At 41.6% G+C, this 144,179-nt stretch overlaps 2 protein-coding genes across 6 annotated transcripts; one reads left to right on the top strand and one right to left on the bottom strand.

Annotated features, from left to right (window-relative positions):
- Window positions 1-51,805: 51,805 nt before the first annotated feature.
- Window positions 51,806-99,667, bottom strand: OPA1 (OPA1 mitochondrial dynamin like GTPase). Of its 4 annotated transcripts, XM_009089150.4 has the most exons (31): window positions 99,504-99,667; window positions 96,832-97,150; window positions 96,428-96,524; window positions 95,051-95,158; window positions 93,809-93,862; window positions 92,881-92,948; window positions 88,146-88,244; window positions 84,074-84,127; window positions 83,584-83,688; window positions 82,593-82,679; window positions 81,795-81,908; window positions 81,405-81,485; window positions 80,928-81,002; window positions 80,521-80,592; window positions 80,283-80,382; window positions 79,623-79,753; window positions 79,024-79,096; window positions 78,860-78,932; window positions 77,990-78,105; window positions 77,328-77,392; window positions 76,657-76,733; window positions 76,258-76,423; window positions 75,580-75,732; window positions 74,877-74,985; window positions 74,156-74,235; window positions 72,879-73,019; window positions 71,435-71,551; window positions 70,121-70,214; window positions 69,693-69,803; window positions 54,232-54,309; window positions 51,806-53,710 (listed from the first exon to the last, which is right to left on the bottom strand). In XM_009089150.4, exons 1-30 carry the CDS (start codon window positions 99,530-99,532, stop codon window positions 54,245-54,247), a joined length of 3,033 nt encoding a protein of 1,010 aa, XP_009087398.1. In that variant the 5' UTR covers window positions 99,533-99,667; the 3' UTR covers window positions 51,806-53,710; window positions 54,232-54,244. The 4 variants fall into 4 exon arrangements, with proteins under 4 accessions (XP_009087398.1, XP_018768505.1, XP_018768504.1 ...); XM_018912960.3 differs by lacking the exon at window positions 88,146-88,244; XM_018912959.3 differs by lacking the exon at window positions 93,809-93,862.
- A 3,599-nt stretch (window positions 99,668-103,266) lies between these two features.
- Window positions 103,267-140,866, top strand: ATP13A4 (ATPase 13A4). Of its 2 annotated transcripts, XM_009089149.4 has the most exons (30): window positions 103,267-103,417; window positions 110,883-111,056; window positions 113,497-113,631; window positions 115,769-115,839; window positions 115,929-116,009; window positions 116,862-116,931; window positions 117,754-117,888; window positions 118,298-118,370; window positions 119,005-119,136; window positions 120,317-120,487; window positions 120,919-121,076; window positions 122,519-122,707; window positions 123,022-123,083; window positions 123,804-123,954; window positions 124,538-124,624; window positions 125,293-125,446; window positions 126,052-126,163; window positions 127,885-128,009; window positions 128,832-128,995; window positions 129,997-130,116; window positions 130,758-130,837; window positions 131,621-131,663; window positions 132,258-132,367; window positions 133,212-133,308; window positions 134,052-134,124; window positions 135,377-135,551; window positions 135,981-136,189; window positions 137,145-137,233; window positions 139,270-139,350; window positions 139,831-140,866. In XM_009089149.4, the coding sequence occupies exons 1-30, from the start codon at window positions 103,355-103,357 to the stop codon at window positions 140,050-140,052; spliced, it is 3,606 nt and encodes a 1,201-aa protein (XP_009087397.2). In that variant the 5' UTR covers window positions 103,267-103,354; the 3' UTR covers window positions 140,053-140,866. The 2 variants fall into 2 exon arrangements, with proteins under 2 accessions (XP_009087397.2, XP_030082824.2); XM_030226964.2 differs by lacking the exons at window positions 137,145-137,233; window positions 139,270-139,350; window positions 139,831-140,866 and having other exon boundaries at window positions 135,480-135,551; window positions 135,981-136,137.
- Window positions 140,867-144,179: the final 3,313 nt, after the last annotated feature.

Genomic DNA, 144,179 nt, shown 5'->3' with positions numbered 1-144,179 from the left:
TTGACAGAGTTAGGGCACAAGCCAGCCATTCAACTGAGTGGCTGGAAGAGAGGGGCTTGATCCCTGAGGGTTTGTCCCATGGCCTTGGAGGACCCCGGGATTCCCTCCAGAATGGAGCCCAGAATGGGGGGGTGGCCATTTACAACCTTTGTAAAGGACCTGGATGGGCTCTGTGGCCTTAGTGCCTTCCTTTCCTGCTGCACAAGAGCTGAGAAGGGTGGGTTTGGTTCAGCAGCTGGGCTGGCCAGGAACGTGGGGCACACTGAGAATGGGGGGCTGCAGGCTGCTCTGCCCTCCCAGGTACCAGTCACCTCTCCCATATCAGTGTCTGCCACCTGTGCAAAAACCCCATAATCCACATGGAATAAACATAATTTGCTACTTTAATAAGGCCATTACCAAATGGTTTATTTACTTCCTTATGCACTGCTTGCTTTCTCCCTTGCTTTTGGGCTTCATGAGTAATTTTTCTCTCTCTGGATTAAAAAAGATTTGTTTTTCTGGTAGATGCAGTAAAATTGCATTTTGTTCCTGCTCTATTATGTGGGCTTCCTATTTGCCATTAAGCCTGTTCATCACTTTTAATGGCTGTTCCTTTCTCTCCTCACAACAGGATGGATGAGGAGTATGGCCATATCCTGAGCAACCAGAGCCCTTCCTCTCAGAGCTGTTCCAGAGCAGAGTCATCAGTTGCTGCCACACTGTGATTGCTGCTCTGTGTTGGCTCATTTATCCCCTCTTGCCCCTTTCCACAGCAGGGCTCTTTGTCATCTCATCCCCAGTAACAGAAGCATAGCTAGAACTCCTTTTTTTTTTTTTTGCCCCAAACTGGTATTACACAAAACTGATTTCACATTTGGAGGCAAAACTCATTCTCTTCTCCTTGTATTTAAGCTCAGCTGTGAGAAAAAACTGTAGAAAGTAGGAATGTGTGTGACATGGGAAAGTGTGACAGCAGTCAGTAATGTCCCCTGCAGCAAACCTGGCTCCAGTGTGGTCTCAAGCAGTGCTCAGCCCCCTGCAGTGAGCTGCTCTGCCAGGGCTGGCTTAAAGGATAGACCATGCAGGCGTCTACCCACCCCCAGGAAAAGCCCGGGCTGCTAAAAAGCAAGCTTGCTGAAGTAAAAATATTTATTCTCAATTTCCTGTTAAATTTGGCAGGAACAATGAATTTTTTCTTGTAGTATTTTATTAGGAGATAGGGATTTAATGGGAAAACCCAGCAAAACAATCTGCCTCCCCAGGAAACAGAGTGAGTCCAGGGCAACGTTTCTGTCTCACAGCTTTAACGAGGACACATCCCCAAGCTTTACCCTTGGACACTGTGGAGAAACCTCTGATCCTGTGGCAGGAGGCACAGCTTCACAGCCAGAGGCACCTTAGCAACAAGCCCCTCAAAAATACCTTGGGGAATGGCATTTAGGGAAATAAATGCCTCTGGCAAGAGCAGCTGCAGCACTAAGGTCACCACAGGAGCCCACTGGGCTGGCACTACCCTGGTCTTTCCAGACTCGCAGCCAAGCTTCCAGACAGCAGCACAAACACAATCCTGAAACGGCCCCTGGCTTGCAGCAGGCTATGAGGGCAAGACACAGTGCCTTCTTTTCTAGTTGGGAAAAAAAGCTAGAGTGAAATACCTTCATGCTGCTTTGAAAAAATTGGTAAATTACTTCTTTTCCCCACTTTCCTTTAAAGCACCAGAATCAAGTTAAAATAGGAGTGTGCATCAGTGACCTGAATGTGACCACAGACACTGGGGACCTCCCCACTTTGGGCTGGTTTTAAATCTAGTGCTTTGTATGAAATATTACAGTGTGATTCATCATAGAGTCAATTAGGCTTCAATCCAGCTGCAGATTTATCCACTCAATGGTTAAACTTGTCCTGGTTGCTAATGACCTCCTAATAAGAGAGGTACTGGTGTTTTGTTCTAATTTAGAACATTTAAGTCCTACCTCAAGCTTTTAACACGAAGTGAAGGTTGGTTTGTAACACAGGGAAGCAATATAAAGCTATCAGCATTCCTTTTGCTTTGGGCAGTGTGAAAACTGTCACACTTACCATGCCACCACCACCCTGCAGGATGGGTCAGAGGTGCAGACACTGCATGTACCCCCCAAAATACAGCTCATCTCAGAAAAGCTTTGGATAGCTCCCTGCCATCTCTTTTCACCAAGGCACTTCACCTTCCCCAAACCTTCCCCCTCAGAGCCTTTTCTCTTAGGAGCATGACTGTTTGCAGTAGGGGAGGGCAGTGAACTAGAGGCTCTGTATCTCCAGAGACCCCCCTGAGTCAGTCCTAGATCAGACACCACCCACAGAGGTTTATCTCCAATTTCTATTCGGAGCCTCTCGTTAAAGTCAATCACTTTTCTGCTGCCCTGAGAATGATCTCAGAGATTCTCCTCTCACCTCCCTGCCTTCCCATCCCTAACAGAAGCTTCTGGACTATAGCCAAGGAAGGAAAGCTCCCCTCCCCACAAGAGCTCCCAATCTCAGAGCAGCCCATCTCCCTTTGGGGCAGCAAGCCAGACTGCTTCCCCTGCTCCAGCACCTTTTTAGCCAGTACAGCAGTAACTCACCATTCTCAGGTCAGATCAGCTATTCTTAATGCAACACACCCATGGGCCTTATTTTCCAATTTTGCAGTCCCTGCTCTTGGTTTAAACACAGCTGCTCTCACCAGGCACAGCTGAAGGCCAGTGAGATCTGCACCTCTTGGCCCAACACCAAGGAACCCAGAGCCCTGCATGTCTGTAAAGGTCACCAGGCAGGAGCTCCCCTGCTCACACTCTCCCTGCACTGAGGCCAAGCTCCTTATTGCCCTCCTCAAAGATCAGCCCCCTTTAGCTCAGCATGCAGAGCATGAATGCACTGACTCCAGAGCCCTTTTAGCAAGCAGCTGTGTGAATACTCTGGATCCTGCAGGAAATTTGGGGAGCTCTAGCAGATGCACAGCATGGGGAGAGAAAAGGCACTTGCAAGGAGCCAGGATTTACTTGAGAAATACACACCCATCCCCTCTGGCAGCTCAGGGGATGCTAAATAAAAGCTCACTGTTAGCAGGAAAGCAGCTGGCTTGTGCACAAGGGAGGAAATCCTGCTGCTACCTGGGAGCTTTCCACTGCCCACTGGGGAAAGCAGTCAGGCTTTTGTGCACAGCAGGAGAGACCATCAGTGAGCTCTGTCCTGAATTTCCAGCTGGCATGGCCTGAGCCAACATAACCCTGTTCCCCAGAGCAGGTCTCTGTGGGTAGACCTGCAAGGTCAGGCTGTGCCACCCCTTTCAGTCACTCCTGCCCCTGGGGCCCGGCTCCAGAGAGGCTGTGTGTGCCCCAGGGTGCCACTGCCATGCACTCAGGGAGGAATTTTTCACCTTTACTTAGTTTGCTGTAAACCAATTGTGAACACAATGGAAAGTTTCATGCTGTGCAAAAACTCCTTCCCATAAAGCAAACATCTACAGATGGAAAGTTTTCATCCTGTCTAATGCCAGAGCTGGGAAAGTAGGGCTGCACAGCCACACCAGGAATCCTGCAAATTACTGTGCCCAGGATGCAAGGGAGAGAAGACAGGGAGGCAAGTGTGGTGGACAGAGACCACCCTGTGAAAGTCCCATTTACACTTGTCACCCAGTACACTCCAGAGTGCAGTCCAAAGTGCAGGTCTTGGTCCCTGTGACCTGCATGGGCTGATAACATGGTGCCTTCATTTGAAAGGATCCCCCCTTTTCAACTTCATCGATTTTGTGTATTTAATGGCTTCAAAGTCACTTGTGCTAATGGGCTAACTTACCTGCTGAACAAGATAACCATCACTGCACCAAAGCCTGCAGCAAAGTCAATATTGACCGAGCTGGCCTGGCTGCATCCTGCCTGGCCAGGACTCCCAGGTGTGCAGCAAGGTTCTCCTCCAGGAACTGCTCAGGTGGGGACCCGTGGAGATTAGAACCAGGAGCCACAGAGCGTGTTAGACAGGAACAGTCTAGGGAGCAGCGTGGGGTTTCACAGCTCTCCAGACACAAGCAGCTCTGTTGGCTACCAACAGATAGGAAAAGCTATGCATGCAAATCACTGTCAGAGCAATGTATGCATTATTGATTTTAATAATCAGACACAACTGGAGACAGCCATTGAGTAATTATTCCCATATTACAAGAGAACACACATAAGCCATGGGACACGACAGCTCTGCTGATGGAAATGATCTGTGGCTTTCCTTTCTGCCTCATGCTATTTTTCACTTGTTCCTCCATCCCAAACACATGTTCATGTTCTAAGTGCTCTGAGGCTTTCTGTGCAGAGCTCTCAGGCAGAAGGGGCAGTCCTAGGGGTGCAGGCAGTCCCACTGGAGCCAATATCAGCCCCTAACCCAAACATCACGACTGGCTGTGGTTCACCTCTCCTTAGACACTGCTCAGGGGTCCTGCAGCACACTGAAATACTCCCCCAGGGTCAGACACAAAACAGTAGAGGCAGGAGGCCAGATGCACACCAGCTCCCCAGAAGCATGGTGTGTGGTGCAGGGGTCTTGTGCACAGATGGAAAGACAGTGTTGGATAGTTTAAGTGAGGGATCAAGCACTGCAAGCAGCAAACTTCCAAAAAGGGCAGCTGCTACAAATAGTTTGCAAGAGGATTCTGCACTGAAACAGCACTTGAGCAGTCCTGAATGATAAATGTTGAAAGGAAAAGTCAGTTCAAAGAGAAACACTGGTCCTCCCACAGGAAAAAACCCTTGGAGGGAAAGAGATAAAGATCATAAACAATTAAAGAGCAATGGTTATTGAGTACACTACCCCTGTGATTAGAGCTCCTGGATCTGTTTATCAGGAATGGGATGGGTGCAGTGAATACTGCATAGCCAGAAGCACCCAAATTGCTGATGAATCATGAAGGGCCCTGTCAAAACAGAGATGGTGTACAAATGGAAACTCTAGTGTCCCTAGCACTACTGGCTGCTCCCAACAGGAAATCTGTAGTGTGAATTTTATTGTGAACATCTACCTCCAGAATTTAGCTCTGCCCCTCAGAGTTAAGACAGGAGAAGTGAGTTTGTTCAGCCAGAGCCTTTTCTGAGTCCACCACAGAGAACAGGATTTGTAGTGAGATCTGTTTTTAGGCTGGACGGAATGGTTTACCGGTCTGATTAATAAATGCCAGAAGGAGGAAATAACAGGCAAGTTAAACAGAAGAGAAAAATGTCCCCCTACGTGGCTAGATAGCAAAAGGTTACAAGAATTCTGTGTCTTGTGGATAATTCTCCCCAGCTCTTACTTAACACTGTTTTAGAAGACATGATTGTAGCATCTCTGAAGTACAGAGGTGGTGGGATTTTCCATATCAGCATGCTCCTGGAGGTTCCCAGCCATTTCCTTCTCTCTTCTCACTTCCTGGAGGAAATGAAAGATGGGACACATGCCAGCTGGAAGGAGTCCTTACCTCAGCAGTATTATCTGATGAAGGATGGTTGGTCATAAAACCCTTATTTTGTTTCTTGGGAAAGTATTATATTTTTATCAATTTACTATTAAAATTTACAATTTTTAGAAATTAAAAATTATTTCACAACTTCTCATAGGAAGCACCTGCCATTTTTCCATCTGTGGAAGAACAGAGACACCCAAGGGCTTGTCTGGCTTTGTAAGAAGCTGTGTGCTGCAGGCAAGAGAGGTGATTCTAGGTATATGCAAAAAAAAAAAATCCCAAACCAACCAAAATGGTGGAGCATTCAGTGCATGGAAGTTTGGGGGAAGATTTAATGCCTGTGATCCACTAACCCATCTGCTATCCTTATGTGATGATGGTTTTGAGTGTTTAAGAAGCAGAACCTCTGTTCTTCATGCTTGGGAACAGAGTTCCAGTGTTACACAGAGCATGACTGCAGTGAAGCTGGCTGCAGGACTTGTGGAGATGCAGGAACAGTCAGTGCTCTAAAACTCTCTGTCTCAGATACCATCAGGGGCAGATGAAGGTCCTCTGGGCCATCTCTCCCATCATTACCTTGCATTTGGGAGCTCTGGGCTACAGTGACAAGCCCACTAAAAGCAGTTCCCCATTTCAAGGTAGCCAGTTTTCACATGTGTGGCCATCACAGTGCTGCCTACAGCAGTGACTGTCAATCAGGTCTGTGATGACTTAGTCCTTACACATATACTGGCTTTCAATTTTTTAGCAAGGATCTCTGCATAAAAAGCTGGAAAAGCAAGAGGATAACATGAAACCCAACCTGCTCCTGCTAGAATTCCTGGTGAGTTTAGACTAGTGAGAATGTGAAAATATGCTCCATAAAATGGCAAAAAAGTCTGCTATTTCTAGAGGTTTTTCTCCCCACACTGCTTACTTCAGCCTCCTCTCCCAGGCCAGACTAACAGATGGCTTCTGGCTGATCCTACCCACTGAGCCAGTGAAACTGATGAACCGAAGGAAAGCTAGTGGGAAGTAATTCTGGGACTCTGTGGTCTATTTCTGCTAGACAAAAGCCTATTGCTCCAGCTCCATCCTGAGCACAAGGGCAGCCTGGCCCGTCCCTGCAGGCAGCAGCTGCCAGGTGCTCTGCCCGCACGGAGGCTGTGGCTGGTGCCCGGCAGGCTCGGGGGGGGACAGGCTCCTGCCTGGGACGGGCTCAGTAAGGCTCTTGTCCCATTCAGCCTGGTGCTCAGCTGCATCCTGGAGCCCTCTGCTCACCCTGACACAAACCTGGGAATGAAAAACATGACAAGGCACGGGGAATTTTCTGTGTGAGCGGAAAGGATGTGGAGATTATCCCTGTGCTCTTCCAGCTCAGAGAATTCTGCCAGAAGGGAAAGGATAGAAACTGTCTAAGAACAATGAGGTCCCAAGTATCTAACAATATACTCAACAGTAAAGTCAAACCAGCAAAACTCAAGGTATTTACCTGCACTGTCAACTGCTGGAGCACATGGAGAGCCAAAGCTGGGTGTCTAACAGGGAGATTGACATTGACCTTTAATGCTGCTGAGAAAAGTAAATAAGAAAGCTGCTGAATAATATGTTCAGTGATTCTTTTTCAAGTATGTGAACAGCTATTAATTTATTTTTGTTTACCTGTTAGAATTATTTCTGTAGTGTGGTTGAGCCTTGTTTTAGAAGCAGTCTTTCAAGCTCAATGTAGACATTTGATATTCAAAATTGGAGTAGTCTGGGTATGTTGGATTGGACACATAAACCAGGTGTCATGATTTCTTTGGCCAAATGAATGCAAACCTTGGAAACACTTCAAATGGTCTTTTTTATAGGTTTCAAACTCACTCTAGATAAACATTTGCTAATGACTTCAAATTGACCATGCCAGTAAGTTAATTTGATAAAAAGGCAAGAGAAAATGCATACAAAAGGATTGCAAGTACTGCAGTCAGTTCAAACACAGATCCAAACAGATCATGACTCTAAGGAGAGCTCTGTTTGTGACACAAAAGTTCAGAGTGTCCTTTCAAGAGCACTCGTCATTTCCTTGGCCTGCCATGGCTACCACCTGCTGAAATCTGCAGCACCTCTGGGAGTCCCAGGGCCCTGAGCAGCTCTGTCATCACGGGCTCTTATCACTGGGGATGTTCCAAGCAGCACTGCAAACGCACAGTGCCTGCCTCAGCAAGGGAGCCCTGCATCAGAGGGTGCTCATGAACTCATCTGTCCTCTCAAACAAATTAATCTGCAGTATTAGTCACTCTGCCAAAGGATTGATCTGCCTGCTCTGGGAGCACACACGTGCCTGGGAAGCACCAACTCCAGTCCTGCAGTAGTGCCTGGATGTCTCCTTGCAGGCTGCAACACTTCCACATCATCCAGAAACTTTGCTGCCTGTAGCTATAAGCACTTTGCCTGGCTTTCATTTCTGTGTAAAGCACCCACCTCACTAATGTACTCACTGCACCTCTCAGTCCTATGGCTGCACAGGACCTACAACAGAAATGAGCCAGGGATTGCAGAGATACTCATGCAGTGAAGGAACATTTTACATTTTCAGCCTAAAAATATATTTGTATAAAGTCCTTTTGAGGCTCTTTTCCATAAGCACTGTTTGCTCCCCATTGCCTGCCTGCAAGGGAAGGTGGAGAAGCTCATGCAAACATGAGATGACAGGATCTACTACTCTCATACAGTGCTGCAGCTCTTCCATAAACACCAAAAACCCACAGACAACTATAGGAACTTTCCAATGTCAGAAAATAAAGGAGTAAAGCCTCAAAAGCAATGAAAATTTGTAAAATCTCTGAATGAAACAGCCTGTCCTCAGAGCCTTCTCCCTAAACTGCCCATGCCCTCTGCAACCCCTGGGTCCCCAGCCCTGGCAGCTGGGCACAGCACTGCCAGGGAGGACAGTCCTGCATAAGAGAGGGGATGTAGCCTGACCCCAGGCAGTCACCCTCATCCAAAAGCTGATGCTCAGGGCTCAGATGGTTCTGTTCATACAGCCCCTGGCTGGGCCTTCGTGACACACAGCACCAGACACACCAAGGAGAGGAGCTGTAGGTGCAGCAAAGGCCACATTCACCATAAAATCTCCCAAACACACATTTTATCTCTCAGTCATAACATCAAGCTCCTTTCATTAGACACCGACTTTTTTATTTTCAGTCTATCTGTAAAAACATGATGTCTTTTTTTGTGACATGGTGGAAAGGAAAGCACACAGAGCCTGATATTTAAAGTGCAAGACATGTTGGTTTAATCCTGTCAGGACTTTAATGTAGATTATGTAGGGACAGGCAATGACCAGAGGGAGGGAGAGAGCTGTAAATAATCCAGAGGAGTGCGGACTTGTTGGCAGGGTGGATTTATGTCCTGTCTTAATAAAGTGTCCTTTCATCTCTGGAACCTGGGCTCAGAAGCCAGTCTAGACAGGAATTAATGGGGCTCCTTCTCCACTTACAGATCTCAAGGTTTCCCAACACTGAGACCTCAATCAGCCATGGATACTGTTTTTTGCAATGAGCTTTTAAACACAAGTTCTGACCATTCGCCGAGAAGAGTCTGCTGCTAGGCCAGGAGACAAATTAAACTCACTTTCTACTTTTTTATGTGATTACTTTTTCTGGCTTTTTTATGTGATTACCACCCTAAGATGAAGCCAAGCAATTGTGAGCTTGTTCTAAAGAGATGGAGTAGGGCATGCCAAGAAGATATTAGTGTGCATTGGGATGGACTGGGACTTGGTTCTGCCTGGAAACCATGCCCAGGAACATGAGTTGCTCAGGGCAATACAGCACGAAGGCCTGCAGGTGCTGAGTTGTGTGAAGTCTCCTGTTGTGAAGGGAAATTGTTGACTTCTTTTCTGCTTGCAGTAAACCTTCCCTTCTGTTTATTTGTCTCCCTTAGGGGTCCAAAGAGTAGGTGGGGATGGAGCATTCAAAAGCATTTCTGGTGAAGGATCTGGGATTCCACTGGAGTGTGCAGTCAAGAGAAGCAAAGAAATCTGTGAGCAAAAATGTGCATGGCCAGTGGGATTTAAAGCGAAATTCTTTGGAGAAAGGTTTGTTAAGGATTATAATTTCTTGATCTCTTAAATTGCTTTTCCTGGGAAAAGGTCACATCTTAATCTCTCATCTCCAGCTATGGACAAGGACCCCCAAATGCAGAGAGATTCAGCTCCTAATTTTACATCTGTTTAATCTTCAGCAACGGGACACAGGGAACAGCAGGATGCACTGCCAGCTATTAGGGAGCCCTTTTATTATGCAAAATTTGGATCTTGTCTAAGTACAAGGCCTCCAATGAGTAAAGACAGAGCCAGTTAAAGGAAAGGAATAGGAGAACAAAGTGGTCTCCAAAGGCACAGCAAGAGGTAAGAGCCCACTGTATGCAGTGATGGACAATGTGACAGGTTCTCTTCCCAGGGTATTTCTTCTACAGACATTTGGACAGTACAAACAGAAGTGGCCAAAGAACTTCCTTCTGGGAGCTCAATAGCTGCTGGCTAGGCAGAAGGACTGTAATTTGTAAACTCTTAAATTAAGATATACAAAAGTCACAGGCGATATGTAAGCAGTCCTCTGCATGATATTTTATTCTGTTTATATAGCTTAGCACTCAGAATGAAAAAACAAGGATGTCTCATTGCGATAGTTGCCCTGGCCTGCCTGCACCATGCCAAGGGCAGCAGGAGCTCTCTCCTGCCTTCTCTTCTATGCAGGATCAGTTTATTACCAAAGCTCACAGCCCTGCTCCATGAGGATCCCATGCCTTGGGAAGGAAGGGTGGCAGAACCTTTGTGTTTGAGGAAGGATGGCTGCAGGACCATGGGTGATATGCCCAGCTCCATTCATTAAACAGCAGTTGCCCTCTTTGTGCCAAGCCAGGGGGGAAGCTTTTAATGCCTGTGATCGGAAAGCAGGAGCCACTGCCAGGGAACGTGATTTAAACCAGCTCCAGGACAAAATGCAAGATAGCTCCTGGCCTGGTGAAAACCCAGGGGTCCTCCCCGAGCAAGAACCAGCAGTGAGACCCCAGGAGAGGAAGCACCCAGGCTCAGTTAGCTCACTTCAGGATTATACACCTTCAGCATCTGCTGAGCTGTGCTGCCTGTCCCAAGTGGAACTCCTCAGCTAGAGCTGGAAGCCTTACAGGGCTTGGAAGCAAGGGCGTGGAAGAAGATCAAGGGCTGCTTTGTCATGCAGGGTTTTGCACATTAGTGGAATTCATTAGTGGAGCCTGATAATAAAGAGCAGTAATAAAGTGCATTAGACCACCCTGTGCCTCCAGAGCTGTGCTGAGCCAGGCTGTGTCAGGGTGCAGCTCTGTGCTCTCCTAGCTCATGTCTCAATCTGCACAGAGCACAGCAGCAGTCAGAGAGATCCAAACCAGATGCAGCCTCAGCCTCAAGCAGAGCTAAAATCAACCAGTGCAGCCTTGCTATCTCAGCCACTTGCCTGGGCCAGCCATGACTAAATTGGAGCACAAAGCAGGGCAGGCAGTGAAGGCATGTGCAGGGTGAGCTTTACCCCTCACTGCTGCAGTCCCAAACATGTGTCCCTCCATGAAGGCAGGCTGTGCTTCCTTCTGCCAGGTCTCCCTCTACAGACAATTAATAAATGGGCACAGACTCTTCTGAGATTGTGTTTTGGGCTCTGTGCTGGCCAGCTTCTGGTTCACAGTTTCAATCTTGCCCAGGGCTGGGTGTGGAAAGAGTGAAGCCGGGGTGGCAAGAGCTCTGTGGAACAGAGGAGAAATTCCCCATTACACACCCCCTCCTAAGAGCTCACATGGCAATCTAAAACTTCCCACTCCGTTAGGTAAGGAAGACACAGAGGTGGATAGCATTTCTTGTGTTGGGACAGCTGGGCTCAGTGCCTGTGGATGACACAACCAGCCACTCTGTGTCCAACTGACAAGGGTCTGGCTGCTGCCCCCACACCCTCTCACTGCCCTGCAGCCCCTGCCATCCCCTCTGGAAAAGGTACTGCCTTGGAGATGTGTCAGTAAAGGACCAGCCTGCAGGGTCTGTACTCTTTGGCTTCTGCATCTGTTCTCTGCTGGGCTCGTGAAGGTGCCAGGGACAAGACCTGAGGCACGTTTTCACAGCAATCTCTCTGCAGTTGTTGAGCCCGGTGACTGCCATTACTGCATGCACTCAAGGCAGCCTTGTCCCCTGTCAATGCCATGGGGCTGTCACCTGGTACTCCAGCATCACTGACACCTGTCCCCATGTGCCCCCACTGCCTGCAGTTCTGCCACTGCCTGGGCACAGGGCTGAGGAGGGGCTGGGCTTTCAAAGGAGCCGTTTGGGTTTATGGCCCCCCAGATTGCACAAGCAATTTGCACAACTGAGCAAGATGCCGCCCATTGTGGACCAAAAGGGACTGGCCTGAGCTCTTCCTCCCACCTGCACTGTCCCCTCCAGTGTCTTGCAGATGCTAATGGGCTGTGGGGGAGGCTGCCTACAGTGAATTTTCCTGGCTTCCTCAGATCTGACAAGCATTCATCAAGCAAAACTCAGAGCTGTGTGTCCACAGCGGCTGCAGGTGTTCGGACCCCAGCTCCTGCATTGGATCCAGCATTGCTGGGCTCTTGGTGTATTTGTAGGGAGGACAAGGGAAGGTGGGGAGTGAGGAAATGTGAAGGCATCTAGAAAGTGTGAGCTGGATTGGATGAATTCTACAGTGTAATGAGACAAACACAGCCTGTGCCCTGGGAGCAAATCCAGCCCAGCAGAGGTGACTGCTCTTGTCTAGGCTGGTCAGGATCAGAAGTGAGAGAAGCTGTAAAAGCCATGATGCTCCATAAATGCTCCATGATGCTCCATAGGGTAGAGTGCTGTGCACACTCACAGCACTCTACCCTAAGAAGGTAAACGGATCTGGGAGCAGTGGGATCCCATGTCCACTTTCTTTAGTCTCCCTTAACATTTGGCACTTCAGTCCCACTGTGAACCATCCACTCACCTGTGAGGACAATCACCACTGACTCTCACTTTCAATCAAATGAAAGGTGTCAGTGTCCCAGTGAGGGCTGGGTGCTCTCTGAGGGTCTCTTCCAGGCTCCACAAAGTGCTATTCCAGGGCTGGCCTGCTGCCTTGAGCACAGCATAGTGATAAGGAAGAATCCCAGCTCAGGGGAAGGGGTTCTTTGTTATCTTGGTAGGGAGAGACATGGGAGACCAGCGTTTGAAAAGGAGTGAGGAGAGATGGATCCACAGTCAGTGGGCAGCAGTGGAGTCTCCCCAGATGGACCTGCATTCAGCCAGTGACAACAGAACCTTTGGTCCCACAGGAACAACTATTTCAGTAGTTTGAACCAAAGTGAGCTGAAAATTGTCATTAGTCACTGACCCCTGTGATGCTGAAAGTGCTGCATTAGGGAAGAGGCGTTGAGTACATGGAACAAAAGCCTACAATTCCATTCCAACAGTGATTAAATTGACAGAGGTTGTGTCCTGCAATGCAGCATTATGGAAGACAAGGCAAACAAGATTAACCCACATTGACAAGGCATTTATCCATGGCTAAGAAGAGACCCATGCCACAGCATCTCTGTCCCACAAGTTTACACCAGCCCACAAGTGTCTAATCCCTCATGGCCTATCAAGCTATTAGGCAAATCTCTGGCTCTCATTTGCCTAATCCAATAGCTCCCAGCTTCATAAGAAAGACCTCCTGGGGGGCCTTAACAACCATGTTTGTTAGGCCTTATAGAAGTAAACAAAGCTCTTAAAGCCGAACAGCTTCCTCTTCCATATGGGATCTCAACACTCACTCAACCTGGAGATAAAACCAACCACACTCAGGGAAGGAGGATGTGTTTATAACAGGTTGAGTTCTGCCTCCACAACAAGCAGCATCTGAAGGACCTTGCCATCACTAGCTCTACACTTAATCCTCCTTGCAGAGTTGCCATGTGCCTTCATATCTTCAAGGATTTATTGCATAGGCAGTGAGGTCACAGTGCTCATTCCCTGTTCTGCCAGCTTTGGGAGGAATAAGCAGTGTACAAGCATCCTTTCAAGACCAAGATGTTTTGTGTCCATGTGTGAACATCACCAGGAGGCCAAAGACTTTCACAGGTTTTTACACCTGAATCTACAAATGCTTTATTGGAAACCCTCTAAATATAATTTTTCTGAATCCTACCACTGGCAGTGATACCTCTGACATTAAACAGGGTGCAGGCATTTGCTAGTCCTTGAATTTGAGGTCACCATCACCTCTGCTCTAGAGATATACCCCTGACCAGTGCTTTGGCCAAAGATCCAAACTGTGTCCAAGCTCTCTGCATCTCCTGGGGCTGAGAGCTACTCTTCTCTCTGACACATCATTAAAGATGTCTTTGACAATGTGGGTTGCTCCACAGACAGGAGAATCTTTAGGGAGGGTTCAGGCAGATATTACTCAAGGCTTGGCTGCCTACTTGTCTTTGCAGGCTCTTGGGGATTTAGAAACTAGACTGAAAATAACACAGAAACAGGTTTCCTAAGGGGCCTTCCCATACAGCTCGGGTGAGGCTGAGGTCAGGAAGCCATAATCTCATTTTCTGACACTTTCTCCACAAAGTGCATTTGCAAAGGCAGAGCTGAGTGAATAAAATTAAGGAGAAACACACTGCCAACAACAGAGGTCCAGTGAACAGGAGCTCTAGGACAAATACCTCAATGGAATAAAACCCAAGGGCTGTTCCAGACAGTTCTGCACTGCCCTTTGCCAAGTCCATTGCCCTGACCTTAGGCAATTTGGAGATGACCAGGTTGTGGAAGTAGCAGAAGAGCTCTGTGGAGAGGCCATAGGCAGCACCTGAAGATGCAAGGATGAGCCTTTGTCATGCTCTCAGAACTATTCCATCTCCACCTTGCTCTTCTACCAGGCATGATAATTTCAAGGGACAGGGCAAGACTGAAAAATGAGCATTTTCACCTGAAAATATTAAAAGGTTTGAGGAAAGGCTTTTTGGCCATTTGAATTGCCAGCCTCTGCACTTGCCCAATCTCCAGGGATGCAAGTATGAAACATTACATGTTTTCCATCAGTCTGGAGTGGAGTTCCCTCAGAGACTGGTGGTGAGCAGGGACCTGATCTGGAGCTGTAAATCCTTCACACCCACCAGCTGAGCAGCTGTTCAGGTTAGGTCTCATTTATATGCAAAGCAGTTCAGCCATCAGCAAAGATCTCTAATGATGCAAATCAGTCGTGTGTCATCCTAGCAATGAAAGTCAAGGGAGCCCTTACTTGCTTGAATCCAGCACATTTCAGCAAAAGTGCCATTTAGTAAAAGAAAGGGGATTTCTACTGTGGAGTGTGGCCCACTACCCTCAGTCACTTTCCAGCTGAGATCACAGCTAAATCACTTATCTTTACATTTTCATACAAATCTGATTATCCTTGAAGAGCTAATTGTTTCGTAAGTGCCACTTGGAAGCTCTCCATTTCCAACACAAGTAAAGGAATTGCACTATAAAACTGTCTACCTTTGCCATGAGTCACTTTAGCACATCAGATGAATATTTGGCACTCTCCACTTTTTCAGATTAACTCGCATATTTATTTTGGAAGAAAAAAAATGGACTGCTTTAATTCTTCCCCATCAGAATTCCTCATATTTGCTCAGCTTATTGAAACTTTTTTAATAGACCTTACAGTATGTATGTTATATAGTGACTGCTGATGGAGGAGACATTCACATCTCCTTTCATGTAAAGAAAAGCTGAAAAATATCTAGGAGAGCATCGGATATTTCACTTAGAGACTCAGTAAACCCTACAGATTATGTCACCTGCCATGAAGAAGGGTTTCATCCCTTTGGCTGAGGCCATGGAAACATCCAGCAGGGAGTTAAATTCAGTGTCTTCTGGATGGAGTATATGTTTCTCTTCCAAAGAAAAATTCTGACACGTTACAATTAAATTTCTTAAAAATCCATTCTGAGCTAGGTTGGGAAAATCCCTGAGAGAAATAAGAGGGTTCTGAGCTTCAGAAAGCAAGATTTCCTCAGCTGTTCACTCAGCCTCATGAAAAAATAGTTATACATATTGGCAAAAGGATGTTGCTTTGCCTGGATAGAAGAATTCCACGCATTTTCCCCTGTGACCAAACACATTAGCTAAAGTCTAAAAGACCAACTGAATTTAGCTCAGAATCAGTTAATTACACAGCTGATTAACATCTTTGGACTACTATCTACAACAAAAAAAATAATGCTCTTCTAGGTGGACCTGATCTAAATGTCATATCCAGGAGCTGAAACAAAGAGTTCTGACTTCTGAAAAAAAAAGTTTTGCCTTTTGCCAACTAGAATCCTGCAGGGTGGAGAGACTGCAGGAAAAAGAAACAACAAAAGTTGTGAGCATCTCCCAAAGTGCCATCAGAGATCCTGGACAAGGGATGTATCTCTATGCTATGTATTCTTGGTCAAGTCTGTAAAAAGTGACACTAATTAATGAATAGCCAGGGAAGAAATTGCAGAACAATACAATCAAGTGGTATAGCATTATGAGAAAGGCTTGTATCAAAGCCTAATATTTCTATAAATGTAGGTGAAATGGATTTATACAGAGACCTTAGCAAAGCCTTAGAAGGTGTAGGAATCAGAGGTACTTCATGCAGGCAGGAGCCTTCCATTCTAACAGACTCAGCCTCTGCAGGAGCTGCTTGCCCTCCAGTCCTATAAACTGCAAGGGGGGCTGAGGGTGCTCCTCCCTCCCGAGACTGAAGCCTAAAATTGTCAATTGGGAAAACAAATGTGGGTAGACATCTTTTTGTGAGTGTCAGTCCAGCAATCACTTCATTACAAGTAATTTTAGTATTGAATGTAGTGCAATTTCGGTAATTTAGCAAAGCACAATGATGGATTGAAGTGCCTGGTGATAGACGTTTATTTCACCTTCTGAAACACAATTATTATGCACTTTACTCAATAATAGTATCTTGTTCCAACTAAAATACACTTTGTGTAATTCTTTAAGCTGTAGAATCATAGCAATTAGAGAGGGAAATGGCTGATTGGGTCACTGATTCCAGGTTCTTGCCAGCCCACGATTGTTCCCTGCCCTGTATCAGCTGAAGTTTTCCCCAAACTCCTTTCTTTTACATGTTTTAGTGATGATGATATACATTAAAAAAAAAAAAAAAAGATACTTTAACCACAGTTGAAAGATTCAGTTTTTTACTACAGGAAATCCTGAATTTTTCAGTAAGAAGGGTCTGAGGGGTTTTTACCTTCTTATGGCAGATGGCTGAAATGCTTTCAGCCAGAATGTTCTTCTTTTTTCATGGAAGCAGGTTTGCTGAAAAAATTTCCCAGTTCCCCATCTAAGTTGAAAATATAAGTCCTGCTTTTCAGTCTGGAGTTCCTCTTACTACTTTTTTGCCTAATCACAGCTTAATTTAGCACTGGCTAAAACAAAAACAGAAAGAAAAATTTTCCTGACTGAAATTTTACTCAAGAAAAGCCACCATTCCTGACCTATACTGGCAGAGGGGTGGTTGAGGATGTGCTTTCAACTGGTCTTTTTAGAAAGCTGACCTGCCCAAGCCATGTCAGTGCTTGAAGACCATTCTGCTGTCAAATGCTGGCTTTGTGCCTGCTCTGCCTTCATCCATGGGTGCTGTCCTTAAGAACAGGTGCAACCTGTGGGAACAGCACATCTTAAATAAATAAAAGAGAACTCCTTGAGAAAGCAGGCTTCCAATGAGAACTCATGGAAGCAGTGGGCAGAAAAGTCTGTGGAGTTGTGCTCTTCCAAGCACTGAAGAGACAGACCAGCAGGGAGCTGCAGGTGCACCCCACACCCCACGGGGTGCCCACCCCTTACAAGCTGTGGATGGGCCAGTGAGGCATTGCCAGGCTTGGCAGGGCCAGCAGGGCCCTCAGTTTGCCATGCAGCTGGCTCCAGCAGAGGACACCATGCTCACACACACCATATGACAGGCTCTCCTGTCACAGATAAGCTCAACTAATGATTAAAAAGGAAAGAAATGTGCGATTCTTCCAGACAGCTCAACCAAGCAAGCAGAGCACAGTTTCTGTCATCCATCCTTAAGCCCAGTCCTGACTCCATCATCAGCACAGGCAGCAGCTTTGGTACATGCTATGAGAGTCAACAGACACCTCCTGGGGTAAAATACTTTCTGTGCAAGCTGGTATTAAACTCAGGTCCTTTTCCCCTCTATCTCACCAGCTCTCTGAGCCTTCCTGCCTGGCTGTTGTCCCTTAAGGTTATCTGTAGCTGAGCTGCACACAGGGACATGAGTACAAAGGTGTGCTGGTACAACTGACCCAAAATTAAGCACCAAACTACTTCTGTTGAATTTCAGAGTTTTCTGAGGCTTCAGCTGCATAGTGAATGCCTGTGAATCTGGAGACTGGGGGGAAAAAATTCCCCCGGTGCAACTGCTGGGTGCCATTCAACTCCAGCCATGAAATCACAACATTTACTTTGTAGGGCCGTGCCTGTGTCTTGTCAGGGGCACAGCCTCTCACAGCACAGGAACAGGCTCTGTTCCCAGCTCTACCACAGACTTCCCGCATCTGTCTGGAAAAAAATCACTGAGAAGCACATCTGAAAAAATGTTACACACAGCTCCAGACATTTGATCTAACACCTGGCCTAGCTCTCAGCAGCACTGGACACTGCAAACACTGTTGGCCTCGACTGGGGCACTTGTAAAATCCAGACCTGATGGATGCAAAGGGGATGGAGGGAACATCTGCTTCTTCAGTGCCCTACACAGACTTCACTTTAAGGTACATTTTCAACGGAGCTGTGTACAAGTCAAACCAGTTAAACCAGAGAACAGTTGCTCTTTGTTCTGCACACATGCCAGAAATTAAAAGCTCTCACAGTTTGGCACCAAGAAGACAGAGACCCAAAGCTAGTGACTGTGTTTGGAAACAGGAGACATAAACTCTTTTAGTTCTGTTTTCCCACGTGTAAACAGAGGATGCCAATTCCTGCCTGGTACTTAGGACTCCCAGGCATTTGGAAAGCACTGAGGGCATCCCATAGATGGCACAAAAAGCTGCTTGCAATACTTCTGTTTTTAAAAGGTCAGTGAGGTGCTGGCTGGACACTGGTAATGTTTGCTATGTCAAGCACAAAACTAGATACTGTTGCTCACACTATAAAACAAATTACTGTTGAGCATGCTGAATACAGGAGCTGCTTTTTGACATTTCATCCAGTGTGTTATATCCTGTCCTAGACAAAGAATGAGTGTGTGGAAATAGCTGAAAACTGGAGATTGCTTTAAAGAAGTTAAATAAAAAGTTTCAAAAGTGTTTCTCTGCCTTGTGGATATTTTTTTTCCCCCACAAAGCTCTCACTGTAGAAGTTTTGAGGAGGAATTCGCCTGTGACAGTGTTTGCATTTGACAGGTGCCTTGTTGGGGCAGCACACCTGTGTTGCACAACCACTGCACAGAGCAGAGGTGAGCGTGCTGCCCTGCAGAGGTGGTCTGTGAGAAAGGAGCACTGAACCTCCTGCTCCAGCAAGTATCCATGCTCTGGATGTGCATCTCAGCTGAGGAGGCAGAATATGCTGCTTGTTCACTGCCCATCAGTCCTGATGAGGTGATTTTGCTGGTGCCAGGAGCTGTGTCTTCCACTGCAAGAGACCTGGGGATGGGTTTGATGGGTGATGTTTGCTGCCATGGGGAGAAGAGCAATCTCAGACCTCCTCTTGTGTGAGGGTAATGGCAGGTGATGGGGTGCCTTTGCTCCCCATCACCTCAGGGGCCAGTCAGGCAGCACATGGCCCTCCCTGTCACACTCCACCAAGTCTGCTGGGACATGCCACAGCCAAGGATCACTCCTCATCAGGGCTTTTTCAAATAAGCAAAAAGAAGTGAAATGTCAAATGAAATAGAGTAAGAAAAGACAAGAGGCATCTTGTGTTCCTCTTATCTCCTTCATCCCCAGGAGTCTCTGATGCCTTAAAAGAGTGGCAACCTTTCTGAAAGCAAACCTTTTTGATAAATGGTGCAGTTATTTATTTTGCAGAAAGCTGAAATATGTCAGGATGCCGTTCTCAAAGTAACACAGCAGCTAACAGAGAGAATCACTGGTGATTTACTGTATGGCACTCCATTTGTCTCAGAGGGAGAAAGACCTTGTTTGAACCTAAGGATTTGAACCTGTAATTTGACCAAACCAAAGGCTCTGGAACCTGGAGTTCAGCAGTCTTCTCCCTGGAGATACAGCTAGGTTTTCCTGTTCCCCATGAATCACCACAACCCTGCAGGCTGCTGTGGAACATGAATGGCCCACTTTAGATGAAACACCAGCATCTGTACATCCCATCAGCAAGAGGTGACCAACACAACTGTGCAGCCATCCGTGCCACCAGCTGCTCCTGCTGTGATCTCAGGTTGGATGCTGAGGATAAGAGAATGAGATCTGGCATGTGGGATGCCTGCTGTGTCTCAGTGCTGCACACTTCCAAGTTGCTGCACTGCTTATGATCACTTCAGCTTCTCCCAAGGCATCTGACAAACAGACAGTTATTTTCTTTGCCTAAACTCCCAGCTTTACCTCATGCTGCCCCTGCTAGGGTATGCTTTAATGATTCACCAGGAGAAACACATGTGAATCCAGAAGCAACTGCAGGGGCCACCAGTGCCCATTGCAGATTTTAAGCAGGAGGTGACAAACTTGGAGCTGATCTGGAAGTCCTGCTTAACCTAAATCCCCCTCTGCTCAGCCCAGGACCCTGGCACTTATCCTGGAGCTGCAAATGCAAATGCAAACAGACAGATGCAATCTTTACAGCTTGGATCAGCACTCGCCTCCTCTGGGAAGCATGACCCCATTGCTCTGACTGTTGGCTCTGATGCAACAGGCAGCCATTGCACCAGCAAGGACCTCAGAGACAGCCCAGGGCTACACTATCACTGTGAGATAAACACCCTGAGTTGCTCAATAGGTCCTGTGATGATCTGAGGGTGGGAGGGCTGTGCTTTCCTATTCTGCTCTGCTGACTGTGACACCCATGCCCAGCAGACCCGTGCTGCCCCTAAAGGGCTGTGGTCCCTGGGACCAGGCAGCCATCCTTGAGGGAGTCACCCTGAGCCAGGCTGTGTGCAGGCACCCCCGTGCTGCCAGCAAGGGCTGGCTCTGGACACCCAGCTACTCCCCCAGCCACTGCCTGTACTGAATTGTGGCAGCAGGCTGAACACAGAAAAACACTGGGGTTTCCAAGGAGAGAAGCATGCAGCTGGTGACAGCATTTCCCCCAAGTGTTACCCAAATCTGCAATGAGTTGTGAAGAGGCTTGTCATAAATCTGCACTGCCAAACCCTCCCTGAAAGAATCTCTCCTGACAGCCAGGAGGGCAGACCTCCCTCCCCAGAGAGGAGGGGAAGGAGGTAGCTGAGGTGAGTAAACAGACACTTCTTCACTGTCTCTTCTCTCTGCCAGGTGCTCAAAGCAGCCTGCCATGGGTACATTTTGGGAGGTCAGACACCTTGGGAAGAAGGCTGCTCACCAGGAAGGCTATGGAGCTGAGCTCTGCCCAAGACAAGGCCAGGAGGAAGGAGAGGCTGCCTCCTGCCCTGGGTGGTAAAGCCCCAGCTTTCCCCAGCTCCTCTGGAGAGCAGCTTGGCTGCACCACCCGTGCTGTGGTTCTCAGGCCCTCCCTGCAGGCTCAGCAGAGCCATGTTCCATTCCCAGGGAGAAGTGCTGCCCTCACACACAACTAGGGAGCAACTGCCTTCATCCTGCACCTAGGGGGTTCTGAGGATCACACGTTCACACCAAACAGCTGTGGAACTGGGGAAGGGGAACCAGGCAGGTTCTAGAGGCTTTCCTGTACAAGAGAAGGAGGGGTCATGGCCGGAGCACAGGACAGGGAATTGGGACATCCAGGGTAGGATCTGTGCTGACAGACTGAGCAGCCTGGCAGGCACGGTGACATCCCACGTCTGAGTGAGCCCAGTCCTGCTTAGCTCAAAGACTTTCTGCTGAGGTCTCCTGTGCTGTGCTGAAGCTTTCACACTTGGCATAATGTGTCTGTGGGGGATCTGCAAAACAGCTCCAAGAAAGACTTATCTGTCCCACCAATTGCTTCACTTTTCAGCATGAACCTGAAGTAAAACATTTCCTGGTGTTCTGTTGTGGGGAAATGACATTCTTCTTCCCATTTTAGTGTCAAAAGCACAGGAATAACCACAGAAACATAATTAGCTTTCGGGAGATTTTTGGCTGGAAGAGGCAAAAAAAAAAAAAAAAAGGGGGGCAAGGTCCAAGGGCAATAAGGGGGATTCAGGCCAAGCAGGACTCCCAGATCAGCTCCCAGATGCTCCAGGGAAGAGCATCCAAACCAGACCAGTACTGCAGTGTGGAAGCAGTTTGTAAAACAAAATCAGTGACCAACTAGCCCCTGCACACATCCTGCCAGGCAGGGGCCAGCAACACCACTCCCCTCTCTGTTAGTGTCATCTGCCAACTGAGAGATCCAGAATGTGAATGTCTGCATCTGCCAGCCCATGAACCTGGGGTCAGTCAGCTGCTGTGACACACCTGTGACACACCTGTGACACACCTGTGATGTACCTGTGCCTGTCTGGCTCCCACCCCCAGCACTGCTGCCCGCAGCAGAGCCAAGCCTGAGCACAATGGTTACTGACAGGGCTTTAGCAGCAGGAAGAATTAGCAGAGAAGCTTTTGTGGCCTTGGATCTTAATGAGATTCTTTTCCAAAAAAGCCCAGGGTCTCATTGCACTTTCCAAGCAGAAGGAGATCACCTGAGGACTTTGAAAGGGAAAGAAGAGGCACTTCATTAGTGCTACAAGAGCAGAGCTCAGCAGGAAGGGAGAGCAGAGACTGAGCCCAGGCCATGCACATGGCAGGGCAGTGTCTTGCTCCATCCCAGTATGCAGGATTCCAGGTTAAAGGAATACACATTTGTGCCTATTCTTTTATACACAAGTGAGATGCCACTTAAAGGTCACACTGAAGCTGCCCTCTCTGTGATTCCCTAGGAGTAAAATCGAATTTGAGGCTATAGCAATTTAGGAAAAAAATACCAGAATTCCTTTTTAAGCTTCACATAGCCTGGGATCTGGTTTCAGGGCCTTTGCAGGGACATTCCATGCCACTTCCAAGGGCTTGTTAAAAAATACTTCATACCAGCAAAGTTCTGTGGGATTTTTTTCTTGCCAGTCCTGCAGGCTACCATGGGGAAACTCACTAGCAGGATTTCTGTAGGACTCTGACTCACATAGGAACTTTTATTACTGCTTTTAAATATTTGACTGCCTTTTGGCTGCTGGCAGAAAAGTTATAAAATATTTTACCAGACAAGGCCAGAAACTCTTTATAAAAACATCTTGGCCTGGCATAAAGCATATGTCTCTACTTATCTCTGTAGCATGTGCTCAAAGCTTTCACATGCCCCTGGCAGTGGAAGAAACTTTGGACCTTCATGTTTCTAGGCTGTGGATAAACAGAGCATCCAACATCCTGTGCTTGTGTGAAGAGATTTTCTGGTATGGAAAAAGTCCTGCTGCAATAGGCAAGATATATCAGATTTGCAGGAATGAAGAGGATGAGGCCCAGGTACAAACTCTGGGTTGTGGTTTTCATGCACAAGAGCTCTTATTCTTGCAAGTGGTCAATGTCACAGGTTGGGTGGCATTTTCATGTTGTGTGATACGTTGTTTCTTTGCTCGAAGCCCTTTCCCCTCCATTGTTTTTTCTCCCTTCATCTTCCTCATGTAAATTACAATGAAACAAAGAAGGTGTCCCACAAACCAGAGCAGAGATGAACTCTGTCCCAGTGCTGCATGGAAGAAACAGGAATAAAATCACTGCCTCTTTTTATTTTCACAGCAGCAGTGAATCAGGATGTTCTGCTAAAGGGGCTGTTCAACAGAAGGACTTATGCTTGAATTTTGTTGCTCTACTCCCTGATTATTTTGTCGTGTGATACAATGACCAAAAGCAGTGGGTTATCACTAGAAGTGACCGCTGCTTACCTGCTTGGATAGCTGTGCTTCAGGAAAGTACCAAACGTTTCACCTTCTCCGCATCCCTCAGTGGGCATCCCGTGTCTGACCCCGCCTGCGGCAGGGATAAACACGGCGGGTGAGCGGAAGGAGGGAGGATGTGCGGGTCAGGGGCTGAGCAGGCTGGAGCAGCCCCATCCTACTGCACGGAGCGCGGTGTCCCTGTACAGGGTTACCGCTGAACGGAGCAGCTCTGGGGCTGCCGGCCGCACACCGCTGTCAGCGAGCCTGAGCTCCGCTGCAACGCCGGGGAGACTCGGGCCCAGCCTCTGCCCGGCACCATTTCACTGCGGATTATCCGCAAATTCCACATTTCAGTGACTTCTCTCGGGGTGCAGATGACAGGGTCGGGCCCCGCCAGGCAGGAGGCACAGAGTGAGGATTCCCAAAGGCTGAGGGTGCCCTCCTGGCTGTGAGCCCCTCCTGCACCCCCCTTCCCCGCACACCTTCCCGCCCCATCCCCAGCCCCGCTCCCAGCAGCACCCCCGGGCCCCGGGGCGAGCAGCCGTGCCCCGAACGCCAGGAGCGGGCTTGGTTCGCAGGCTCCTTCCTCCCGCCGGTCCGCAGAGCCGGGAGCATCCCCCGTGTCCGGCAGCAGAGCCGCGCTAGCGAGGGCCGCTGGTGCCCTCTGTTGTCGCTAGAACGCAGAGGAGCTGCCGGGAGCACGGACGGGACGTGCCACCTGCGACGGGCGCACGGCCCCGCTGCTCGGGGCTGCTCGGGGCTGCAATGGGTGCTGGGGCAGGGCTGAGCCCGACAGCGCAGGGAACAGCCCGGGCTCGCTGCGGGCAGGGCTCGGTGGCCTTGCACCCACCCAGGGCAGGAGCGGCTGCAGTTCACTCAGCTATCTCAGCTCCTGGCCACAGCAGCCAGGGGATCTCAGCGCGTCCCTGGATACCTTCCAAAATAGTCAGGGATGAGTCTGAAAAAGGCCATGGAAATCACACCCGGGATTCCCGACTAAATAGTAGATGTGCAATGGAATCTGCTTTTTCTTTGAAAAGAGAAGGAGTGCAGCTCTGGCGGGGCTGATGGCTCAGTACCTGCAGGGGCACAAGGCACTCGTGCTGACAGCAGGGTTCAGCCCCTGCTGCCCAGCTCAGGGAAAAGCTGCCGGTTCACACACGACTCACCAGTGTGCTCCAGTATGGACTGCTCTGGTAATTTCCCCAATTTGGGCACAGGATTACACCAAGTACTTGCAGGGCTGCAAAGTGCTGCTAGGAGTGACACAGTGACTTGTGATTTTCTTGGCCCAGAGAGCCACAGTATGGGCTCTGCAGGCTGTGGCCCCCAAAAACACATCTGACAATCCAGCCCGTAGCACAACTTTCCCCATCCTCGGGAGGGGCAGCATGCCTCCCACCAGCTTCCAAGCAAAGGCAGAGCCCTCTGGGCATCAATCAAGCACAAGGTTTTGGGCTCTGTGAAGCCAGGCTGCAGTCTCCCACCTCATTCCCAGATACAGCAGGGTAGCTTACATTCCCTACTCACCCACTAACAGAAGCCCAGCCCTGCTGAACAGGCATCTGTGTGTCCTGCAGAGTCCTCAGGCTCAGATGCATTTCAAGGCTTGCAGATGATATGACGATACAGCCATAGAACCTTAAAAATTAATAAATGAAAACAGGTCTTAGCTGGAGTAGACAGATTTGACTCCATTCAGAACAGACACCAGCAAGGAGTGGCTGGGTTCCATGTCCACAGCAATGGTCAGCTGTAATTTTTGTGCACATCACAAGGCAGCACTAGTTATTATTTTAATACTCTTTTTTTTGCATCTATCACAAACAAAACCCCCCTCCTTATGTATGGTCTATACATTTTTGTGTAACCAAGTCTTAGCATTAATTGTTACTGGAGATGAAAGAAAAATTGCTCTCTGGTCAACTCAGTAGAAATTTTACTCTGTGAATTATCTCTGGAAAGATGCAATTTCTCCTTAAGTGTTATTAAAAACAGCTGCAACAATTGCAGCCTCTGGTTCCTGTTAACTCCCTGTTAATGTGGCAGCTCAGGAGTTTCAGATGTAACAATTACATGCTGTATTTCTGCTGTTTGGGAATGGCAGTAACGATGTACAGGAAATCTCTCCTAAAAAACTGCAATGCTTCCTTCAAAGGCCACAAACACACCTGCCTGCAAAGACCTCATTGTGAATATCTGTGGGAATTACAGGCTGAGGAGCAACAGCCACAGCTGGGGCAACTCACACAGCCCTGAGAACGAATATCAATCAAATACTGGGCAGTGCTGTGCCTTCAGCACCCATGACCCTCCCTCGAAGTCAGTCTTCTCTGAGAGGGCAGCAGCGCTCTGGTTTTCACCAAAGGAAAGTTTTTCACCCAGGCAGTCTCAAGCTCTGCCCTGTTGCTTGAGCAGTCAGTCCCAGAGCAGAATGCAAGGCCATGGAGCAATCTGGGCTGTTCCCTGGGCTCTCACGAGCACAGCTCAGAGCACACCTTACACTTGCCCTGCCAGCTGCCAGACCAGCCCCCAGCTCTGCACGGTGCTCCCCAAGGACAGCCTCTCTGCACGGGCAGCTCTGCTCACAGCAGAGGCAAGCACTGCCAGACTGCACAGCCTGCCCTTAGGAACTCCCAGATCAATGCTATTTTATTTAACAATCCCATTTCCTTTTCCTGAATTTCTGGAAAGAGTGTGGCATAGATCCAGGTTTTTCTCTTTAAAGTGCAGCCTACACATGGAAATAAAAACATTCAGAAAGGTATTGGGCATGCTAATTGACTGAACACCTCCAGCAGCCCCGAGATCTTCAAGGAGCAGGAAGAGGTGTGGAGCTTCACACCTTGTGCTGTGAGCACAGCCAGCCTGTTTGCAGTGCCAGGAGTGTCTGTTTGTGCCCTGTCTCCCTCTGTCCCTCTGCATTGATCCTCTGCAGGCAGGGACTGCCAGGCCAGAGCTGGCAGGGCTCCTGCACGCAGAGGGATAACGAGCTTTAGGAAGGATTGATTTCATGACAAAGCCCATGTAGGAGCACAGCACACACAGTGCTCTGCCTGCTGTGGACCACACAGACATGCAGAACTCCTTGCAGCAGCCTCAATATTTTTAGCCCAAGTAAATGTTAATATAATAAATAACAAGTGGCTTAACTGCATTTTGAAGATGGGTCTGATCTTGTAAGAAAGCCTTTGTGGACACCCCCATGCATCTGTATAAACCAGGTAGGATCAGGCAAGCTCTTACAAGGATCCTGTTGTGGTGTTACAATAACATCTTCAGGATGTTTGTGCTTCTATCTGGATCCACATCCCCTGAAAGTGCATTGGAAATGTTCCCTCCAAAGGGCTCATCCACTGCAATGAGGAGATGACAGAGGAGAGCAAACCCCAGGCTAGAAGAGTGCAAAGAAGCACCCAAGCTTCTCTTTCATGGCCAAGAGCACTGTCTGGTTCATTTGAACTTATGTGGTCAGAGGGAGTTTGGAACTGTTCAGCCTGAAAAAGAGATTTACCAATGTGTATAAACATCTGCAGGGAGGGTGGAAAGATGCCAGAGCCAGGCTCCTTTCAGTAATGCCCAGAGAAAGGACAATAGGCAATGGCACAAACTGAAACACAGGCCCTACTTAAACAGAAGAAAACATATATTTACTGTGAGAGTGGTCATAAACCAAACAGTGACCAAAGGGAAGCCAGAAAAAAAGGAAGCTGGTAGTCACATCAAGCTGAGTGCTTTCCCTTCTCAGACTGCTTTCTTTCTGAATAGGACAGCCAGGGTAAGCTAGAAATATGTTTTTAGGATTATAAATTTGAAAATTTAACTTTTAAATTAATTTTAAAAATAAATTTTAGTTATTGTTCTATTTTTAAAATATAGTGTTTGGTCATTATTCAGTCTGACCCTGTATTTCTCCAGGAAAGCAGTAGTTAGATCCAAAAGCAGCTTTTTTCTGGGCTTTCAGATTCACGAGATAAACACAGTAAAATCAGGTATCTCGCCTCATTGCAGGTAGAGAAAAGTTCAGATTTCTTGGCATCTTAATCACCCCATGAAGATCAATGGGTGATTTTATGCTTTTTTGCAGAGAAAGACAGGATAGGGGAAAAAAACCACATATATTGATCTCAGGCATCAGTGAAATGAATAATAGGGTGAAACATCCTACGTAAGTTCTTTGCAGGTCTTGTGAAAGCTGCCTGGCAAGGAAATGTAGCTGTGCATGTAGGTTGTGATTATGCTAAAGAGGCACTAAATTAGTACATTACATGCCCCATTTAGCACTACTGTGCAAAATCTGAAAGTGCTAATACATTTTGTTTCTAGGGTCAAGAATCATTAAAGAATGGATTCGTGGTCATTCATTAGCCAGGAAATTAAAGTTTGACAGCTGCTTTTCAGTTCTGATTTCTCTTAAATGGCACTGTTATATTAGAAGCCTTTTTTTTTAATCTTTGAGGCTGTAGAATGGTGTGTATCATCCCTAAAGCACAGCATCCCCAGGCCATCCAGCCAGAGTTTCTTCATAAGAGCGCTGCGTGGCTTTGAGGAGTATTTACAGGAGCTGAAAATGCTGCTGTGTGCTTTTGAGAGTGGTTTCTTGCTTAGCTCTATGGCTGTGAAGGATGCGGGGCTGGAGCTGTAACCCTCCCCAGTTTGCATTACAAAGGCATCCTGCTTTGAGCAAGCAGAAACAGGGCCCTGCAGTCCTCTGTGGGCTCCAGTGCCAGGAGGGCAAATGGCAGGTGCCCATGTGTGTTTGGAGAGAATGAACCTCTTTACTAAAACAAAAGGAGCAGTAAACAACAGTCCTCTCAACTCTCAGCTGGGCTCAAGGCAGCAGGAACCCTGCTTGGCCACTAAAGCAGGCACATAACTTGGGAAAAGTCCTTGGTAACCCCGACAAACCCCCTGGGATTAGGGTCTCTGCTCTGCAAAAGCCTCTGCACGTGAGCCACGTCCGTGAGCTCGGTGGCACAGCTCACGTGAGGGCACACACAGCTCAGACACAAGTGTTTGGTTTGCCAGGGCTCTGGCCCAAGGGAGGTGCAGCCCGAGGGACAGATTAGCTGACACTCGAGGGCCTTTGTTCCCTGCTCTGCATCAGCACCCACTGCAAATATACAGGCAGACATCCCCCTTTACTGTTCTCCAGCTTGCTCCTATGAAATTTATGTCAACAATAGGAAGGGTCCTCCTTGCTCCACACACAGACATCCTAATGAGAGCCCTGCTTTATGCCTCCATAGTGCTGCTCTTCCTGATAGCCCTAAAAGCATCTTGTACACTCCAGCACATGTCTAAGCATCCTCACTGTCCTATGGAGTTAACCCTGATTTTCTGTGTGAATGCAACTAGTTTTGTGCTCATCTCCTTGAATAACTAGTACCTCTCTCTGTAACAAAGCAGCTCTGAAATGGCAGCTTCGCATGGGAGAAAAGGATGGAGCAAAAAAAATTATTCTCAGAAAGCAAAACAAAACCAAACCAACCAAAAAAACCAAAACACCCCCCCTCCAAAAAAAACTAAACCCAAAACAAAAAAAACCAAGACATCAAGCAGCCTGGAGCCTTCTATTGATCAGAGCCCCTGGGCTGCCTTTGATTAATAATCTCTGCATCAATATTGCAACTGACATAATACTCAAATATGCTGCATCAAAAATGCCAACATCCAGTTGGATTGATCTGGCTATTTGTACTACAAGAGACACTCAGTTCTAGTAACAGGAACAGCAATATGATCATCTGTATGGCTAAAGAGCAGAACTCAGAAAAAACAGTTATTTCACATTCCACTCACCACAAAACACTGTTCCTTCCAGGCAGGTCATCAAATAATGCCAAAAAAAAAAAAAAAAAAAAAAAAAAAAGACAAAGTACATCTGAAAAACTTGGACACTTAAATAGCAGAAACAGACCAAATCCAATAATTTATTAATTAGAAATTATTTCCTCCCTTATAAATTGGTAGAATTGAAAGGCCATATTTTAATGATAAAGCTTTGCTTGGTTCTAAAGATCCTGTGCTCTTTGATAAATTGATGCTGAATGCATTTTCCTTTTTCTGAAGTGTTGCTGTCCCCAGAGAGCACAGCAGGAGCCATGGAGCACTACCAGCCTGATTTAGAGTTAAGTGCTTTACCCAGTCCTGTCTTGGAGGTCCTCTGCACCAGAACAGCTTGCCACTATCCTTGAGGATTATTCAGGTGCCCTGATGCCCATTGCTGTTACTGTGCTCCCAGCCCCAGGGTGAGGTGATGCTGAATCTGGGTCTTGAGCTTGGTCTGGTTAGGAGGAGCTCAGTGGAGATCCTGTCTCTGCATGATGGGATCCCAGGCTACCCTCAGTGCTCACCTCAGAGCTTTCATGGTGTGCAATGTTTCCTGGACCCATGAAATTATTTCCACAAGATGCAGCTCATGGTCTGCCATAACCAAGTGACTCCAGGAGCTGGAGTCCTCCTGAGAACACACGAGTACCCAGAAGATAAACAGCCAGATCCTCAAACCAAACTGAGAGCTGCTGACACAGCTTTGGTGCTGGCAGCCTAGATGGTGCTTTTTCAGTCCCAGCTCAACTCCCTGTTGTATTGGCTGGTGCAATGACAACTGAGCAGGAATGGGGACCCAAACAGCCCTGTTGTGCTGGGACCAGCCTGCACAGGTCCACAGTCAGGTCCAGCCATGCTGTGTCCTTTCCTGTTGCTGCTTTCAGCTGCTGGCCCCATCACAGCCATCCCACTCCAACAGCAGCTCTGGGCCATGCCTCACAATCCCGGTAGTTATTCTCTTGCCAGGCTGTGAAAACACAACTCTAATTAGTGTTTTCTGGAGAAGCCCCCTCCCTGCCTCCCTGGAAAAGATGCTGCAGGAGGCAGATGTGGAAGCACAAGGCAGCGGGGCAGAGAGGAGGGCGCTTGCAGATACTCCATGAGGCTCCTGGGCCAAGCGTTATCTCCTGTTTCCTTTGAGAGCCCACAGGACACGGCCTTCCCAAAGCAGCCTCTGAGGTGGCCCGTTCAGCTTTTGTCTCTCTCAGCAAAAAACTTTCTGCCCCAGCGGCTCCGAACAAGGCTTCCATTAACTCCGTCCCCGTGAGGGCAGCACGTGGGACAAAAAGCCCAACACTGCGTCCCAGCCCTCAGACAAGCCTGGAAACAAACGGTGCAGGAATTTGTCAGAATAAAATCACCCGCTCGGTGTCACTGCATAAATTTACCTACCTCAGTGCCTATTCAGGGCCCTTCCAAAGGGGCAATATTAACAGAGAGAGATCGGACACCATCTCTATAGCAACACCAACCCGGAAAACTTATGGCTTCCCCAGCAAAGGGAATCCCTGTTTCAGGCACACCACCAAGTCTAGGGGTTAGTCTTGATTTTAAAAACTATTCCCCTTCAACTTACTTTTGTTCCTTGCAGTAAAACTTATTTAAGCAACTAGAGCACAGCAATCTGAGTGGAAGGAGAGCAGCGAGAGGATGCCCAGCACAGAAGGGATGCAGCAGAGGGATGGTGTGAAGTGCTGCAACACACACGCCTGTCATCAATGTAAATCACCAGCCTGCTGTGAGGGGAGAGCTTTCCTGGTGCTGCTAAACTCACAGCAAATCCCTGGGTACAAAAGTTATCTCATGTCACACCTGAAAGCTGGGATGAAAAGCATGGGTCAGAGTTCCAGTTTTCATCAAATTAATAATCACCAGCTTCTCATTTAAAAAAGTTCTTGAAATTAAATAAAGTGCCTTTAAATTGTGGGCAAAAAAAAAAAAGGTGAGAAAGCAAAGAAAGCTATTAGGGAGTATGAACTGGTGGAGGAAAGTGGGACTCACTGAAGTGAGAGCTTGATCCTGCAGAGGATATTAAAGCCAATCTTGCCAAAGATCCTTTAACTCAAATCACAGAGACAGGTCTGCTCAATGTGGAATAGAAATAAATGAGAAATTAGTTATGCCCCAGAGTGGATGAGCACAATGCCCCAGTTTGTGCATACAGAGATTTGAGCCTTAGAGCAGAGGCTGGGTGACTAATGGGAGCAAGCATGAGAAATAGTGTCATTTGGGGAGAATCAGCCCACGCAGGGTTAGCCACTGCAGAGCCAGCAGCAGCTCCATCTGCATGCTTTTTATGCTTGTGGCATGATCCAGTCTTTAGCCTCTGGTAATGCATCCATGTTGGAAAGCATTCCAAATGCTCCGAAGCTTGGATCTCAGGTGATGAATTTCTAAATTTGGTATGCAAAAAGCAGTTTTGGAAGGCAGTTGATCCAGCAGCATTGCACACACTCTTACTTCATGATTCTTGACAATTTATGACATTGATCTGCATTAAAACCAAATGAGAAAGCTTGAAATAGCCCCACAATTATGCTGCAGAGAAGCCTTAGGTGACCTTCCATTAACACCTGCTCTGCAATAAATGTTGAGCATCAATTCACACCAAGATGAAAACTGGGCTTGTAGCTGGGTTTAACAAGTTCTCAGCACCCCATGGCTTCCCTGGCTGCAGATTTGTCCTCCTGCCCACCGATATCTTAGTGAAGGTATCCCAAATCCCTTTGCTTGTTGGCAAAGGCTCAACAAGCTCTCCCAGTGGGGGCTTTGGGTGGACAGCTGGAGGAAAGACCCTGAAGTGCACAGCTGAGCTGTAGCTTCACACAACTTTCTCCCACTGAAGTAAAGACTTCTAGATCTGGAACTATCATAACTTACTTGAGTCTAATCTGCCTGTCCAAACTCCAGCTGCAAAGTAAACTTGTCCAGCTGAAATACCACTGGAAAGATTAATGCTTAGCAAATGCATTAAGTGCTGGGAAGGCAGGAGCTAAGGCAGTTGAGAGAAATAAGGGGAAGTCTGCTTCTAAGACACATTTGTACAGTTACATGTCAAGTATGCTTGCCAGTAATATGTACTTTGGTGTGGCTTCAACAAGTAAAGATGAATTGCAGTATATTTACACCTGATGGTTTCATTAGGAACATCCTGCAGAGGTGCCTTCCCTTCTCTGTGGCTCCTTTCTCTCACAGATACACCAGATCCTCCCTCTGCTGGCTCCTCCTTCCCAGAGCTCTGGGCTTTCCCAGTTCCACAGCACTGGGTCAGCATCAGCAAGCTGATATGCTCTTCAACATCTTCATAAATGACTGGGACACAGCACTGGGAGAGATACTGAACAAGCTCACAGACAATACAAAACTGGGAGGAGCTATTGGCTCCCTCAAAGGCAGGGAGCCCTGCAGAGAGACCGCAACAAACCAGAGGGCTGGGCAATCACAAACCATATGCAGTTCAACAGGGGAGTGATGGGTTCTGCATGGCACAGCCTGGGTGCAGGGACAGACTGGGAATGAGAGGCTGGAGAGCAGTGCCACAGCAAGGGACCTGGCCATGGAAAGTGGAATGTCAGTCAGCTGTGCCCTGGCAGCCAGGAGGGCCAGCCCTGCCCTGGGGTGCCTCAGGCACAGCATGGCCAGCTGGGCAAGGGAGGGGACTGTCCTGCTCTGCTCTGCTCTGGGGCAGCCTCACCTCGAGTGCTGGGGCAGCTTTGGGCACCACAATGAAGGAAAAGCACCAAACCATTAGAGAGCATCCAAAGGAGGCTGTGAATGGTGAAGGAGCCAGAGGGGAACCGTGTGAGGAGCAGCTGAGGTCCCTTGGTCTGTTCAGCCTGGAGGAGGCTGAGGGAGACTCTGCAGTTACAGCTTCCCCCTGAGGGGAAGAGGAGGGGCAGGCACTGATCTCCTCTCTGTGCTGAGCAGTGACAGCACCTGAGGGAGTGGCCTGGAGCTGTGTCAGCAGAGGTTGAGGTTGGATATTAGGAGGAGGTTCTGCCCCCAGAGGGTGGTTGGGCTGGAACAGGCTCCCCAGGGAAGGGGTGACAGCACCAGCCTGGCAGAGCTCAGGAAGAGTTTGGGCAATGCTCTCAGGCACATGGTGTGACTCTTGGGGATGGTGCTGAGCAGGGACAGGAGTTGGACTTGATGATCCTTGTGGTCCCTTCCAACTTAGCAGATTCTGTGATTCTGTGAAGCTTCTTGCTTGGAGCTCTGGGATTCCTCAAGGAGAGATAGTGGAACAGGTAAAAAAACACAGCAGTAGAAAACCCCACTGCATGACTCATAAGACCTCATATCCATGGCCAATACCCAATCACAGGTTATGACAGTAAACAGCCCTCTCCAGATACTGCCAAAAGCTTTCAGAGACCAGTACTGTCACAAGAGAGGCTCCCTTCTTGGTCTCTTGTTTCTGCCCTGCCAGATTTACTGGATAACCTTCTCTGCAAAGTGATTCTCTCAGTCCCAATGGTAAGAAATATTTAGAGGCTGATGCTCCATGTGATAACCAGCACAACCCTTGCAGTAAACCAGACCCTTCTCCTCAGCTGTGACCACAGCTTCTCCTTGTTAAGCTCTTTATGCCATTAAGTGGCCCCACTGGGAACAGCAGGAAGCACAGCCGGGAGCATTAATGAAGATCTACAGCATTACAAGGAAAAGCTCAATGAATCAATGCCTCGTGCCTCATTCCCATGGCTGTGACCTGTCCCCATTAGTAACAGGAGAGGGCTTGAAATGGGAGAGATCTCCCCTTCTCTTTCTCCCTCAGGAGGTTTGTAGTGCTTGGCACTGATAGATGCTGGCAGCCAGCAGAGGTGAGTTGTTGCCCTCACGCACCCCTTGTGTTGATGCTCACTCCCAAATGGTGCAGACAGCAGCAGCTGGGACCAGCACTGGCTCTGTCACACAGCTCTTGTGTCAGCTGGCAGCAGCAATGTTCACTGCAAAAGCAAGCACCCACCTTCTCTTGGGGCAAAAATGTGCACCAGCTCAAAAGTGCAACCAGCAGGAAATATGCGGCAGAAAGGGAGGATTAGGAGATTTTTAGGCTGCTTTAGGAAAACCCAAAAAGCATGCATAAGAAATGCTCAGAGGAGAAGCAGTCCTTATGTCCTGAAATGAAGATCTGAGGCACATGTTCAAAGTGTACCACGGGAACCCAGGTGCATGGCCAGGGGATTAGGAAGGGGCTTTACACCTGCCCACATTCCCTCACAGCTGGGTTCATGCTCTGATCAAGTGGCTCAAGCAGCAGGGGGCTGGGTGAAGGAAGGGGTCAGGGGATGGAGCTTCCTGACCCTTGCAAAGTGATTAAGACAGAGCCAGATCTGACAGAGCCACGAGCTGCTGTGCTCTGTGAATGCCACCAGCAGCCCTTGTCCAGGTCCCAGCCCTGCTGCACAGCCCTGTGGAATGAGGAGTGCTTTGAGGGTTCCTGCACCCACAGGGTCTTCCTGCAGGAACAGAGCTGTACTGGGTCACACCATAAGAACATAGGGGTGTCTATCTGCAGGAATGAAAATTGGTGAAAAATTTGGAAACTTTTGTTTGATGTTTCCTGTACAACCTTGGCAAATAAACCAGTAACCCTGAATTGCTCAACTACCTTGAATTCCATACTTAGAGTAATCCAGCCATGGGATAGGGAGATATATGCATGTGCCTACCCATGGCACAAAAGCAGCTCCAAGGCTGACTGCAGGCAGTTATTCTGCTACACAGACCCTGGACTTCCCTTGTTGTTCTTAGTACCTAATGCTGTATTTTTTGTCAAGAATAGCAGCAAGGACTATATGAAATTACATTAATTTTGTGTTTCTTTGCAAGGGATTTTTGTAGAGGCAGGAGTCTTCTCTCCAGCCCTGGTAATATGAGAGCTGCTCAGTGTTCGTGCAGGGACAGCACTGAGGGCACATGGGCAGTAATAAGGCTTATACTGAGGGTAGATCAAAGGGGCTTTGGACTTTTAGAGCTTTCTAGCAGGCTTGGCAGGAATCTTTACAGCACATTCAACATAGGTTTGGGACACTGATAATAATGCTCATGCTGGTACCAATCAACCCCATCAACCTTTCCCTGAGGCACTGCTTTCTTGCAAAAAGGATTAGCAGTAACAGTTGTAGAAAGGAAGAAACAAAAATTTTGGGTTTGTCTGAGATCCCTGAGAATATCTCAGGAAGTCACAGCCATCCCCTCTTAGACCAGCCTTGCTCCTGATAAAAAAAAAGGGAGTTGGGTTCTGAGTTGGGAGTTGGGTTGGTGAGAGCCTGCTTGCCCCTCCCAGTAAGGTATCAATTCATCTGTGAAAAGACTTAACACTTCCCCACCCTGCTGTAGTTTCCTTAGGCACAATCCACAGCTCCTGCTCTCTCCAATCCCTTCTCTACCTCAGCAGCCCAAGGTTTCTCTCCTTGGCCCTCAGGTGTAACCAGCACCACAGAGTGAGCCTGTTAAGGGCAGGATGTGCTCCTGCCACTTGACCCAGGGTTACTGACACGGTGACCACGTCTGTTCCTTTCAGGAGAGCTTTCCCCAGATCACTGCCCAGTGACTTGCACAGCCAGGGTCAGGGAGCTGCAGTTAGGGACTGGCTGGTACCACACACCCATTCATCCAAGTGTTTGTGATGGTCTGACCTTGCCACCAGGCAACTGAACCTCAGGGATGTAAAATCTTAGAGAAGGTTAGCCAGGCAGTAACCTTCCCTCAGACTGGAAAATCCTGGAACAGGACAGTGCAAAGCAGCTCCTTGCAGCAGACAGCAGCTCCCTGTCCAAGAGGGCCACAAATCTCCTTAGAAAGACAGGACATAGAAGGGACTTCATCTGTTTTGGCCTCTCTGCTGCAAAGCACAACGAAAGAGCAGGTTAGCCAGAGCTCACACTGAAATCTGCCTTTCCCAGCCCACCAGTGACCAGGGGTGTTTGCAGTGGCTCCTCTGCCCTTCCAAACACCTTGAGTCCCCAGAGCAATGCCAGGTCTGGGAGCCCAGCTCCAGCTCATGCTGCCTCATTATCTTCTCAGCCTTGTTGAGTGTTTGTCTCCAGGGTAGATGGTGAACTCTCAGGGGCAGTGACCATGACTCAGTTCACTGGGTGCCAGACAACTGCTGGAGCTCAGCTAATGACAGACAACTCCCATGGGCCCATTGTCTTAAGTGGGAGTTTTGGCTAAGTGAAGCCTTCGGAGATTTGCCCAATAATAAGTCAGTAATTCAGGATGCACTTAAAGACACATTCAATGTGCCTTTGCAGCAACATCCTTGGGAAGTGAGCATTTGTACTCCAGAGCACAACTGTGAGGAAGTCTAATATTAATTAGGAAGCAAACTCAAGGGCCCTGAATAAGCCCTTATAACAAAAGATCTTTTATTGAATAACTGTAGAGGAGTGCAATGCCAAAGTTTCCATGCCAAAGTAACAATAAATGAACTGCAATTAATGCCTTTAAGGCCAGTCTGTAAATTCAATCTTAGCTTAAACAAAACAAGGAGCTTCTAAAAACATCTTTTAAAACCAGTGAGAGGGGAAAAAGAATGCATATAAACTTAAATAAAATACACAGGTTGATTCAACCTGTTTCAGCTGATAAACGGCATAGTACTTGTTCTGTGCCAAAGTGACACTTGACCTCTATATATCTTCTTAATGAAGTCAGCAGAGAAAGACACCCAGTGAGCCTTTGTAACACTGTAAGCAAGTTGCAAGCTGGGCTTCACTAATGGGAGCTGTCACTTGGTTTTTTCCAGGTCACAAACTAAGAAGAGCAATTAAATCAAATTGGAGGCTGTACAGATTGGAGCAAGCCTCAATAGACCAGGTACCTAAATCATTAAAGACATAGTTCTTTTCCATGATAAATTGTTGAGGAGAGTGAAACATGCTGCTGGTCATTAATCTAGGCTAATCAGCTTGAAAGCTAGGTTGTTTTATTTAGTAATTAACTGGTTATTTGAAAAAAATGATACATGGCCTATAGAGCTGCCATCCAGCAGATAATAATGCAGAGCAGTGGGGAATCTCTTGAGGGCAATTCATGCCTTTTCAATTATAGCCATTGGCAAACTCTGAAAAATGGCTCTAGGTTTGTATTGACACGTAGTAAAGAAAAACACTCCAAGCAACATAGCAGGCATCTTGTGCATGCTGGTAATTGCTCTGGCCTGCCCTTACAGACTGCACTAAAGGAAACCAAACATTTTGGAGGAATCCTTCTTCCCATCTCTTGGATTTAGTGTTTGTCAGACCCTTCTGCTGGAACTGGGGGAGAAGAGCTGCTGCATGTGCATGGCCAGCTGTGCAATGAAGGGGGCCCAGCCTGCCCAGCAGGGGCTGCACCTCCCCACACCAGGGCACAGTAACCAGCCTGGATTCTCCAGAAGTGCTCCATGGGTCCCCAGCTGCCTGAGACCAAATACAGTCTAAGCTAAGAGGCAGAAGTCAAATGTCTGCAGAACCTGCTGAGCAAGGGCACCAGCTGATCAATGCTGCTGTCCCTCCTGTTTATTGATGGGCAAAACACACAGGGCTGGCTGTGCTGCAGTGAGAAAGAAGCTTTGCAAGAGCACACTGTTCCTCTGAGAGGAACCAGCCAGGCCCCCCTGCCATGGCAGTGGCAGGTCAGTGTCACTTGGAGCCAGCCACAGCTGTGACAAAGTTGTTTCACACTCCGCCCTTCCACTCATTTTTGCACAGGAACACCCAACACCTTTGCTCCAACCATGGATGTATAAGTAATTTTCCTTTGGTGACCAAAACAGGTCTTTTAGCATCATCAATAATTGATCCAGGTGTCGACAAAAAGCCACCCAAATGCAGGGATCATGCAAGTGAACCACATGTCCCCAGAATACTTTTTGTCCTTTGTTAAGTTATATTGAACACATAGACAACAGCTCTGGCTCAAAAGTCTCCTAACCACAAGTACCATGCACACCTGTCCTGTTTTTCACTCTACCCTGAGCATGTGCTGCTGGCTAAAGTTGGGGACAGGATACTGGACTACCCAGGCCAGTGGTGTGATGCAGCAGGACTGCTCTTTTGTTTGGTACCTCCTCTCCCTGAGATTCAGAGGGAAAGAACTGCATGGCTGACACAGCAGCAGTAAGGATCTGGGCTGGGTGGAGGGGCAGTACCCTTAGCAGGTGGGTAAGCACTGTGCAGATGGATGGGATTGTTGCTCAGGCACTGTATCCAACCAACTGTACTTCAAAAAATATTTCTCCTTTTGAGAGTCTTTGATGGCGATTTCAGAGGCAGGAGGAGAAAAGAATGAGCCTGATCCATGAGGCAGGAAGCAGCATCCACCATAGACACAATGCTTGCAAATACAGGCCATGCAGGGTTATTAAACCTGGTTGTGGGGGTCAGGAGAGCCCCCAAGCCAGTAACATCCCACAGAGCCAGCAAAGCAAGTTCCAACCAGCTTAAAAAAGCACCCGCTAATGAAAAACTTTACCAGGAAAGCAGATCACATCAAGGCCACACAGAAGCCTCAGATCCTTTAAGCTGCACTTTGAAGACCAGTGGTGACAGACTGACAGATAAAGGCAAGGTCACAGGCCATCGAGACCCCCTCCAACACACCGTGCAGCTGAGTTGAAAAAAAGAAGAAAAATCATTGTTGCTATTTGACTAAACATTATGAACTAAAAATAGCTGAATATCTCTGATTAGGAGAATTCCAAGGGCTTACAATCCTTGCCACTTGGGGTCCAATTTTCCTCTCTTTTATTATGGGCATTAGGTTTTGGACAATACCAGGGCTACAGAGGGCGTATGTTAAGTTAGTCTAAGCCGGCACCACGCGAACCTTTGCACCCTGTAGGTACTTTGCTGAATATTTCTGTCTCCAAATGAGCTGTAAAGGTTGCAGTTTTTTCTGGCAGCAGCCAGCTCAATTCCCATTAACACGTTTCATGAGTATAATTTTCAACAATATTAATAATTGTCCTCATAAAAGTCCATGAGAGGAACTTAATAGACTACACTGTTTTATTTCCATCGAATTCCTGCTCTTTTAAAAGCTCTCCATGCCTGGAATTAATATTTTCTACTTTCAGATCTTGACCAACTGTTTCCAGGCATAAACTTTCCTACTTCAAGTAGGCTAATACCAAATGAAAAGCAAAGTGATCTAAAATTCTGCCAGACCCAGCAAGTTGGGTTAAAAAAGTCAAAGATGAAAGGGGCTGAACTGCCAGTCACCCCCAGATGACCAGGGTGGGACTTTTGGGTATCATTAGCTCCAAGAAAGGATTTTTTGACTGTACTGAGGACCTCATCAACCTTTGGGAATGCTCACTGCAAGGCCTGTCCCACAAGGGATGGCAACCAGCCAGATATGGCCACACAGACATAAAACCATGATCCAGTTCCAGACCAGGACCTTGGGCCTGGGGTCGGGTAGTGGAGGAGCAGCAGCCAGGATTGCTGAGCTGGTTTTGCATGTTTGGCTCAATCAGCCCCTCTTAGTTTCCATCAGCAAAGCAGGGTGCCAATCTCTGCAGGCACAGAACACTCTGAGCCCTGGAAAGAATTCTGGCTGAAGCTGGGAGGGTCTGCTTGGAAGCCCAGGTTCAATACCTTTGCTTAGGCTAGTAGGGAACAGGATAAATAACCTCCAAGTTCAGCATCCAGTCATAATTAGCACTCACTGATAACACATCCAATTCAAGACAACTCTTAATGCATCAGATAAAAGGCAGAATGAAATCTCAGTGCTTGAGACTACAGCACAAACTTAGACAAAATAAGGTGGTGCTGTTTACCAGTGACTGCAATAAGCTGAGCAAACTTATCTGGTGACAAGATCCATCACAGAGGATTGTTACATTAGCCCTGGATGCTTCTTTCTTGCAAGTCTCCCTTAGCCCAGCAGAAGTTTGGTGCAGATGATCACAGTGGCCCATTCTGGTCTTACCACTAAGCAATATAAAATAGAAAATAGAAATACCAAGGAGTATGATTACAAACACTTCTAACAAGCTGCTTACAAGCAGGTAATGGATTTTTATTCACTCCCTGACATCTCCAAATTCCCCAAAACAATGTGTTATCAGAAAATGAGGAAAAAATCTCAGATGTAGAAATACTTTTCTTTATGAAATATTTACCTTGAACCTGAAAATCGCCTTGTGAAACAAAAAATCAAGCAAGAAAAAGCACAAACGCTGGGTCTGGCTCAAATATTTCATGTCAAGGACTGCTGAACTTCTTTGATTTCCAGTGTAAGTGGAAACAAATAGTAGGAAAAACTTCACATAAGTCAGTGGACCCCCATCCAAACAATATCAAACAACCTTGAAAATCCAAGATTAATGTTGATAGAAGGAGACCAGGTGACCGCTGGTGTGTATTATACTTCAGAATCTCCTTTTGGCTAAGCAAACAACTCACCTTACCTCTGTATCTCGGACCTAACACATGTCTTTTCAGCTTATTATAAATGAAATGGTGTTATCTTGAAAATGTTTACCTGAAACCTGTTACACCTGTCACTCCTTACCCCTGTTGTCTTCATTATCACCTAAAGCCCTCAATTTTGCATGGGAGTGTTTGACTGGGACAATCTTTTTGAGGTGTTCTGCTCTTGTTCCTCATTAGAGTAATTGCAAGCAAAGTTCACATCACTGTCCCAGTGAGGACTGAGCAAAACATAACTAACAGGGATGGGGGACCTGAAAACTGGAATACTGGCAAAATTCCTGACAACAAAAGGATAGACTTGCTTTCATGGGAATTTATTCACAGTTCTCCTGAAAGGTTTTGACTTATTCTTTGCACACCCTATCACTTCTCTGTCATCTAATCTGATGTGATTTCAAGGTGATCCTTTTGTCTCTTGACTACAAATTAAGCCCTACATAGAGGAAAGCTATTTCCAGAAGGACTTGGAAACAGGGGATTTCAGGCCCAGCATATTTCAAACATGAGGCATTTCCAGGGAAAAAAAGGCAGTAGCAAAGCACTACTTTAGGAATTCTAACAAGCAAATAAGCCACTCTTGTACTTCTCGTCAGCCACGTGGGTTTGCACAATTAAAACACAATAGTTTCTTCCAGGGCTTTGTTGAGCCTGGAATAGCCCTGTGTGAGTGTGCAGTGTGGCATACCCTGCCCATTCTCCTCTCTCTGCAGGTTTGTCTGCCCAAGGCAGCTCCTCTGCTCCATGCTAACCTATTTCTCCATAAATGTTGGAATGGAGTTGTAGTTTGCTGAGTTTGAGCAGTGTTTCTGATAATGTTTAGGATCAGGTGTTAGTAAACTCCAGGAAATGCTCAGTTCAGCTCACAGTGAAGTCTTTGTTCAAGTAAGTATTTCCTTAAACCAGAATGCAATTTTCACATTAGCATTTATTCTAAAATTATCAGGTCCAATGAACCTGACAAATTCTGGGAAAAACTCTCCTACCATACATGAATTAGAGATAAAAGATCTTATTCAGGGATTATTTTCATCCTAAAATCAACTGTGTTTTTTAGGATGATTATTTTCATCCTAAAAACCAGTGCAGCCAAAAGTTCCAAGCTCAATGCTTACTATACACTCTGAATATGGCTTAATGCATATTTCCACTTTTTCTGAGGTGGAGTTGATGGAGGCTACTTAGAGTCTGTTTGGCTCTTTTCTATAACAGATTCTGATTAGCAGTGGCTGAAGGAACCATTACCAACATGTAAGTGTTCACTATAAAATGTCTTCTGCTGGTTGGTGGTTCCAGTTGATTTCTTTGTTGCTGTTGAATATAGAGTAGAAAGGCTGAGAATCTCTGGAGCTTCTTTACTTAGGAACTGGACTTGTCTAGTTCTCAAATATCTTCCTAAGTAAACTTGTCTAAGTAAACTTATCTTCCTAAGTAACTTGTCTAGTTCTCAAATATCTTCCTAAGTAAAAATTTGCCTTTTTGGGGTTAAGACACAGTTTTGGATAATTTTGAAGACTGCATTTGAAGACAATAGTCTCTGCAGAAGCAGAGTTAAACTGACCCCAGTGCATTGGGAACTCCCAGGCTGTCATACACATTTAATGCAGTTTTCAAGGCAGGCACAACCAAACCTGTGAAATAAATAGACAAGTATTTTAAATGGCAATATAAAATGTTCTTGTGTTTGTTTAGTACAGAGCCAGCTGTCCATCTGTAGAGGAATGGGAGTTTGTTACCATGTCATAAGTCCAACTCCACAGCCTCAGCAGGCTGGAGAGCTGCTGCCAGCTGTATTTGGCCTGATGAGCTCCTGCTGGGAGGGAAACTGGAGGATGCTGCCTCACACAGAATCCAACTTATTCATCAGAAGGCTGCCATTCCCCTTCCCACATGAACTCACTACTGTTTTTACTGAAGTACCAGGCTGTGCTTTCCCCCTCTGCTTCCTTCACCCAAACAGCCCACAAGCTCTGGCTGAGCTTTTCTGGGAGCTGCTTCCTTCAGAAGGGAAGCCAGGCTCTGCAAGTTAGTTGTCTCATTCCTAGCATAGAGTGCATATAGATAAATGCCATCTAAAAGGACAAATCACATGAGCTGAGTGTATTGTATAAAAATGAGCTTTAATCATGTGAAAAACTCAGACACCAGAACTGGCTAGCAGCTGAGAAATCACTTACTGCTGTATCAAGCTTTGGCTGGCTCAGCCAGAACAGCAACCATGCTGCCATCCACACTTGCAGGTGACACAAAAACACTGCAACTTTGTGTATGGTCAGGCTCATCTCTCTCTCAGAGGGCTGATGGCTGCTTTCTTTGTCTACTTCACAGCTATTGCTGGGGGAAAAAAAAAGTACTTGCTTTGGCAAAAGCAAGAAACAGGTCTGACTTCTCCCTCCTGGCTGGGATTTCAGTAAAGGCAGCACAGTGAATGCCTTGTTCTCCCCTGAAAGTTCAAGACAGTTTTGTTTAAGGGAAATAGAGGCTTCACCAGCTGCTTTTTGGTAAAAGGAGCCTTATAGACAATAGGTGAATCATACCCAAAAGCAGTCACTTGACATCAGCCACAAAAGCTTCCAGCCTCATGACCAACGAACCTCTGAACTAATATGGGAAGAATTACGATGGCATTTTCCTGGAGCGTGCAGCTTTGTCTCTCCCTTTTGCTGGGAGCACAATCACAATCCCATCTCTCATTCCCTTCAGCTCTGAGTGACCCAAGACGAGTCTGAAATGCAAAATGGTCACAGGACTTGTCCTATCTCAGCACCTGGTACTGAAATCCATGCTGGCCTCTTTCTTTTTTCTAGGGCCTTATTCCTTTTTAGCATGTGACTGCATTAACCTCAAAGGCAAAGCTGTTGGTTTTTTTGTCTGAGGCAGAAAGGAAAAGGAAGCACTGGTAGTTCAACCCAAAAAAGCAACAAACAGCATATGCTGTTGCTATCTGTGTCTCCATCAAGGATATAAAAAGCTGTGGATTAATTTTTTAATACTTCTGTGGAGGGGACCAATCCTCCAAGCTGGTGGGCACCAGCCTAGAGCAGCAGGATCCAAATGGCTGTAAATTCTCTTTCTTGCAGATTCACCTCCACTGACTGTCTGGGCTAATGCTTCATATGTAATATTTTAACTACAGGAGTGCAGCTACACACTTTTCAAACAGGTTCAGTGGGATATGAGTTATCAGTATAGCTTGCAAGCTGCTCTAAATAAAGATTCCATGCACTTTACATACAAAACAAACTAGGCAAAAGTGAAGGTGTGAGGCAAAGGAAGGGTAGATCTGCTTTAATCTTCACCCTTGACCTAAATATGAAACAAATAACAAAGCTGTAGTGAAAAGAGAGCAGAGGTAGCAGGGAAGAAAACCATTGTGAATGACACCATTGTTATCCCACTGGATCACAACCAGCTGAATGGCCCCTGTCTGATCCACAGGGTCACTCACAGCAGCAAAGGAGGGAACCCCAGATCCTGGCAAAGCAGAGGGAACGGCCTTGGATTGATGCTCTGGGTGCTGGGACACAAATGACCCTGGACCCACAGTAGTCATGGGGAGGTTTAGTTTTGGAAAGGAGAAGGGAGAGGCAAGGAGCAGTGCTCAGCTCAGGTAACAGGATGTTTGTGATGAAATTTTTTCAACTCCATTTTGGCTCATTAATCTTTTGTCTCTCCTGACATGCTCGCCTGGAAAGGAAAGAATTGACAGCAGACTTGCAACATAGCATTTCCTTTCCAGTGGGATTAGTCTTAACTGTACCAATCCAGAGTGATTTCTTTTTGTCAAGTATTATTTTTCAGACTCTTGAAGCCTAGTCTGGGCTCCTCAACATGGACCTGCAACATAATAAAGGAGGGTGGTACAGATAGCTTTCAAAAAGAGAAAAGAGCTCCTTCAACAGCAGTCATGCTGTCATCCTCCAGTGTTTTCAGGAAGAGAGCGGATTGTTTCAATATCAGTTTGAAGTAACCATGGCAGAGACAGATGTTTGGTTTTAGAGAGCAGGCAGTAAGTTTATATTGTCAGAGCAAACACTTGGGACTCCAGAGCACAACATCCCGTGTTGTTTACCAAGTGTGTTATGCCAGAATCAGATGTGAAGATGCACTTCATGGTAACAAAGGAGGACAATGCTTTTATCCTGCAATTGTCAACAGTGTTACAGTGCTGAAGACTTTAGTTCAATATTTGCCAAGCAGTAAAATGAGCAACGCCTGTCAGTTTGTTGACCTAGATGCATCAGTTACTAGAAAAACTATATTGAGCAGACAGCAGTTCAGTTTCAATTGCTGGGGGCCAAATTCCAGCAATGGAATTAAGTGCTATTAGTTACATTCAGATTACCAGAAAGAACCATTGAAGTATTGTTTGGATGCTGTCACAGGGACACAACAAACAAACACCCTTATGCTGAGACACTTTGAAAGCAAGTTTGTAACAACACTTTTGTCAGAGCCAGGCACTACAGCTCCTGCAGACTGAAATTCCAAGAGGGATTTAAAATGATGTAAGCATCCTTCCTGGAAAGGCTAAAAACCTTTAAAAAGATGTTACCTTTGCCTTACTGCAGAATAATCACTCTGGCTTCATGCACAGATGTCCTGCAAGCATTAGGCTACAGCAAATGTTGGCATGAGGGTACGTTTTTACCAAACCATAATTCTGCAATCACCTGCCTCAGCAGAGCCAGAAAGGCTTGAGCTGACTACCTATCCCTGCTGGGAAGGCTGATGGGCCTGGAAAAGTGCCTGCCCTTGTTATATATCAGGGCACATATAGGGAGGATTAGTACTCCAGTTTCACCCAGTCCTGGAAAAGTGGCACAGGCCTGAGGCTGACAGCAGCCTAAATGTCCTGTGCTTGCATTCACTGCAACACCTCCCACTGCCAAATCACTGATCTGTAGCTGCAATTCACGTACAAGAGAGTCACAAACCAGCAGAACGGGCTGACACATTCCTGCAGAGAAAAAGCAAGCAACAACTCTTAGTTGGAGCAAAGATCTAGCATGGTCTCCTCTGTTTACTGCAGGCACTGTTTCAGGCTTCAAAGGGGTGACAACACTTGGACTACAGCTAAAGACCTGACAATCATCCCTACCCCACCCGGCTGAACATGCAACTTCGTGCCTGCAGGTAAAAGCTGTCAGAATCAGGACAGGATCAGCATTTGTGAGAATCCCTCTTCACCTACAGTGAGACAATTTTACAAAACCTTCATTGATGTAATCTGCTATAGAATATGCCCTTGTGCTGCATTGGAGAAAAGCTGGCAAAACACTTTTGCCCATCTTGCCCAAGGAATCTCCCTTTCACAGAGCATCCCCTGCCACTCACTGCCCTGGAACAGTGTCCTGCATCAATCCCATACTGCAGCTTCTCCCAACTGCAGGGACTCCACACGAGGGTGTTTAGTGACTAGCAAGCACACCAAAACAGGCATGACAAATACCCAGTATATTAAAGGCAGAGGCCCACAGTTGGCTCCAACCCATGCTTTTCTGAGACAATGCACATATGTCACAGAGATTCCTCCCCAGCTTATCCAAGCTCTCAGAAAGGCTTTTCACTAAGTTTTAAAAGAGGCCTTGGATGCTAAGATACCATTCTGCTTTCTTAAGTAATGTCACAAGACTTCTGGTTTGGCCACACAGTTGCTTTTTAGAAATGAAAAGGAGATTCCGTGCTTCTGCTCGGGACAAGTGGCAAAACCACTGCAATCTATTTTATAAAGAATGGAGGTGAAAAAAAGAGGAGAAAAAAAGGATCAGGAACTGAGTTCAGTCACTCTGGGAACTCAGCCTTTATGTACTGTTTACCAAAAGGATGAGCTGGGGAAAGGGGTGAGGGGCAATAGTGTGCATTAGGTCTCACCTGCTGATTCTCAGGAGTCATGAATATTCTCATAATCCCCATCTCTTGGCCCAACAGGCTACAGGCCTTTTCATCACAGAGCTTGATTTCAGTGAGGATCTGGGAGTTGCTCTAAGCTCCAACAAGTGCTATAATATTCCCTTGTTTCCACATGAAAACAGCACCTTGCCATGAACCACTCTCCAGTGTTTCTTCTCTGTTACTTATCTGCTAGTGGCATTTGTCTTTCAGACTGGATTAGATAAATTCTGGTTTGGGCTAGGCAGAGACCAGTCAGCAATCAATCATGATTTCTGAGGCACTCAGCATGTTTTTTTCTTGCATAATTATGCATATGTAATATAAATGTTGAGATACAGGTATATTTATAAAATGTGATACACATCTGTAGCTAAAACCAAGACATTAAAAATAAAACTGAAAAGGGACATGAGCAGTAGTAGACAGAGACATTTTACCACGTATTTTCAAGACACATTATTGCAAGCATCTGATCTGACATTCAGCACCTCACATGCCAGAGAATGTCACCTGGTGAGGGTGTCATTTTCATGCCCATAGGGCAGAGAAGGGCAGGGAAGGTGGTTGTGCTGGCAAGGAGAGCAAACAGGGTGTGCAAATACATCCAACAAAGCAGAGTCCAGAAATGAACCTCACCAGATAACCTCTGGCTAGCTGTACTTCCATAAGCTTTATGGAATTCCAATTTTCAGGCACTAGGCAGTGGAAAATGATTTTCTTTTTCTGACAAGGGATGTGTTATTTCCTCCAGCTGAAGGGATGGACTTTGCATAAACTGACAGGAGGGAAAAAAGGACTTGTAAAAAGGGAAGCTCTTATTCTCCTTATAGCAATAGTTTCCAGTGGTAACAAGTCTTGGCTCATAAAAGAAACATTTAATAGCTTAAAAACTGCTGTCTTGCAAAAAGATCTAACTGATTAGAACTTCCAGATAAAAACTAATCTTCTGACCATTGGTGAGAGCAGAGTTACAATAGGAAAAAAAGAGATAACATTGTCTTCCTGGTTATTGTTGGAAGATTAAAAAAATTTAGTTCTTTATATGTATTCTTGAAGGGCCTTATACAGATAATGTTGCTGCTGGTCTTGCTTGTGAGATCATAAGGATGGCCTACACAAAGCTATACATCTGCAATACTGGAAACCTGTGAAAGCATAAAGTGTTTTAGCAAGGAATCCAGGAAGTGGGGCAGCAAAGCTTTTATCCATTTGGATTAAAAATATAGTCCATAATTAGTCCCAAATTACAAAATAGTTTGCAAATGCAAATAACTTTCAGTTTAGGTGGATTTGAGATTACAACTGTTGGATGAACTCATCATCCCCCTGAGATATACAGACATAGCACAGAGGAATTACAAAGGAAGCATGAGCAGAGTATGTTTTGAGGATGCCACAAATCTGTGCAGGATGTGGAAGTTTGCTTTTCAAACTTAATGCTCCTTACTCCATAACATGTCATTATGATTAGTCTGGAACTGTATGCAGAAAATATGTTAATATGCATAGGCATCGATGTGATAGGTAACATTCCTTTTGCTTGCACTTTCAGGTTACAGTCCACTAACAGAAAATCATTAGTATCTACATTTTTAAAGGCAAGATGGGGTATGACCATCCTCATTCATCTCCTTTATGCCTCTGTCTTTTGTATCAGCTCTGAGGCCTGATGCTCTTACAGATTTGTCCCAATGTCTGTTTTGGCTTGTGGAGCCTTCAGGAAAGGACACCTGCCCCACAAAGTGATGGGCTCAAAGACAAACAGGCTTCTCACCAGCTTTGTGCTGGCCTGGGCAGATGGGGACTTGAACTGGACACTTCAGGCATGGCAAACTTACTGTGTTTACAATGAAGACTTTGTAGAGAGCAGTATTTTTGCAGGGCCAGAAGCTGTACCTCAGTGATTTTTGTGGGTGCCTTCCAACTCAGGAAAGACTATGATTCTGTAATTTGTGCTCTGTTTGAGACCTTTGGAATCCATTATTCAGGAGGTATGAAGAGTCCTCATGGCCCTGACAGTGCAGAGGGCACATTTATGATTCTGCAGGACAGCTGTAGTGGTATTCCCACCTTGTTTTGCTACTGGTCACATTCCTCTGGTCTTCTTTCTACAAAAGTATCTTCAAGGATTCAGAGCTCAGACAACTCTGGTATAAAAAGTGTCATTTCTCCCAAGATTCAGTCCTGGCATGCAGGAAAGCTTTGCCTTCCTTATCATCAAAGACATGATCCAAGATCAATCCCTAAAACAAACCTGATGCTCTTCAAGAAGTGCTGTGCCAATTTCAGACATCAGTCTGAAATACTCCTTTGAAAGCCACCGGTGTTTGGTGTGTGCTGTAGTCAGCTTTTGCCTCACCTCCTGCCCAGCTAAAACATAACAGTGGGCTGTTCAAAGGTCATTCTTTGTTTGCTTCTTGACTGCTCTTAAGACAGATGTTCCAAGGCACGACAGAGGATATAAACACGTGCATACTGAGGGGAAAAAAAGGTGTCCAGGTGTTTAAGCAATGCCAAATGTGAAAGAATTCCAATTCACTGCCTTCTCCTTTAATCTGGCAATTCCAAGGGACCAAGCGTGTCAAGACTTGTACCCAGAGCACTTTCCGCTCGGGTGAGTTCAGACAAGGTCTGCATTAACTCCCCAACCTGCGAGAAAATTATTTGAAACAAAAGGTTCAGATATGTCCTTTTCCCTCCAACAAGCCTGGAAACAAATGGTACAGGAACAAGGTCAGAAAGGAATCATCCGCCTACCATACCACTGAATTCATTTACCTACCTCAGAGCCCATTCAAGGAGAGGGGTGGGATGGGGAACAAGGAATGATATAAAGCGGAATGAAGCTCTGGGGTCGCTCGCTACATTACAAGATTTGACAGGCCTTTGCCAGCCTTCAGCTTCTTTGTGTCTTTCACATAATAGAGAAACACAAACTGAGCAGCCTGTGATCTGGGGGATGCACTATTAGACAGAGCAAACCCTTTGCAAATGCTAATAGTATTGTAGCATCCTGTCAGGCAGCAACACAAAAAAGGATGTTGATTTTCACATGAACCAGAACAGACTCATTGTAAAGAAGGCTGCAATGAATGTTCCATCTCTAAACATCAAAAGCTACAGGCAATTGGCTTGTGGACATGAGGCAAACACTGCTTCCAATGTTCCTAAATATAGGGGGCATACTGTTACCTTAATACTTGTTTCATGAGGCTGGCAAAGAGAGGGCAGTTGCTTGAAACAGAAATGAAAATGGTTTTCAGTTATGATTTCTGTAGTGAAATAATATCTAGATCTAAAGAGGCTTTTGTTGTGCAATTTACTGTTTTCCATCAGTCTGGAAGAGATGATCCTTTATGAAACATGAGTGTGCAGATTCAGTCTAAGGTAGAGCTTCTGTCACTTCCAAATTGTAAGGTTGGTAGTAATAGAGCACAAACATGCTTGTCCTTTGCAGTTCTAAGGATGTAGCAGCTGTCAGTCCTGTCCAGTAATGCTCACTTAGTTAGTCAGGTGTTTCCTGAAAAGGTCTCTAAAATGGATGTAACGCTCAAGCTCCTATTCTAAAACTTTATAATAAAAGACCCTTTAATTCAAACTTCACATCTTCCCCTATATTAGTAATGGTACAAGGCAAGGTGTTATTGCACCACACTGACTAACCTTCAAAAAGTTTGTTGTTGTCCTTTGGGTGAAAAACCTGAACAAAGCTCACTTTGCTGGTTGCCACTACCAAGGATAGTTCAGAAAGCCGTATTAAAGTCATATTGGGTCAATCACCACTTCTCTGGATGTCCTCTTGGAGCCTACAGACTTCCAAGAGCTGCAAATAAACAGTCTTCTATCAGTGTTATGCAACACAAATACACAAGCATTTGCAGCTATGTGCAATGAACTGCTTTTCAGCAGATAGGACTAGAAATATTTCTGTAATTGGCACTGGAACAGCACCTAAAGCCAGTCCCAAGAAACTTGAGTTAATTTCAGAAATGTTTCCAGAACAATTTGTGAGGTTGGCTCTAGGACTGCTTCATCAGTACCTTCAGAACTACTTCCTCAATCACGACCAGTCAAAACTAAAATCATGCCTCTGACTTTCAGCATTTCTTTCAGAACAGCATTTCAGAACAACAGCCTGGATAATTTCACCTTCTGATATGCTGAAGCACTGAGGTGATGGCAGATGCAAGGAAGCTTTGTATACACAGAAATATGCCTGGGTTTCCATTCCAGCACCACAGTATAAACAACCATTACAATCTCTGTACCATTTCAGCTTCTTCCCATCCTTTCTATATAGTACTTTATACTAAAAAATTCCTGGCTACAGCTATATGCTGTGAAAGCTCTGTGATAACAGCCATCTAGAACTCACAGCACTTGTGAAACTACAGCTTTAGGAGTTACCTATCTTGCAAGGGTTTTATAACGCATTTAATTTATCTTACTGAATAAAAACTAGCAAGTGATTGATCATGGTCTATAAAGATTACTGCAAGGGAAGATGGATTACTGGACTAATTAAAAAATAGAACAGGATCCAAGAACTTTTAACTGACATTTAAAAAGAAAAAGGTTCCTTGGATATGGTAAATCACTAAGATAGTAAGTTTTTTCAGATAGCCATTAATGTTAAGTTCTTGTGAGGGTATTCCCAGAATGAGTAAACTTTACCACAGAACATCCCATCCGTGCAAGGAAGCATAGCTGGAAGATTTCCCTAAAGCACCTCGGGACCCAGAGACACATTCCAAACAGTCAAAAAACATTTCATGCTACAACTCTGCAAGAACACAGAGGTATCTACACAGACAGAAATTTCAGATTAGTCATTGCTCCTTACAATGAACTGCTGTTTTCAGAACCTAAAGGTAGCCTATGAAACACAGAAAAATACTGTGAACTTGTGCAAACCAGTTTGGAATAATATACTCTTCAGTACCAAATGAATTTTAGGCACTTCAAATAATTGTGTTTTCTGTCTCAATACTGTTGTAACATTCAGCAAATCCCTTCTTACACTGCTTGATATAAGATCTTTGTCTAAATGTGGTAAATTAATGGTACATTAATTTATATAGTAAAGATAACAGTTGGTTCAGTCACCACTGACCTGGTGCTGACCCAGCTCTTCTCAATCAGACATTTTGATATCATTAATGTACACTTGTTCACAACTTAACAAACAAGAAAAAGAAGGTCAAAGTGACTTCTTAGTTAGGTGCAATAACACTGTGTTCAAAACCCACATTTTATTATTCCTTCAGTTACATTTTTATTCAATAAATACCTAGTTTCCATGGAATACATCATGCTAAGTCTTAGATGAGCAGCACAGAGAAGTTGGAACTAAACCCATAGGAACATCACACTAAAAGAAATGAGCGTTGGGCCACTGGATGCAATATTTTGCAACATTTACATTACACAGAAGTTTCAAACAGTGATCTCAAGGTAAATGCAAAAGTTTTTGTTTGTTTCTTCGTTTGGTTTTTTGTACAAAGTACAGACTTCTTTCACTTGCTATACACAAAGGTGTCTGCCTTGAAAGTTGGGCAAACTTACATTTCTGAAGTTCTCTTCAGAGGATGGTCATGACAAAAGCAATTTTTTCATTTTCAGTTCTTAAACACTCATTTTTAGGAATTAATTTTAAACAGAAAATCTCCAAACAATCAGTTAGATCACCCTGAAATATTTAACCTTTCAACATAATTTTAAGCTCTATGTTAGCTTTTTGTCCACATGGCTGAATATTTTATGTCCAAACATTTGGGGAACATCTTTCCAAACTTTGTATTATTTCCTCTCAGAGCAAACCAAAAGAATATCTGTTGGAAAACATTCAGACTCCTCTCTTTTCATTTCTACATATCAAAAACAATTGTCTTTTCAAAAGGGAAAATAAATCCAGGTCAGTTTTTCAATGTACATAATCAGACAACTGCAACACAAACTGTTTCAGGCCGAACACCTTCTTCCACACAAATATTCAGAAGTGTATCCAGATCATTTGTGGCAAATGTGGGCAGAGAAATATGGTGGTGATTAACCACCAGGCACCTATTATAGAGAGCTTATATCATGCTTAAATTTGCCTGAAGTAACATTTCTATGGCAAAACAGAAAGGAAGTTTTCAGTGCCTTAGTAATTTTACTGAATGACAGACATCAAGTGGGTGTGGAAGGACCTTGTGCATAACATTCTTATAGAAGTGATTTTGGTCTTACAGTAGCTATTAGCAAAAATTAAATTAATGAAATTTTTCATTTTTTTCTAAGTTAGGAAGTTGGAGAAGTTAGAATTGTACATTCTTTTTACATTTCACACCTATTCCATCAGGTTACTCTGTACCTATGGTGAAGGGAGGAGTTAACAAGGAAATCTGAGTCTGCAATCCCAGAAATGAAATGTAATCGGCTGACATTCAAGAGTAACAACATATATCAGGAAAAAACAGGTAAAAGGACCAGCTGCTGACATTATTTCCTGAGCCTAAACCTTTTAAGGTGTCATTGAATAGCAGTCTGTGCTTTCAGGTGAAAGAACTACAAGAATTGCTTGGCTGACATCTCTAAATAGTTTAGGAGTTTAACAAAATCCACCACTTCCTCTCAGGATGTCAATACAATGCTTTTAAATCTGTACCACAGTGATCAGCAAATGCTTCAACACAGAGCATAACAGATACAAATGGCATTACTTAGAAGGGCATTTTAATGTACATACAAATACTAAAATCTTATGTCAAACTCCCAGCATCATCCGCAGGCAAGAAAATGACAACAGATAAAATAATTTTATGAATCTGATCCAGCTCTACCATACAAGACACATACTAAAAATAACAAGCTTTTTTCCCCTTTCAGGAAAAAAAACCCTTAAATGTACAACTTCAGCAAGCTCCCAAGCTATCTCCTTAATACACAAATCAGATTCTTCTGTGCATGTAGCTTCAAAAATTAAATGAGCAGGTGGATTTTAACTGAACTTCTCATTCTCACGAGACATTATTTTCTTTCTCCTTCAACATTTCAGGATGCTCCCCAAAAGATAGGTAAGAGAATGGGACACAAAAGGCATTTCAATTCAGTCTTTGTGCAAGGTATCCTGGAGAAGGTTGCAGTCTTGAGTAAAGTTGCTGTTGAAACAGAATGACAATTATTTTAAAATATGTACAAATGTATGACAGCACTTGAGCTTATGGATTTAAGAATTAATAGAAATGAGATTTGGAAATTACCTGCATGCAAATATTTTTGCTAGCAATATACAGTGTCTTTAAGAAAAACAAAAGAACCACAATGCTTCCATAGAAAAGTGTTCCATTAATTTTGATTCCAGCTAGGTATGCTTTCTTCCCGTAATACAAATAAAAATATTGAACTGAGAGTAACCAAATAGCCTACAATGATTCACAATACTTAAATAACTGGTCAGTAATTGTATTTTTACTAAGTTTCATATCTGCTTGTAGTGTAAAAGCAGCAAGTATCATTCTGCAGATTAGAAACGAGAAGCAGCAGCAGCCAGAGAATGGAATAAAACAAATAGGAATTTTCACCAAGTCTGTAGGAAAACATGCATTTAAATGAGATGGATAATTTTATATAGAGCAATGAGATAACTGTAGCAATCTCTTTATGATCAAAACATGATTACCTGCTTGAACAATCTACTTTTCTTGATGGAGGGCTTCTATGAAGGCTTCAAGCTTCTCCTGGATTTCCCGAACTTTTTCTGGTGGAAATAAAAAGATCTCTGTTCCAATACTTATTACTATTAAGTACCTGAGGACAGGTACCAAAAGAAAAGAAAACCCACACAAGAACCATGAACAAAACCATGAAAACACAAACAAAAATTAATGCTGTCATAGATATTACCCTAAGCATTTTGTTTCTCAATTACAGAGGTTTACAACATTTTTCTGCATCAGGAAAAAGGAAACCCTCTGCTATTTGAAGAACTCCTACACATACATTTTATGATTATCCTGCTAATTTAATAATTCAAAAATTTCCTGAAGGAATCCAATACTGGAAATGTATTTCAAAACCCTGAAATTTCCATCAGATCATGCACAGCAGAACTACTGTACACTTGTTACACGCAGGGAGCTGTTTGGTTTAAATAATGCCCACTAGCCCCTTTCTTCTTTAACCAAATGTCCTCATTCTCCACAGCAAGTGTAACAAACACCACTCATCATTCTAAATAAAGTTGAAAGCTCATGCCCTTTCACCCAAGAGAATTTCAGGGAACCACATGTTGGTATTCAAGACACCTCCTCCAAAGGCACACACGATGTTAAGAATGTTTAAACTTGCATTTTATTTTCTTGCATTTCAGTAGTAACCAGATGGATGTGGGTAGAATCTCATTTTATACAAAAACTAAATCTGGGAGTTTACTTCCCTACCAAAACAAGAATTGACCACAACTACAAATAGTAGGAATGAAAAGGCAAAATAGATTGCAAAAGATCCAGGGGTTTAGGCATTCTTCCACTCTTTTCTCAATTCCATACAACATTTGTCATCATATAACCTATTTGATTTATTAAATTGCTTATGAAGCAAGAATTGGAACACAGCTGGAATCCAAACCCTGAGAGATTTCCTGATTCTATCTCACCACATCCTCATTTGAAGCTCCTTCTGTGTGTGATTATAGGCATGAAAAACACACACTTCAGAAATGTGAAGGAATGGGGGGAGAGCAATAGGACAGACGAAAATAAGTTAAATGAGCATAAACACAGACAATTTTTTTTTTCCAAGCTAAAAATACTATTGGATTAAAGCCTTATGTTCCCTTGTCTGAGATACAGGGTTTGAGCTTTTAAAAAAAATTTTTTTTCTTCTCTTTATCAATACCACATGTTATCAACTTTGCTGAGCTGAAGTAACAGCAAAACCAAAAGAAAAATAAACCAATCAGCTTTAAATGGGATATGTGAGAAAAAGTAGAAAAAAATGACCTGTAAAGAGAACACTAATGTAGGTACAGGAACTGAAAGTTTGATCTAACAAAATGACAACCCCACAAACAAACATGAAACCCAAACATAAACATAAAATCCATTTTAGAGTCATAGTAATAATAATAACAACTTAACAAACCCCTGCAGTCCTGTTCTAACAGAAGTAAAGAATTTCAGTGAGCATTTGAAATAAAGTATGGAAAATAGCCTGCATGAGTATGAAGTAACCTCAAGCTTCTCTCTTTATCTTGCAACTCTGAGGTGATGAAGGGAAGCCTCTGACACTTTCAACACTTCAGTGTGCCCTCCCCAGTGGTGCTTATCTACAAACACAAGTACAGTGAAGCTGAATCATACTCAAGTCCTAGAGAAAACACCAAAGAAGCTTATTGAATTTCAGCTGATTTTTTTTTCTCTTAAGGTACTTTGATATAAAATGAAGATCACAATCAGTGTGAGGGCAAAAGTTGTACCTTGGCAATTAAGAAACAGCATTAGCTGATTTTTACCAGGTAAAAAAAGAATAAAATAATTCTGATTCAGTTCAGCAGAACCTCTGAAAGCCATCAGTGAAAAAAAAAAGATAGTCCTATGATCACTTCTCCTTACTGAGCACATTCAAAGTGTTTCCACTACAATATTTTTAAATAAAAAAAGAATATGCATTGCATGCCAGTATATAAACCTCTAGTGTATAGAAAATATTATTTCTATGACATTAATTCAAGCAACTTAATTAACTTAATTAGTTCAGCTGTTGCTCTATGAATGTTTACAAAATCAGCCTTTGAAATAACATTCTACTGTTTTGGACAGAAATAACTTATTTTTTGACCACACTATGCTGCATGGTGCTTTGACCAACCTGGAAGGTGCCCCTGACCATGGCAGGGAAGTTGGAACAAGATGATCTTTACTGTCCCTTCCAATCCCAAATATTCTATAATGATTCTGGGTTTACAAATTATTAATCCTGGACCTGCTCTCCAAAATGAACAGCAGCTGCCCATGATAACTGGGAATGAGATCTCACGACTCAGAAGATCTCTTTATGTTGTGCTTTCAGTGGTTTTCTGTGGCACCTTTTTTCCCAATTGCAACATGTTTTCCCAAGTGTGTTCTTTGTATTGATCAAGCCATTAGACCCAGTGAAAGCAGGCAGATTTAGCAGGATTAAATGCAAGTATTTTCCTTTCTCAACCTCTTGCTAATGAAATATTCCAGCTCTGAAAATTAATAGCATCAGCAAAACCCTGTAATTATTAATTCACCCTTAAAAAAAGGTCTGTGCCAACAAATCTATTCTCATTTTCTGATTAAGGCATATTAAAATAACAGGATAGCAAATATGTATTCCACCAGAATATACTGAATCAGCTGTGTTTGCTCAGAGAGCATGTATACTAAAATTGACTGCATACTATGACCACTTTATTAGTTTTTATACTTGGACTGAATTGAAATGATTACTTAACTGTAGTAATTATGAGGTCTTGAGGTAATTTAATACTTTGAAATAATATGCTGGCTATTCTTAAAAAAGAACAGCTACAATGAGTGCCAAATAGCTGCAATTATTCATGCTATGCCCTGTATTTTTAGCCATGGTAAAGCCTTTTGCAGCAGCAGATCCCAGGCAACCTGTAACACTCTTCTTCAAGTCCATTCTGTAACTCAGAGAAGCAGTCTGGTTCACTTGCCGTGGTTCACTTTTGAAATAGGCTGAGGGCAGAGTTATGCATTTACACAACACTCATCTAAATAAACTAGTAAATATAAGTGCTTGGATAGAATTCTAACAGAGGAGTGCAAGTGCAGGCCCTGCAGTTCTGGGGTAACTGTCTACAGTTTCATCAGCACCATGTGACTTTTTATGTGGAACAACTATTCATTCACAATTCAAGAATCAGACTTTACCCAACTTTAGGCAAAGTGAAATGCACAAGCTCTCTACCCACAGTTGTAGGGTTTTGACTGACACTTAGATCAAGCTATTAGTCATTTACACTTGTAAATTACAGTACATTCTGTTTTGAGGGAAGTTGATCAGCATGCCAAACACAGAAAAGCATCTGGGTTTCAGGTAAGATTACTTATTGCAGAAGTAAATTTAGGGGTAGACTTAGAGACCTGTTGCTCTATGTCTTGTGATACTGTTTTTCCAAGGGTAAGTAAACTACAGATTAAAAGCATTCAGCTTGCTAGCAAATTAGTTCTGTAACTGGTTGAACGACCCAAGCTCTTTTACACAATGCTCCCATGTCACAAAAGGGACTTTAACAAAAGTGCTACACTTATTACAAGGTACTGAGTAAGTTTTAACACACATATTGCTTACACTGGATTCTAGAAAGACAATGTGCTCTTTGCTAACTCTAATGCAGACCTGAAGTTACAAATAAGCAATTCTTCCAGCACCTGTTAAACACTGATCAAAAATCAAATTAAATCAATGAAGAATAACAGTAACTAAACCCTTGTTTCCATCTTAGAACAGTAAAATTCACAGGCCTAGGCACCATGAATGGTTATTCTATTTCCCATTTACCCCATGTTTACCTAAAAGATAAGCTGGTTCATACATCAACTCATTATGCCTCTTGATCTGGTCATGAATATTCCCATAATCCTCCCTCCATATCCCATAAAACTTCACTGACAGAATGAGGAAATTCTTTATTCAGATGTCTTGAGATCCTCATTCATGCTCAGTCTCTCCTTATCTCCATATGAAATGATATTGCTACCCGCTCATTTTCTTTTCATTAATCCTGTGATCCCAAATCTAAAAGGCTCAAAACCAGACTAATTGAACTGTAATGAGGGTTTGGAATACACTGTGAATGCAGAAAGAGGCAGGCACAGATAGAGTTTGCTTTTCCTGCTATCATAACCTGACCAGAAGGGAACCCCCCTGAAATATACAGTCTTACAAGGAAGGTTTGCTTTCTGATTGCTGCCTGAGACACCCAAACTTAGCTAGCCAGCAATAAACACAACAATGAAACAGCTGAAACAAGTTATCAAGCAAATCTCCTGATGTAAGGCCAAATAATCCCAAATAAGAAACACAAATTACAAAAGCAAAGTATATTACTGATTTATTTTAAACACACTCCTAGAGGCAAGAAAAGGTTTTCTTGTATTTTCCAGCTGTGTTAATTGGTTTACTAAGACATGTGGCCTCTGTCCACAAAACCCGTCTTGCTTATGGTTCTGAAGATAAATTTATTTTGAGACATTCAAATACATACTCATCTGTAAAGAACCAATAATTTTAGCACAGAATTTAAAAGATGTTCACGTCTGTCTGTGCAGGAGTACAAGAGTACTTTGGGCAAATCAAAAAGCTTTCCCTTCCCAATTCCAAATGTACACATATGATATCAAATTTCAACTGCAGCAACAAAACAAATTCTAAGATCTTTCTGGACACAAATCCATTTTCATTTTGTACTTTGATGAAACCTACAGTATGAAATGACCACAAAAATGTGTTAATATCTTACAATAAATCCTCCTGTTCTACATTAAAGTGATTTCTATCTCCAGCTCATGTTTACATGGCTTTGATATTTGAAAACTCATGGTTGTTGCTCCTTTTGCTCTGGATTGTGTTTAGACTTGGGAGTTCTCCCCTTCCATTTTTTTTTTTTTTCATCTTCCTTCCTTTCTTAATCCCTTCCTTGCCTATAAACATTCTCACTGCTTGCTGTGCTACTTCTATGTTATGGTTAGTTAACCACAGAGGCAGAAATTCGGAATTTACTGCTGTGAATGCAACATCTTTCCTCTAGTAAAAAGGAAAGCCCTGTCAGTCAGAATTCATCACAATGCCCAAAAATACACCATTAAAACTAGAGATGTCAATCCAAAGTTTACTATAGAAAGCTGATTTTTACCTTAGGGCTATCTAAAACACAAACTCCATAGTTGTATAAACCCCTATGAACAGTCAGGTGGAGAATGGGGGAGGGAGGAATCATCTCTTTGGAGTTCAGCCTTTTGTGCCACATTCCTTGATTTTCTAAGGGCCATGTGCAAGCTTTAGTTCTTGTTAAAATGGTATGAGATAGCACACTCCCAGTAACTCCAAATAATGCCTCAGAAAGCAGACTTCCCAGGCACAGCTACCTGCAGCAACACGCTTACTCCTGCTTTGTGCAAACACAGCCATAATTCCCTGATCACTGCAAGGTCATGTCCTGCTGAATTTTAGAAAATCCTTTGAAACTACCTATCACATATTTTGCCAGTTTCCTCTTGTTCAAATACCATATTTTCTTCTGGATAAGACTGAGAGGAAAGCTAAAGTTTTAAGGGGGAAGAAGGAAAAAAAAGGCAAAACCACCCAGGCTGCCCTTAAAGAGACAGAACATAATTTGTCAGCTGCAAAGACAGATTTATAAGTAGAGGGCCCCCTCTGTTCCTTTAAGGCTGCAAAACAGATGGGAAGTGAATGGACAGTCAAAGGGTCAAGAAAACACATGGGAGGTGCTGCTTGTATGCTGTATGTATGTTCCCTGAAAAAGAAAGAGGTCAAGATTGTAACTGCATGGCTGGGTGCTGGAAAGGTCTTTTCTTTAAGCTGTTACAAAGACAAATGCTGTTCTTCATCCTGCTGTCAAACTGCTATAAATATTGTTTGTCAAGAGAGTTTCAGCAGCTAAAAGTTTTTTTTTAAAAGACTGAGCAGAAGGATGAATTATGTGAATGGTTCTTAAACAATTAGCACATTAGTGTAATAAAAGCACTGCAGAATCCTGAAAAGTTTAAATGGAATTTATAATAGTTCATATAGTAAATCCATGAATCATTAAGAATATACAACCTTTAAAATGCAAGCTTGCAGAGTGTAGCTGGCATGGTCATTAGTTACCAGTAGTTAGACTGAATGAAGATGCCAACTGATGCTACATGGTAGTACCTGTCCTTTAATGTTATGTTTTTTATATGTGTTGCAATCTATCAGGACATCTGAATTTGAATCCAGTTTGATCTCCTTTTGCATGGCCATAACAGGAGAAAAACATCAAGGAGCCTGTTTCCTACAAAGATACAGTTTTGTTTTCCCTCTTGTAGGCAAATCCACCTCTTAAACAGGATCCCCTCCAAATTGTATATTTAGCCTGATTTAGAAATATAAGAAAATCAAGAAAAGAAAAATCTTAGGAAAAAAACCCAAGTCACAGCTGCCATCACTGAAGTTACTTTGTTGCAAGTATTACTATCACATGAACTATTAATCCCTTCATAGCACACCTGAACAAAGCTGTCAGCTGCCTGTATGAAACAGCATTACCTTTATTTCACACTAAAGATAACCAGGCAGCAACAGAAGCAGCTTGTCTGAAAACATTTCAGCTATTTTTGCAAGCTACTGAGCATTGCAACAAAATTTTAGCATCACTAAGAATGATCTTCAGCCCCAGAAATGGGAACTGTGTATTGTGCTGTTGAAACAGTAGATTAATAATCAATGGTCTTGATCAATAGCTGCTCCAGGTTCACTGGCCAGAGCTCTCAGTTGAACAAAACAGTTTTGGCCACATGTTTTCCCCCTCTTTGGTGGAACAGAACAGAAGCTGGCTGAGCTTCTTGGAGCAATCCCTGGGGCTCCTCAGGCTGGTAAGCATGAAATCCTGTCTCTGACAGAGCATTTGAGAACTGAGCCATGGGGCTAAAGCAAAACTGACAATTATGTAGACTACTGACTTTATACAACAGACATTTCCATGAGCTATTCATGCTCGTGGAAATCCTACTTGTCTACAGAAGGAAAAAAAATATTACCAAACTGTGATGTGAGGTCACAAACTATTTCTACACTGCCATTGAGGTTAGCCTAATGTACCAGTAATCATTACCCTGTTAAGTTGCAAGTTTATGAGAGTCACAAGGTCTGCAATATCAAGGTAGGACTTGGGCATCTTTCAGTCCTCTGTCTCCATCTCAGATGTTTTAATTAAAACTGCTCTAATAACTCAGTCTTTCAACAGAACTTGGCTGTGTTGCTTACTGGACAGCTGGAAAGAGCATAGTAGCAGAATGACAAGGCAACCTTATAAAACAATCTCATACTTTGAATCAGACTTACAGATACAGGAAGATTGAACTTCCAAATCAAAACTGTTAAACTAGAATGAATCAGAACGTGGCGATGCTCATTATTTAGTGTGCAAATAGTGAAAAGCATAGAGGCAAATCAGAAATACTACCCAACGATTCATCCAGTGATGTAACAAAAGATAAACTTTTCCTTATGCAGAAAGGATATACACAGTGATGAAGATAAACTGCTTATGTAAAGGCTACTGTAACCTTAAGGCTATAAAACTGTAAAGACTGTAACACAAAAAATAAATGATATATTTTTGGGTGTTTCTTCACCCAAAAGAAAGCATACTCAGTAATTAGTTAGATAATTAAGTAATATGTCATCAGGACTATTTAAGTAAAAGTGTCTCTAGAATATGGCAGAAAATGAAATGGCAATTAGATGAATTTTTAGATCATAACAATGTCTAATAGTCAGAAATTTAAGTCACCTTATCCAAATGGTTCTATTATTTTTTTCTTTGCTATCATTCCTATGGACAAAGTGGAGTCTACTACAATTAACAATGTGCAATATACATGACACTGACCTCTCCAGCTTTTGGAATGGGAATGTTACATTCCACAGCTCCATATTGCTTTAGAACAAAAGCATATATTGGTCCATTTACAAGCCTGCAATTTATACCAATAGTAAATCTCTCCATGATAAGTAAATCTCTCCATGATAAGTACTTAAATTTTGATTAATAAGTACCCTCACAAGGAACCAGTACTAAAGAGAAAATAGCATCCAATTAAATGTTTTGATCCTTGCATCATTCAGAAAATTTTAGGAAAAAAATAAATTCAGCAGACAACACCACAGTGACCCTCAAGTACAAGAGACATGGGTCTAGAGAAAGATTAATAGGCAGTAAACATGTCATTATTCATGTAGCAGTTTATCACTATTTTTCAGAGTCAACTTTAAGTGATAGGCTTCTTTTAGTCACTGACAAATGTGGTGAACTTTGTAAGGATCCGTTTTAGGACCTGGACATCAGTGCCTAACTCTTCATCAATAACTAAGAAATCACAGCAGACAGGCTTTGGTCATCTGGGATTCTTAAGTTAAGTAAACCATCACTCCATCACAGGATGTCTGCAAGTGATGTATGCTCTCCCTTGAGGATTACTTCCCTCTGTGAGAAGATGCAGCTTTCTAAAGCACTTTCTGCCATGACACAAAGCAGGAACTACCTTATCTGCACTTTGACACACAGACCATCCTACACATTCTTCTGGTTTTAATTCATTAGTTTCATGCTGCATCCCCAAAACTCAAGCAAAAAAAAAAAAAAAAAAAAGAATACACTTGCTTGGGTCGATTTCTTAAATTATCTACAGGGAGTTTAAAACTTGATAGTCATACAAAAATAATTAATTTACACTCTAACAGGAAGTTTGCAAGGCTACTGTGAGATATTGCTTGGGTTCAAACTTAGGGGAAATCGAAGACACGACCATACAGACTGATTCCAAGCACATCGTTCCCCAAGTTCCTGCTTCATGGAGCACCAGGACCTCTACAGAGCTCAAAGGGAGCACAGGAATCATGCTGCCACCAGCACACTGGTGACACCAGCACACTGGTGACACCAGCACACTGGTGACACCAGCACAAGCCTGAACTTGTTAAGAAACAGACAGCCCACACTGTGAATGATTGAGATCTGGGCAGAAACGAATGTGCTCTAAATGACAAGCAGCCCCTGATAAGACACAGGCCATACCAACATCCTCAGGGGAGCTGCTGGCAGGGAACTGTGAAGACAGCAGCTCCCTGCACATGCTTAGCAGAAGTTGGAGATCTGTTTGGGGATTCCCAGAGGGAAATGGCTGCTGTGCATCTCTCTGGGTAGAAGGCCACACCATCTTCCTGGTGTGGCCAGCCCAGGATGAGATGGGTGAGTGCTCCTCACTGCTATGAGCAGGGGAAAGGAGAATGAGTTCAAAACAAGACTGCTGACACCTCTGGAATTGTCTTACAACTACAAAGCAACCATATTTTTACTTAAGTAGCTTCTAAAACTCCAATATTTAGGCGGAAGAAATAAGAGCACAAAATAACCCTAATTAATCAGATTCTAATAAAATTTCTGCTCCATTTGCATTTCCTAAGATGCTTTCCTCTTTCCTATATCTGTCTCTGGGCAGCAAGGGCGACATTTGGGCACTACCTTCAAATATCTTGAGAATGATACCATTTTTCTGTATCTCATAAACAATGAAAACCACACTGGTTCTGATTTAAGAACTACTAACCACTGTCCTTTGAGCTGTTTTGTCTGCTTCTAGTTTCTACAGGAAAATTACCTATGATCTGCTTATTTGACAGATCTTTCCCCCTACAGCTGAGCTTTGCCCCTACGAAACACTGTGACCTTTTTAAAAAAAGTTAAAGCTCATAATAGAAGAGCAAATGGAAGCAAAGACTTTAGAAAGCCAAGTCAGAGCCTGATTTTAAGGAGCACATGTAATCAACAATGTCATGAAGGATGGAGGTCAAATCAAAACACGATTGGCAGTCATCTGAAGGAACTGAAATTTAATTAGGCTACAGTAATGACCACAGTATAGGATTACTTTCACACAACATCTTTGTTCTACAGCTAACAGCAATGAAAGAAAAAATGTAACCATGGAGCAAGTAATTATATGCAAAGTACTCTTCACAGACTTTATCCCCAACTTTGAATAAATGCATAACAAAAAAGGGGACTCACTTGGATTAAAACCAGTTTGTTACACAGAACAGACACAACAAAACCCACTCAGCTTAGCCAAATCAAAGGAACTTCAGGTACTGAGTCAGCAACGTGCATATGGAAGTGCCAGCCTTAGCTTTCTAACTCCATTAAAATGGCAAGTTTATTATATGACTATATGATATTAAATCATTCATGCTCCAAGTTGGCAAATGACTTACATTCAACAAGAGAAAAAGTAAATAAAAATTTAATGCTGTGACTGCAAAGCAATGACTTGAGATATAAAACTTGAAAGTATTTCACTGTAACTCTGGTTTGCTTAGTTTTTATATGCTTTAGTCTTTACAAGAAAATAATTAAGTTCTGCAAACTATTACATTTCATAGCTTACAAACGTATGACAGAAGTGAAACAAATGGCCCTAAGCTGTATTTTCTTCATGTGAGGGCTTACTACTCAAATGTTTCAAAAAGCTTTTGTTCAGAACAAAGTCTCAGCTAGCCCACGACACCTGTACAGGTGTCAACATTACTGACAAATGGACTTGGAGGCTGTTCCATTCACATTCATTCCTAGCAATTTCAGAATCAAGTTTCCACAGGCATTCCCACCTCCTGCCAATGACTCTCCCATGCACATGGTTTTACTTAAAATTTGTTGAAGAACTGGGTTTTCTTTTCCAACTTGTGAGGACATAGGATACTGGATGAATAGTACGCTGTCCTAGGAAAGATGCTTTGTATGTACTATCTTTTGTTTATCCTGTAGCTTTGCAACATTCATAGTTTTGCTGCCCAAAAGGACTAAAAGGAGAAGAAATAAAAGAAGATAGGATATATGTGTTTCGTTTGAGTCTGTGAGATTTCAACTCTAGTGAAGTGAATGGCAGAGCTCCTGCTGCCTGCCTGAAGCATGGATTCACCTGAAGCATTCAACATCTATGTGCACCACCTAGCAGGCTTTAGGTGCTACTGCAGTAGGGAGAGATGGCACTTAGCTCTAGGATAAGACACTGGAAGATCCACTTCCTTTCTGAAATGATTAAAGGATTCAATTCCTAACAGTCTTTTCTTAATAAAGCTTACTAAACTAGTACTTCCCATGCAATTTCTAACCAGAAAAGTGCAGGCGAGGAAAAAAAATGACCGTCCTTTAGAATCTTCATAAATTGCATTTCACACAAACAAACCAGAAAACCCCGAGGGGAAGTGGAAAACAGGGACAGGCAAGCGCATCTTCCTGCCGGCGGCAGGAGGGGAGCCCCGGGAGGAGAGCCCCGCGCTCCCTCCGCGGCCGCTCAGCGCCACCGCGCGCTCGGCACCGGCACCGCCGGAGCTCGCCCCAGCTGCTCCGGCCCCGCGGGGAAACAGCACGGCCGGCACAGAGACATCCTGCAATCAGCGAGCTACAACTCCCAAGAGTCTTGTGTGAAAAGTAACAGCCATGATGTTTTCCTTTTCTTGAAATGTTTTAAAACTGTAGGTACAGTTGAGGTATGTTTATTGGTTTTTTATCATGAGGATTCAGAAACAAAAGTAATTTGCTATGTCTCTTACACGGCAAAAGAGGAAACAGACTACAAGGAATTACTATAAAAAGAGCAAAATAAAACCCAGAAAGCATCATAACACAGCTGTATAAATCCATAACGTAGATACATTTCAAATATTTTGTGCAAGGTCTGCTCCTTCACCTCAAAAAGGGTTTAGTGGAACTAAGAAAGAGAAGAGTGGCAAGGCTGATTGAAACCAGGAAAAATGTCCATGCAAAGAGCAGCTACACCACGAGAACTTTTCAAGTGAGAAAAAAGAACATCAAGTGCAGGTAGCATACACGTCTGTGAAGTCATGAATGGCAAAAAAATGAAAAGAAAAAGATTACTGAATGTTTTTCACAGTGCAAGAATTAAGGAGAACCAAATGAAACTGGCAGGTGGCTCAGAAACAAACAAAAGGAAGTACTTTTTCTCACAATGTGTAGTTGAACCCTGGAACTAATTGCCACAGGATGTTGCAGATGCCAAAGTTTACATGAGTTCAAAAAGCAATTAGAGAAATTCACAGGAGGAAAAAAAAAACCTCCATGAATGCCTATTAATCACAAAGATATTACCTCAGGATTAGGAAATCTTGGAACCACAGACTGGGCTGCTGTGAGAGCACAACAGGCAAGTACTACTGTATGCTTATGCTGTTCCCACGCCTGCTCACTGCCAGGGCCAGGACTCTGGGATACATCAACCACAGGTGTATCTTTCAGTACAAGCATTCTTATAGAGTGATTGCATTTCAGGACATTTTTGAATTCAATTCTCCCAATTCAGCTATTCATACTTTCCCTTGCCCCTTTTTGCACCTCATGATCCTTTCTTCCCAAAGGACTCTAATCCTAGGGCTTCTTTATTTCCATAAACTTAGTAACCATTCACTGGTACAAGCATCATAACAATATTTATGTTAAGGAGTACATTTATGTTACATTTAAAGCATATTTTTGAAGAAAAGCATCTTTCAGTATATTAAAAAATTAACAAATTATTTCAGATCTGTTTACACTCTTTAAAATACCTGGAATAAAACTTGAGATATGAACAGTGAGAAGCAGCAAGATTCAGAGCATAAATGTCAAATAAGGAATATTCTTATATAGGACTAAAGTACCAGTCAAGGTTGTAGAACACAGACAACAAAACCTGCTCAACTAAGTTTTGAGTCCTGTGTGAGCTCTCATCATGAGTCTTGGTCACCCATGTGAGTAATAGCCATTAACCAGTATCCTGAATAAACAATAAAACACTTCTCAGTGCATCAGCACTAAAAGACTGATAAAACAACAGTGAGACAGTGTTGCCCATATAATCAACATCAAGAGGAGTCATCCCAACCCGAGGTATATAAATAATTTACATTTTCAAGTAGAGTTTCTAATCAGGAAGTGAATCCCAGCCCCATATTTACAAATTTAGACTGGAAATTAGAAGTCTATTTGTAACCACCAGAAGAATGACATCCTGGAACATGTTTTCAGGGTCAGTAGTGAGCCCCAACAAGTAACTGATTTGAAGACAGAGCTCAAGATATTCGAATCAGCTGGGTTATATAAACACAGCTGCATGGAACAGAGAGACTGGACTTTGTGATTCAGGAGATCACTGCCCTTCCTAATTAAAATACCAAAATACTTTATGAAGTCAGGATTTTTTTCCTTTAGGAGAGTCCTGAACTTTACTAAGTGCTACTAGAATGAAATTACAGCCATCTGAGAGTTCAATGCTCATGCCATCAAAATCTATCTCAGGGGTATAAAAAAAATCCTTTGCACCATAGAAAAGCATTCTATTCACCAAGGGAAATGCAAAGAATGCCCCTTTTCCAGTCATATTCCCATAAAAATCACTTAGCAATAAAAGCATGCAGAAATAACACAGCTGATCTGAGTACAGAGCTAAGCAGTGGTAGTTTTAAAATCTTCCCACAGGTACAATAAAGCAGAACGTGTCATCATACATTGTTTTGCACTGAGTAACAATTATTTCTTTAGAATAATGTGCGGGGGATCTGTGACCTCCTGAATTTAAAGAAATACAGTGCAGTGACATGTTTTTGCTACACAGTAATTTATGAAATGCAAACGACACACTTCAAGCATTTATACCAGCACACTGACACCTCAGGTTATGAACACACACAGGCTGTTCCTACAGGTCTAGTCTTAGTTTACAAAATAATGACCTCAGCTGCCACTGCTTTGAAATGGGAGCCTATTACTGAGGCTGGGGAAAAGCAAAGTTGACAATACAAAAATTCTAAGTCAATTCCAGTGCAAAATAAAGACATGTTAAGTTAAACATCATGGGCATGTTACAGTTTTTAAATTTTGTTTTAAAACACTGAATACTTGAGGATAAATCAAAACTGCCAAGGTTCCCTCTATACCAGTGTCTGCACAAGAAGAAAGCCCAAAAATCAGCATCCAGCATCAAATAGAGATAGAGAACTTCCTCCATTTTTCCTTCAAAGAGTCTGCATCCTACTATGTAGCTACCACTCGTTTTACCTCAACATATATAGAGAGGAGGAGAACCTCTTATGCTGTAAAACGTGTTCTACCTACTCTGAAAGACTGTTTACATAAAGGTTGATATAGGATTTCAAAAGCCACACAGGATGTTTGGAAAAATGATGTAGTATCATGAAAATTATACAGTCATAGCACCTGTTTCAGAGATCAGTCAAGAAAATCTAGCCAATTTGCCCTAGATTACCAAAACTCCTATTCACAATTCCAAAATATTACATTTTCTAAAGGAAAATAAACACAATTCACTGGGATTTCAGTACCAATACTTCCAATAAGTATTTTCAGTATTTTCAGTGTAGCCAAACCAGCACTATTAAAAAGAAATACTTAGATTTTGAGTTAATTTTAAACAAAACATTTACTTTATATTATATTTTGGATGTAAAATATGAAAAATGATTCATACTTAGGTAACTAACAGCTATTGAAGACTTCTCTGTCCTACTGAACCCCAGATATAAGAACTTTCCTATTACTTTGCTAACTGAAAAAAAACCCCAACTGATCACAATACTCATTTATTCTGAATTAAATATCCCAAGTGATATTTTAAGACAAAAATTAGTCTCTACATCAAACACAAAATAGAGATCTAAGAAGAATGGCCACCTGTGATGTGAAAATGCAGGTATTTATGTAACTACAGGAACTTCCTTTATCACTAGGTTTTTTTTCTATTCCCTCTTGCACAGCACTGTTTTTTCCCCTCTCAGACCTGGTGCACAGCTGGGGTTTAAGTGGAAGTCTCACAGAATGGCAGAATGCTGCCAAGAAAACAATGGTATGTGTGCAAGACAAAGTCCATGAGCTAAGAGTCAGTCTAAACCCAACTGGGTGTGCAGGCAGACAACAGGAGACCTGGACTGTCACCTTAAAAACTTTCACTATTTAAAATTTTATTATATTAATCACAAAACCCTCATGGTTTTTGAGTTACCCAGAGCATTAAACTACTGTAATCCCTCTGGAAGAGGAATCTCCCTTTAAATATTACTCTGTTTTAGCTACATTTTTTCAATATATTTATATAAGTGAAGTTACATCTAGAGTAAGTTATACTATCACACTACACTACCTATGTTCACCATAGAATCAGTAAGATCTGACAATATTTAAAAAAAATCTGTATGATATTAAATAAATGCCAGCACATGAACAACCCACATCACACTGAATATTCTCAAGAACAGCAGTAGAATTTACTTCATTTCAAGCTCATTCCAAAACACTGTAGAGTGGGTACTCACTGAGATCTTCTGCAAGCTGGACTCTCTTGCCAGTTAGGAGCTTCACCTTCTTTTCATTGTCTTCAGCAAAATCTTCAAGCACTTCCTTTACATTCTTCTCCAATCGCCTTACTGTAAAAGAACAAAACAACAAAGCAACCAAAATAAGTGAGTGGCAACACACTTGCAACTCCAGTGAACTAAGAACACGATTTTGGGAAGGTCTGTTGGAGAAACAATATATATTACCATACTTATTAATCTGATAGGAGAAAAAGCAAACTTCTGAACACAGAAGCCCCTTCTTTGGGCCATTAAGAATGGAAATTCTTTGAGAAAGATTTTTAGATTTCAAAGGGTGTTTCCCCTCTAAGCAAAATTATTACCGGATGACTTTTTTAGAAGGAGATAATTTTTTGTTTCAAGCCCTTCCACTGAGTGAGCCTTACCTTCAGTGTTGGTGAGCTGCTGCCTCAGGGTATTTGCTGTAATGGCCAGCATTCGCTGTATTCGCCAGAAGAGGACGATGTCATTACATTCAAGCTGGAATGACAGAACTTGTGGGGTCAGACCCCTGATGTCCAGTGAACACCCTACACACAACAAGAATCTCTTGACACTTTTAGCAGCAACTGTAACCTCGTGTATATATATCCAGACCTTGCACAAACATCCCACAGAATTACTGGTGTAGGTAACAAGGAAACACATTAAAAATACTTCGCAAGAACCACATCAGCCTAATTTAATGCACTGCATCACCTTTATGTCTGCTATTTTCAACAGAAAGAGCTGTATCATGGGAAACCATGGAAAAACAATTTGCACACACTTTATGCAGGCTGGGTAGTGTAACCTAATGCTCACTGGAACACCACTGCTGGTAGCAAATACACTGAGAGACAGCAGCTGAGCTCCAGGGCCGGGCCAAGGGCTGTCTTTGTTAACAACAGAAGAGACAGTTTCTACACCTGCAGGAGGGACCATTAAGTTCACATTAGGGCATCTTAGAAAAGACAGCAACATTATTAGGAGTTTAAGTGTCATGAAGAGGCAGCTCTCCATATTGTGATCTCCATCTCTCTTGTCTCTTACAGGCAAAGATGTTTCTAAAGTTACAAAGATTTCTGGATTCATGGCTCATTAAGAGAAAAAGGTGAGGAGCTCTACCTTTCCAGCAATTTCTCTTTGATTTAAAATATAATGGTAAGAAAATAGTGTATTCTTTGAGTGATTTGATCTATACTGTCCTTTATTGCACAAGCTTGGGTTCACAAAACTAGGAAAGTTATTTATAAAGACCTGTTTTGAAACTTCATAGCTGTTCATTTTTTTTCCCCATTGATCACACATGGTTCGAAGCATTACCTATAAACATTTACTGACCATAGTTTTCCTGTAAATCCATAGGGATGTTTTCTAAATTTTTTTGTATAAGTGAAGCAAATAACCATCAATGGAAAAGCAGGACAAATGGCTATCAAAAACATAACAGCTGTACACTACTGGTTTTAACCATGCATTTTCAATGCACATGGATTAGAAACAGATGTTTAGGTCATGGCTGATACCTAGTGGTCATTTTACATAATTACCACCAGGATGGCATTTTATTCATTACAAGCCTTATATAAAACGTATCTGAGATCACCAGCTATCTGGTCAGGCTACTTTGAAGTACTTTTAGATTCTTTTTTCAACTGATATAGAAATATTAAGGCAAAACACCAGTGTAGATGAAGAACATCTGTTCTTTAATTTACCTCTGAGTCCACAAAATGCCTCTGATAATAATAGAAGCCTCTTCGACATAGGTTGCAGTGGTTCAAAGCAGACTTCAGGAAGTATCTTCTGTAAATTTGGTGCCATGTGTCTTTAATCTAGGAAAAGAGTATTTAAATTTGACTAAATAAATAAATACATACACTCACTATCGTGCTTAGATTAATGATTGCATTTAATTTTAAAATGTAACTCCTAATTCCAGTGTTCCTATCATGTAACATACATCTAAATATTTCTCAGCAATTTGTCTGCAACTGGGATATGATTAATGTGTTAGTTACACTTGGCAAACACTACAGATGACTTGTCAATTTAAAAACCTACTCTTCCAAGAACATAACTGAATGTTTAAAAGTACTGTTTGTAGCCAAAACACGTTTAAATTATACACTAGAAAACATTCTTTACATTAATACTGAGAACACATTTTTGAGTTGTACCCATTAATTTACCAATTAAACCAGATTAAAGCTTAGAGAAATATTTAATGGGTCTTACGTAAACAAACATTTATAACTTTTCTTGATTCGGCTTATTATGTTTCAATTATTCAAAATTAAACATGTGAATCAAGATGCCTTCCTGGAAAACCCATAAAACATAATTAAGAAAATCAGTTGCTTAGCTAGAAAAAAACCTCAGTTTGCACTCAGCCTCCTCATGCAGAGGATGTGGATTGCTACTATGACCTTTATAAAAAAAGGTAAGTGCTGTATAGGAAAGGAGTAGCAGATATGACAACAACTCTCCTTCCTAGAAGTGCATGTATTAATGGTGCAAAGGTAGCCAAAGTTATTGGAGAAAATAAATTACTGCTATAGAAAATCTACATCTATTACTTATTAATGTCTGAATTCTCATTTATTTAAAATCTCACATTTAATTAGATAAGAGGTCTAATTACCCTTAGGGGCCTTTCATTGCAATGAGATATGTAATTCTCCAGAACATTTCAGATGTACAATAAAATCCCTTGGGATACTCTAAAAGAATCCTGCCTTTTTCTAAGTATTTTTAAAAAAAATTCTCTCTCTTCATTGTACCAATGAACGGTAAACTTCACATACAACCACACTGAAAGCTTTAGGATACACAGTATGTTTTTACTGTAACTTGCTCACAAAGGCCTTGATTACATCTGAACAATAATTTCTAACAAGCTTTGTTACAATGTAGGCAAGAAAGTCTGCTCAGCAGATTCTGATTCCAGTCTAAAGGGACAGATTCCAAAGTGCTGCACAGAATTTGTCTGCCAGCCAACAGAAGTGTGTGAATTGCGTGCAAGCAGTCACTTAGTGATTTGTCTGGAAACATCTGCATTACAAACTCAGTATTCACATGGAGTCTTTTCTTTGGCATCTAGAAAACATTCAGATGTTCACAGGGGGCTTCCATGTGTCTTGTTACAATTCTGCATCTCACCAGACACGGATCCACTGCTACTCCTCTTGCTTCCAGATTCTTTCTGACAGTCGTTACTTCATCATTTGCCAGATAAGCTGGATGATCTTCATTGCACTTGATTAATTTCTCAAGTTCATTTTTTGTTTCATTACGAATATTCTAGGATAGGAATGATTAGTTGGAATTTATTATTAGCGACACAGAGATCATCAGCACCTCCTCAAAAAACACTCTATTTGCTTAATAAGCCAGGGCAGAAAAAACCTCTGACACTATTAACTATTAGTTTTAAGTTACTTCAAAAGGAATTTGTGCAAAGACACATCAAATATAGCATTTTTAATGGATAATTCACTGTCAATTTAATTTTTTTTCCTTTTCATTATACACAGAAATGCAGAACAAGAATAGAAGGGTGGGAAAAAATCATTGGTGTTAGGCCACTTTCCCCTGGATGAATATCTGCTAGCAGGTTTCACATTCATCTATCACTTGTGACACTGATTAAAATTGTAATTTTTGACTATTAGCTAGCAGGAACTCTCCATGGGTTCATACCTTTAAGCTGCTGTTCATAAAAGTCAATTAATATAGGCTGAAGTCACTACCATGCTCCAATAGCTGGCTGCATATAGCTGACTCTAAAACTCCTTTCTCCAAAACAATTACTTCCTACTCTATCCTTTTAAATTCTGCTTACTTCTTTAAAGTATGAATCAGTTTGACAAACATCTAGGAAAAGTAATATAAAAAACCTATCAACTCTGGGCATTGAACAAAAGGTGCAATTAAAATTCAAAGGAAATTTCCAAAAGCTATGAGCAAATGAGAGGAGATGTTATGATGAATAGGGCCAATCAGAAGATACAACTATGATTACAATACAAATGATAATGCTATCACATACTAATTAAATCCAAACAGAGTGTGACAGGAAACTGTATCTGACTTCTGTTTAGAAGGCAGGCATGAAAAGTATAGAAGAGAATAGCCCAGTTTCCACCTGCTTACATTGATTTCTTTCTATTGCAAGAACTTCAAGACACAGGTCAATGGCATAATAGCAAAGATGTAATTCAGCTGAAAAATGGAAAACAGTTTACAAGTCACTCTGTAGATGGAGCACGGAAATGTATACTAAATTCTCCATGCTATTTAAAACAATGACAAGTGAGGTTTTTTTTGTAGTCTAAATAGTGTGAAGAGAATTGGTAGTTTTGAAAATTTATTGAGTAATAATCAAAGTTTTCTAGAAGTCGTGAACTGCAAATTCTTTATAACTTTTTTCCTTTTACCTGTTCTTTGGTGCGGCCTACCCAGTGCCACAATCTTTTTTTCCAGTCTGGACCCACCATATCTTCAATAACAGATTCAGCTGAAAAAGGAGGCATGATATTAACTATCAAACAAAACATATGTAACCAGCCAAATTTAAACTTTCAAAATTAGGTGCGTGAACAGGAATGAACATTTAATGTTGAAGAACATAAAATACACCACACTGAGTTAAATCAGGTGTATTTTACTTCAAGCAATGGTTGATGTATTTTACTAAAATTTAAAAATTACTTCCAACCAGTAGATACTTCAAGAAGTATATAAAAAACACAACAACCCTCTACTGAGATCACCCTCCTGGTTCCAAATCATGCATTAAAAAACCCTCAAATCTTACCTTGGCTGCAACTTGCATCAAAACTGATTATGTTAGAAACCATAAAGAGACCAACTATTTTCCCTGAATTTATCCTGTTCTCCTACATGTGCATTTAGATCACTTTTTGACTCTATAGATCTCTACCGCTTCTTACTCAGTTGCCTCATTTTAAGAGCAAGAGCATGAGAGCTTTTGAGGCTGTATTTTGCTAAATATTTCTATCAGTATCAGTACCACTGCAAGCAGTCACCACTGTGTCAGTTGGACTGATACCAAGTCTGCCTTTCAGTGAAGTGAGCTAGCTCAAGACTGGCTCAGATTAAAAGGGGAAGGAGAGTGGAATACATGACACCACTCACTGTCTTTGAGCCGACTTTGGAGCGTCTCTTCCATGAAATGAATGGCTGCATCCCACTGCTGCTTGTCAGATATTGACCGATCTTCTAAAGCATTGTGCTGGATCACCCGCTGCAATGCACAATGTCTCTTTAGCACACAGCAAATCATTTATTCAGGATTTAGTAAATAACCCATTTCTAGTATTCTTTTCATTTTTTAATGTCTGCTAAAACAGATTCTATTGGGCACACACAAGAGATTCAAGAGGCACCTTTCAAAGCACTGCAAAAATTATTTTTGTGTGCCTCTAAATCTTTTCTACAGCCTGCATAAATAATGGAAAAAATAAAGGAAAAGATATGAAATCCCTCTGGATTACAGAATCTATAAAGAGGGAAATGAAATGATGTTATTTTATAGGGCTGCACTGAACAGAACAAATAAGCTAATGCCAAACAATTTGCACCAGGTTGCCCTTGTGCAGCCAGTGGGTTATGGAGGACATTCATGAACCAACCAAAACAGTTTTATTAGATACTATTTAGGGCAATAACTACTAAAAGATTATAATGAAATGAGAAACATTGAATTAAAACATTATATAGAAAAGGTGAGATGGAAACAACAATAATCATTGTATGATTACAGCGAAAGAATGCAAAAATACTGATTATTCAACTCTAATAAAAACATTTCAAGGCAAAAAAGCCCACTACATTATACCAGGCTATCCTCTGCTCTCTCGTTCCATTTATGTCGCTTAATAGTTTCTTCTTTGACAGCTTGCTTCAGTTTATCAAAGATATCATCATGCTCTTTTCCTTTTTTTTCTGTCATGAAACGGGAAAATTCTTCTTGCAAAGTCTCCCATGCCACCTGGAAAGTTAGCAAACAATTTCTCCTGAAATGGACCATTACACCATACACCAGCTGATAAAGGCACATTTACTATAATTCTTTCAAGTATGAAAATCTGGAGACTTTCCAAAAAAAACCCCACATAAACATAAATAACTGACTTTTCTTTTGTTGCTTTATCCACTGCTAATAAAAGCAACATTAAACTTTGCTTCACTGTAATTTTAGCAAGCAGAATTCTGTTAAATTTGCATAAATCTATTAAATGTCAGTACACCTACTTGAGGGGTTTGTTAACCTTGCAAAAATAGGTTTGGGGTTTTTCTTTAATAGACAAAATTCACCAGAAGAGCAAAATACAATGTTTTTGCTCTGAATGGTTCTGGGACATCAAGTTCTTCCCAGCCGTTTCTGACATGCAAGCTAGTTAAAAGAACTGCAGTTCAGCCATTCAAACATCATCTTACTTCTCTGGAGTTATGCTTTCATTTTACAATTTAATTAAATTTTAATTTTTTAAAATTTAAATAACTAAATTCTCACCTCTACTGCTTTATTAGGCAGTTGCTTGTCAGTCCACTGCTTCAGTTTGATGTCCACAGTGGTGTTAAATGTCCCTGAGTTTGCAGTCTGTGCTGCTGGCAGGTATATGTTCTCAATCACATGAGTAGATACCCTTTCCCATAAAGTTTTCTCAAGCATGTCCTCCCTAAAATGAGAATTATTGATGGTTTCCAGTACACAAGTGACTAATAGGTGTGCATTCAATTTGTTAGGAACACAGAAAACAAGATTACAGACCACAGGAACACAATACATTGTCCAAGAAAAACAGTTTCTTACTTATAATTGATAATGCTGTTTTCTAGAACTCTATTTTAAAGGCAAACTTCTCCTAGTAAATTATGGAGAAAAAAAATAAAAAGGAAAAAATTACTGTACCAGTGCTTTGGGGTGACCTGAGTCAAACTTATGACTTCATCAAGAATCTCATTCTTTGCTTTCTCAAACAGTTCATTCTGTGCAAAAGGAAATAATAAGATTAAGTGTAGTTTGATCATGTCTCCATACAAAAGGTAAAAAAATTCAAACCGTTTTCCTTAAGGCCTTTAAGTACCAAATGATGCCTCCTGGTCATGTTCTGAACAATGTGTGTCGATATCATCAGCTACCTTGGTTTGCCATACATTTGCCCCCCCATCTCTTGCATGCCTTTGTCCAGGCATGGCATTTCAATACTCAGGATCGCTATAAAAGAATTACAAAATGAGATTCCAATTGTTTTCTTACTCTGTCTGTCTAAAAGACCAGGGAATGTAACTTCTCTTTCCAGTTCTGTCATGATCACAAAGAAACACTGACCTAACCCTGGGGGCAAGTTAAGTCAGGTAACTGTATACTAGAAGAGTGAAGGCCTTAAGTGCTGAAGCATCACAATTTTGAAGAACAGTATTTCCTTCCCCTACAATAATTCACCCTGTCCTAACATTTTGAAACGTCAGTACTTTATGTTAACTTTAAGAAACCTTTACAAGTGAAATTAAAAGGCATAAACTTAGATTCATAGTCTTCAACCCTTTGTAGCACACAGTAACAGCAGTAGTGTAATTTACCCTGTCAAGCTCTCGCAGCCGGGGGTAATTGTTCTTCCATTCTGTCTCAAGATTGAAACGTGTGGCTGCAAAAATCAGAAACAGGGCCTTGTTTTTTTAATTGTCCACAGGCACTTCATGACTACCTTAGAAGTTCAGCAGGTCATAAAACTGCCACAAATGTTGCTTATGAAATACTCTCCAAGAACTTGTAGTGTGTCTGCAAATGAGCAGAATTTTTTTCTGTCTATGCCAAGACACTCTGTCTACAAACTGCAGAATTCATGCATTAGAGAAGCACAGTAGAGTCATTCAGCTTCCAGCTCTGCACACATCAGCCCTGCCCTGGCTGACCAGATGCTACCTTTATATAGGAAGCCATTTTAAACATCTTAATCCAGTGGAAGAAACGTGTTTTGCCCACAAAAAAAAACCCAACTTGATTTTTGTTCTTCACAGTTTTTTACTCCTTTGGTTTTTAGAGTAAGTGGTACTTTGCAACATAAATTATTTTTTAGTTATTTTCTAGAAAATACCTGGGGCAATTATCAATGGGAAATGTTGATCACATAAAACATATGAAGCAATTCCCAAGTATGTTGGCAAAACATTATATGCATGTGGAAGAAATAATTGTTTGATAGCAAGTTGCTATTTCCCTTTTTTTTTCCAAACATGTTTACCTTTAAAAGCATCTGCTTGCTGCTCCACAGACTCTCTCACCATTTTCCAAAAGCAGTCTGACACAGCAAGACTTAAGTTCTTGGTTGTTACCTGATGTGCTTTCAGCATACTTGTCCTGTAAAGAAAGACAGCCAGAGGAAGTTCTCTGCATACCCATGATTTCAGGCCCCCAATTTCTGCTCTCTAGAATATAGCTTTGCTTCTCAGAGCAGAAAATAACATGTTACTGTGTACCTAACCCAAATTCCAGTCTCTTCCTCTAAAATACTCAGTGCAGATCATCACCAAGGCAAGGGGGGAAAGCCCCAAAACATAGGAACAAAAAGCCCCACCCTAAGTAAGTTTTTATTCTAGAGGTCTAGTGCAGGTACTACAGTCCCCAAGACCATGTACTGTACTTTCCTGAGGAATACCCAGCCTGTGAAATCAAAACTCCACACAGTGAGCCTCCCTGAGAACACACAAACCAACCCTTTGAATACAACATGGTCACACCAAGACAACTGATGTTGAGAGGCACTAAAACTCACTTTTGGGCTGGATTCACTTCTCTCAGCTCTAAGTGCTTAGACAGGCTGCAACTTATTTCTTGTAGAGCTGATGGAGAGACACACAAACCTTGGAAGAGAGGCCCAGAACTGCAGAGAAATCAGCAGCTGCCTGAAGATGCCTGTGTGTATCCACTGACTTACAGCAAGCATTAGGAAACCAGGATAAATTGGTCACCTCAACATGATACTTGATTTAAGCATATTAGATCTCAATTAGTCTTTCCACATTGCAATCCTTTTAAATTCCACAAGAAAAACTGATGCTAGCATTTATCAAGACAGGCTCATTTTAACAGAAAGGATAAAATAGCAACATACTTTAAAAGCTTTGAATTTTGAAAAAATTCCTCTTCATATTCTTTAATGGATTCAATGCTTTCACTGCTGTTTCCTGAAAAAAGAAAAGAGTGCTGCAACAGTTCTATTCAGACAGCTTTCTGGGCTTCCAAGGACAAAATAAGCAGAGCTAGAGCTCTCTTTACCTTTTCCAGTAACAACTGCAAAATAACCCAAAGCTTTCATTGGGAAGAGTTTGCCTTCAATGATTTGCTGGATCTATGAAAAGAAAGGATTAAAATAACCCATCATTAACTTTGCACAGAGACATTCCACAGCTTTAAGGCCAGATCTAGTCATAGCTATGCATAGACTACAGCAGGAAGCAGTTCGTCATGGGACTATGAGTTCTGAGATTGGAAATAAAACAAATGAATAAAAATAAAGGCATAAATCTACTAAGGCATAACACAGCAGAACACAAAACACAACAAAAATGCCTATATCAGAATATCCTTAGCCTTTTTGGGAAATGGAACTTGCTCAGGTCACCTTCATGAAAGGAATCAGTATTATAGCAAGCTGAGACTGAAGTCCCATAGCTAATCACTAAAAGCAAGGCCTGAGAGAGATTAAAACAACAACTACCAAAAAAATCATCATACTGAATACAGAAATAAGCACTCAAAACCATCTAGAACAGGCAAGTGAGGTCCAATATCTCTGCCAGTATCACAAGTATTTTACCATTTGTGACTTCAGCCAGCACAATATGAGAAAAAGAGTTTCACCTGTTTGGACTCACCCTGTTTGGACTAGCCACATTTTTCTCTGCAAGATCAACCTTAGTCAACACAAATATTGTCCTTTTTCCTTGGGGATCCATTTGGCTGACTAAGTCTGTGACAATACTGCGTTCTGCATCCACTGATCCATCTGAAATAAATACAAAGTTTATTTTAGGGACTATGTAATCTAACAGTACAGAAAACACAGTAGCCATCATCAAGTAAGCTTCATGTTACAAATTTAATCCAGTACAAGTAGACTTATGTTCCATTTTTGGATACACATAGTGGAAAAAATTGCTTCGTTCCAGAATCAAAACAAAGCAGTTTGTTGTAGTTCTGAAACTTTTCAACAAGTACCATCTTACTCAAAATATTCAACATTATATTATATTCAATATTATTGCATGCTACCTCCAAAAACACTTCTGTGAAAAATTTGAATTTTATTATCACCACCATTTTTCATAAATGCTACAAAAACTCTTAGCAAAAAGTTGCTTTTGCCGCAAATTTTGCACAGACTGCCTAAATTTATAAACAGACATTCCACAGCATGCTGTTTTGTACACTACACAAATTATCACAAAAGGAAAAATGCCATTAGAACAGACTACGGAGTAACATATGAACCACGATTAAAAATACAAGTGCATAATTGTTTAGACTCTTAGTACCTTGAATACAGAGGATGATGGCATTAGGATTCTGCATGTAGGCTTTGCTGATGCTAAAGATAGTTTCCTTTGTATCTGGAGCCATACCTGATGTCACAGTCTTTAATATGCATATGGAGACAATTATTTACAGAAAAACAAAGAGAAAAAATGTTAAAAAATCCCCAACAGCTAATGTTCTCATCAATAACACTACTTCATTTACATGTCTTCATTTTTAAAATTATTGCATACTCACACTAATGACTCCAGGTAAATCAACCAATACCATTCTCTGCAAACCAGGACCTTTCACACTTAAGGAGATGGTCTGTGAAATAAAATTGAAACTAAAAGTTTATACACCATCTACTTTGAATATAGTTACATAAATAAACACATATATAAAACTGAATGAACACATATTTACACGCATATGTTTTATTCAGCAACAACTCATCTTTTATAATAGAAAGTACATCTTTTAATGCAAGTATAAGTGCAGCATTGTTGTATGAAACTGATTTTAACAGTCCAAATACACCTTGTACACTGCAAAATACAAAGTATATGCAGACTGGATTCATCACAGTCCCCCAGTTGAAGAAAACTTCCAAAACATATTTACATACGTATATTTACCATGAAATATTTGAAAAGTCTTACCTCAGTGCTAACAGTGCACCCTTCTTTCACACTATTTCTCATTCTGATTTCTATTTCATTTCTCAAAGCTGCAAGCTGTTACAAGAAAAGCAAAATATCAAACAGAAAACTCTTATACCTGTGATAGAAGAAAAAATGCCTACACAGAAAAACACTTTTAGTTAGGGATGAAGATCTCAGTTTGTAAGTATTATTTCAGATGCATCTTTAGTAAGTCTGGTAAATGGGGAGGACACTAAATGACAGATTACCTGCAGATCCCTTCATGCTTGAAAAAGTGTCTGGGCACAAGGAGCGCTCAACATTTTATCCACTTCAGTGCCGGCCAAAGAGATAATTTAATAGCTAATACGATGCCTTGCCCCACTAAACATCTTTCACTCTAATTAAACAGGGGCTTAGAGATCACAGAGATACAAAATTATTCAGAGAAACAACAGAAGTCTCATTAACTTCCAGTCACTTTATTATACTTACATCCTCCTCTTTGGTCAGATCAAACTCCCGAGAGCTGTCTTTGAATAAAGCCACATGGTGGGGACCTTCACTAAGGGTCACCTAAATGTTAAAAGCTTTAATGAGAAAGTATAGCAAATCTAACAGAGAAACATGAGAAGTACTTGACATATGTACACTTCCCTCTGCAGAAACACAGTTATATGTAATGATCATTTAGCACAAAGTTACTAAATGGTACTGCTACTAGTCAGACATGGATCATATACAGACCTGCAGAGCTTTTGTCATTGGCTGAAACAACTCCCTTGCTTACAGGCCATTTTATAAACCTATCTACATGTATGCTTCAATCAATGTCATAATCAGAGGGAGAACAAATGGTGATTCAGAGCTGAGGATGTTTCTTACCTTGACAGGGGAACGTGTCATCATCTCCCCAGACCCTCGAGGGAATATGCGGGCCTGGGCGATCATTTCTAACACGCTGGTTTTTCCTGCACTTTGGTCTCCAACCACCACCACCTTAAGTGAAAGTTTAAACAGCCATTGGCTTTTGGAAGGATATTTTGGAAGTTTAGACAAAAGCTGACTAGGAAGACATACATATGTATCAACATCAGCTGTATTCTGCTTGATAATAAATGCACGGGTTTAAAGATGGAATCTTTGAAGAAATACTAACTTGTAGTCAAGCAAAAAAATTGACTTGTGCTTAAGACAGCACATCCACAAAGCACCCTGCCAGGGCATCTACTGAAGAAAGGGAGGGCTTGTTGCTCTCATGGCAGGCAGCTGTCCTCTTCTTCTACAAAATCCTTTCTGCAAACAAAATGCTACTCATCTGGTAGATGCTGCTTCTGCCTGGAAAGAGCTGAATCCTGAGTTTCTCCATGTTAGTGGCTTCCCATAGAAGCTACCAATGCTACAGGTGGTTGTGCAAGCTGGAAGCATTCCTGGCTCTCTCCTACACCAGCACCCTAGACAGGATTTATCTAAGAGCCAAACCAGGCTTAGCATGGTTAAATTTGTTATTTTCAAAATTATCTTATTGCTTTTAAAATGAAAGACATGTCTTAAGCAAAAAGGTGGAGTTACAAGAAAATAGCCTAGCACCAACTCTGCATTATTCTGGAATATAATGAAATGCTCTATTTAATTGCAAAACTAGTGTTTCAGTAGAAATCATTGAACTTGTTATCTACTTACTCGAGGTAGGTGATCTTGAGTGTTATAACTGGCATCATAATCAGACAGGATGTCAAGTACTTCAGAATACATATCAATCAAGGACTTCTACAAAAAAAGTACACAGAGAAAACACAGCCAAATAAGAGAACAGAAGTTTCAGACTACTTCTTCTGTAAATTTGTGCAAAAATGTTTTTACTTTCTCCTGACGGTTTGAAACCACAGCTGTCTATACTGCAGCTATCTTTGTTCTATGAAATACAATACCAAGACACTCCTTGACTCCTGTGGATGAAGGGGGAAAATGAAAGCTCCTACGTACAGCATAAGAGAACAACAGAGTGCAAATTTAACGGCTTTCACGTTAAGCTAAATTGAATTTCTTCCATTAAACATCTAGAATTATTTAGTTTGATGACCAATAAACATTAACAAGGATACAGAGTTATCAAACTTATGATGCACAATTAAGATTCATCTTTCAGTTCCCAGAGGAAAGAACAAGATCCACACTGGTTAACAAATCACACAGAGAAGAAAACATCTACTTTTAAAATGTTCAGGATGTTGGCAGACAATAACAAAAGCTAGTCTCAATGGATCTATAAAGTCATTAAATGATGTTCCCTGACGCCATAACTTACTCCTACCAAACTCAATGAGACCCATGACAAAGCACAAAGGTATCAGACTGTGTGTGCAAAAAGAGTTGGAAGCAAGATTATCTGAAAATACAGTGAAGCTACATGAAAAACCAAGCCACATTTTCCAATCTGTTAGGTAAGTTATTTAATTAGACATGGTAACCCCTCTGTGGTTTTCAATTGAAGCCACTTCCAAAAGTTATATAGTTAAAAAATGAAAATGAAAGTCCCGATGACTCAAAAAATTAACAGAGGTATCCTAAAACAAATGTTAGAAGTTTATTTATGAATTAACGAATGTAATTAAGAATAGGATAATGGAAAATATGGCGTAATTATATTTCAATGTGGTTTTGTAACACTTACCTTTAACTTCCTCTGATGAATTCCCTTGTCATCTCTTTGCAGTACCAATTTTCTCAATTCTTTGTTCTCTTTCTCTAATCGCTCAAGCATTCTTTGGTATTTGAGCTATAAAAAACAGTACAAACATATTTGTGTAATTATGGACATAAGAGATTCACATGAGCAAAGTTTTACCTATGAAAAATGCATGTGCATCATTCCTGAAAAAATCTAGCCTATAAATAACTAGTTCTGTCTTGCTAATCAAGGCGAGATTAAAACTTGGTTGGTATAAGGTCTTGCTTTCTGTAAGTCATTGTCAGAGAAGAACAGACTTTTTGCTCTGACCTTTGCTCTGTGCCAACACAGGGGACTCTGCATTCATACATTCAGAGATTGAAAAAAGCACTGCATTTTTACCAAATATACTTTGGGTGTGCTTCTGTCTAGTAAATCTGAGTCTGCTGCACATAAATCACTACTTAAGGCATCAATAACTCAGAAAAGTCACCTGAGTGCGTAGTAGTTCTTCTTGAAGTTGATCAATCTTCTCTTTGTCAGAAACCTACAAAGAAAAATAATCATGGCTACTATCACTTGTTTAGTTTAAGCACTGTAAGTAACCAAATTAAGAACTGAAAGTTTCATTCCACATAAGAAAAGTGACTTGACATGCATTTCACAGCAAGTAAAGTTCTTCAATTAACATTGAAATTTAAAGCTGATGAAAAGCCCCATCTGCAACAGGAGCTTTAAATCAAAGAATTGTCTGAATTTCAGTACATGCAAATGTAAAAATTAACCCTTCAAGACTAAATACTGGGAAAATGGGCTTCAGGAAAAGCAGCTTCATATGGTGCTGAGATTTCTGGCCACTGAACTAAATGTAGTTTTAGTGGTCAAACAATCAGTATATCTTGTATATCCATTTTCTGAATTAGCACCATCTTAATGTGATAAAATCACTGAATACCTGCTTGCTACAGAAAATACTTTCAGGTGAGTATTTACCATTTATGAATATTCATAAGCATTCTTATTTCATATTTGTTTGTCAGAATTCTAAACATGCTACACAACTTCATACATTTTAGATAGGCAGGACAGTCTTGAAGGGTTATTTAAAAATTATTTAAATTACATTAGAACTAGAAAAATTAGGATATTATACTACAAGACATCTTGAGATTCAAGGAATTAATGTAGTAAGATCAAGCACTAAGAAACATTCTAAGCCAAATGTTCCTAAAATGTGTTCATCAAGATGCAGTAAACAGTTGTTTTAAACAATCCCCTTTTAATAACACAAAGGCAAAAAGCATTAATGATGGAATACAAATTCTTATGATGTAAATATTTACAAACAACAAAATCTAATGGTCAACTGATGAAATATTCAATTTAGAAAAAATGGTAACCTAAACAATTATTGAGTGTGTCAATATTTAAATAAAGTTCATGTGATAAAGCCCATGTGACATTTACAAGTTGGCTTCAAATGAGAAAGAGCATATTATCTAATATGCAGAGGACAGCTGTTATTTAGACATAAATTAATTCCATTACTAAAATTTTACAAGAGTTGTTACAGACTAAACAAGAATTATAATCCACAAGTATTTATAGTGCTCAGTATCATTTAGCTGTTAAGCCTGAAGAATTGTGTCTGCACTTTATAGAAATAAATCCAAGCTGACACTTCCCTCTCATTGCCATTATTTTCTTTCACAAAGAGCAAAGACAAAATGCTTTAAATTAACTTTTCACTGCTGTTAATTAGTTCAGTGGTAGCAAAAGTACATCAGAAACAGGGTTAGTTGAACAGAGGACTACAAGCTGCTATATGTAAATAAAAATTTACATATACACACACCTTCAACACCTCAGAGATATAAGGGGAAGATAAAAACAGGAGGCAAAGAGAGTGATGTGCAGAGCCAAAAGAAGCAAGAAAATTTAAGAAAGAAAAGGAAAACAAAATGTTTCCATGTGCTGAAGAGTTTCAAAGGAGGTAACATCTTCCTGCTCTCTGCTGCTCTCAGAGGACTTGTGGGGCCACGATGCACCTCTGAAGTGCTTCCCTACAGACCCCTCCAACCATGGGCACTCTCTGTGTGGGCTGATGCTTCTGTCCAATGCAGAAAGCCAAAACACTGCACGGCCTCGCTGTGAGATCTGAAGCAAAGAATCATCTAGCACTAGATGATTAACTCTAACAAGGACTTTAGGTAAGTTATGTCAAAACCAACAAACAGCTCTAGAATGATGCCTTTGCCTCAGTGCTTGGTGCAGGTGTGATTTCAATGTTAGTACACACAGTATTTTGAACATGTGGTCTATAATATGGCTAGAAATTTTAAAGTTGCCATAAAAACTAGAGCATCAATTTGAAGTACTAACAGTCACATAAGACTGATTTCTGATTTCTATCCTCCCCCCTGAAAAAATCAGCTATTAAAGTATGTTTATATAGGTACATGAGTATTTGTTTAATCCAGTTCAATATGGTTTGTAACTCAAGATTACTGCCTCTTTCCCCATTGTCACCATAAAGAATTATGAGAAAAAAAAGCTGGAGACTAATTTTTAATCAAGGGCCCTTGCACACAGATATCTGTTCACTGCAAATAATTTTAAACCAATTATGTGCAGAACTACAACAATTTCCAATAATTTAAATGAAAATATTAAGGCCCAGACAAAATGCATTCAAGCAGCCATGCACAGTGCAGTTGTAAACAATTTTACTGCTAAATATTTAACAGGCTGCCCCCCCCCAAAAAAAAAATCAACAAGAGAAGATTAAATTTTTGGTTTTAGTATCTTTTCCTGATTGTGAGATAGTTTGTACTGTTACTTAATTTACAACTGCAGTAGATTCAATACTGAGTAAAAAAATTAAAATAGAAAAATATACAAGTAAAATGGGCAACAAAACTTTCAAGAACTGAAATAAAAATACCATGTTTTATTATAGACATGCAAGCAAGACAACTCAGTTAAAAAATAAAAAGGGTTAGTTTATGCCCAGTCAGAAGGGCCTGCAATGACTTATTTCATTGACAGTCACAATTTGTTCTTCCAAAAGAGACTGTGGATCAATAATTGGATTCTTTGACCCATATCCTCATATAAACGTATTAAAGAAAATAGTTTACCATCTCTTTCAAACTGATTCAAACATAAAAGTTAGTGTAACAAACAAGACTCATTCTTTGTCTTAAGACGTGTATGCCAAACAGCACATTGAATGCTAAGTGAAAATTTTCCATATGCAAAGGAAGATAGACCTTCAATCCTATGAAAACACAATACTTGCCATGGAGGGGAAGATAACATTTACAAAGACAGCCCTTGCAGTTTCTTCACAGCTTAGGAATTGTAGAATTAGTTGCAACAAAGTACTAAAAAGTACAATCTCAATCATAAACAAATGTAGTGGCAAGCTCATTTTTTTCCCTGAACATGTTTATTAGGCTGACAAATTTTTATATATCAAATATTGTGTTGGATTTCCAGCAATTTTACAAGTTCATACATTTTATTATTACTTTAATCTATTATTCCATACTCTAGCTCTCTCAATAAACTGTATACAATCTGACAAGGGAGCTTGTAACTCTAAACCATATAAGATAATATGGCAAGAAAGTAAAACACTGAAGTACTACTATACTTTCAGAGAAAGTTGATGGACGCAAAAGCAAGACAATTACAGCTATGCAAATATGTCTAAAAGTTTAATTCATATTTAGTGCATTTCTCTTTCTGTGGGATTTATCTTCAGATGAACAGAAGATCAAGTTCTGTATTCAGTGCTCAATTCCAAAGCTGCTGAAAAGTATGACTAATCAGAAAGTTTTTAAGGAGACACAAAAGCAGCCAACAAAGCGATGTGGTCAAGAATTACAGACTGCAACAGATCAGACAACTAAAACATCCCAATTAAGGAGGGATTTCCAGTCAGCCATATAATAATTAACAAAATGATCAGAGCTTAAATTAAATAAGTAAAGAGCAGTACAGATGTTCAACAAGCGCAACAAATCAGTAAAATTTCTGCTTTAGGATGGAGAACAGACAAGGGACTACCACTGATGAATATACAGTAGATACTGTTATTATCAGCAGCATTCAGTTGTCTGTGCAAAATCATTACTAAGGAGCTGCTGTCATTTTTAGATTGGCAATAAAGCAGAGGAGAAAAACCCCCAAAGATACAGTCCCTGTAAACAGCTACACTCTTACAAGACAGAGCTACCAGAAACAACAAACAGTAAACAGGTTTGACATTGATTCATGTACTTTCCTTAAATGCATTTTTAATGTTTGAACTTTAAATAACACTTTTTATAGAGGCAGAAATAATACCATTTCAAAGCAACATAAAGTACCTGTTTAGCTTTTAACATCATGCTTTAAATGAAAGTTGGTTAAACTGAAACAGGACTACCCATCTGTAGTGCAGTTGGCTAATTACTTGCATCCATGATTTAATTAGTTAGATTTTTCTAGCTCAAATGAACAGAGCTGAAGTATTGGATTAGAGTGAATGCAGAACATATCGTCCCTTAAGGCATCACCTTGCGCTTCTGCTGCGAAGAGAAGCCAGCGGCTCTGCGAGCTTCCTCTTCGTGCTGCTGGATTTGCTGTTGTAACAGAATGAGCTCCCCAAGCAGGCCCTGCCGTGAGTTTATAATAAAGAGGAGAGGAAAAATTTGGGGTGTAAGGAGAACAAAGTTAAACCAAAAGGCATGACACAAAGACAGATGAAAAACAGGTATGAACGGGTCAATTCAAATGCAAGTGGAATTTCATTAGCAAGATCTCTTGCTAGCTGGAGTGGATAGAGCCAGTAAAACCACGCATTTTGCAAATCCAGGCAGAACAAAGCAACCAACATTTAGCTACATTTTACAATTATATTCAACTTTAACAAAGCATCTAAATATTTTAAAAATTCCACCTATAACTATCTGAGCTTTAAAATATTATCAAACTGTTCAGTTCAGTTTTGTCACTGAAAGTTCTTTAGGGTATTTCTGCTTTGTTTTTATTCCTAGCAAAATACAGACAGTTTATAAAAAGATGATTTTTGGCTGGTACTTAACTTTCTAAAACTAGCAGAAGAAAAATAGTTTCTTGAGCATAAAAAAAAGAAAAAGCTCCTCTCCACTTCCATAACACACTGCAATTTAAATTCATGCTGTTGTAACTCTTCCTGATCATTCCAAAAATCCCTAAAACTTCATGCTTATTCTTTTACTCATTCAGCATTTCCAAAAAGCTTAGTTCTCTTCTCCCTCCACACCAAACAATCCTATAATGGTGAGCTGTCTTTCAAAATTGGCTGAGAAATACAATGCCAGCCTCTACCAGAAGCTCATGAACTGATTATTTCAGAGAATTGAGAGAAGAATATTAATGAAATATTTCAATAAATTGCTTTAAAAAATATTACATCTACTAAGAAAACATTCTACTAAGAAATGAAATGTTTCAAAAATGTACTTCAGGAATCAAAACAAGCTCTGAAACAGAAGTTTGGTGTAAGAATTCAAGACATCCATCATCAAGGTATACATTTGTTGCATGAAATACACAGGCATGTACACATAAGGATAAACAACACAAGAGAATGGATAAAAGGAGAGACACAATCAAATGACCAAATATAAACATTGTTAAACAGTGATTTGTATAATCTGAAGCACAGAAAAATCTTCTTGCATTTTACTGAACCACTTTCAGATTTCATAAATGCCTCTAACGCCAGACTAGCAAAAGCACTAAATCTGAGCCAGGAACTCAGGCAAAAGATTTCATTCCTACGCAGCAGCAAGGAGAGGAAGCCTCATGGCTACATTTAGTATTAGAAGAACAATAATTATATTTTGCAGACAAGGAAACTCTCAGTATGACCCAACACATTCCCTTTACACATTATGCTACGGGTCCAAAAATACAAGAAAAAACACTGAACAAAATCTGCCATGAAGGCCTTTCAGCATTTAAACAGGAAGTAACAGAAGTTTGAAGGCACCAAATCAAATTATTTAATCAGCAATTCCTTTCAAAGACACCTCGTACATGTGACTCCTATTCCACAATAAAGTATGACAAGAATAATTTGTAACTACAGTCACACCATTTTATTAAATATTCAAATTAAAAATTATGTCATTTAAAAGACTTCTCTGATAGATACAAAGAAGATAATGTTACAATCAATAATCACATTATTATTTCCTTTATATTTTAGATCTTAATTTACAGTTTTACATTAAAAAATTAATTAATATTAAAAAAATATGAACCTTAAATAGCACAGAACTATATACAAAGCACCCCAGCTGGCATAAACCAAGACACAAACAAAAATATTGATATCTGTCATTGGACACTATCACTGCATGTCCCTTCCACCAAAATCAAACTGTCCTTTAAAGAATTTTTGCTAGAAAAACCAACACAAATCAATAAATGCGATTTTGAAAATCAAGTTCTTTACAACCATTACATTATTCTTTTCATTGTCAAAGAAACAATGTAAAGGGTAGGGAATAACAGAAGTTAAAAGACTACAGTAGTTGACATATTGCGACAAACACTGACATTGTTACTGTGCACTCTTTAAACTTCTCCCATCCCCTCTTACCTTGTATTAAAAGTTAATATACTGCACTATAGCTGAGTATGACTCTCTTTATTTTAAAAAGAATACAAAGGAGTGAAAATTACAAGACAGGTAAAGAGATCAATTTTTAAAAATTTGAATAGATGTAACAATTTTATCCAGAGAATCTATAATATGAAACTGGAAATTAAGTTGGGAATATAATAGCACTCTTAATAAAACAGAGAAAATGATGGAAACTTTATTGCATAAGTTGCAAGGAAGAACAAAACAAAAAACAAAAGTTTAAAAACAAATCCAAGTCAGTGATAGTCCTTACTCAAGTCTCTCTCATTCTCCAGCAGCAGCTGTAGTCAAGGGCTGTGGGATATTGCGCAGCTTCTTACACCAACCGAAGGTGACCCTGTGCAGGCTGAGTGAGACAATCACACACTGCCAACTGCTCCTGGGAGCAGCAGGGTCTCCACAGCATGACATGGTACCAAAGAACCAGAGCAGAGAAAGGACTCTAAGCCCCACACCAAGACCTGAGTCACAGTTTTCAATCCAACTCCATCAGAGCTAAAATCACTATATGTTTTCTTCAATAGCAAAGGCTAAGCTTTGGAATTTGTCTGCTTTAAGAGGAAACTATTTCTTTAAGAAAATTTTTGTGGAGACAGACAATAGTGCATGATAACCTAAGAAGGTAACACAGCTGTTACAAGTAGAAGACTCAACTAGTTCCTTACTTACAATACAGTACTTACTTCACTATAGTTTTTATAACTTCGCTCTTCTTTCTCCCAGAACAAAATTTGATATTTAATCCAGGTTAAAAGAGATTTAGATGCCATATATTTAAACTACTTATCTGAACACTCCAGTAATTTTAGTTTAATTCTCTTTTAAAAATATTGTACTTTTTGGATTAAATGAGAGATTATGAGATAAACACATTAGCTGACAAGAAGCAGTACAGCCTGATTTGGCGTTTAGGACATCTTTCACTCTCTTAAAGTTACTTTGCAAAACAACTGGTTTCTCACTCTACTGGAAGCTTTTAGAGACCTGTCTGAGGATCACATCCTGTAACAATTCTTCAGAAAACTCCTCCAAACAAATAATTTCTAGATTTATCAGTTACTAATCTCTTCACAACGAAACAAAGAAAACCATCCCTCATCAAGCACACTGAGTATCACACTACAGCACCCATACAATCAATTTATGAACCCATACAATCACAGTTCTTAAACTAGCATTGGTAAGCATTGAATGCAAAAAGGCCATCTTACCCATTGTCTTGAGAAAGTAATAATTTTGCCTGCCAACAAACTTGATAATTTTGCTAGGGGTTAATATATTCCTAGCTTGAAATATTCTGTCCAAACTGATCATATTAATTAGCAAATTAACAGTTTCTTATCAGATATAATAATTAGACCAGACAAAATTTTCTTAATCATATTAATTTAATCTGGTGATATTTTCCACACCACAGTCAAAGTTAAAATGCAGATATCACTGCATCCAAAACAACCACAGGATCATAACAAGTTTTAATGGTATTACTAGTATTCAATTAAAGTGTCAGTTATTTCAATCTTCAGAGACAATAAACTAAGATGGCCACCTCTTCACAAATCAATAGTAAAGTGTTCTTTATGTTTTATACAGTGAAACCTGTGCAAAGCAATCAGTCTGGAGAAAAATACAGACAGTTTACAGACAAAGGGGAAATAAAAAGCTAGGTTAATTCTTGTGTAAAAATCCATCAGTGCTCTACAGGGGGAAAAATGGTCATAGGATCTGAGCTTTGTACATGTTTCACTATGTTACCATGCAGAATTAAAGTAGAATAAATGTATACATGCCTGCATATACAGAAAAGTTGTTTATGGAAAAGCCCCAGTAATAGTTGAGAAAATTTCAGTTCAAAAATAACTATATGATAATTTACAAATTCCCTGATATATATTGTTTTCCTACCATTTTTGTAAAACAATTTTTAAAAACAGACACAAGAAAAATAAAAAGCCTTTAAAGGATGAGAAATATGATAATTTAGGAATTTAACAGAAATGTTCCTGAAAACAAAAAAATAAATTTCACCTTCTTGACTTCAAGGAAAAAAGTGCTAAACTTTAGGTTATCAAAATACAGTAACATTATTTTCCAGAAAATAGTAACAAAAATATGATGTATGCTTTATTTAAATAAAGAAATTAAAAAACAGACTACTTTAAGAAATGGAAATTCTTTAAGTCAGAAATTCTTAAGTAAGAATGAAAACTGTGAAAATGTCAACAGAAATGAGTTTGAAGCAGAAATGCTAAAAAATTCACACCTAAACCAACTTCAGTAATAAGTTATAAACTCAAGTGCCATGGAGACCATGCCCTGAAAAACTACAAATGCACATACAATACTTAAAATCACATTCTTATTACAGAACAATTTTCTTAATAATGCAATTACTAAAGGTTTTCATGTCTGCCCTGTATTTCCTTACACCAAAATGTTTATTATCCCTGCAATACTTTTATATGCAACAAGCAGTAATGCACACTGAACTAATATTCAACAATGAATTCTTTTCAAGCTGCTTCAAATCAGCTTCTGCAATGGCTACTGATGCACTTTTAAACAACAAATACCTGTTTATAGAGACATTTTCAGGTTTGCAAGTGAGTAATTACCTTCTTGAACTGTTTGTCATTGTCGTATCCCTGGTCAGTAGCCCGGAATGCCGTTTCTCCTGGAGAACCTAGGACACAATTACAGAAACTAATAATAAGATGGAAAGGCACTTAAAAATTCTCAAACTATGGTTACTAGAAAATTAAAGCTTCAACCCTATGAGTTAGTAATTCAATAATCTTTGAAGTTCCTATAAAAAAAAAAATCTTAAGAAACTGAAGAATAAAATCAGTTTAAAACGCATCTTAAAATTTTATATCTAGTTTACGACTCAGATTAATTATATCACAAAAGAGCAGGATGCTTCAGTTAGACTATTGAAAGTTCTAAAAATATTGTAGAATTAGTTTTTGAGAAAGACAGAAGAATAATACAAAATCCACTGATGTTACTGTAATGAGAAAAAAAAAATCTTTCCTATTGTAATGACAGGTTTTCAAAAGAAGCTTCTGGAGCAAGCCTGAAATAAAAAGCATCTGCTAAGGACTGTGGCAGAGATCCATCAATCATTCACCTATTCATTCTCACAGAGGAGGACCTAAGTGAGGAAAAGGTTCTGCCCCCAGAGGGTGCCTGGGCACTAGAACAGGCTCCCCAGGGAAGTGGTCACAGCACCAACCCTGGCAGAGCTCAAGAAGCTTTTGGATATCTCTTTCAGGCACATGGTGGGATTTTTAGGATATCCCTGAAAAGGGCCAGGAGTTGGACTCAATGATCCAGATGGGTCCCTTCCAACTCAGCATATTCAGTGATTCTGTGATTTTATGAAATATTTTAAAAACATAGTTGGAAAATATTTATAAATCCATATTGACTTGCTGTAAATAGTTGTATTTATAGTGATATTCACTCCTCTTAGTATAGTAGTGCTTTAACAGTTTGCTGTAAAAAGGCAGGTTAAGGGCAGGAAAAAGGGCTTTTACACACCTAACAACAGAAGTAGATCAGAAGCTCCTATGACTTCACTAACCAAATTGTAACCTGTGAAAAATCAGCAGAAGAGGGGAAATAGAAATTATAAACACAAAACAAAATGCAAGATAAAGATGAGGGATCTTTGTTTCATTTGGAGGTCCACATAATCATAAACAGCCACGATGCCAGTGTGAGTAATAGGTGACATCTCATTATTGGTCAATAACAACACAATTTTATACTGTTAAAATTTTAAACAGCCAGAATACATAGGAGATTGTAATCTACTTGTCAATCTGCTGACCTTGGCCTCTACTTAGATTCTTGTTGCATTTGTAAGACTAATAAATTTCTTCTGCCATTGACAGTATTTCAAAGAAACAAAACCAGACTTCTTACACACACTGATATGAAAATATTTTCAAACACACTTAGAACAATGATATAACCTCTCACAGATAGTATATTTCATGAGTACAGATTTATGAGGTTTCATAATTACTAGGGTATACAATACAAATAATCTTCAGTTTATTATAAGAATGAATAAGTTTTGAGTTGTGCTCAATAACAAGTCAGATACGATGTTCAAATCTAATTGTTCTCAGTTTTAAAAAGCCCAGTGATAGAAATGTCTCATTTAAATCTGCTAAAACCTAAAAACCATTAAGCCTCCTATTGCCTGGATACACTGAATAGACATACCATTCCCATGCCTTTTCTGAAGGATTTAGAACTCTTACCCGCTCCTGTGAAACCTAAATCTCCAAGAAAGATTTCCTGAGTCCATGACCAGATGGAAAACATCATTCAACCCAGAATACCTTTGCTACAAATCCCCTATTTCACACACTTGCAACATTAAGAACCTTTGCTGTTAATAATCCAACTCTTTTCTCCTCTAACAGCTGTGATATTGCTGCTGTCCAGTGATGCTCTAACCAAGTTCTAGCTGGACACATCACTTCTCTGACTCACTGAAGAATTGAGCTTTCAAGCTGAAGAAGTTGAAGCTGAATAGAAGTTTTCTATTCAGTTTCACATTATAGTGCTCTGCACTTGCTACTAGAATTCTTGCTTTTAAAAATACATTACACTTACCTGTGTCCACAACTCTTTCAAAAAAGATAGTCAATGCAAACACAAACATTTTCAGGATCTGCTCTGTTTTAGTGTCTAAGGACGTACCTACACCCTCATCATCAAACAGGTTCAGCTTTTGAAATTAAAACTTAGCTGAAAATTTGTTCTCACCAGGAGAAAGAAATCCTTTCAGTGAAGCGAGGCTCTCTCCAATCTTGTCAAAGTCAGGCATAAGTTTGGCAAGGTCATCTGCATCAGGGAGGGCTTTGAGAAGTTTTTCTAGGAAAACAGTACAACAGTTATGAGTTGGGCTTTTTTCTATTATTTTTGGGGGGAAAAAAAGGCTTAGGCTATAAAACCTAATAACTGTTTCAGGATATGGCTTTTAAAAATTTTTTTAAACAAGTATCAAGAAGTTTCTTTCTACCTGCACCTCCCCCCACTACTGTTGGGAAAGACTATCAGGTCTGAAAAAACACTTGCTTTTTTAGACTTTGAACTTCCTGATAAGTTGGCTGCCCCAGGTACTTTATAATTGCCGAAAACTTATTGCTGCATTTTACAACATTTCATACATTATCCTTTCACATACTTTGTAGAGGATGCTTTAAAATTACATGAAACTGTAACTATGCTCATGTCTTTAATCTTTTTAAGAAAAGCTAGGTTTTCAATTTCATAAACAAGCCAATTTTGTGATCCTTAAGAGTAAAAATCATTAGCTTTAAAGTACTATAAAAATGCAGTGTTTATTTGCAGTAAGAACAAGAAAAACTTGCATCAGTTTTCAATCTCTGCATTTACCTATGCAATTCTCACACATGGCATCCAGGCTGGAAGTAAACATCTTATAAGGTCCCTCCCAATCCAAAGCATTCTACCATTCTATGCAGTAAAATCTTCATTTTTTAAAAATTTTTTAAATATCATCACATTTCTACCCTGCATACAAAATATAAGTCAGCGCTTAATTTTCAGATTTCTGTCTTTCATCTAAAAATACACAAAAGACTCTACTGCAACCTGAAGGCTCAGGAGAGCAAGTCTATATTTTTCACTCTCTTTTCTTCTGTATCTTCAAGATAATTTTGTGGATAGGCAGGTTCACTGTTCTTCATTTTCAACTGGTCTTTTACTCACACATATTTTTTACTATCTATTAATATCTTCACTTGTAAGTCAATCATATAGAAAGAAAAAGCTTTCTTCGTAATACTACCAAAACCTGTGTGAGTCTCTTAGATCACGCTGCAACGCTCCTTTCTGGGAGACTAATGGGACTATATGGCTTTATGAAAGGACCAAGAACATTCTCAAATGAAAGGATGTATTAGGGAATATCCATGCTAAACAGAGCTTAATTTCTTCTTACAAACACAGCGATATAAATTCTTTGGTGAAACACATATCAAACTCCAAAAATAAAAGTCCACTCAAATTACACCTGAAAAGCTACTCCTGGAGTGAGGCCCTGAGGACCTACACTCCTATGTTTAAGTTTTACACATGCCAGTCCTTAGACAGAGTAACATCATGGCTTTGTGATACCGATGTCAACAAGTTCATCAAGCTCCCAAATGAAGTCAGGAACAATCCACTTATAATCCTCGAGATCTGGTATCATGTCCTTCCACTGCTCATACGTCTAACAGAGAAAGGAAAAAAAAATTATGGTAGAAATAGAAAAAGAAATGTACATAGAGAAGTGTATGAGCAACTACTACCTACACATAAAACATACTAACCCACCATCTTTAGCTATGAGTAGCACTTTGATCTTTTAAGATCTATAGCAGTTTCCTAAACAATGTTTTCCATATTCACTCATCTTTATTATCATCAGTTAACCAAGCGATGGCATCCCGTATTTTTGTGGCTACAACAAGAACTTCTGTTCTGAAGTATGCAATAGCAAAGACAAAATGCATGAAGCAGCTTCCAGAGATAAATACCTTCTTAGCTGTGTAGCCACCTCCTACTGCAGATCCTAAGATGAGATAGCGAACTCTGAGAAGCCTAGAGGCTAATCTGGCCAGCCAAAAGTTCCTGTGGGACTGGTATCCATGTTTTACATTTAAAAGTTTTGTTTTGTGAAGGGGAAGACGATTCAGAGAAGAGAACTGCTGAATGGATATCCTTAAGGGAGGTCTCTGGAACTTTGCACTTGGATAGTAGGGATGATGTATACTTCGGGAAACAAGATGCAGGTTTTGAAGCGGTGATTTTCTCTTTATTCCGTAGCTGCTGTTTGCTAGACTCCGGCAGATGACACTAAAAGAAAGAAATAAAAACTTCAGCTGATTTCTTCAACACACCATTAACTCAAAGACCTCTTTAGAAGCAATCCACATTACATTCCAGCTGGTTACAGATAATCTTATTACACCACCTTGAATCCACAATTTCCAGCTACTACTGCTTATGAGGAAAATAAAAAGCTGCAAACATTGTTAATGGGTATAGTATTTCTAGTGGCTACAGACACAAAACCTTAACTACAAATTCTGAAGTCTGTTATGGATTACATTTAACTTTCACACTGCAACAGGGCAACTAACATGTGGTAAAGCATTGTTTGGGCTAAAGAGTCCACAAAACACTTCCAACATACAAGAAAACAGTTTGGCCTGTCTTATTCTCTAAAGGAACTTTTAGAGAACATTAAGTTAGCACAGGATTTCCAAACCTTAAAAAAACCCAATACACAGAAAAAAATTCTTCGTAGAATACATTTGTACTATTTAGGCCAAGCAAGTTCTTAATGACATCATGTAGGAATTCAGATTTAAGAGATTTGACTCTGAAAGCAGAGCTCAGCCATGAAAAGCACAGGTGAAAAAACAGGAGTCTAATCAATCCTGCCTATGTTATGCAAACACATGGTCTGGAATAAAACTTGTGTACTATGTGTGAAATTACAGGCTTGAAATTTTGAAAGTTGAAATGAAATCTTGTCCTTTGATGCTTTTTTCAGGGTTTTCAATATTATCAAGTGCATTTGCTTCCAAATGGGACAAATAAAAAAAAGAAGTGCTTCATGTAATTGAAATGGCAAATTAGTAATCCCATAATCCTAAAACATTTTAAATTAACAGATTTTAACAAGAACAAGTGAATCATACTTAGTGGAAAATATTACAGCACTTTCTAATAACATGCTTTATGATCTATACAGTTCTTTACATCAAGATATGAAACTTAGAACCTAGAAAGAGATTAATAAGCAGGAACAGAACAATTCCGAAACCAGTAAAGCATTTCTCCTGTTGGACATGGAATTACAAAAGGCTCAGAAATTAACTACAAAGAGAACCAACTAAAAAGTGCCTCCACACATGAAATGTTTAATTTCCCAGTTTTGAAGCCAGGTTTTTAAATCAGGCTGTGCTAATCCTGTATGAAGCAGGCCAATGACTGGGCTGTTCATTATTTTGTTTTGCAGTCATGACCATTTCACAGATATTTATTATTTTCAGCAGAGACCATGTGGTAGCACATACTACAGCAGTCACTCCTCGTTATTCATCTTCACCTGGGCTAAAGGCATTTTGTGTAATATTATGTAACTTTCTTCTCTGTCATTTTTCTTTTAGAACACATTGTGTTGTATAGCATTGTCTGTGTGCTTAAACTGAAAGGAAAATTGAATTCCATTAAAGCTGTCTGGCAAAACCTCAATCCACAACTTCCTTTTGAGTGTTATTGCATATTTTAAACTCAGCTGCTTTACTTCCACATCTGAAATCTTATAATTCATTAAAACCCCCACTACTCCTCCATCACACAAAAACATCCATGTTCTATTTCCTTCCTCCTCCTGCTGCTAAGTCTCTTGATGAATACTGACCAAAAAAACACCTTGAGATCTCCAACAAAAAGTACAGCCAGATTGAAAAGCATGGCAGAACAATGCTATTAAATGACCACTTAATGAGGTCCAAATTTCAAGCCTCTGCTACGTTGGTTTTAACAGTAACAAAAACTACCCTTCCAGACATGAGTGGTTCTGCCTGATTACAGGCCTGCAACCTGCAACACTGTGTGTTTTATAAGATTATAAATGTCTTATAAAACACAAAGTAAGTGGCCGGCTATGCCTGAGACTACAAAGAAAACGTAACCCAAAAAACACATAGTGGCATTTTCTTTCTCCCTCAGCACAAGACAACGCTTATTTTCCTACTGCTTCTCCCAAAAGGGGACTGCAACTAGACGATCTTCAGGTTCCCCTTCCAACCCAAACTATTCCATGACTCTATAAAATTTGTCAAGGAACATCGTGGTCTCATCCACCAGTCACTGTCACTGCTCCAGCCGGGAACGCTGCAGTAGAAGGGTGGAAAACAAGCGGGACGCTAGGCAGCTGCTGGCAGGGACAACGCCTGGACACGAAAGCGGCCCGAGCTCCCCCGGCCGAGAATGCGGGAGAAGCAGCCCCCTCCTACATGCACCGCCTCCCCCCGGTTCCAGGGGAGCCGGAGGGTGGGAAAGAGCTCAGCCGGGGGCTACCAGGCTGTCGCCCGCAGCAGCCTCAGGCCCAACCCTGCGCCACTCACACCCGCACTTCGCACCCCAACCCGCTATGCTACGCCGTCTGCAGCCCGCCGGGGCCCGTCCCGCTTACCAAGCCGCCGCCGCCCGCGTCCGCCACATCGTAAGGGCCAGGAAGGAGCGGGAGCGGCCCGGGAGGGAGCGGGAGCGGCCCGGGAGCCGCAGGAGCGCGGCCGCGCTGAGGGCAAGGGCAGCGGCAGCCGCTTCCGGGCACCGCGGTCCGGACGGCCCACCCCGCCGGAAACCGCGCCTCAGCGCGCGAAGGTTCCGAGTTCGGCTGCGGAGAAGGAGGGAAGGTTTAGAGGGAGCACCGCGGGGGCTGGTCGGCCGGGAGCGGGGGATCTGGGAGTGCTGGATCTGTAATGCTTGGATCAGGGATCCCCGCACCGGGATCAGGGTCCCTCACACATGGATCACGGGTCGCCGGACCGGGATCATGGAGCTCTCACACTTGGATCAGGGATCCCCGCACCGGGATCAGGGGTCCCTCACATTCGGATCACAAATCTCCGCACCGGGATCATGGAGCCCTCGCACCGCGGACCTGGATTAGTCACACTTGGGTCATGGATCCCCGCACTGGGTATCATGGTTCCCTCACATGGGGGTCATGGATCCCTCACACTGGGGTGCTGGATCCCCCGTGATCGCCTCGGGGCCTCGTCCCTGTGCCCCTGGCTGCTCTGGGGCACCCCAGCGCGGCCCGGCCCGGCACGTCAGGCCTGGAGAGGGTGCAGAGGGTTATCCCAGCCCGAATGGCGGTACTAGGGGCTCCCACGCTGTTACAGGCAAGGTTCTGATGAGTCCCCAGCTGTTGCTGTGGCTGGGGAGTGCATGACGTGTGGCAGCGCTGCCTTGAAAGCTGGAAAACACAAGGTGTTTCCCCGTGGGCTTCTGTGGGCTTTGGGGTTTTTTTCTGGCCGCAATGAAGCAGGAGGCAAAGGCAACATCAGAAGAGTTCATCAGCTCTGTCCGTCTGCCCTCACACAGGACCACCTCTGAGCAGGGCATGCCACACCTGTCCCTAAAGACTGCAGACATTGGAATGTTCACCTGGCAATGCCAGTGCTTGCTGACTTTAATAGGAAGTATTCCCTTGTGCCTGATCTGAATCTTTCTTCTAACATGTCCACAGTGGACAGGGATAATGTTACATTCTCCAGTTACCTGTTTGAAGATTGTTGCCATGACTCTTCTCAGTCTCCTTTTCCTTAGATAGACCAGCACTAAGTACCTCTTCCGTATTTTAAGACTCCTTTGTCATTCTTCTTGGTGCTCTTCTGTGGAATGTCACCAGCTGATTCACAGCTTCCTTTCTGTAATGTGGCCAGAACTGGGTGTCACATGCTGAGAAACAGAAAATGAGATTTGGGGTGCTTTAGAGGTCAGGCTTCTATTTATGCTGTGAGATTTTTCAGAGCAAAATAAATTGCAGAAGGATGACATAACAAATACATGTATTTTCAGGACTGGAATAAAAGTTGGGTTGAGGTGATGCACGTGTTTTTGTCTCTTGCTTCCCTACTTTGTGACTATTTATTTGTAAGTTTAAGGGACTATATTTTAAAGACTACTTTGCTTTTATATTTTAGCTTGGCCAGTTATTTTTGTAGTTTATGATTTTTTAAGACACATTTCAATTTAAAAATATGAATGATGACACTCCATAGGACATGCTAACAATAACTTTTTATGAATAAATACTATGTAATTCTTACTCCAAACAGTAGAGAGCATCATATTACTAAAGGTTCCAATTCAGGCTGCTTTCTCTCCAGGCAATGTGACCATGCTTAAGAAAATGAACAAATATCACCATTTTCTTTGGTTCTAGAGTAACAATTTGATGAATTATTATAACAGATTGTCAGACTCTGGAAATTGTGACTGTTTTGCACCTTTAACCTGTTTTTTCTTCATTTTCAGTTGTGAAGGTAAAAGTACTCCTACAAGGGTGTTCTCTAGGGGTGCAGGACACCTTGGAGCTGGAATAAAACTATGAATGGTGAAAAGATTGTATGAGCCTTTATTCTTCCCTGCAGACCCTGCTTTGGTGGGAACTTTGCATCTCTCATCTCTGTGCCAGAGCAATCAAAGACCCCTGCTGCACCCTAGTCTGCTACAGGCACTAGAAAGAGTAAGGGTGATGTTTGGGAAAGCAGCAAAAGCTGACCAGGCAGAAAAAGCGTGTGTGACCATCCTGTTTTCCACACCTGGCACCTCCCAAAATAATGAGTCATTTCCCAAAATCATCAGCCTGCCTTAGAAAAGGTACCTTTGCAGTTGTTCCCTGTCACAGCTTCTAGATAGTGAGGCTCATTTTCCCCATGTAATCAGGTTTGTCAGAAATGGAATTCAATATGTTCTTTTTTAGTTTTAGTTTATACTGTGGCTCTTGTATAACAACTGGAGTTCCCTTTGCTTGGTCTCAGAAGAATAAAATGGTAAGTTGAGAGGCTCAACAAGTTGCAGTGGGAGGAAAGAAAGAGTAGCCCTGAAGTTGGGTCTGGAGAGAACCTTCTTCCTGCTTGATCTTGTGCAATAAATCACCTTTACACAGCTCAGTACAGATATATCTTTGTCAGTCCAGCCTCTGGCCTGGGCTCCTTTTGGAAGTGTGGTAGGTTTCAAGGCAGAGCAACTTGCCTCCAGTGCCTATCACCAGCAATTTCAAACACATCTGCCCCTGTGCTGGGCATGGATGCACATCTGTTTGTATTAACTGACCTAATTCATTCATTTTCTTTTTGTTTCCTGCATTTCTCCATTTCAGATCCTCTGAGCCTGCCCACTGGAGGATAGACAATGCTCTTTCCTGTTGCTTGAGATATGGACTTGTACAGGTCCATGCCTCATGGCAGCAAAATGCTGAGGAATGGGAACTAACTTGATACCTCTTGATGTGTTTCAGTCACCCTATAAGTAATGTTTTAGTTTTCTTAACATACTTACTGGAATAACAGGTTTGTCTTTCCTGACCTCACTCCTAAAATATTTGTGTAACTTCTTAAAAAGTAGCAAAGTACAAGGAAATAGTAGTGGAATGGGAATGAATCACAAGACTAACCAGCAAATGCAGCCCCAAAAAAAAGGAAGAAAAAAAAAAAAAAAAGAAGAGGTGGCAAAACTCTCAGTGTTGTTTTCCTGCCAGCTTCCTTTTGGCTCTGATTTAAAGGTCAGAGACATCCAGCTTACTGACATCAGTGGGAAACTCCAGTTTCCCCAGGAGTGAGTAAATAACCTCAGTGATGTCTCCCAAAGCTATATGGCAAGTTCAGAAGACATTCAATGAGGATATTCTCAATAATGAATAAAGCTTCTGGTTACAGATCCTGCCTGGCTGAATCCTGACACACAGTCAGTGTACAAATCCACCTGCACAAACTGGGGCCCCTTTTTACAGTGCCAGAGCTTGATTTATTTTCTGTGGCTTATGTGGAGATCACTGCTGGACACTTAGCTCAGACTGGTTGCTAAGAGTGTTAACAACAGCAATGGCTATTTTGTTTCTTATTTGGACACGCTCCTGGTCTCCAGTGATTCCATAATCTCTTGAAGAAAAATACTCCCCTCTTGCCCTCCCCTGAAAGTTTTGTGCCAGCAGCGCTTGCTTGCACCTACCAGAGTTATGCTCTCGAGTCATATTGTGTCAAACACTTGTAAGATTGAACTTTTTCTTTCTTGCATTTTTGACTGAATTCTGCATGAACCCTCACAATGGCAAAACTCCAACAACAGAATGGAGGGAGGAGGGATAAAGTGTTACCTGCTAACCCCAGAGAGGGAGGAGCTCCCTACTTCAAACATCATCAGAATTGTAAGGAAGGTGTGTACTTAGAGCACTTCCTCAATGTAGAAGTTCAAGCACACTATGCTGAAGACCTGTCCTGAGGGTGCTGTAGAAAGTCTCCAGAGGGTCATTTCATGGGGGAAAATCCTGCCAAGAACCATTATGCACAGCTTAACCAGGGAGAAGAGAATGAGATGGTGAGTTGTATCTCTCTCTAGGTCTTTCTTAGCTTGAAGCAGAAGGTGGCACATGTTCTGCAATAAAATGCTACAGACTGTAATTGAGTTGTTGCTAGTTGGGGTGTTTCCTTTGCAGAAACATACAGTTAGAAAGGGATATAATTTTTTTTTTTAGCAGAAAGAAAATAAGGTTGATTGTGTCCATTGGATTTAACTGGTTATCCCCTCCAACAGGGGATGATAGCTGAACGGATTATTCATGTGGTGTTACAAATCTAGATGGAGATGGTTTAATAGGAGCTTGAGGGATGGGCCAGACTGGCATCCTCAACCATTTGACAGCTGGGTCTCCAGGATGAGCTCCAGTTAGAGAACTGGAAACCTTGGATTTCTCCAAAACATAAAAACACCTGTTATGTTTGCATAAATTACTGACAAATGCAGTCTGTTGAATTGCCAACACTGTCTCAAAAGCTGGGGCTCCTAGATGCTGAAATACTACATTTCTTTCCAGAGTTTCCCAGGGAGAAATGTGTTTGTATGCATTTTGTAACATCTGGAAATAAGTCCTATGATTACACGAAATCTCTGGTCTCCTGCATGGCAACGCTGTTAAATAGTAAAGCCAGTACAAAACTGAAGTGAATTCAGTGCTTCTGCTTTGGCATTACTGTGTGTTATGAGTCAGCTATTCACATGGATTCTGTCCCTTTAATAGATTCTGCTGGAGATGTCAGATCCATGATGCAGCTGTATAACAGTTCTTAGGCATATCTGGTAAATGCAGTGCTTCTCAAAATTCCTGGACTGCAGAGCCACTGGAGCAGTGCTGTGAGCACCTGCAGGATTTCAATAGCAAAGCTATTCAAGCACAGTCTCTTCCAAGTTGACACAAATGTTCACTTTCAGAAATCCTGGAGAAATCTTCAAAATCTCTTCACTGACATTCCTGTTCTAGTGAAAGAGACTGTGTCACATGCAAACATGGATACCTGTTACCTTGCAAAGAAAAATGTAGATTTTCAGACAGCCCTCTCAGCCATCCAGGGAAGGGGAGATACCACATTTTGCGTAATGCAAACCTGGGGAATGCAGTCGAGAGTCACCCAGCAGCATGGAGTGAGCAGTGCAGGAAGCACAAGGCACTGCCTCAGCGGGTGGAGACTAATTAGCTCCGTGCAATGCAGAACCCGACTGGCTCCGCCGGCCGGTTACTAAACCTGCTGGCAGCACCCCGCTCCTGGCTCTAGCCCTGGTGCTGATGTGCCACTGCTCCCCAGCTCCAAACAGCTGCTGGGTTTGTGCCTCTGCTCCACCCCGCCCTGTCCTTCTAGGACTATAAACACCCTGCTGTGCTCTCACCACTATCGGTGCTGTCTCTAGCAATGCCAGAATTGAGCTGGAGCTAATTAGGTTTAAGTGGCTTGTCTGGTGCTGTGTACAGTCACACTATTGTACCATGAATGTTCACTTCCAGCTGTGCACGGCTGGGACACCCAAGCTGTGCTTGTATGGAGCCAGTTATCCCAAAGATGTTTTTGTTTCTCACCAGTATCATACTGAGCCCATGTGTCCTGAATCTGGTGCTCAGTGATCTGTGAATCTGAGGTTTTCCATGCACAGCTACTGTGTGTGCCTATTGTCGAGTCAGTCTTCACCATGAATCCAGAGTGTCTGGCAGTTGCCATGCTCTCCATGCCTGCAGTGAGTAGGATCAGTGCTCATTCACCTGGCATTTCCAAATGGAAATTGAAGAAAAAAGACTTTTAAAGCACTTGAGTTGAAAATGCAATTAAAACTGTAGCCAAATTATGCTAATTTAGGCAGGAATGCATGTGTGTTTGTTACATAGATGCAAGAGAGAAAAAAAGTACGAGAGAGAGGAAAATATCCCTGAGGATGTGTGAGGTACTGTAAGAGGACGAGAAAAAAAGCAATGTGTGTATAGAAAAAAGAGAACAGCTAATGTGTGTATTTGTGTGAAAGGAGAAAAGAAAGTAGTATGTAAATGAGAGTAGTTGTGAAGAAAGAGAAGTCTTTAAGTAGAGGAGTGAAGAAGAATATGTGAAGTAAAGAGAATTTAATTTTTTTTGATTTCAAAGCCATAAAAAATATTTTTGATGCTGTTTTCAACAGTCAGTTTAATCTACCTGAACCAAATAATTAACAAGCAGTTCCTGACTTTTCAAACAAGATCAGATCTCTTGATCTAATAATGTAACAGCTGATGCTGTGCAAGTGCCAGTTCTTCCAGAGTGGAATAGTTCAAGTAATTTGAAAGAATGTAAGTAATTCACTTGAACTCTAGATGGGCAATGATTCCCTCTGTTGAACCAGCTGTCCTGTTTGCTGAGGAAAGTTGGGGAACTCTAATAAGAGGAAATGCTTTGAAGCTTTCTTCTGTTTTTTCCATTTCTTGGTACAGCTGAGGTGCTAGATAGTCCTGGATTTAAGAGTAATCACTCTGACTTAGGAAATCTAACCTGTATATCCTGGTGTATGTCTTTGGGATTACTTTACAATTGCTGCAGAACATTTGCTTGAATTAAAGTTCACTCTTCTGCTATGCAGCTAAAACTTAGCAAACTGTATTCAGAGCATGAGATAAACTCTTTCTCCATAACCATTTGTAGTACCAGAAAGATCTTAGTAGTGTGAGAGAACTCTGTGCACAGCAGCTTGCCTCAGAGAGGGCTAACAGTATGCTTCCCTTCAGAAAAATCTGCTTGAAGATTTTCAGAAGTACATTTACTGTGGAATACAAAGAGGAAGTAAAACCACAGCTTTGTGCTCTCTGCCAATTTGATGTTCTTTTCTGCACAGCTTGGGAATAATGATTCCCTTTGCACAAAACCTAAAGTGTGAAGCTTAAGTTTTGCAGTGCAAAAGATTGTGATAGACTTTGACAGGCTGCTGCTTGGGAAGGATTTTCCAGCAGCCTGTCCTATGCATGTGTTCCCCATTGCTTGTGGCTGAAGGAATGGGGGAGCTGCAGTCAATCAACTGGCGCACCCCAGTTTACTGCTGCATCTTGGCAGCTGTCTGCATCCTTTGAGATGCCACAATTCTGAAAGGAATCTGATACAGGAATTTTATATACTTTGAATTTGAAAAATGTAACTTGAAAAACTGAAATAAAATCTGAAAGGTACAATCTTGTTGCTAATGGAACAATAGTGAATGTCGCTTCTGGTTTCAGAGAGAAGAGGGACAAACCTCTGATGAAACAGGTTCTGGTTGGTAAGACTGAGATTCAGTTATTAAATTGCTTGTGAAACTTAGCCAGTCTTTCAAGTCTAATCCTATTAACTGTTGTTATAGCAACAGATTGCTCATAATAGGGTACCTGGTGTTGGGGTTGCCAGAAATATGACCATTCACAGCCACAGTTTAGGTTCCCTGATGGTAGCTACAGGCTTTGTTTTTACCAAAGAAAAAGGTGCTTGAGTTTGTTTGACATTTGCATTTAAATTCTGCTGTGCAGAGGACCTGGCAGCTAGAGGTAATTTTTATTTTAAACATAAGTAACAAAGACTTGCTGGACACTAGAGTGATAAGCCCTTGAATGCTGGCTTTGTCTGATTGTAAAAACAGCTAAGAACCTTACTTGCCACTGAGCAGGTCTGGCAGCTTTTTCTGTCCAATAATCCTGGCCCCTTCTTAGACCCTTCACTCACAAGTCAAAACCATTTTGTTACAGTCACTACTTGACTGTTGTGAGTCTCAAGAGAAAAGGGATGTTAACAGATGAGGAAACAAAATTTTACTGTACATAACAATTTATTAAAAATTATTCTATAGAGATGAGATGAAACTGTATACCAGCCTATTCTGTAGATGCTGTTACCTTCTATGAGGAGTCTTACAGACAGCTAATCTTCATTTTATTTTCCACCATTTCGTAGTCTGATGCACTCAAGAACCCAGAATTTTGACTGTGAACTGTTTTATATGCCAAATGCATTCAATTGACTCTAAAAACTTGTTCGTGCATTGAAAAAGTTGTCAAGGTTCAAATCTATATCAGTCAGATCCTCTTCAAAAGAAGCATGCCTGCACGAGTGCAACTAAATGAAACACAGCAAAAGTTATTTCCTTAACAACATAAAACTGACCTGACAGACATGTTTTCACTGCAGTCCTCTCAGCAGGACTTCTGCCATCCTTGAAAGTATTGTTTGCCGTAGTGGACATGCACTTGCTTGGAGATCTTTGTAGCAGAGGCTGAGTGAATGCTAAATAAACTTCAAGAATTTCTAAACCCTAATTACTATAAGTTGTTCATGTGTCTAAACAAACCTGCACCATGTGTGTACCTGTTCCTTCCTTCTTCATGCACATTGTGGATACCTCTGTTATGGGTCTAATATTCACCTCTCTTGTGGAAGATAAGAGTTTTGAGAATTCTTCTAAAGAATTTAATTTTTACTTATCTGATGAGTGAGAAGTTTCTGCTTTAACAAGGAGTTATTCATGTATTAATTTTTTTTTAATGAATGCAGCATTCATTGCTATAATCCTTCCAGCTGAAAGCGCAGGGTCAGAAAAAACTCCTCAACCTAACAGAACATTCTGTACTGAAGTTAAGCCTGAAAGGTTCTGGCTCAGAGAACTTTGGCACAAGTTAAAGTTGGAGCTCAGTCTATTTCCCTGCCTAGCTTTACTTCTCCTTGACGTGGCCCAGGTGACCCACTCCAGACATTTCCAAACTGTGGGAAATTATTTGTTTTGGCAGTAGGTTCCTTCACGGACACCCAGATGCATCAGTTAACATCTGATGCTTATTCTTTCCCAGCTTACTCGTTGTAGAACTCCTAAACAGCTGTATTCAGAAATGTCACACTCATCAAGACATGAACCAACAAACCTGAACCAAAATCTCTGTTCATATGGCAGTTCATGCCCTTGAAGGGTCAGAACAGCTCAATGGTATCCTTCTATCTATCTGTCTCTCTGTCTGTCTCAGGAAAGTCCCTTGTGAGAAGCAGCAAGATCCAGCACACAGCATAAGGAATATATTTTCTTCCAAGATGAGCTCTTTTCCTGCTGCCTCTCTTCTGTATTTCAAGATGAGGAATAATGATGCATGCTTGGTTCTGGGGAGTGTCTTGGAATCCATGGATTCAGTTCACTTTTTGACTTGAAACTAATCCGGAAAAAAGGCCTTAAAACATATGCTGGCATAGGGGGACTCATACATATTTTCATCTATTGGTGCATGGTTGCCAAGGCAAAAATACAGAGAAATACAGAGTTTGCTCTAGTTTTGTGGTTATGTTGTTGTATCAGACTTGGGAAACCATTGAAGATTTCAGTGAAGAAGACTGCCAACAGATGATTCCAAATGGCTGCCAATCATATCCAGAGCATTCACCCTCTCTCTTCTTAATTCTGTTAGTACAGCCTTACTGACTTCTCAGACATCGGATGTAAGACACAAAATCTGAAAATTAAAGGAGTGATTCACGGGCAGAAGCTTGATGCACATGACAACAGTCCTGTTCTTCCCCACCCTGATATTCATGCCCATCCCAATTTGAAAATACTATTCCAGTTATTCCAGGTCCAGCCATATACTGAAGGAAGTCCGAAGGGGTGTTCTTTTAACAGGTCTTCCCTTAGATGTCTCTGTCTCCTTGGGAGATCCTTTGCCTTGTTTACAAGCTGTGAAGTCTGGATCCAAGCTAGTAAGCAATCTGGATCCTGCTAGTAAGCAATTGCTGTAAAGAGTAGGTTCACATGGTCCTGTGTATTACTCTGTATGTGGGTGCTGACACTATTTCTTTAACCTTTTTGGTCAGGTTATAGCTAGAGAGAGTTGAATGGAGACTCTTTACCTTGTTGTAGGAGCATGTGAATATTAATTGCATGACTGCCACACCAACTACCTCCTAGCAAGCTTGCCTGTCTGCTGTCTTCCATGGGCTTCCTTCCATCTGCTGCAGAGTTGTCTTATTATCTTGGTCTGCTCAGAGATTATAGAAGCCTTTGAAAATACTGTGTGTTCATCTCACAGGTGGTATAATCAGGCCCTGTGCAATGCAGGCCACTTTCCTGTGTTGTTTACCATAATTTTTTCCTACCAGTTGCCAGTTTCTTCCCCTTAGAAACCTCTTGGAGATTGCCTAGGATGACAGAGTCTGTCTTTTGGAGAATGCCACAGAGCAGGTGTGCCGAGGCAGCGTGTGGAACCACTGGGCAGGGCCTGCATTTCACATAACAAGCAAAGACACCGGCACAGAACCAGGAATTATGCATTAGTCACCCTTACAATTACATTGCCTTTTCTTCTCACCTTATAAATGGATCTTGCAATATCTGTGGCTGCAGATATCTGATCCTCAGAAGCAGATTACACAGTTGCTGCAGATATACTCAGAAGAAGGAATTGAGGAACCTTAACCCTTATGCTAGCAAATTCTCCTGGTCACCTAATGTAATTGCAGCCATGGAATCTCTCATCTTAGCTTAGGCTGCATCTTCTCTGTAAAGGCCCTGTATATGTTTTGTTTCACATTTACTGAGTCCCTGCTTGCAGTACTGAGAGGAAATTTGGCCATGGCACCAAGACCTGCAGCTCTTAAAATGTAATGCTGACAGACATGTTTTGGGCAAATCACCTTGCCTCACTGTAACAATTTCCCCAGCTTTAAAAATGGAATAATAATACCTACTCATACAACTAAAATGAGTAGCTTCCTTTGTCCTTCTGAACATGTAAAGCATTCTGCAAGGGTTCATTAGATGTTCTTTCTAACAGTTATTATTATTATTATTATTATTAGCATCATCATCATCATAATCATCATCATCATTAGATGTTAAGCCAATGGCACATTAGCAAGCTCCAAAATCCTCATACTGGTGCTGTCATGGAAGAGGGTAACAGCTCCAAAAGCTGTGTCTGTGCCAAGTTGTGCACAGCAGCTCCAGCTGGTGCAGGCACACAGTGTCATTTGGCACCAAGCAGAGACACTGGCTGAGTCTCTGAAGTGTGGGTGCATTAGTGCAGATTGCTGCTAGAGCAAGGGAGCAGCCCTTCTAAGGCAGCAGCTCTGCACTGATCACTCACCGTCTCCTGGTGCAGATGTACTTAAGCTGTCTGACCTTAAAAAAGCTGATGGTCAAATCTGAGTTCCTGACTTGGAATTAAGGTTTGAACCTCTATATTTTGTTATCATTCCTGCTCATCCACACACAAAACAATGTCTAATGCCGAGTTTCACAACTACATAAAAATAGTGGTCAGGCTACAGCAATCTGGATTTTGTGAAGGTGGATGAAAATTCTCTTGAAGATGCAAATTTTTGGTAATAATGCTTAGGATACTTAAAGTAGCCAAATACAAGTTCTATGGCTTGTTTTTCACAGTACCATACCTAACAGTAGCTATGGCAGAGCAGGGAGTGACAGGAATGTATAGTATTCCAGGCATTTCTTTAGGAGAAATAGTAATCATTTTTGTCTTCTTTTTGCTGTACAGGAGATATTTGGCTACAAAACTCAAGGCTGCCGAAGGGCCTTGTGCATTGCTGGATACATCTTGTCCTGTGGGGCTCTGAGGCTGCTGTTTTACTGGAAGCCAGAGTGGGATGTGTGGATGAACTGCATCCGATGCAGCTTGGAAGAAGCGGATATTGTTCTGCTAAGAACAACGGTAGGTGCTTACTTCAATCTTTTAATTAGTCCCTAGTAAGTGGCTATTTGGAAGGTGAGTTAACTGTAAGGTATCCAGTTGGCTGAAATCTCTTACATTGCTGGTTTCCTGCAATAGTATCTTCTGTGTACCATTATTGATCTAAAGAACTTCAAAATATCCCACAATTTATGTGGATGATGATGATGATGGGAATGGAGTGTAACAGCTGATCAGACAAGGTGAAAGATATTGGGCTGATAAAACCTGTAATATCTTGTGGCTTCTAGACTGTAGTTTGTTCTCAGTCCTTCCTCCTCCCTTCTATCGTCCTTGTGCTTTCTACATTGTAGCCTTGTGCTCCAGATTCTAAAGCATCTGTTTGTTTGGCAGCATCCAGCAGGTCCCATTTCCATCACTTGGCTGTTCTGGAGAAGATGTCCTTCTCTGCCAAAATTTATCTACTGGGCCAAATTAAACATTTGTCTAGCAGCGTCTCAGCAGTGTCCAAGTGTGTCATGAGGGATCAGTACACAGAAGAGGCCAAGCCTACACTGCTTGTTTTCTTGGCTCTGTGTTTCCATTTCCCACAGCCTTTCCCCATGTCCAATAAGCTTGCAATCCTGCAGTTAATGCTTTCAGAGCTGGCACATTTTGCAGTAGTTTCCTGATACAGGTCACTCCCTGTTGAGGACTGTACTGAAGCCCTACAACTTATGGAAACCCTTGGGTTTATTTCAGGGAAGCTACTGCAACACTAAAGAAGTAAACTGAGACTTGGGTCTGAATACCAGCTGAGCCTGAATACTCCAGGAGCTGGCAGAGCTGGTTTACTTCCAGAAATTTGCTTTGTTCTGCTTCAAAGATTTCTGAACAATGGTATTTTCAATGTTTGCAATTGCAAAACGGATCACTTACTGCCTCTGTGTTTGAGCTGCCTTCTTAAATGAGCACAGCAGCATGTAGCTAAAATCCCAGGTTTTGAAAATTATAGATCTGCCTGTTGAATACTTTATAATGAAATAATCTGCATCCTAATAGTCTGGGGGTATGTTTTTTCTTTTTTTAAAAACATCGTATTAGGCTTAATATCCCTTCTTAGTCTTCAATTCAGTTTGAATTTTTAATTACCTATTATTGTGTGCAATTTTTAAAAGATGTGCCATGCCAAGCACTTTTCAAATAAATGAGTTTTTAAATGATCCTTTGTGTAATTAAACAGGAATTGAATCATATTGTATGTTCTTGTTATCAAGAAGCTTTCTCAAATGTGCTCTGTTTGAAAATTTAAAATTTCCATCATGATCCTTTGTGTTAAAATGACAGTTTTGTTTTGTTTTGCTACATTATGATTATATCAGTTCTCAAATGTGATGGCTACTGCTAATGAGGATACAAGTAATCTCATCAGCTTGATCCTTGGAATTATCTTTTGCTTCACATAAAACCTTAATTCTTAAGTCATCATTATCTCTGCATTTGCAATATAAGAGCCTATTAACTCACTTTTGTTATTGAATTTTGATTCACTTTAGTTCAAATGATGAGCACCTGTGTTATTCAATGGTTCCCATCTCAATCTGCATCCCAATGTCTACTCATTCTGAAATCTAAATTAAAGAAAAATATCAGAAAATAAATGTTATTCTACTCAAAAGACCAGTTAAAGAAGAAAAGCAGGCAAATAAGATATATAAACATTATTAAAGTTCTTTTTTTTACAATTAAATTATTCCAAAGGGCTCATATTTGGTACAGAAATCTTTTTTACTCTTCCCCTTTCCAATTAAACTTTCATAGCTGCAAAACTGGTTGCACACAGAATGTAAGTCAGTCTCATAGTTGGCCTTAATGCATATAGTTCAGTGTTTGGGACTGAAACTTAGCATGAGGCTACTCAATACAGTAGTTGCTCTAATCTCTCAGACTGTGCTACCAACCCTTGTCATCAGGCAGTTCTAATAAAAAATGGGAAGGTCGTGAACTTGGTTTGTGGTAAAAGCTTGTCTAAGGTGCCATAAGTGCTGACACTTCTTCCAATGAAGTTAACTCAGGAGTGGCTGTAAAGGTACTGGCACTAAACATCCGTTTTGCAGCACAGCACTGTGTTCCTTTTGATCTTCCCTTTACAGCACGGTCACTGCATCTCAGATTGTCCTGTGCTGTTTGCCTGCCCTAGATCTTGACCTGGGTGTTCACATTCCATCCTTATCAGCCAAACACTAGACCTGTGGTCACTGAAGTATTTGCAGTACTCACATTTTGACAGGACAGTGGTTCCATTCCTATTCTAATGATTTTTCTCTAAATCACAAGTGTTGGGAGGCTTCTGTTGGCTAATCCTTAAAAAAAGCCAGAGAAGTGCTCTAGAAAGGCTGCTGTAAACATTGACTCCAAGGTGAAAGTGAATTTGGTCTGTGTTTGGGGCAAATTGTGACATTTCTCTTCTATATCCACTTAGGACGATTTTCGGACTTATTCTCATAAGACTGTGACATGGATCTCTGTGTCAGCATTTATCAAAAGTAGATCAGACTATCCAACCACTGAGGAAGACTCAATCTTCAGCAAAGCCATAATGAAGCCAAGTTTGCTAGTAAGTAAAGTATTCTCTGCAGCATCTGGGAGATGATGGCAAATCTCAGCCATGCTTCATGGAGTAAAAGTGAGCTGTGAAAAGAAAAGAACTGTATTCAACTGTAGTTGTTTCTCTTATTCTGAGGGGGGTTATGAAATGAGAATTCTCACTATTTCTGAGAGAAAACCTATGTTATAAGTAGGAGAGCTTCAGGAGACTGGGGTTTGCAGTGGAGAATCAGTTCCAAATTAAAAAAAACATTCTTGGCATAGGAATCAGGGAATTTAGGGGTGACTCTGTGTCTGAAAGGAGACTGTACAGAACTGAATGCAGCTGCCCCAGTAACATGAAAACAATGATGAATGCAGATAGGGAATAGGACAGAAAAGCACCTGAGCTAGATCAGTATTTCCAGAAATGTTTAATCAACACATTTTGCTTCTTTGCCTTTTTATGCACCAATTTCTTCTTTAAAGAGCATTTGCTGGAGTTGGGTTAATAGACCATTTCTTGCAAAAATGTATCCTGGTCTCTGCCAGTCCCACAGATTTGAGATCCCCGTGAGACACTGGGGAGAAGGTAGATGATGGATTGATCCAAGCAGATCTCAGTGTCTCTCATCAGCTGAGTAAATGTAATTATCCCATGTCTAAAACATGTACCAGACAGTTCAGCTATGTGCCTTGCTTAGGCACATGTTAAGTTTGTGTGAGCAATAGGAATCCAAAATGATACATTTGATAAATCTGGCTCTTGATTACAGATACTAGAACACTGCACTGAGGAATCCAGAAAAGAGCTATTTTCCCTTTCAGGAAATAAGTTTCTAACTTACTAAAATTACTTTTTATATCTACAATAATTTTTAGTAAATATTTACAATATAAGCCTAACTTTAGCTGAGCAAAGCTGTTGCTATTTCTACTGTGGACATATATTAATGTATGTAGGAAATTTAGTGCCAACTAATTTAATCAACTGGCACAATATGAAAAAAAAGTGGAGACAGGTCTGTAACATTCTTTTGAGGATCAAATTAGTAACAAAGAAAAGCCAAATATAGCCTCAAATAACAGGCCCTTTGAACACCACTTTCAATCAAAACGTCTATATAGAAAAGACCAGACCAAAAGCAGCAAAGAGAGACCAGTTTAATCCTTCCCTAGCAATTCAAAAGCCCCTACTTTTAATTTAATTTCAAATGTTTTTTCCATTTAAGCTACCTGAGTGCACAGAGTTCTGTGTAGTGCCCAAGAGCTGTCCAAGGACCTCTTCTGACAGGGAGCTGAGTCCCTCGCTTCCCACTCCAGTTTTTAGCAATGCAGATATTGCAGCTCCTATTGCATGAAATCCTAACTTCAGATGTCTTGTTAAGTTAATGACTGTGGTTATAGCTCCTTTTTGAGTCAGTGGATGAGCTGAGTCTAGATTTCATTGGCCTATAATAATGCTTATTGCGCTGGGTAGGGAGAGTTCCCTGGAGCTCATTTCTTTATCACTCATGTGTACAGGTGTATAGCCCTGCCTTCTGCCAGCTGATAGGAAGTGCCATTATCTCTAATAGGCTTTGTTATTGTTGTTCTGGACAGGACAGACTCCTCTTGCAAGTTGTAAATGACAGCGTGTGCTCCTAATGGATAACTGCTCTGCAAGGGCTTAGCATTAGCAGTGACTCAGTATCCTGGGATGGCCTTTCTTGTCTGTTGGCACATCTGTTTGACTGAAAGACTCAGCACCATGCTTGGAAATGGCCCAAAGCCCCCAAAACTAGACAGAAGACAAGGGAGATATTGGTTTTTCAGCTGCTTGTGTAGCCACCATGGCATCAGTGATCTCTTACACTCATTCTGTGAGATCAGAGTGAAGATTATTCCTTTCTGCAGAAACAACACCGCTTTGTACTTGCTTGACCTAAAGATCTGTAAAGCTTTCTGGAACCCGCACTGTTCTCCAGTTATAGATTGGGGATCCCAATCTATAATTCATCTAGGGTATCAGTGAATGCAATCCTGTCTTCTCTCCCTCCTTGCCCCTATAAAATTTCCTTTATCTGTACATGACCCCAGTGAGGATGTCCAGTTGAGCTCTGTGAGCATTCTCAGAGTATTTTTGTTTGCTGTGTTGCATGCATTGTTGTCCCTGTCTTGTTTTCCAGGTGAGAACCATCCAAGTACAAAAAATCCGCTATGTCTGGAATGTCTATGCAAAACAGTTCCAGAAAGTTGGGTGAGTTCACTGCATTGGTTGCACAAGTCTCTGAAGTGAAGTGTCTTTGTGAATAACATCCTAAGGAACACACTCCCTTTCTATTTTAGAGTCCTAGAAGACCACTACACTTGCTCAGCTATACATGATAAATTTGGTTCTGGTCTCACCTGCAATGAACAGAATGTCAGGTACTCATTGTAAAACACGAACACTCAACATGTTGATTTCAAAGATGTGTAAATTTGAACTGTTGCTGCACTTCCCACAAATTTTTTGTGTATTTATTAATACACACATAATTTTAGATGTAACAGTCGTGCATGGAAATATTGAATGAAAAGGGCTAAAGAATGTTGTTTATTCCTTGTCAAAGTTTTTGAAGTGTCTCAGTATTTATCCTTGTTATTGTTCTCAATCAGGAAATAACTATGTCCTGTAACTAACTTTAAGCAGTTCTTACTTGGAGTAAGAGAAAGCCTCTGTGGAAGAGTGTGGATAAATTGTGTGTTTGCTTCTTCACTGGAGCTCCAAATCAACTAGTTCTAGTCATTGAACTTATTCTCATAAGCTACTGTATCATTAAGCAAGTTACAGAACATTTATTTATGAAACTGATAAATAGAGAAATAATCTTCAGTTGACTGAGTACTGAAAATCCAGCTCCTGACCTTAGCTCATGACAAATCTTACGTTCCGATCATTCTTAACTTTTTGCAAAATTATTTGAGTTTGGATCACTTAGTTTTAGATGTAGAATTCCTTTGCTTATGGTGCCTCAAAGTAATTCTTGTAGGACAGAAACATTTGCCTAATAGGTTGTGTTACACCTCTTTCCTGCATAAGTAAATGTCACTGGTACCGCCATCTTTTCTGGTGTAAGCACTGTAGGGACATTTAAATTTCTTTTCTTGGAAAAATATCCTCACAGCCTTTAAACTGGGATCAAAAGAAGCTCTCAGGACTACTGAAATCTGTATTTTCTTGAGCAAATTATGCTGTCACTATTTTATCTGTGAGTGATGTATCTTTATCCCATGCAGGAGAGTTATGTGTGGGCCAAACACTATTGATGTTCCAGTGATCCCTATTTGGAAACTACTCATCAAAGAGGTTAAGCATTTCTGTTGCTTTTATTCTAAGCTGCTTGGGAGGCCTTGTGTGCATATAATTGATTCTATATCTGTTTTAACTTCCTACTACTCACTCTTCAAGCACATTTCTTTTTCAAATCCTGTTTCAAAAGCTGTTCCATGAAGTCATCATAAATTCCTTCATTCTCCCTTTTTCATATCCTCCATCTCCATACCTGTGTGTCTGCTTGGTATTTCTATGTATCTGTGTCCCAGGAGCTCATTCTATTTGCCTTCTGAGGGCCATTGGAGGTTTCCAAGCTGCACTGGAGATCAAACCTTCCAGACAAGGGCTGTCTTTTAATCAACAGAGGTTAAGTGAACAGCAGTACCTGATACATGCCTATAGCTGCAGAGAACTCCAATGAGCTCATGATTTTGGGCACAGCACCACACAAAGCACCAATATCTCTTTCAGACAGGAACAGCCTACATGTGGCCTAAACAGGGTGTTTGTGGCAGTGTGCTTATGGTATGTGAGCTTCATGCTCACAGCACAATCTGCTCTTCTCTCACCTTTGTTACATTTCTTGAAAGAAGCAAACAAAACAAGGACTGGGCTGAGTCATTGACATCCCAAATAATATCCTATTGGTCCATATTATTTGTCCCTTCTGTCAGATGAAGATGGTCCAATCTGATTAGACTAAAGTGACTGCTGAGAAAATTACAAAGCGGGGGTCAGAAGTCCCAATACTTAATGTCTCTTATTCCAGCCCTCTTCTAACAGGTTGGACTGTCTAAGTATATTGGGACCATTTAAATGTGGCCAGCTCTTTACCACTGCTGTCTCTCCAAACAGGTCCTAAATCCATTTTACATGTTCCAGCTGTTCAGTGTGTGTCTGTGGTTTGCTGAAGATTACATGGAGTATGCCATTGCCATCATATTCATGTCTCTCCTCTCCATATTTTTGACCGTATATGATCTTAGAAAGGTGAGACACCTCACATTTTCCACAAGGCAGATTTAATGTCTGGGACAGGCCAGCATGTTACAACATGCACACAGTGCTACAAGACTTACTCAGAGGTTTAGTCTTGTGTCATTGTGTAGTAGCAGGTGCAATGGCCTGGCCTCCTAGTCATCATAACCTCTGTGTGGTACCTTACCCACATCCTCCCTTCCCCATTCCAGTGCTTCACCTGGTAACATTTTGTTATGCTCTCTGTAATTAGGGTGGGGAATTTCTTTCTCTCTGTGGTTGTACAGTTCCTGGTAGAGTTGGAGCCCAGTTTCTGAAGGTTCTCATAATCACAAATAACAAAAGGAAATAATTGCTAGTGGACAAATTGCATCATGTAAGTAAGATGTAACACTTTTGTTTGTTCTTCTTTAATTTATAGCAATCCATTAAACTGCACAGACTGGTTGAGTCTCATAACAACATTATGGTCACTGTCTGCAGAAATAAGGAAGGTGACTCCCCTATGCTTCTTTTTATAATGTTCTTTGTTTCTATAGCAATTTATATAACGCATGTATTGTAACAGATTTATTCTAAAGTAGCTTTCATCTTCTGAATCTCAGCTCAGTTAACTCACTTCTGCCCAAAGAGTTAATTTGACTTGTATTTATGTTGTGGCATATCAAACATATTAATAATTGAGTGCAGCCTTAGCTGAAAATTGTCAGGAAAACAAAGTAATTTTTCTCAAAGCAGTGCTGACATAGCCAACAACATGCCCATTAAATGGCTGAGTCCGTCTAATTGCTCCATGCAAAGTCTGTTCATTGTAAAGGTGTCTAGAGCACAGTCCACAGAGATGAAGTCAAATAACGAAATTTAAATCCAAGGCTCCTCAGTTAGGTCAGTGAAATGGGACAGTAACCAGTGGTTGAGATCCTGGGTAGATAAGGAGGAATTCTAGAATTGGAACTGATGCCTAGGCTTTTCTTGAATATTGGAGTTTGTACACATAGGTCCTACTCTGGTCCTTTGTTTATCAGCCATTACAAAGAATTCTATTTAGCAATTAATTCCTTGTATTTTTTCCCTCTTGCTACAGAGAAATATAGGAAGCAAAAAGTTTTCATTACTTTTCATTTTCAGGTTTCCAAGAGCTGGAATCGCACTATCTTGTTCCTGGAGATTTGCTGATTTTGAAAGAGGGCAAAACCCTTTTGCCTTGTGATGCCGTCCTGGTCAGTGGGCAGTGCACTGTAAATGAAAGCATGCTGACAGGTACAGCTCATCCCTCCCTGGTTTGCCACCTGAACACCATCATTGCCCCATGGCTTCGGGGACACAGGACAGACAGAGTTATCATGTACATCCCTTTCTCTGAGACAGTCCAGAGCTGGCCGAGAAGGGGATTCTTTTGCCTCCATATAATAGAGATTGAATTGTTGTTAATTGTCTAAACAGACAATATGGACTTTAGGAAGGGCAATTTATCCTTTCCTACCGTCATGGGGTGCAGCATTTAGGAAGAGCTGATCTGATTAGAAGGGAAAGAGTGGACAGTGAAGAGGAGTGAGCAGGACAGAAGAAAATGGATATGAAGCAGAGTTGTTCCTACACAGGGCCCACGGTCCACTCTGGCTGCAGGGGTTTCTGTCACTTACTGGATGTTTCATCACTGCAACATCTCCTGTGGAGTGTCTGTCTAGCCCTCCAGACACTTAGCCTCACATTCCTGTGATAGCAGCGGAGGACACACCAGGTGGGAGAGGTTCCTAGAAAGCAGGATTTTTGGTGCAAGAGGAAGTCACAGTTCTATTTATTGTCTTTAAATTTGGTCTTGGTCTGAATCAAACTGAAACTGACAGTGCTGAAATTTCATATAAATGAGAAATTCCAGAAACACGTTTAATTTGGAAAACTTCAGCTGTCACAAAACATTTCTTCTTCACCTTACTGTCTGCTTTGACATAAATAGGGTATTTGTCACCTGTCAAGCACTGAGCTAAAGGCTCTCCTTTTTACTAGAGAGGGAGAATAGGGGATATCATGTTCCCATCTGCTTGAGGGAATGTGTAGTGACCTGCTCATGAGGTTCAAATTAGGTAAACAACTTGTGGCCATTCAAAGGCAGTCATGCAACACCAGTACAGGCCTCTTTTCAAGTCTCTACATCTGCAGTCAGGGTTGGGAGTCCTTCTACTGCTTTCAGTTCTCAGACTTACATGAAGCTGCTGTACTGATGCAAAGGAAGACTCTTCTCTGGCAGTCTCTTTTTTTGCTAGGCTTTAAGCTCTATTCACTCTGAATATGTCAAAATATAAAAGTAAAATTTCTGTAAGCTGGTTTCTCTAGTAAATGCCTTTAACTTACCATCTAGATGTCTGGGTACTTATTTGAAAGTCAGCAGGCTGTTATTAAGTGTACTGCAGTTTTCCTCATCTGAACTAATCTTCCCTAGGAGAAAGTATTCCTGTAACGAAGATCCACCTACCACAAGCTGATAATCTGAAGCCCTGGAGAGTGTACTGTGCAGAAGATTACAGAAAACATGTCCTCTTCTGTGGAACAGAGGTCATCCAGACCAAGGCAGATGACAGAGGAGTAGTGAAAGCTGTGGTGCTGCAGACTGGTCAGTCAACACTTGAGTTCACTTTTCCTTCCACGATTTTTTTCACTGAAACAGTCTGACAAAGTATCAAATAACATTAAGTTAAAGGCACTAATCCATATTTACTACAGACAGATGGAGAATCATTATCCTGGGCTGGGCTAAGTTATTATGCATTGTTTCTTGTTGCTTGGCATAACTTCTACCAAAACTGCCAGCATATAATTACAAAGAAGAATTTTGTTTTGCTTCTAATACATTGAAAAAATCCTTCCCCCACTAAGACAAAAATAGCTCCTTTCTGTATACTGCAGATAAGGTCCCATACACTAAAATGAAACACCTGGGCCTTCTTTCATAAGTTGCAGAAATTATGAATAATTTTGAAACCTCCCATTCTTTACAAAGAATTTAAAAAAAAAATTTCCCCTTGGAATGATTTGTCTTTCCAGGTTTCAACACAGCCAAAGGGGATCTGGTGAGGTCCATTCTCTACCCTAAACCCATGAACTTCAAGCTGTACAGAGATGCCCTCCGGTTCCTGATGTGCCTCATAGCATTTGCAGCCATTGGAATGATCTACACAGTGTGTGTGTTTGCACTTAATGGGGTGAGTTATTAATGCAGGAGAAACAGTTCACCTGAAACCCTTTTAAAACAGTTCCTCCTCCTGCATCAAAGTCAATGTGAGAACAGTTATACACTGTAAACAGAAGTTCTGCAAATTTTAAAGCCTAATTGATTTAGAACTTTTTCAGAAGCTTTCAAGAAATCATTCCATGCATGATAATTCTCTGCCAGTGTAAAATCCAAGTCATGAGTTGTAAGGTTGATTCTGTAATTCAGCTTTTGAATAATTTTTCTCCTGAGGAATAATCTACAATCAGTTGGCTCAGAAAATTATTTCCCCTTAGGATATCAGAGTGTGTTTAAGAACATATTCTTGTGTCTGCTTTGCAGCTTTTCCTTTTTTTTTTTTTTCTTTTAATTTAGCTTTCCCATTGTAATATGTAAAATACATGCTGATGCTATCTCAATTGCTGAAATTGTTTTGTCAATCTTTTAAGACTGAATCACAGGATGTACTAAATACTTTCTCTTCTGTGAGGGTTTATCTAAAGGTGGGTGGTAAGTATTTCATTCTAACATAAAATAGATACAAAATATGATCAAACTGGTGTGTTCTGTGGTCTGAGACAATATCAATGAAGGGAGAACCAGAACATGACAGAAATTCAGCACATCAAATGCAGCAAGATTTGTGGTCAAATCCCAAGCTCAGAAGTAGTAATAGTAGATCTCTGTGATAATTTGCAAGTACTTCTCAACTGCAAATTTGCTTTACTTTGCAGTGTCTCAGTCCTGGGACCCCAATTTGAAAAGCGTTCAATTCTTTAGCATTCATATCAAGTGCTCAGGATAACGGTGTCCACACTCAGCATCCTGGCAGTTGGTTTTACACTGACCTGTAAGCTCCCAAATTATAGATTGCTTTTACAAAGGTAACTGTTACTTCCTTGTCTCTTCCTGCAGGTAAAAGCAATTTTCTTTCACAACTCCTAGAATATAAGGTCAGAAGAAATCCTTAGCTCACACACTCTGCCCTCATTTTCAGCACCATCCCATATGTCTCATCTGTCACCTTAACATAGAGTCCAGAGCTGTGCCTGTAGGCATTTGGATGAATGCCCATATTAATAGCAGATTCCTGTGTGCTGTGTCATGGGAAAATAGGTTTGACTGAGGGTGCAATGATCTAGCTGGCATGTTTGAACACATGTGTTTTGGAGGAGGCTGTGAGCCTGGCAGGTTTCTTTGCATGGAGAATGGATGAAGGCCTGGAGGTCGCTCCTTAGCAGTGATGAGGCTTTAAAGCCTCTGGTTAAATCAAGCCTATTAATTTCTTATGGAGATGAATATGTGGTGGACCACAGGCAGAAAACAGCACAGCCTGGAGCACTGCAGAGGAGGGGAGGAGCAATGAAGTGGGCTCAGAGCAAGCAGCACTTCTTGCCACTCTCTTCCTGATAACTGTCCTTGTTATTATGTCAGGAGGAGACAGGAGAAGTGGTGAAGAAGGCTTTGGATGTTATCACTATTGCTGTCCCACCAGCTCTGCCAGCTGCCTTGACAACAGGAATCATTTATACCCAGCAGAGGTTGAAGAAAAAGGACATCTTTTGCATCAGCCCACAGAGGATCAACATGTGTGGACAGCTGAACCTTGTCTGCTTTGACAAAGTAATGGCTGTGTGGTGATTATGCCCTCAGTGGTAATGGAGCTGTGCTGGGAGTGGGAGGCTGGGGTTTGATGAGCATTTCCATTGTATTTTAGAAACAAAATGACCAGTGCTCTGTACTGCAGTTCTTCTTGTCTCAACAGAAGCTATGGCAATTTCTTGTTTTTCTTGTAATCTTGGAATTGTCTGGTAGCACTTTTGCTCTGCATGGTGCTGGTATTTTTTTGGACAGTAACTTCTTAAAATAAGTCTTGTTTTTAATTTCTGTTGGAGCTCTTATGTGGGAATTTAATTTAAATGTACATTTTAACTTAGACTGGCACCTTAACAGAAGATGGCCTGGATCTTTGGGGCTTGCTGCCCTCTGAAAGAAACTGGTAAGGCTCCTTGACACACCAATGGCATCTAAATTCTGTTAGTGGTTGGATCTTCTACTAGACAAAGGACCAAATCTGAAAGATATTTTTGTTAAACAGTTAAGCAGTTGAAGTTCCCCATGTTTAGATTTAAATTTTATTTCTATATCCTCTGGAAAATGAATTGTTTGCCTTATCCCAGGGTCCTGCTGCAGATGAAAAGATACAGCCACTGTTGCCAGCATTTGGCACAGCACGTCAGGGCAGACAGTGTTCATTTGAAAGCCTGGGTTAGATCTCAAAGCTGCAGTGTAACCCCAACCCTTTATGACAGGAAATCACTGTTACCCACAAGACTGACACTCTGCTCTTTCAGTGGCCTTGATTTTGCCCATTTACATTTCCAGAAATGTGCATATACAGACTTGCTCAAATTTATATCAGCTTCAGAACTCAAAGAATCTTTGCACAAGCTTCAAGGAAGGTATTTATAACAATCTGTTCCTCTCTCCATCCCATTGGATTCCCTAACTAGCATAGCACAACTGGATTGGGCATGTGTATCCCAACCCTTATAGGTGCATGAAAAGCAGTTCATGTGGGAGGACAAGTCCCCAGAACATCCATGTGGCTTGGGCTCAGGATGGGACTGAGCTGCTTCCAGTTTAGGATTTTTTTTCTATTAGTTTTGTGTTGTTTGGTGCTCTCTGAGAGTAACTTTTATGCTTTCTTTTGCTTTAGCTTTCAGAATATTCACAGTTTCCCTGCAGACCATGGCCTGCCTTGGGGCCCAGTGTTCAAAGCACTGGCAGTTTGTCATTCATTAATTGTTTGGGAGGGCAAGATCCAAGGAGACCCACTGGATGTGAAAATGTTCGAGGCCACTAACTGGGTAAAGCTGTGATTTGTTGTTATGCAAACAGTGGGGAGATCACCTTGCCATCTCAGATTTAGCCAGACAGCTCTCAAAGTTATGAAAAACTCAGGAATTCTGTTAAAGGAATAATTGAGTTTCTTTTGAAATGAAAAAATATTTTTGTTACTCACAATCATGTTGTGATGATAAAAAAAATCCAGATGATTTGTGGAATAGCTCAAGAACAGAGGTTTCTACATTAATACAAATTCTTGTGTATTATTTTCTCATTGAGGCTATGTTATATCTAAAGATTTTCCTTTATTTAATTCTGTTGTAATGAATAAAGGATTTATTGTCTGTGAGAGGAAATTGTCTATTTGCTGTGCAAGGGTACAACAGTGTCTCAGTGAACCCAGTGAGGCTTTCTACTCAATTGTAAGAAAGGCAGTGGATTTTCCATTATTGGAAGTGTTCAGTTGGACATCAGACAGACCCCTCCCAAGAATGAATAAGATACCTTGTTTAGAGACAAATAAAAGCTCTAAATGGATCCTTGAGGTTCCTTTCAGCTGTACTCGTGTTTCAGTCTGAAATATTTTTGTCTTTCAATACACAGGTGATAGATGATTCCAGCGGACACCAGAATGAAGATCAAGGATCCACACATGCCACTGTTGTTAGACCTGGACTTCAAGCCACCACTGTAAGTTCCTTGCAAGATTCACATCCATGATCAAGTTAGACTGTCAGTGTAAGGGTTACCTTTCAGTATAGGAAAGCTTGGGTGTCCTTGTCCAAGAAAGCTCTTCCCCACTTTGTCTTTCCTGTACTGCCTGCAGGGAGATTGCCTTGCTCTATCTGATCACAGACGCCTGGGGGAGCTTCTGCTCACACCAGAAACAGGGGGATGCTGGATTAGAGATTGTCCAGCTCAGGGATGTGCCTGTCCTCATGGCTGGAGACTCAGTCTGAACTCAGCTGAGTGGGGAATGCAGTGGGGTCTGCTGGCTGATGTCAGACCCTTACTGGTGGCATACACTGGTGGAACACTTTCTGACGACAATTTCCCTTTGCAAGACCAGTGTAAAACCTAACAGAGTCTTGTTAAAGAAACAGGACTAGTAAATTCCTTTCAGTAAATTACATTTTGTAGGCTGCTAAAATTGTCAATGAACTTTTCCTACTGCTTAAGCTAAATATTTCTGCACAAATTTAATCTCATCTTTATGTACCAGTCATTTCTAAGTGTGACAAATTAGCCCATTATACATGGTTAGCTTCTTACTTTGGCCCAAAGAACAGACCTAAAATCCTTTGGTCTGAGTTTAAAATCCTTGCTAGAGTATGTAATCCACTTGCTTTTTCTCCTAGGCCCCTGTGGAAGGAATTACCATTTTACGTCAGTTCCCATTTTCCTCAGCCTTGCAAAGAATGTCTGTCATCGCCCAGGAAATTGGTGGGGACCCACAGGCCTTCATAAAAGGGGCTCCTGAAACAGTAGCCATGCTGTGTAGAGCTGAAACAGGTAACAAACATTTAGAAATGCATCCTAGAAACAGATACGTATAAGTGACTTTGGATGGTGCAATGAAATGGAAGGCTGAAATGAGATTTGTGTCTAAGACTTTATACTAAAGCCTGAAAAGTGTCTCTGTTGTCTTCCAAGTCTAAGGCTAAGCTCTCACACAGCCCTTCTCAACACAGAAGGATTTTGAGAGAGATAAGAGATAAAAGTAACTACCAACTCCTATACGAGATGTACAGTCTCTGGCAGAATAGATATTTGGAAAAGTTATCTACAGGTCCACCTCCCTCAAAAAAGCTGGGTTTTTTTCTCCAAATCTTGGGAGGGCATCTGGAGAAGCAGAGATCCTTCATGACACCCTGGAAGAAGGTAAGTCTTTGCAGTTTAGGACTGAAGTTCAAAATGATAAAGGAGAAGCAAAGATTTTCTTATTGAACAAAATTTCCTTTCTTTGAACAGAAACTCCTTTCTTTGACATGCTTGACCTATCAGCAGACTCTAGGTGTACATGTCCTCTGGGACATAAACCTTCCATAGTACAAGGCTTCCTTTCATTGGAAAGCAGTTTCAGGCTGTGATAAACTGTGTTTTCCTCTTTTGCACAGTCCCATCGAACTTTGAAAGCAAGCTCCTGCTCTACACAGCCCAAGGCTTTCGGGTCATTGGCCTGGCCTGTAAATCTCTGCAGGCAGGGAAGCCACCTGCTGCTCTAACAAGGTAAGCCATAAAAAACACAGCTCCTAGCCATGTTCAGCCATGGGCCAGGGGTGCATCACAAAGCACCATCACCACATCGCCCCTGCCAAGAGCAGAATCATGGTACAGAGTTTTGTTAGATTCAGACCAGTGGGAATCTGATTTAAATCAGGATACAGACCTGGGACAAGACAGAGGGCACTCCTATGGCACATGCACAGAATCCTTACATAATTAATAAATTTCTAAACTCTGGGTTACCATAGAAAGCATAATGCTATTGCACTCCGAACACTAGCACATGCCCACTGAACACTAGCACATGCCCACATGCACATTCTGTCATTTACACTAGCCTCCTTGCAGATTTACCCATGCTTTCAACTGAAGAGAAGTATTTTAAATTTTTTTTCTCATCCACACTCTTCAATTCAGCAAAGAAAGAAGATAACCCCCAGTAGTGATCTCCAGCTCAGTCAAAGGCAGGAAAAGGCATGCCAAGGGTATGGCTTCCTCCACAGCTTTCTCCTTGGAACCAGCCTCCGCCCAAGGCTTCTTTTACTGCTCTGCCTAGAGTTAGGGTTTTGAAAACCACAAAGCCCAGAGCAAAATGTCTTCTGCTGTTCTGTTTGTTCACCCATTTAGCTTTCTCAGTTTTACCCTGTTTAGTTTCTATTGAAGTTAGCAAACTCTTCTATTATGCTTGTGGTATTAGTTTTGTAGAAACTGTCCTTCACAAAGGAGCCCTTCTCAGTTGAATCCAAAAGCCTTTTGCTTTTGTATGTGATACTCCAGAAACACCACTTCTGAAAATCTGCAGTTACTGAGCATCTGGACCTCTGTCTTTACTAGCTACAGGTCCTAATTTAGGTGAGGCTCACTTGCTTTTTCACAGGGTTTTTTTGCTTTGCTGAAAGGGCTGATGATACCGAGGTAGAGTGCAAGTGGTTACATAAATCTTGTCACAGGTGTCATAACAGACTTTTCCACCCAATGAGCAAATGTGTGTGAAATGGCCCAGATTTTTCAGTTGTGTATGCAGTTACAGCATGTGTGAAGTTTTTGCTGCCAAGAGAAAGAAGAAAGCTGCTGGTCACACACAGATCTCCTGTGAAAGCAGTGACCATTCAGGCACCACCTGACTCAGCTATTCTGACTGCCATGCAAGTATTTGGCATCTCCTTGGTGTCTAAAATGAATGCTTGAAAGCTTTTCTTTTTTTCAGATTCTTTAGAGTCAACCTGTGTCCCTGAGAGACCTCTAAATCATGACTCAGGGGTCTACTCAATTCTGTTCTTAGCTACATATGTTCAACTGCAAAAAAGCAATAGCACAGGGGAAAAGAGAAATGCAGGGGAAAACAGAATTGGAGGAAATTGGGGAAAATAAATTGCCACAGGCTGTTTGCTCTCACTGCCAAGAGGAGCAGACACATTAACTAAGGTGTGTTTCTTTGTTGTACAGTCCTCAAAGGAGAAGGTCTAGTGTGCAGGGACTTTTCAAATCAGACCACCACAGTTTGGGAGTCCTGCAGGAAGTTCAGGGTTCTGGTACTGAATTAGCACTGCTGGTACTGAAATAACACTGCAAAAGACAGACATCCTGGGTCTGCAGAAAACAGACAAATTATTTTAATTCTTTTGAGTTTGGTGGGATGACTGATAGTTATAACTGGCTTTCACCAAATCCAATGGTCATAAAGGGAAAATAAATGATTAAATCTGTCTCTTTTTAACTGTTAGGGAGGAGGTAGAATCTGATCTGACATTCCTGGGCCTGCTGATAATGGAGAATCGATTAAAGAGGGACACAAAGCCTGTTCTGGAAGAGCTCAGTGCTGCCCGCATCAGGAGTGTTATGGTCACAGGTATCTAAAAAAGGTGGATTGTTTTTGTGGTCACTGGCCCACACAGGGAGTCCAACAGTGTTTAAGTGAAAAGTCTTCTGTTGTCAACACTACTGGTTGGAAGGCATGGATATTTAATCCAAGAAGCATCTGTGTTTTAAAAATGACATAAGGTGAACCATGTTGTCCCTGGCAACTTCACCAGGCCATGTCTGATTCTAATTCTTGCTTGTCATGCAAGATCCCTTTTTAATAGGGCCTCCTGAAATGAGCAGAAACAGGGCATGTGTGCTCAGGACAAATCTCCAAACCTTTTGACATCTGTAACTCATGCCTACCAGTGCTTGTCTTTTTTTTTCTTTTTTTTTTTTTTTTTTTTTCTTCTTGAAAGGCTATTCTATCCAAATCCAAACAGGGTTTGGATAAAATAACCCCAAGTTTTTCCACTGTCCAGAGACTTGGGCCTCACCCCTTTCAGCCCACATACACCAAAGCCAGTCAATGAGAATCAAGGATACCAGCAGCAACTTGGCACTGAACCCCTTACTGGTTTTGTTTGAAATAAATAATCTAGGAGCACATTCCCCATATGCATTTCTTTGAGCTGAATATGAAAATACTTAATGTCCAGATCAAAATGTTTCTTTTTCAAATGAAAATATGTTTCTTGATTGAGACAAACCTTATCTGCAAAGTTTTAATCTTTATGAAAAACTTTCTTATGCACAGACACTGAAATTTGAGTAATTCGTCTGGATATATTTGAAAACTCAGAATTCAGGCTAATGAATGAACAGTTCCTCACTGCAGAAATGTTTAGGTAATTTCCTTTAATTTTTGTAGGGGACAACATTCAGACAGCTATAACAGTTGCCAAAAGTGCTGGCATGATATCTCCAACACACAGAGTGATTCTTGTGGAAGCAAACAAAGTGCCTGGATCTTCTTCAGCATCTATAACCTGGAAATCCCTAGAAGAAAACAAAACTGAAGACTACAGAAGCCTGGTGAGCATATCAGAAGCAGGTTTGTGCAGCAGGAAAACAAACTAGGATGGAATGCTTTAAACAAGGAGTGGGATTATGGCAGTATAACAGAGAACTGCCATCCACCAGCAAAATATGTGCTAGAAGAGTGTTTATGAGAGGGAATCTTTATAAAAATGTGCTCCCCTACAATTTTATCCTGTGAACACATTTTTGCTAACTGCCTAGCTGGGTTTGAGACCAGCTTTGCAGAAATATCAGAAAGATTTGTGTCTAGCCCTCATGCTTAGCTGATGCCAGTTTAAATGCTTGCTTTTCCTGCAAGACAAATTTGATGGCATAGATGTGGACTTAAAATCTGTGGAGCTGCATTGAATGAACCAGCCCTGTTCAAGCAGGGACAGTGTTAGCACTTTCCCATACCTGCAGAATTAAAACACGGACCCACTGTTGAGAAATTGCATATACACAGTGAATCACAGGCAAGCTAGGCTAAGGAATTTATTTCATCAAGCATCTCCACAGAGAAGCAGGGAAAAAGACCAGTTACTTTCTCCCTGAATAGTTAGTCTGAGGGTGCTGACCCTTCTCTGGTAAGTACAGAGTCAGGCAGATGGCAGGGAATATCTGCAGTGGTTCCTCAGCCTGAGCAACTTCTGCCTTGTGTTTCACTGCACAAAGACTTCCTTAGATGTGGTGCACATCTGCTGTCTTTTGTCCTTCTCATTTCCAGTGCAGCCCACCAGATTGGCACTGTTGCATGAATTCTACCAAATGCAACAATCCATTTGATAGAAGTCATGCAGTGAAAACCCAGTTATCACTGAAATTACTTGTGTTATATGCCCCAATCCCTTTACAAATCCAAGCAAAGGTCATGGGCCTTAAATCCAAGTTTCCCAGAGCCTTCAAAAGTACCCTCTTCACGGGATGCCCTTTACTTTGTCTGTAGTAGTGTCTATTTGAACACAGAGTAGCTTTTGAGGGCCTGGGCACAGCACTCATTCTGTCTCATTTTATAGGATGACAGTCAGACTGAGCCAGGTGTCACGCTGGCATTGGGATCAGGCCAGTATCATTTTGCCATGAGTGGAAAATCTTACCAAATTGTAGCAGACCATTTCAGGCACTTTCTTCCAAAGGTAAGCTCTGGATTATGTAACTGGAATACCCTTGCCATTCAGGAGATATGAATTGTCCTGGTACAATTAGCTGAAGGGATCTGTATCAGGACATCTTTGGGAACAATTATAACCCTGAAATACTTATAGGCTGGATGAATCTCTGATACTATTATATGGGGAAGGATCTGAAAACCCCTGTATTTTTCTCTGCACATGAGAGAAGCAGACATGCCTTGAGCTGTGAGGACATGATTTGAAACATTTGTGCCCATATCCCTACCCCTGGCACAGCACTGACTCTGACCTGTTTTGGGAAACAGGAGAAAGTGTGATATTACACATGGTGCAATTCAGCATAGCTAGTCTGTTCAATGGACAGGATAGTCTCATGAATTCTCTTCTTCTAATTCCTTGCCTGGCAATCAGCATTCATCAGGTAACTCAAATGGCATACCAAGTCTCTTGTCCTCATTGTCAGTGTTACTTTTTCTAAATATTTTTTAAGATCCCCTTTATCTTTGATCATCAACCTTTTCCTCCTTTAAGAGTGTAGAATCAGTTGTTTATAAATGTGATATTTGGTGATTTTAATTCAGATTACTACTGAAATCACTTACTTCAAGTGTTTTAAAAATAATTTCCTATTTTTCTCCTTATAGCTCTTGCTGAACGGAACAGTTTTTGCTAGAATGTCTCCTAGTCAGAAATCCAGTCTTGTAGAAGAGTTTCAAAAGCTGGAGTAAGTTCCTAATGAATTTGAAACTGTTTGTTGAATTTGCAGGCTTGTAAAGAATCTAGTAAGAGCTAGCTTTTGTCTACCATAGTTTCATGGAACTGCACAAAACTGAAACCCTCACACATCTGCAAGTTGGCAATTAAATTCCAAAAGTCTGTTAAAAAAGAGACACTGAACTCAATTCTGGTTTGGCAACCTGTCAAAGATCAAATACTTCCATGGTCCTGGATTTTGTTGGTTCATATCATCCTTCATTTTTACTTCTCTCTGGGGCTGAAGGATTGACACTTGTTTCCCCAAGATTTATAGGAATCTCTCTCAGCACTGCAGCCTCTCTGAGCTTGCTGTCTTTTTACTGTGCTACTGCTGGCTCAATGTGATGGGTTAGAAAATGTGTCAGGGCAGTCTGGATTGTTCACAATAACAGTGATATAAATATATATATATATGTAGACAGAGAGAGGGGGAGAGGGAGAAAGAGATTGAGATATTCCTGAATCACAAGCATCTTGTTGCCTGTTGTTCAGCTGTTTCCCAAGTCTTTTGAAGACCCTCACCCTTATTTCATGTAGCTAGCCCCAGGCCTTGTCCTAGAGCAAGGTGAGCTTTAGGGCATTTCAGATTATCAGCCTGGTGTGTGCAGTTGTGAGCACCTTAACTGCTGTCTGGCCAGACAGGCTTTAACTTTCCAGAAAAGCTTTTGACAAAAATCTTGTATGACTTGCATAAATGACTTGCATGGAGCAGGGTCTGATTCCTCATTTGCCTTATCACTTTATTTTTTAGTTACTTTGTGGGCATGTGTGGAGATGGAGCCAATGACTGTGGGGTAAGTGAAATTTTTTACAGTATATTTTAAAAATGAAAAATTGATGTAATGCCAGTAGAATATTCCAAACTGTGCACATGCTGGAGATGGGAGTGTACCACTTATTCACAGAGCAGCTGTACTATCACCAGTATTGATTTAGACCTGATCCTACTGTGTGGTCCTCACCATGCAAGAGCTGTCCTAGGCAGGGATTTTTGCAGTTTGTTATTTCAAAGACTGGTTCATTTTCCTTGCAAAAACCACCAGAAGATTCTCCTGGGGGGAGCAAGCAGAGAACCCAGACTAGCTGCATAAAGAATGGGAACAAACAAGTGCTAAAAAAGGAGGCAGAGCCAAACGTGTCTTCTGCAGCAGGTAGTGGATGGCTGTGGGGTCTGTGGAAAATGAACTTTCCCATGCTCTCATCCCCATTCTTTCCCTGGACTCGGCATCCCACTGGAGGAACCCTCAGGGTGGAGCACACCCAGGGAGTGAAGAGGGACTGCTGTCACAGAACACATGCTGTAATAAGGGGTCACTGCTTGGCTGACATGTGTCTTGGCTGACTGCTGTGTCTTCCTGGTGAGCACTGAGGAGGAATGTGCCTTTCAGGCTTTGAAAGTGGCACATGCAGGGATATCCCTGTCGGAGCAGGAGGCATCTGTGGCTTCACCTTTCACATCCCGAACACCCAGCATAGCCTGTGTTCCAGAGCTAATCAGGTAGGCATGGGGTTTTCTTTCCTATTTCATAAAGAAGGAAGTTTCCATTCCTTTCAAACATTAGTCTTGGGTGTTCCCATCAAGTCACAATATGCATATCTAGAGAAAAAAAATGTATTTGACCTTAAAATTGCCATTTGCCTAGTCCCTATCTGAAATTCCTTTAAAATACATTAATTATCAGAAGAGAAAGACATTTACAGTTGAGCTTTATGTCATCAAAAGTATTTTAAATGCAAAAGAAATAACAAAGTTAACAATGTTCCATGAAGCTGAAACAAATGTCCACCAGCCAACCTGTAAATGAATTTTAGGTCCTACCTGTGATACCCTATGTGGGTAAAATATGGCATAGGGTATCAGAGGTAGGACCTAAAATCTATTATGCCAGGCATCTATTATGCCAGGATCCTGATTTTCCTTACTGGGGCATTTGAGTAGCCAGGGAGAGAGCATTATGCTGACTGGATATTGTATGTTCACTGTAGGAGGAGAGGACTTGTTAGTCCTGAACTCACTGAGCAGCTGCTTGGCTTTGCAAGTTTTTCCTCATACAGAGTTTGCTACCTACACTATTAATGTCAGCAGAAAAAGGTGCTACAAAAATTGTAGTCTACAGAACACAGGTGACAAGAATCAAGCCCATTTCATTGAACAAGATCTCTGCATATGAGGATTTTACTTTCATTTAGGGCAGATTTATTTATCTCACCTCCCAGCTAGATACTGGTAAAAGCTTCTCTGCTTGTGACACGTGCCTTGTTTTTCAACAGCCTTTTGGGAGAGCTGGCACCAGGACAGACCCACCACCTAACTGCTGTACTTTATTTATGTCTTCACACAGGGAAGGCCGTGCTGCTCTTGTCACTTCCTTCTGCATGTTCAAGTACATGGCACTGTACAGCATAATTCAGTACCTTGGTGTTCTCCTGCTTTACTGGGTGTGTATTGGGAACACATTGGCTGGAAGTGGATAAGCTACTATTTCCTTGTAGGAGAAGTAGGGTGTAAAAGCCACATGAGACTGGGAGATGGAGATTTACCTTTACCTGAGCTGCAAGCTTCTGTGGTGTGATCATATGGTCCTCCAGTAGAAAACTGGCAAGATTCTTCCCACTAACTTCAGCCAGAGGGCTCGAGATCCAAGCTGGGCAGAAAGAAAGCTGAGATACTGAATGGTGTTTTGGATGAGGGCATATGTCTGTGAAAAGGAAGAATCTGGTGTAAGCATATGCTGTTACAATTTATTCAGCATTTAAAGCATGAATTAACTTGACAGTAAGCAAATCCCCTGGAGTGCCTTAAACCATTTTTGCATGGCTTTTTCCCAGATGGAGAGGAGGGCTTTGTGTTCAGAAGTAACCCAGCAGTGAGAAAGCAGTCTCTTCAAATATTCTTCTCTTTTATTGCCTGAAGTGAACTGAAAGTGTAGTTAGTCCAAACAATGTGCAAAATGAGAATATTCACCGCAGGCCCAATGGTGAGGAACCTGTTGGTAGGGTGGTGAAATGTGTGGTCTCCTTATCTGCAGAGCAGCTTTTCAGAACAAACAGCAGAGCAGCATTTAAGAACAGACAGAGCAGGAGCTCCATGGATATAATACGGCTTTCTGGAGACAATATAAACACGCCCATGGCAAATGTCTGATTTGTGATATTTTTTTTCTTTGTTTTCCTCTTTTCAGCAACTAAACTCCTTTGGGAATTACCAATTTTTGTTCCAAGATCTGGCTATTACCACCATAATTGGTGTGACAAGTAAGCCCCTTAGTCATCCTATGTATTAATGAGAGAATGATCTCAAATATTTTTCTCCTCCTTGTAAACACATAATTGTAGATAGAGAAAGGAAGAAAAAGGAGGCCAAGCTTTCTGCTGACTAAGCATCCTCTATGTAGAATACAGGATGTTTGGATTAGTAGAAGAGGGATCTTGTTTGTGAAAAGCCCTAAATATGGGAAGTACTTAGTGGTGCATTTGCTGAGTGTGTAGGTTGTTGCTAATTGGGCTGCTGTCTTTAGGACCAAGGAATAAACCCACGCCAAGTGCAGTGGAAAGTCTATTCAGCATTTTCCTGTTGACTTGGGAGGGCAGATTAAGAAGACACCTGGCTCCATGCCCAAATGAAAAAGTAGGGATTAGCTTTTATGAGTCTAGCTCACATTTGAAGCTGTGTAAACCAGAGCCCTGAAAGAAAAGAAAGGTGAAAATTGAGAAGAAAGAAATGACAGATGTCAGACACTACAGAGCAGGGAGCTGTAAGCCAAGAATAAGAGGGGAAACCAGTGCTGAGGCAGAAAGACAATTTTATTGAGACAGAATAAGTACAAGGAAAGTTTTGGAAGCAGGAATGGCCAAGACAGGGCCATGAAAAGCATATAGCAAAACCACATCCTGGTATGTTCCATCCTTGCTGGAACACAGACAACAGGAAAAGACTTTGATGAAATCAAGACTTAAAAGGTCAGCCACAACAACACTGTGTGCCAAAAGCTACATTGCTGTAAGTAATTTATCTGGAATTGCATCAAAGCTTTGTGCATAACTCTTCTACTCAAAGTCTGGATAATTTTGTTAAACTAAGAACAGAGGAAAACCTGTTGTGTCAGGTAATGCTGTCCTTCTCCAGCTCAAATAACCTGGTTAGGTGTTTAGTTCCGGAGGATGAGCAGAACATGTGCAGCAAAAAATCCCAAGCCACAGCTGACAAGTGACAGAAAGAGAAGAGCACAAGTATATGTTCATAATCTTGGGTCTGATAGTAGCCAAATAAAATAAAAAGCCAACATTTTATTTTTCAAAAATACCTCATGACAGATAACATTAGTTAACCTCTTCTGTGTCAATATGATTTTGTAAGAAAACAACTCTGTGTTTTGTACTTGATACAATCTTTGTATGTTTTACTAAGAATATTACAGACTGCAAAAGTGCCATTGATACAGTCAGTATTACACAGCATCCCTGCTTGTATTGTGGACACTAGTAAACCCATCTGTGCATATTTCAGTGAGTTTCACACGAGCCTATCCAAAGCTGGTCCCCTACAGGCCTCCAAGCCAGCTCATCTCACCCCCATTGCTGCTCTCTGTTGTGCTTAACATCCTCTTCAGCCTCAGCATGCAGATCTTCGGGTTTGTGGTGGTCCAGGAGCAGCCTTGGTATTCCCAGACCGATATCCACAGGTAGGACCCCTTTCTGGGACTCTGGATACCACAGGGTTGACCTAGTGGGGCAGTTCTGTGTGAAACTCTTGATCAGCTGAACTGCAGGTCTGATGAGCAGCTGCAGCAGACCCCGTGCTGCCCACAGGGTGCAAACACTTTAACCAGTGTTGCCTGAGGTCCCTAAGCTCTCCAGCATCCTGCCACGCACAGTTCATGTGGTGAGAATGCTTCTGCTGAGCACAGAGAGGAGGATTTGATTGCAGGAGAGACCAGGTCTGAGCTCAAGCTCTAACAAGTTCAGCAAGCTCAACCAGTGGTGAGATTGTGGGCATTGCCAATAACCCATACCATGGCTGTGAGGGAGGATTCCTGATAGTTAATAGTGGAAGCTGGGGGAAATACCCAGGGCAATGATCATTCCCTGAGCAGTGTGACACTCTTTTTCAGTGCCTGCCCGTCAGTGAACAACCGTGAGAGGAATTCATCCTCCAGCCTGGGGCTCCCCGGGCTGAGAGATGGAGCCCATGAGCAAACAGACAATGGCTACAAGAGCTATGAAAACACCACAGTGTGGCTGCTAAGTACCATCAATTGCCTCATTGTAGCACTAGTGTTTTCCAAGGGAAAGCCTTTCAGGCAACCCATCTACACCAACTGTAAGTATGGGGAGATAAGAGATGATATTGAAGTCAACTTATATAAGGAGGTCAGCATAATAGGGAAAAGTTAAACTTGACCAAAATTATGTCAGCCAAACAATCAGGAGAGAGACTGTCATGTGAAGGGAAGATGAGCACATATGTTTGTGACAGTTCCAGAAGATGCAGTGGAAGAGCTGTTCTTTTTACTCTTTGGGACAAATACTGCAGCATGCTCTTACACAAAACTCTCTTCAGCTCTTTTTTATTATTTTTACTGAAGAGTTAAAATACTGCAGCAGGTTTCATGGCTTTGATGTTTCAGTATAGTAATAGTGAGGAGGGGACATTCCTTGTAGAGAGCAGAAAAGTGGATCATCAGTCTCCCAGAACAAGGCAAAACACAAATGAGTGGGTGGAGGATGAAGTTTAGTGCATGCCAGCTGAAGAGAAAATGAATTTACTTATCATTGGAACATTTACCTACAGATGGAGAAGGCAATAGGTTCTTCATTACTTAAGACTCTTTACATCCTGATCAAGACCAAAGTCTGATCAGGATCTAAAGAGTCACTGAAGTTGAAGGCAGCATTCCTAATCATATTAAGAAGATCAAGACTATATCCTGGCCATTTTTCTGAATCACAGAGTATACTGTGATCAGAGAGAGACTCACTGGAAGGCTATAAATCTTCTCAGATATAGAAGGTCAAATCAATTGTTCAAAAGACCCATTTGGTGTTTTAAATCTGTAGCTACAATGCTTATCCCACACTTGTGTATATCCACTTGATTTATTAAAGCTGGGGTTTTACTCTGTTGGTTTTTCTCTTGCTGAAAATTCCTTTATATCTCATGGATTCTTTTGATGACTGTGTAACACAGAAAATTATTACAATCTTCTAGAGTAAAGGCAAACAGCTGAGAATGCTCATAAACCTGTGGGTTTCTTTCTTTGTTCTTATCCCTTCAGATGTGTTCATACTGGTGCTCATAGGGCAGCTGGGCATTTGCCTCTTCTTGATGTTTGCTGACATTGATGATCTCTACTCCAAGATGGATGTGAGTATTGTTCCAAAGGGGATTTTATTCCTACTGCCAGTCCATTATAAGCACACTGGGATTGTTTTAGGCACAGACTTTTGCAGGGAGGCGTGGCTTCTCTAAAAACAAATGATATTTAAAGAGGTGGAGTTTAGATGATGGGATTGTAGAAACTTCTGGAAATACAGTGACTCCAAAGCAGTATCTGTGCATTCAGCGGGACAGCTACACATGTAATTTTGATTGTTTCAGCACATTGTCCAAGCAACAGAAGATAACATCACTAAGCTTTTGTGTGGTATGTTGGTGGCTTGTGAGGCCAGGAGCAGAACAGGGCTGGGCTCTGTGATTTTAAAATAAAGTACCATGTTCTTGTGTTTCTCAAGCTGTGCTACTCAGAACAAAGGTCCTCTTGCCAAAATCTGCCAGTTGGCACTCAGAGCAGCTCTCAGTTCCAGTCCCCAATTTTTCAGGCTCCCTGTTTAAATTTTAGGTAGTCTGCAGTTTCCCAAAGCAGGATTTGGGTTTAGAACAATTGTAGGGAAAGAATAGTTGAGCTGCCATGGCAAGAGAGGATCTGTCTTGAGTCTTGATTAATAAATACCAATAAGGCTTGACTTATGTTGTCTGGCAGAATGCAAGCTGGGAGTTGTCTTGTGCAAACGTGAGAGCAGGATAAGATCTACATCAGCTGAAGGACAGGGCTGTCAGTAGAGCTGACAATTAGTATGTTGAGGCTGGGAGATGTTAACCTCCTCTACTGTGACACTCTCACAGTCTTGCTGTGAGGAACAAAACATGAAAAGCACCACGCAGCTATTTTTTTCCGTACATTTGCAATCAGAGCAGTGGCTTTGAGTCACAAGTGCTGAACAGAATGCAGCTTCCAGTCCTGTATGTTTGCATGTCAGTTAGCAAGTCAGTTTAGACATGGGATTAATGGAATTTGTAAAAAGAAAGATAGTCAAAGGGTCGGAGTCTCAATTTCACATGTCAAACAGTCCACTTATCACTCTTGCCTGTAACTATCTGCAGAGCTCGTCTCAGCAGGCAAACCCAGTTAGAGAACCTGCCACGAGATGGCACTTTAAAGCAAGTCATCGTCCTGCTGTGGACTGTGGTGGCACAGGACATTCTACAGCACTGCAGCTGCCAGGGGATAAAACCCATTTGGGGAGAACTGCAAAACTCCCAGTGCAAGAAGTCTGGAGGGAATTCACTGGAATCACTGAGAAGAGAAAATGAGGGAGTAGCAATAAAAACCTCTGCAATAGCCTAGCCCTGGAGAAACTGCTGATCCAAACTGTGGATCTGAGCTGCATCTCCAAAAGCAGAAAGAAAGCCAGCCCCATCTCTGGGAAGCTGGAACTGGGTTTGGGGCTGAAATACTCAGTTTGAACTATTTATTAATATTAGAAAGTAAAAAGGCAGTTAGATTTTTTTCCCTCTTGCTGTTCTAAAGAATGGTTTTCTCTAATGCATCATAGATTCAAAAGCATCCTTATCAGTAATTCCTCAAGACAAATAGCAGTATTAGCTCATCAGCAGGGTAAGCCAGTTTGGGAGTTTGGCTTTTTATGACATGAAGCTGCTGAAGATCTGGAAAATAAGTCATGTAAGGAGTGGCTGAGGGAGCTGTGTTTGTTTAGTCTTAGGGAAAGGATGCACAGGGGAGATCTTAATTCTACAGTTACCTGACAGGAGGTTGTAGCAAGGTGGGTGTCACTTTTTTTCTCCCATGTAACAAGTGATAGAGAGGAAATGGCCTCAGGTTGTGCCAAGGAAAGTTTAGACTAGAGATTAAGAAAAAATTTTAACTGAAAGGGTTGCAGACTGGAACAGACTGCTCAGGGAAGTGGTTGAGCCACCATCTCTGGAAGTATTTAAAAGAAGTGCAGTTGTGGCACTGCAGTGGACTTGGCCAGGCTTCTGGTTTGGCCTAATGACCTGTAGGATTTTTCCCAGCCTAAATGATTCTGTCTTCAATTGCACAAGTGCCCACCAGTGTTGACTGTGCATTCATTGCTGAATAGCTTCTCCTGCTTTTTCCCCAGCTTGTTTGCACCCCTACCTCATGGCGAATCTCCATGGTGGGAATGCTTGCAGTCACACTGGCTGTGTCCTTCCTTGTCGAGGTGAGTGTGCATCCTTGGATGTGCTGGTCAGCACTACTGGAGGGATAAAATTGTCAACTCTTGCTCTTTCTCTCTCCTCCCCAGCTCAATTTGGGAATATCTAGTAAAACAGGAGTAATTGCTGCTACCTCACCCTTGCTCCCTTTTCTTAAAGCACTCCATCTGAATGATAAGGGAATGCAAGGCACAGCCACCTTTTCTTTCCTCTGGTGAGTGGGAACCCTGCCCCAGGTTAGAAAAATATGGGCAGTCTGTGGTGTTCTCTGCTCAGATCCTGAAGACTCTCAGGAGGAACTGGTCACAGTTCTCTGGTGGAGCTGGTATGAAATGTGGTCAATAAAAGGCTGTTTAAGGGACATGGATGAGCAGGGCAGGTGGGAGATCTGGGTCTCCACTGTTTGCCCCACGTTTGTACTCTGGATGAAGAGTCAATGGCTGTCCAGGTCCTCTTAAACCCTCTTTTTGCTTTTACCTTTACAGGAAGCTGTCATTGAGAACAGACCCCTGTGGCTGCTTCTGAAAAAGACATTCCAGTACCACTCCAAGAGCCACTACAAGAGGCTGCAGCACGTGTTGGAGCAGGACTCAGCCTGGCCACCTCTGAATGAAACCTTCTTCTCAGATTCTGTGGCAGTAACAGTAGAAGGAAATATGGGAGGCCATAGCAATCCAACATTTGACAGCAGTGAGGACTCGCTCTGAAGGAAACTGCAGTGGACACATGTCCAGGACAGTTGAATTTGATCTTAAAAGGACTCAGTGACTTGAGAAAGGGCTGACTCATTACTGCTCTCCCATTCTAGGAGTAACCAGCTCTGGCTTACATCTAAATTAACTGGAAGCACAAAATCTTCTGCAGTAGCATAAAGCCACAATGATGTTTCCTCCATCCCTTTGCCCATATACAAATGGCTGCCAGCTGTAAATCAAACACCTTGCTGAGTATTGGTAAAGTATTTGTGGTTGAAACACCCTACTGCTGTGTCTCTGTTGAACTGCATTATGCAGTCCCTAAGGGTGGGAGATGCTCCAGATGAAAAGTAGCTAATTGCAATAGCAGCACTCCCCTGGGCAGTTCCCCTTTGGGAAAACAATTAGAACTTCTGATAGAGGCTGCTGAGCAGAGGCATCCCTGGGATTCCTCGTGGAGTTTCAGATACTGCTACTCAGTGTCTTGCTTTTTTTTGGAGGTTTTAACCCTTCTGGCAATACTTGGCTTCCAAAGCTGAAATGATCTGCAAACAGCCAAAGCTTTCTGGAAGTGTCCACTCCCAGCACCGTTGTGCTTTTCCCATGATGGGAGCAAGAAGCACTCCCTTGCTAGCTCACTGCTACCAGGAAACCTGTTTGCCCTCTTAGCTTTTAGCAAGTGATATTTGCATTTTATGGGTAAAAAATGGTTGACCTGCTAAGTAGAATGATTTCATTATTTTTTTTGGCAGGAGCTATTTTTTTCAGGATATCCATTAAACTGTAGAATAGAATATATTAATTACAAATTATGATCCTTCAAGGACATGCTGTCCCTTGTGATGTGAGTTTTCTTTACCAGGGCAGGTTCTGCACAGCTGGGCTGCCTCCTGGCATCAGTTTTACCAGTGCCAAAAGAAGCAAATATTGAGTAGGTTATTAACCTCCAGGACCTAAGGCCTGAAATAAAAGCTGTGGAGCTAGCTAGACCTCAAAATAATTTTTAAAAAATTCTGTGGCATGCTCTTAAGTGGAATCATCTGAGGTTTAGTCTCTAGTTTCTCCATAATTGTAGAGGCAATTCAATCATCAGCTCATATCCCTCATCTATAATCCTTTGATGGAGAACTTTTCTCCCTTTGCTCTGCTGTATTTGCCATACATAAATGCAACAGCACTGCACATTCCCACAAGTGTTACCTGCTAAGAAAAAAAGCACCTTCTACCTGCACATATTCTCTTAGCCCACTGATGTTAATCTGCCTTTCTCCTCACTGTATTTGGCAATTTTTGTCCCCAGCTGGATAAAACAACAAGATAGTCAATCAGAAGGGCTTTGGACCAAGAGGAACACTTCCTTCCTTGGATAAGGTGTGCAGGGGAGCTGTGCCTTTTGAGTTGACTTCAGAGTTTGTTTTCCACTGTTGGAGCTAACCAATGTTTTTACTGGGTGGAGCTGAGAAGCACTTTATTACTATATTAAAATTGTATTTTCCCACCATTGTGTGCCAGAGCACTGCCACACAAAGCCAGGAAACAGGCAAGCTGGGGATCATGGGAAAGACTTATTTGGTTTTTAGATTTAAAAACCAGCTTGGGAAACATAGAGCAAATCAGAGGAAATCATTAATTATTTTGAGTCAACATACCTGCACCAGAGTAGAATCTGAAAATAATCTAGCCTGAACCTAAAAATAACTAAGAAAATAAAGAAATAATAGCTAAGTAGAAAAAGAAAATACCCAAAAACTTAATCAAACAATATTTCAACTTGAAAAAAACATTTATTTGACTCAAAGCAATTTTATCATCTGTTTTTGACAAGTTTGACATAAGCAAATGGAGTAAATACCTTCCCACCTACAGTAGTTTACCTAATGGCAAATGCCTGTCACAAAGCCACACAACTTGGCACAAACTAGAAATATTTCATATTAATTCCTAGAAGTGTCTCCAAAGTTTTCATGGGTTCCCATTCACAGCCAAAGCCACTGGAAGGGGAAGGCTAAATGCTCTCTGCATGCCCTCTGCATTCATTACAGCTGGAGGCACCAAAGAGCCGGTTTAGTGGAGGTTCTCCTGACATCCTGTCTTCTAGGTACTGTAACATTTTTCTGAAGACAAAATTCACTGTCCTGTTACAAAACTAATATGTTGCTGCATGTGATACAGTGACAGCAGCAGTAGCACTGCAGACCAGGCATGTGATTTATGTTTAGATATCACTGACAATATAAAATATCGAGTCTTGATAAGCCTGGGGTAATTGTTGGGTTGAGGAGATAAAGAACTGCTTGCCTGCTGCTGAAATACAGCCTTACCTGCAGGAGAGCAGAATTCAGATACCAGGTAATGTTTAACCTCTGCCACTCTAAGCACTGTAATCACCTCTGCTCCTTTTCAAAGAGGTCAGTGAGTCAGGCCAGCACCTGTGGGGACAGTTATGAAGATTTCACCTGGGTGCTATGGGATGGGGTGACTGACGCTTCACAGACATAATCCATGGTGGAGAGCTGGTGAACCTCTTTGGCTATTAGCACACATTCCTGGCAGAAGGTTGCAGGGAATGATAGGAAGCTAAGGAGGTGCTGCATGCTTGTAACAGCTAAATATTTCCCTTATGGTGGCTGTGTCACTTCTTGGGGAGCAGTACTGTCAAACACTGATGTTCTTCTCCTCTCCTGTTGGCCCTCATTCCTGACAGAACTTTTCCTGTGGACAGGGACAGCATGCTTCCTGACTGAGCAGCAACACAGACCTGGAGTGCTTGTGCTTTTTGCAGCTGCTGGAACCACAGCCAAATCATAACTGCCCTTTCATGGAGGCTCCTGCTAATGATCTTTATTTTAGTCTGGCTAAGGAACACTTGTTCCTCTTTAACAGCCTTGTTTTAGTAGTCCAAAACCTAAAAATCACCAGAGAAATGCTGCTGCTGGGCTTGCTTGTGGCCTCAAGAGCAGAGTAAAGCACAAGTGTGTTTTAGAACAGAGGGCAATATTTGCAAAATTGCTACTTTTAATTGTTTTTTTCACCTCATAACTTCCTTTTTTCCCACGAGAAAGACACAGGATGTTTTTTCCTGCAAAAATAAGGAAATACTGCAGGACTGATCTTCCTCTACAGAGGACAAAACAAATACATCTTGTGGATAAGAGGGGGAACAGTTATGGATAGTTACTTGCTGAGTTTGCACATAGAAATTCCAGGCATGTGTTTCTGTATACAGGATATTGTCATGCCATCTCTGTTCACTTCACTGGGCTGTGGATGCTACATGAGTGTCCTTAAAATGGGAGACACCTATGAATGATGGGACTCTAAACTAGTATGTGCCTGAACTTTTATTGAAGAGTGTTTGAAACCCTAAAAAATTCATAAAAATTCCAGGGCTCTTGAAATGGGCTAGTTTTGATGTTACCAACCTTTCAATGCCCTCTGGAGAGAGGTTTTGAAGAGAACTCCAGTGTGGCACTCTGAAAAGTTCATTTAATTTGAACTTTGCACTTCCATCCGAGGCTGAAACCTCATGTTTGAAATACTAATGGTAGTGCCTGGAGGCAGACTGCTCCTCATAAGCTTGTGGTAGTTCAGTCCAGATACAACTTCAGTGTCCAAGGGCTGGCACCCTGATTTAGTGTCTTTCTCTTTGTTCTAGTGAATGTTGAAGAATGCATTAAATTTTCAATGAGGAACCAAATTTGTCAGATGAATAATTCATTTCAGTTCCAATCTTTATGCAGAAAACAATTTTACTGGCTATTTTAGTTCCACTAGCTCTCCAGAATAGTCTGTCACTACTTCAGAGAATCCGAGTAGTGAGTAAATCTCCAAAAAACATCATCTAAAACTTTTGCTGCTAGTTTGGTACCACAATAATAAAAATTATGCTCTCAGATATCTGTGGGGCTTGTGGCCTGTTTTATCATAAAATATAAAAGTGAGAGATGTTGTTTTAAGGCTGACAGAATGTAGAGTAGCTAAAAGTATGCAAGTACAAGAAAATCAAACTATTATTTTAGCAGTAGTCTAAGGCTGATTACTGCTGACCTCAGAGACCATTAGTTTTCTTTTTTCCAAATAAATATCATATTTACAGTGACTTCCTTAAATAATAAAATATCAAAGACTTTCATGCTAAC

The sequence above is a fragment of the Serinus canaria genome, chromosome 9, assembly GCF_022539315.1.
Source record: "Serinus canaria isolate serCan28SL12 chromosome 9, serCan2020, whole genome shotgun sequence".
In the NCBI taxonomy this organism is placed as follows: domain Eukaryota; kingdom Metazoa; phylum Chordata; class Aves; order Passeriformes; family Fringillidae; genus Serinus; species Serinus canaria.
Note: the sequence above shows the minus strand (reverse complement) of the source record. Positions and strands in the feature narration are given on the sequence as shown.

Coding starts and splice junctions, on each gene's coding strand:
- OPA1 (XM_009089150.4), bottom strand. CDS start 99,532: ATGTGGCGGACGCGGGCGGCGGCGGCTTG. Junction 97,151..99,503: donor ACGCGGGCGGCGGCGGCTTG/GTAAGCGGGACG, acceptor TCTTTCTTTTAG/TGTCATCTGCCGGAGTCTAG. Junction 92,949..93,808: donor TGATCTACTTCTGTTGTTAG/GTGTGTAAAAGC, acceptor ATTGTGTCCTAG/GTTCTCCAGGAGAAACGGCA.
- ATP13A4 (XM_009089149.4), top strand. CDS start 103,355: ATGGGGGAAAATCCTGCCAAGAACCATTATGCACAGCTTAACCAGGGA. Junction 121,077..122,518: donor GTGTGTTTGCACTTAATGGG/GTGAGTTATTAA, acceptor TTATTATGTCAG/GAGGAGACAGGAGAAGTGGT. Junction 126,164..127,884: donor CCACCTGCTGCTCTAACAAG/GTAAGCCATAAA, acceptor TTTAACTGTTAG/GGAGGAGGTAGAATCTGATC.